The sequence below is a fragment of the Acipenser ruthenus genome, chromosome 12, assembly GCF_902713425.1.
Source record: "Acipenser ruthenus chromosome 12, fAciRut3.2 maternal haplotype, whole genome shotgun sequence".
In the NCBI taxonomy this organism is placed as follows: Eukaryota; Metazoa; Chordata; class Actinopteri; order Acipenseriformes; family Acipenseridae; genus Acipenser; species Acipenser ruthenus.
The window spans coordinates 32790530-32934708 of record NC_081200.1 but is presented as its reverse complement, the minus strand read 5'-3'; the positions used below and the strand labels follow the sequence as shown (position 1 = coordinate 32934708).

The 144179-nt window shown below is 36.3% G+C and overlaps 4 protein-coding genes across 9 annotated transcripts; 2 read left to right on the top strand and 2 right to left on the bottom strand.

Moving 5' to 3' along the window:
* Positions 1-12486: 12486 nt before the first annotated feature.
* LOC117417117 (EEIG family member 2-like) lies at positions 12487-46096 on the bottom strand. 3 transcript variants are annotated; one of them, XM_059034882.1, is made up of 11 exons: positions 45930-46096; positions 26777-26897; positions 26130-26183; positions 24436-24552; positions 24193-24239; positions 17835-17938; positions 17243-17338; positions 15763-15982; positions 15279-15415; positions 14766-14835; positions 12487-14606 (listed from the first exon to the last, which is right to left on the bottom strand). In XM_059034882.1, exons 2-11 carry the CDS (start codon positions 26858-26860, stop codon positions 14564-14566), a joined length of 972 nt encoding a protein of 323 aa, XP_058890865.1. In that variant the 5' UTR covers positions 26861-26897; positions 45930-46096; the 3' UTR covers positions 12487-14563. The 3 variants fall into 3 exon arrangements, with proteins under 3 accessions (XP_058890865.1, XP_033884825.2, XP_033884827.2); XM_034028934.3 differs by lacking the exon at positions 45930-46096 and adding an exon at positions 35441-35957; XM_034028936.3 differs by lacking the exon at positions 45930-46096 and adding an exon at positions 35441-35955 and having other exon boundaries at positions 26154-26183.
* On the top strand, positions 44448-57986 carry LOC117416894 (mitochondrial adenyl nucleotide antiporter SLC25A24-like). Its single transcript, XM_059034881.1, has 10 exons — positions 44448-44940; positions 48904-49030; positions 49383-49470; positions 50997-51108; positions 52179-52337; positions 52432-52584; positions 53339-53446; positions 53936-54103; positions 54331-54481; positions 54950-57986. Exons 1-10 carry the CDS (start codon positions 44758-44760, stop codon positions 55132-55134), a joined length of 1434 nt encoding a protein of 477 aa, XP_058890864.1. The 5' UTR covers positions 44448-44757; the 3' UTR covers positions 55135-57986.
* A 903-nt stretch (positions 57987-58889) lies between these two features.
* Positions 58890-63802, bottom strand: selenoj (selenoprotein J). Of its 2 annotated transcripts, none has more exons than XM_034027982.3 (10): positions 63734-63802; positions 63269-63346; positions 62930-63106; positions 62481-62579; positions 62115-62207; positions 60930-61086; positions 60566-60681; positions 59971-60048; positions 59587-59726; positions 58890-59290 (listed from the first exon to the last, which is right to left on the bottom strand). In XM_034027982.3, the coding sequence occupies exons 2-10, from the start codon at positions 63336-63338 to the stop codon at positions 59189-59191; spliced, it is 1032 nt and encodes a 343-aa protein (XP_033883873.1). In that variant the 5' UTR covers positions 63339-63346; positions 63734-63802; the 3' UTR covers positions 58890-59188. The 2 variants fall into 2 exon arrangements, with proteins under 2 accessions (XP_033883873.1, XP_033883874.1); XM_034027983.3 differs by having other exon boundaries at positions 63699-63741.
* A 6040-nt stretch (positions 63803-69842) lies between these two features.
* LOC117417288 (guanine nucleotide exchange factor VAV3-like) lies at positions 69843-143302 on the top strand. Of its 3 annotated transcripts, none has more exons than XM_034924898.2 (28): positions 69843-70442; positions 81242-81358; positions 110307-110365; positions 110725-110790; positions 112253-112361; positions 113251-113337; positions 113442-113510; positions 114797-114900; positions 115465-115564; positions 116019-116114; positions 118441-118509; positions 120319-120405; positions 120520-120605; positions 120714-120846; positions 121613-121722; positions 122224-122325; positions 123214-123311; positions 124042-124064; positions 124770-124815; positions 128758-128888; positions 130260-130322; positions 130964-130998; positions 132543-132659; positions 133880-133967; positions 134107-134236; positions 137333-137413; positions 138973-139124; positions 140324-143302. In XM_034924898.2, the coding sequence occupies exons 1-28, from the start codon at positions 70236-70238 to the stop codon at positions 140366-140368; spliced, it is 2610 nt and encodes an 869-aa protein (XP_034780789.2). In that variant the 5' UTR covers positions 69843-70235; the 3' UTR covers positions 140369-143302. The 3 variants fall into 3 exon arrangements, with proteins under 3 accessions (XP_034780789.2, XP_034780788.2, XP_034780790.2); XM_034924897.2 differs by having other exon boundaries at positions 69844-70442; positions 113245-113337; XM_034924899.2 differs by lacking the exon at positions 137333-137413 and having other exon boundaries at positions 69848-70442; positions 113245-113337.
* Positions 143303-144179: the final 877 nt, after the last annotated feature.

Genomic DNA, 144179 nt, shown 5'->3' with positions numbered 1-144179 from the left:
TTCTTGCTTTCACAGCATCTTGGATACTTAAAAAAAACATTTGTTGTATATTTAATTATAGTGCTGCCATCCTTAAAGTACCTAATAACTAAAAAAAATAACAGACAATAACAATGAAAGGAATTTGGCCTTTTTATGTGTTATTACATATCTCGTTTTTGGTGCTTTTTAAAAGCTACTGTAAACATAGGGGCACAATAATAAATGTACTATTTTGCCTGAGTATCTTTACTGTATTTCTGTCTTAGAATGTATGTAAAACACCAGTGTAGGAACTGTTTTAATACTTGGAATTGCAGCAGTATTTAGATATGCACCTGTTTGGTTTGGTCAATTTGGTTTGGTCAATTTGGATGTGATTGAATGTTTTTTTTTTTTTTGTTTTTTTTTAATAGACAGGTTCCATTAAATAGTCTACAAGTATGGGATACAGCATGCTGGTTACTGGGAAGAGAGCAATCTAATTTTGCCGTTCTAGTTCCAGGGAACTATTACTGGTGGAAATGTAGTTAAACCATGTGGGATGTCAGTCCTCAGTAATTTAATTCTATCTGGGTTCTCTTCTCCAGTCCAATTTAAAGGGATTAAGTTAAACTTTGTAATCGGATAATTGCATGATGTATTATGTCATTGCAGGGTTAATTGAATTCTTAAATTGTAATTTTGTGAATATAGACTGTATGTGAATTGATATGCTTGTACAAAGTGCTTTGAGTAGAGTTTAGAAGTGAGTATCGACGTTTTAAAAATAATGAAATTAATAAAGTGGCTTAAGAGTGCAAAATAAAATAAAATAAAAACATCCGTTCTTGGAAACACATTTGGAGGTTTACTGGAAATGTGGTTAAGGTTTACTGGAAATGTCTCATTTTGTTAAATAGTTTTGTAAGTAAGCATAAATGGTACCAATATGGTACATGAATGTGCATTGTTCCAGTAAGTGTGTCAGGTCTACATTTTCACACGTCACACGAAATAGCTGAGAGGCGAAGAGCTAGATAGGCATGGGGAATGAACTACTCCTTCCCCCCAACTCACAGGGCAATGCAAGGCCTTCACTTTCCCTTCACTGTGGATAAATAAAGAACTTTAATGAATGCTAAAATTCATTGCACAATACATAACTACATTTTTAGAAAATCCCAAAGTCTGGATGACTGAGTTGCTTCAGAAACAGTTTATGGTTGCTCACAGTCTTTTTTTAAGCTGGAACGATGCTGACACATCCTTAAAACTGCAAAGAAAGCCAATGAAAGCTACATGATGCTGCTGTAAAAAAAAAACAACAAAAAAAGATAATTATAACTACATGATAGATGTGTAATTGTTGGATTGGAATGAGTAGGAGTTATAATTAATGTCATTAAAATGATGAAAGAAATAGGCAAAGAAAACAAATTATACAAATTTGCATAGTTGCAAATGGCAAATTGTATTCACTATCAAATTCAAAGCATTGGGGTTTGTTAAAATGTTTAGCCAGGTGAGAATGAATAGCTCTCTATAAGATAATAAATGAATGCTCTGTGGCGTAGGTCAGAAACTAAATATGTTTTGCAAGACCCTTTTCCTCTGACGCAAACAGTTATTAAGCCTGCCTTCAAGGGAGATAATTAATGATTTTGCCTTGATGGAAGATAATGAATTGACTGAGGGCATGTTTTGCAATGATAGCGTTATTCTTTTTTCATAAGCCCTTAGTTTTCTCTCTTATATCTGATGAGCTATTATTTATTTTCTGAGATTCTTACAGGAAGAAAGATGAAATGATAGAGCATTTCTTAAATGTGAAGATATATTATTATTATTATTATTATTATTATTATTATTATTATTATTATTATTATTATTAATGTCTTAGCAGATGCCCTTATCCAGGGTGACTTACAATTGCTACAAAATATTACAGTACAAAGTATCACATTATAAAATATCACATTACAGAACATCATAAGAGCAGTTATGAAAGTACAATAAGATTACATTTAAGTAAAAGCAAAATAAAGAATACAGTAAAATATAAGTAAGAGCAAGTTTGACTAAGAGCAGTTAAAACTTATAGTAAATATTTGCTTATATGAGTTAAGTCCAGTAAGAACATGTAGTAAGTATGATAAATTAATGAGAATGATGTCCCAGTATATATATAGTATTGGTGACTCAGTATGTAACATGATTGCTGCATAAAAGACTCCAAATATCAATGTATTCAGAATGGTAAATGGGTTGGAATAATAACATGACATTTGACTGGAAATTTGTCACAGAAGAGTAGTTTAAACACGTATTCCCCTCAATATATAGCGACTGTAGATTGGGGGGTGGGGGGGTGGGGGGGTGGGGGGTGAATGTATCATACTAGTATTGTACAGTAAGTGAGTTATGTGGCTCTAGACACCGGGTTGTAAGGAAACATAAAAAGAAGATACAATCTAAAATGTAGTAACAATAACTTTATTTTGGAGATAGGAATTTGATCTTATCTGAAATGGAAAGACTAGTTATACCATCATGGAGCAAGAAATCACTAGAATATGCCAAAGGCAATTATTAAATTGATACGGCTAAAGTTTTTACCCAGTGCTAAATCTAGATTGGATTTCTCACTTCCCAAATCTGCATTAAAAACAACCTGCCTTAGAGACAGATGATAATGGTGTGCATCTGCGTTGCAAAGATCTGCACAGTGTTATCTGAGTTGTAAGTGCTTCATTTTCTGCTTGGTGATAAACGAGGACATTTCTAGGTTAAGTAGAAGAAAAAAGGTTGCGTCTCAAGTACACCATTCAGAAGAATGCCAGCGTAAAGTTCCAAGTTCAACTTTTAAGACTTTGCTCTGTTATTCTTGGTGAAATTGCTATTTTCCTTTTTAATTTACCAATTACTATACATTACCGTACATAAGACTAATGTTACTCTTACAACACTACACACAGGCATGAAATGACAATTTACACCAACACAGAAAGCAAAATGTATATTTTTAATTTAATAAAACCCAAGAATATTTGAACATACCATTGTCCCAGGAACAAATATACTTATTTCATGGCAACTTGAGGTTGATTTGGAATATGATGCAACTGGTTACAACTCATAAATACCATGTAAAACAGTAGCTCGATGGTTAGGAGGTTAGCTCTAGGGATAGGTATTTAAAGAGTGAGTGGGTTGTGCCTAACTGCAGGAAGAGCCCTTGGTTTTCTCCTGGGATGCAGAATACACATGTATATGAATGTGCTTAGGGGGGGATATGATAAATCACAGCATCCTAAAGGAAACATATTAAATGCAGCTGTCATGGACCTGCATGTTAATTAGCCTATAAGGGAGATAATAATTAAGCATGTCATTTTTTTTTCATATGGAGATTAGGCAAGACTTACCTTGCAGGAATATTAATATGCTATATTGGCAAAATGAAAAACAACTTTTCATGAACTCATTAGTAAAGACTGATTTACTGAGCTTTTGCCCCTGTAAAATCTTTATTAATTTTTTTTTTTTTTTTTTTTAATCTAGATTTAACAACTTCTATCTTCACCTCAGGTCAAAAATATTTTTTTCCATTAATAAAACAAAAATCACTTAGGCAAAAGTGAAATCTTAACACACCACAGTCCAAGTTAGCAAAAATGTGGTTTCCACAGAGTACATAAGCAGGTTGTGTGGTCCAGTGGTTAAAGAAAAGAGCTTGTAACCAGGAGGTCCCTGGTTCAAATCCCACCTCAGCCACTGACTCATTGTGTGACCCTGAGCAAGTCACTTAACCTCCTTGTGCTCCGTCTTTCGGGTAGGATGTAATTGTAAGTGACTTTACAGCTGATGCATAGTTCACACACCCTAGTCTCTGTAAGTCGCCTTGGATAAAGGCATCTGCTAAATAAACAAATAATAATAAAAAATAATAATAATGTTATACACAACAGTCTTTCTTCGCTTGTCACTATCTTCACAATATCCATACCTTCTATATTGACTGCCTTCAGGTTTCTTTCATTTTCGAAGTCGCCGACAAGATAACTAACTGTTCATAGCTGGGTAAAAATGAATAAAACTGTTTTGCTAATATAGAATACATTTATAATTTTTTCGATGGGTAAGAGCAAAATCTGTCTTGCAGGCAGATTGTGTCAAAACTGTCTTAGTGGAATATGAAAAATAAATATGTCTTGACGACAGAAACTAGATCTGGCTTCTTTGTAGATAACAAAGCCTGCATTATAGATATAAAAATATGTAAATAAAAAAAACCTGAATTGTTTCTCTGAAGAACTCTGATAAGATGAATGCCTTGCTAACATGAACACGGCAACTCTTTTAATACATAGAAATCGTTTGAGTGGATTGCATTACAATGCTGTTGCACAAGGTTTTAGAACACACTGAAATCTGTCAGGACAAAGGTTCAAGATCAACACCAATGGATCCAGGACCCGATCTGATGGGTCCAAGACATGACTGGACTGGGTTAGGATGGTAATGGTCCAATCGGTTCAAAACTTGGACACTGACTGATGACACACTGTAGTGCTGCCGCAGCCAAATGTGCATCCTCTACTGTCTGCACCACAAGGGTCAGTTTATATCTTAATGATATTAAACAATGAATACAAAGTCAATAATTATAGCAACTAGGCAATAAAATGCTTACTTGCTGGTTGGTATTAATGAAAACATCAAAAGGCTTTTCTGTAACTTCTGTCTTTCTCTTTTACTTTTAAGTTGGTCTGTTTCATTAGAGATGACAATATGTACAACATAGATGTTTGTAAATTTTGAGTACTGGAACATGGTCAGCAATCTTAAAAGATTTTTTTTTTCTTTAAAAATAATGTCAAATAAAATAACTGATTTTGAAACTCAAAGAAAAATCTTGTACGATCCTAGCAACAAATACATTATAATAAGGCACTGGGCCCTATCGTTTTAACTTGAGTTAGTATTATTATTTATTTTGTTTTAAGTATTTATTGATCTATTAATATAGTTTTGTATGCATGTACATTTTCACAACAGTCAAGAACAGTTTTATGAACATCACTCTTCATTTAATCCACAAAAAATGATTAAAGCTTTGTTAACAGGATCAGCTATGTGCTATTACATAAAACCATGTCATTATTAAAAACGAGTGAAGTTTATATAATTCAATTAAATACAATTCATAGTGATTGCAACCTTAATGTTTGGGTTGTTTGTGCATGCCATGTACTTGTGTTGATAAATGGTAGTAAATGTAGATCTTTGTTTTATTGGGTTTTTGCTTATTTAATGTATGTGTCTTTTTGGCACAGTGTGCAGGAAAGTCGTGATTTAAAGCCACACTGAACATTGACTTATTTACAGCTTGGCATCGTGCTGCAGAAAGGGCTTAATGGGCATGTTGCAATAAATAAATTCAAATTAGCAAACAACTAGCAAGAGACTTATAACATCCTACATGGAAGCCAGTGGGTGGCTCAAATTCCATAATTGCTGATCAACATTATAGACTTCTCTGCTGCATTAGCAAGCTGTTTGCACCAGATCTCCGACATGGCTATTAGTGTTTTCAGAGCCTCCATCATATACATGCTAACATCATGCAATGCTTAAACACAATAAAGCAAATCCTTCCTGTCCATCTGTGATAACTCATAGGATGAGCTGAAGGTGTTGTTCCAACTATAGCCATACACCATCTTGACACTTTATCAGAACCTTTCTACCTGAGACTCATGAGATATTCGATATATTCAGTGTTTGGGATCCGACTACACAGAAGCTTTGATTGAAACTTAGATGCATCATCAATCACATTTTGATACTGCAGTTGAAGGTAGAGCTGCATCTGACAGGTTTAGGGATCAGTTCCATGCAAACTTGGTCAGTTCAGTCAACAGGCATTAGTATACAATCTGGACTACTGGAAGTAGCTTTTTTGGGACCTGTGATCTCAAACCCTTTGTTCAAGTCTGAATGATATCTCAGGAAATATTCTGGAATTCTGTAGGCCTGCCCAATGAGGTCAAGGTGTCCCAAGGTGCTACAAGTGGTTCTCACAGAACATACTGTTTGTTTTGCAAACTTTGGGGCTGTCTCTGGTGCATTAAATAGTTATTACTGTGGCATTCATCCAGCACCCAGTTTATTGAGAAACAAACAACAGTGCCTTGCACCCCCCTAAACAAATCCAATTAAGCAAACATAGCTACAATAGAACACTGGAAACAACATGATATGGGATTGTAGGTCGAGTCCCTTATTTAAAACAAAAATGGATTTGTTAAAGGAAACACAATGAACAAATGCAAAGTACTAAAAAAAACTACTTTTAATGTAGCTATTATTCAGTTCCAGTTGCCAGCCATAGACATATTTAGGTTTCTTTATATTGAGTAAATGTGAGAAGAAGCCATTATGATTGCAAACAGCATAGCAAGACGTGAGGGGGCAGTGAAAATGTTATTTGAAGCTACTTACTATATGATACTACATTGCATTATGTAGTGGCCAATCACACTTTTCTCCTCCAACACAAGGCCATGGATAAGTTTCTCTCTAAACATGTACCTCAATTATGTCAAGTTACATTGTCAAGTGGAAAAAAAGATAATTCATGTTAAAAAAAATATATATATACTGTGCTATATCTGTAGAGCAAGAGAGTCCTCTAGTGTTATAAGTGGGTAACAACATTTTTGAGATTTACACATACAGCAAAGGTCCTGAGAGATTGTTCCCCACTTCTTCTTCTTCTTCTTCTTCTTCTTCTTCTTCTTCTTCTTCTTCTTCTTCTTCTTCTTTGGCACGCTACTCCTCTTCACCGTTTAAGCTACAAACGCTGTTCAAACTTTAAAACGTGTAGACAGGTCTGGAATAGTGTGCTTGTATAAAACTTTTTGATATCTTTTATACTTTTTAAACTATTAAGCTTTTTGTCCTTTTTTTGTCCATCTTCATTCACTTTAATGGGACTTTTTTCAACATTCTAAAGCTCCCCATTGTTTAAAAGCTCACAGACTTCTAACATTCTATTTACTGTAAACGATGTAACTTTTGACACAAATCAGCTACTTTGACCACTTTTCCAACAAGTAAGATAACTACTTAGAGCAAATGAAATCTTCCTCTACTTCTCAGCTATTCAGATATAAAATCAAAACAGGAATGGCGTCTACCAATCAAGAGGTACAGCTGTTTTAGTAACTGCATCAACTTCTTTCAGTAGGCTACTTCCCACTGTTGAATTAACTGTCATAGAACTTTGAGAAATTTCAATTTCTAGCACATTCTGAGCATAAGACAATTAGTAAACAATGTGACTTTTGACACAAATCAGCTACTTTGACCACTTTCCCAATAAAGCAAGCCCCACAACTTTACTTGTAAAGTTACCATCTAGTTGTATTTTGTTGTTATTCATTGACTCTGTTAAGAATTCTAGAAAACAAACTGCTTAATATGAATCCAGCACAATATAGAAAAAAAAACACTACAGAAAAAGTGTGTGTATATATATATATATATATATATATATATATATATATATATACACATATATATATATATACACACACATATACACACACACACACATCATTTGAATGTGTGACAAATAAAATAAACTGACCAAAACCAACATGAAAACTGCAACAATATATTATAAATAATAACACTGTGGCAATAAAAAACTTCTGTAGCCCAACCTGCCATCCGACTATCAATTTCCTGGTGCTTCTCAAGATATAGTCATAGAATCCAACTGACTTTAACAGTGTTAAATGAATACGTTTTAAGTATACCGACCCTTTAATTTAAATATTCAACTTTGTTCCTAGCGTCCGTGATCCTGCATTGGCTGTTAGGGAATACAGGATCCTTGCACAGGCCTCCCACTAGAGGGGCTCGTACCAAGGCCGCTATGGTGGAGTCCACCGGCGGAAACTGTGCTAGCCCCAGCGCTCCTGCACCTTCAAAGGAGGCCAGAGGGGCCGCGCTCTTGGAGACTTGGAGGACTGAACCTCCTCCAGAACATCGGAAAAGGCTGGGGGTTTGAAGTTTTCGGCGGTCTGAATACAGACCGGCATTGTTCAGGCGCTGCCTCCCAGGGAACCTGGAGGAATTTGGAGGCTCACTCCATGAGTTCCCGAACTGAGCTTGAGGGAGAGGTTACATCAGCTTCAGAGGCAACCTCAGAGCTGGGACCCGTCTCCTGGACCTCTGGTCGGCCAATCGACTCTCCATCCCAGGAAGCCTCGATGGAGATTGCGTCCTGTTCCTCTTTGTCCTGCTCTGGGAGAACGGGATCAACCAGCAGTGAAGGAGTGATTGGTTCAAGGGTAGGAGCCAGAGGCAGAGCTGGGGCAGGGGCAATAGCCTGCTGCCTGACCAGGTACTCTTAAGACCTGAGCCATCTGTCTCTTCAGGTCCAAAATGCCCTTTGCCTGCCTCAAGTGCCTTGACCGCTTGCTGCTCCTTGAAGGAGAGCCTGAGCGGCTGCGAGCTCGAGAGGCTGGAGCCTGTGCACAGGGTATGCTGTGCGAAGGGCTCGAAGGCAAGTGGAGAAGGGGGAGCAGGACGTGCAAGGGTGAAAGCCCGACATCGCTGCTAGACACCGAGGCTCTAGGGCATCGAAACCTCGAGGCACCGAGGATGCTGAAGCACTGAGGCTATGGAGCACCGGGGCACCGCAGGTACCAAGGCCACTGATGCAAAAAAGCTCCTGAGCGCTGAGGGCGGCGAAGCACCGAGGCTCTGAGGCACTGAGGGTACCGAGGGCTTCAAGCACCAAGGGTACTGAGCTGTGTGTCTAGTCTGTTTATTGCAATCACACAGCCGAGAAAGTGTGTAGCTTGCAACAGTGTGGTGCATACAGACAGTTGCAGTGCGTGCAGTCACACAGCCGGTACAGCACAAAGCTTACCGCGGAGTGGAGTACAAAATAGATGCCGTCTGGATCGCGTGCACCACACAACCGGTGCAGTGTGTAGCTTGCAGCAGGGTGGCACAGCCTACAAATGATGGAAACAAGACAGTTACAGTAGGTTTTTTTTTTTTTTTTACCTACACACCACTTATCCGGGTGAGTGGTTTGAATGTGCGGGAGGTCTACTCAACAATAGGACCGTACGAGGCCTAATGGAGGAAGCACACAGTTGTCTTTTTTTTTTTTTTTTTAACTGCAATGCAATGAACACACAGACATTCAACAGCAAACTGGAGACTGCACAGCAGTCGTAACAGACAACCTGTCGGGGCAGACTGTGCCTTGCACAGCGAGTGTGTGTGCCGAGGGAGCCCAGAGTCCTCGACTCAACAGCGGGCTTTTTTCAAAGCTGCCAAGGCAGAGGAAAAAAACAAAAAAACCACAGACAACAAGCTGCAAGGTTAGTTATAGCTGGGCGATGTAGGCTGAGGAAAGTTATTTTTATTTATTTTTAAAACGGCATGCAGTTGCACAGTGTTTTGTTCACGCTTCAGCTGCGGAGTTCTGATTCCATGGAAGTGGCAAGCTGACTTCCAGCAGTAATTGCAAGGGAACTACAGAACCTCAAAGTTAAGGGGTGTTTATAATAGACAATCAACAACTGGAAAAAGGTTAGTTAGACCAACCTTCCTTACCTGGTTGTGAGAAGCAAAAGATGATTTGAGCTCGGTAGGCGGGAGTGAGGACATCACACCCAGGGGCCTATCGGCAGCTTTGATATAAAATGCTCAGAGTATACCTGACCTGTGGCAGGCATATCCCAAAAGTATTGGTTGGTGGCCGTCTTCGAATTCAGGACACTTTCTAGTGGATATTCCTTTGTGCTGCTTTCGGAGGCAATTACACATCACACGCTCACAGACTGTGATGTTGACAGTATTTGCTTATATTATCTTTTTTGGCTTTATTAATTTGGGATCCAGGGGCCAGGTTCGTTATAGCCGAAGGTTCGTTATAATGAAGGGCAATATAGCGAGGTTGTATAAATCTGCTTATAACGACTACTAAACGTGTTGTTTAAGTAAGCAGGTATACAAATGATTAATTATTGAAATGGCTTACAGTATTTTAGCTTTAAAACCCATATGAAAATAATATTTAATGGCCAAACAATGTTATGGGGTCAATAATTGAGACAAATGTAATATTGTAAAGTACTGTTTTTCAAAAACTTTTAAGCAGTACAAGTATTTTTAATTGAATTGGAGTCTTTACAAAGACTAATTTTTTTTTTTTTTTTTTTTTTTTTTTTAAAAGCTTGCGTGAATGTGCTGTATCCTTTGTTTCGAGTATCCTAAGGAGCTTGCTCTGCTGTACTCTTTCTTCCATCCAAAAAAATAAAAGAAAATAGAGACTATTAACAATTCTGAAAGTCTGTATTTCGCATCTGATTTTCCTAATGAGTTGGGCTGTTTGATATCTACAGCGGATTCTCAGAATTTCAATGCCTGGCAGCAAAGTCCTAACATCCACTGTGTGAAGCTGCTTCCAGTTTATCACAGAGCTGAGGGAGGAGGAATAAAAGATAAGAAGAACTAGAAGGATTTGGCTTGGATCACTCCAGGGAGGAATGGGAATCAGGTTTATTTCACTTTGCAGTTCAGTAGTATAAAAATAAAAATAATTTTGAATGAATCCAGCTGGCTTAAATATTAATTTGTTTGAAATACAATATGTATTTTCAAACCTGTAATGAAATAACCATGTAAGGCCTGTTGGTGTGCCACAAAGGATACAATAACTACCCTCTGAAGCATATTATGTCCAGCCTCAAAAGGCAGAACGTACATACACAGTATGTTATTTGTCATCTTTCTTTTTGGGTTTGGTACAAGGAATGTGGTCGCTTTACACCATACCAAAAAAAAAAAAAAAAAAAAAAAAAAAAAAATGACATTAAAAGATTACATTAGTAGGGTTTCTTCTATGTACGAGAGATGCAGTGTAAACAGTTGAGCAGTTCAAATGGCAAGGCAAAAGCTTTTATTGTGGTTTCATGTGCCTGAAATTAGCCACTTTGGGAAATGATCTGCCATGCAATCAGAGAAAAAGGTTTGTCACACAGGGTAACAGTTGTATCTGTGTTGAGGTTATGTCAGTTTAGCTAATGGAGCTGCCGGATGGAGATGGTTGAAAGGCTCAGATTTAATTAAGACTTTTCACTTCTCATCGGTCACCTTGAAAATGAGTGAGATCACCCTGGTAGCATTCATGTACAATTCTAAAGTTGTCCTGAAGGTGACACTGTCTCCCCAGATGAAATGGAGGTGACATCACCTCAGTAGCACTTATGTAGTTATGAAGTTGTCCATAAGGTGTCACGGTCTTCCTTTCAGCAGTTTCTGTTAAAATCAGTCCAATGTGCACCAATAACTGTGTAAGAAATAACCAAATGAGTGGTGAAACAAACTAATTCCTAAACAATTCCCAAAATATAGTCAAAGGGAGAGGCTAAGTTATTGCTTCTGCTACTTGTTTTCAATCTGCATCTTGAGAAATTTAAAGGCAGTTAATGTGGTTCCCAAAACCATCAGCTCTGATGCATAGTACTGGATATAGCAGGATTTATATGACACCCTAAAACAATAGTAAGGTGTGACATCATAAAATAGCCATTTAAACAAAGGGGTGGAAAACATAAATATGGTGGGTCAGGTCAGGTAAACTGTCCTAATGCCCTACAATGTGGGGACACATATTTCAACGGAGTCATTTACAAAATGGGTAAGAGAATGGCCATATGGGAAGGTAACTTGCAAACACACAGTAGTAATTTCTTTTAACCTTGTTAAACATTTTAAATGAGAAGTAATTTGTTTTTGTAAAATCGGCCTTTTTGTCAAATATCACTTTACATTATTTATCCATCAACGCATTACACAAAAATTGATTTGATTCCCACTTAAATTTGGCTCATTATGTCATGGCCTTTTAAATGTTACAGAATAGTTCTTTCTTTTAACCAGACAAACATAATGAAGGAAAAACAGAATCACTGAAAATTTACTCGGAAATAGGATTCATTTATGGGAGAACACAATTAATATCTAGCCTACTTATTGTTGCACTCACAGACCAGACATAGATATAAATTTAGTGCTGATGGTCTAAAAAAAAAATACAAAATGCAATTTAATTACTTGTAAATGTATCTTTTAATTGAGAATACACAATACATGTGTAAATATACTGTATTCACTGATAAGAGAATTAAACAAAGGCCTCTCACCTTAGGTATTAAACATAAAATATTTCTGACTTTTACAATATACTGGACATGTTTCTGGACATAAATACCTGACTTGAATTTACAATAATAAACAGTATACAACTCTATAAAATTAAAGCATCACACAAAATTCACAATTAAGTACCTATAATTGTAACACTTGAAATAATCAATTGTCTTGTAAACATGAAGTTCATTCTCCAGTTAGAAAAACTACTCAGGAGTCACTTCATCAACATTTTAGAAATATTTATACAAACAATGCAACCATTTTATTTTTCCACGATTATAACTTTTTTTTACCATCAACGAGAGTAGACAAAGACATATGCTGTATAATTGTTATTTTTCTACATTTCCTTAGCCATAGTAATTTTGTCACTTTGACAGTCATTGTAGGAAGTTCTAATGTTTAAGATTGAAATGTTTTGGAATACTGTAGGATGGCACCCACTCAAGGAAATCAGCCCCTCAAGTCTGCCGTGCTGGGAAAGATGCTCCTTGATTTGAGTTGTACATCCTTGAGTGGGCATAACCTGACTTAAAAACATAACAATTAAAACTTCAATAATCTTAGAAGTGGTAATATTTTTTAACAAGCTAAGAAACAATTGGAAAATGGCTTTTAGAAAAGGCTGCAAAGTATACATTAACTTGAGGTGTGGCAGCAGCCCAGTAAAGCTATCCCAGGTAACACAAAATAATAATAATAATAATAATCCACAGGTTTTGCACAGAAAATAAACTTACAGACATGTTCAGAAATAAGTTAAGCCAACTGTGTCCAAGTGACAAAAAAAAACAACAACATTAGGTCATAAAACAGTGCCGTCCTTTAGTATAGGTTCACAATTTAGAGAAAATGTTGGGAGTCATGCTAGGCAACAGAAAAAAAGTGAATGTGATCTTTATCTGGCTTTAGAAATACAAAGATTTACGTTCCTACTATAGACATTCAGTTGACCCAATTTCAGGTTCAAAGGCTGACCTCCCAGGGGCTAATACTGTATTATGACACCTTCTTTTTCTTTTCATTACATGGCTTGGTAACATCAGCTTTTTGTAATTGGGGGTACACAACAATGGAACACTAAGCACGTTTTCAAACCTCTTCAAAATAGAATTCCAATTGGATACCCAAGAACCACAAAGATCGTAAAGATAGTAGTGGTGAAACATTGACGAGCACAATTAAAACTTTAACATTTAAAAAAAACTGTCTCAGTATTTTACTTTATTAAAATAGTGACAGGAAAGCACAATTATTTCTGTGAACGTGGATCAGGATGGCTCAAGAGTAGTCAATAGTACTTTATTTTATTTTATTTTACTTAGTATTTGTTTTACAAATTCATGACACAACTAAATGTTTTTGTCTAGAACTGGCTAGCATCAGACTTTCGTTATTTAAAAAAAAATAAAAATAAAAAAAATAAACTTTGTCATATTAGCCTCCAAACAAATAAGGTACATTTATAGGTATATCTGCCCTTTGTATATAGTGTATAGAACAAAAACAATTAAGAAAAGTTGTTTTCTACTCACGGTTGGAATATACAACTGTCAGAAGCACTGCTAAGGAATTTCCACTGACAGACTCATTATGTGGCTTATTTGAATGTTTTTTTTGTGTTTGTTTGTAATAAAAAAGGTCAGTTATTCTCAAATTGGTTCTCAAAAACCGAATCACAGCAAAGGCAAGGTTTGCCTTCAGTTTTCTCGTGTTTCCAAACTAGATTACCTGAGTTTACAGTCATTCATTTGACTTCAATATTAAAATAAAGATGTTTATGTCTGTGCTATCCTTTTGACTTTTGCAATATTGTTTTGTAGTTTCTTTGATTACATGATGTTAAATAAAAGATCTAAATTATGTTCATATAGTTTTTTTTGTTATGTCACAATCCTAAAATTCTAGGTGATGCTAAACTTTTCGCCGTAGTTGTAGATCAAAAGCATCTACAAATCAAAATTCATTATTAAACAAAACAACTGATACAATCTGGGTAACAGAGAATGTCAATATTCCTTTTGAAGAGAAACTCACTCTTATAAGCAGCTTTATAATGTGAATAACCTGATACACACACTCCATTTTTCTGGATCTGATTTTTCTTCTTCTCCTTCACAACATATCAAGTGTAAATACTCTATCTATGCTACTACTTCACTGACTTAACACTCAAAGGTGCTTGTTTATACAGGCTGTGTGTAGTAGCTCTTCAGTGGGTCCCCCCGGCTTTAAATTCAAGGATTGTGTAAGTGTTGCTGGAATGAAGTGAAACACAACAGTCTCGCCTCTGCCCCTTTGCTGAGATTTCCTTTCCATGTCATTGCTTCTCTGAATGTCTGGCCTCTCTCTTCTAACGCTTTATCACCACTTGTTCATAAGCCCCTGCTCCAACCCTGAAATAATTGATTAAATGCATCAGAACATAACCGCATAGCGTTTTCCCCAGCATTAATACAGTACAAGTTATCAAGCATATATTCTTATATTATAGTTTCACCTTAATGTTTAGTTTTATCTTAAATAACAAATAGCTGTGCCTCTTAAATACAAACCTTGCGGGTAGATGATGGCTCCCCAAAGCAGTGCTTCCTCCAGGCCCCACAAATAACCGTAATCCCTCTTCTGAAACCAAAATACAACACAGGGAGTACAGTTATGTTCCTATTCACTAAATAAACCAATTATGTGTTTTAATATAGGATCAAAACCATCATATGTTACAGTGCCTCAGGATGTTCCTGTGAAAGGCTCCTTAGAAATGCATGGTACACTGTATTGTGTTATATTGTATAAAAGTAGAAAACTGATTTTAAATCAAATTAATGAACTTACTGAAACATTTTTAAGCACCATGAAAACAGTTGACTGTACACCAGGCAATCGCTGAACAATCATCTAAATGTATCTAAATGTGACACAGGCTAGTGGCAGCACGCATCGGATTGTCAGCTCCACTTAGAACTAACAAACATGCCATCTCACTAGTTAACTTTGCAAGGCTTACAGTTATCTTGTTTTCTGCATGCTCATGTACTTTGAATGCGTTCCTACAAAATCAGTCGTACCTTCTGCGCTGGAGTCCAGCAGACTGCGAGTGAAGTCCTGACTCTGCAGAATCTTTTCCACAATGTCATCGGCATCAACCCTGGTGGCATCGACCCGCTTCAGCTGAGACTCCACAGAGTCCTGCTTCACTGCATGCCTATGGAAACAGGATTCGAAATTATAAAACAGTATCAGTTGCAACTACAGGTAGAAATCATGACATTTTAAGCATCCACAGATAAGCTACAGCTGGATACCATTAGAGCATTTTACAGGACTGGGTAAGCCTGGGATACTGCAGATAGGTGGTTAATGTAAACAAGGGGGAGTCCCCAGTGCTAAAAAGCTCCAGTAAAATCAGCTGTGGCTTATCCCAGTGGGTATACAGTAAGTTGACCCCTAAGTCAAGAAGACAAACAATGGGCTTCTTAGGGGTTTATTTATTTATTTTACATAATTCTGGATTCAACCGGTTTGTATATTTCATTATAAGGGTTAACTCACCTGCAGAGCCGCTCGGAAGAGGAGCCACTCTTGACTGGGGTGAGGTGCCCTGGCATGGGAGCAGAAGCAGCCCCAGCAGCAGCAGGTCCTACCCTTGGGGAGCTCTCCTCGCTGGGTTCAGGGATGCTTCCGATCCCTGTCGATGCGCTGCCCACAGAGGCGTTCCTCCTGTGGGAAAGCTCACACAGGCTTGAGGAGCGCGAGTGCCCTGTACTGTACCCTGCAACACAACAAGGGCAGGACTGCTTTTTGAAAAACTGTCCCCGGCAGCAGCAACTTCATAAAAGCATTTTTATTATTTTTTTAATTTATTTTTTTTAAACCAACACTCCAATTTCTTAGCGGAATAAAAAATAATATAATAGCTAAAAATCACTCCCCCTGTTATTCTAGAACTTCTAAACACTGATCAAACATTGTAATTGCGTTAATATTAATAAAGAACATTTAAGCAGAGTCTGCCTGCCTGTCTATGGGGTATTCTGTATGTCACATTTACACTTTCACATAGAGGACCACTTGTTCAATTGTGGTGAAACCTGCAAAGGACCCTCTGAAGCACAATTTATTGAGTGTATCATAATATTGGTGTGTATGCAGACTGTCAGTCTGAATGACAGCGTGTCTATATGACATACACAGGGTCTACTAATGCCTGCTGTCGATCAAGTCAGTTGTGTCAGAAGAGTGTGGAGTTTTTGACAAATTACTTAATTACTGAGGAAATCAACTAAGAACAGTAAAAAATTCATAGAAGTGCACACTCAGTCATACTATACAGATCAATGTATTTCAGATTGTAATACTGAGTGGCCAATGTATGAAACTTAGCCCTTTGGTGTACGAGGTAGAAAGATGTCCCATCCAGCTTGTCATCCATATGCTATTCAACATCCAAGCACGCAGGTGTTTAACCATCGTATGGCCTTCCATTACATTCAAGTGAAGCATGTGATTTTAATACTTATATTTTATTGAAATATACTATAAAATTGGAAAGAAAACAATGAATGTTCTTTTAAAAGCTAAGGGGTTTGATTTACTCCAAGTGTTAGATGACAGTGATTGTCTTAAAAGGCTTTGAAATGAACATATACATTGCTTCCTTAATTTGTAAACGTATCAAAAAGAGTATCAGTAATTACATATTAGAAATATACATGGTAAAGAAAAGAACACAAAAGCAAGCTTGAAGCACTTACAATTGCATGTTCAGACTAGCAGCAATTATTTAAAAAATATGAAGTATTTTATCAATAACATTAACATTCAAAGCGACAGTCATTAACGACTACATTGTGGAGGAAGAAAAGTGTTGAATAATTGTGAATGTTAAGAACTCTACACGTACAGTAGGGATCATAAATCAATCCATTTAGTTTTGCAAAGAAGTAAAAATCCCATCCAAAATCTACTGCACCCAAAATGTAAATTGAGCCTCTGGGGTATCAATATGCTAAAGAACTGTGAAGATCCATACCTGATACTTTAGACTGCTGACTAGCATAGCTTGATGTTCTGGAGTGACCACACACTCCAAGTTCCTCTGGAACCGAGGCACACTTTCCTGGGGGGTCTGTCGGGTTTATAAAATAAAAAAGGCTCATGATTAGCTCTCATCTGTGTTTTACTAAGAATACCTCACACTTGGCATGCAGTTTATGGGTTCTGTTGGCTTCATTAACTTTTGGACGACAAACTTTAAGAAGTACTGTGTTACAAGAACTGTCCTAGAGTTGTAAGTGCAGAGCAACACACACTTAGACAGGTACACATACAGCATAGAAAGAAAGACAAGGCAAGGGTACATGCGGATTTAAAAGCTGCAAGCTGTAGAGGATTTGGTGCACAGTTGCAGGAAGTAAATATATCTCATTACATTTTCTAAAAGGAAAAATACTTTGGGTGAAAAGTATTCTAAATCAGACAACTGACAGTGAAAAGTAAACATTGATTTGACAAACATGCTTTTAACATATTTCAGAACTAAAACAACAGGTTTCTAAAATTAAACTAAAAGCCACCATTACATAATTTCTCTTATAAATGCAGTATATTATACGACTACATACCTGAAATACCAAATAAAGGCTTCAGTGTATCTCTTCCCTTCCGATCTTGATGTAAATGTTCAGCTTCTCCTTGTATCCCTATGTACATTGCTGTTGAAGGGGGTCTGTCAATAAAAAAGGTACTTATTTAAAATTACAGTGTTCAACCATGCAGCATGACTGGAGTCTGGGGGGACACTACCAGGTGTCCCCCCCAGAGTAAATCTAAACGTTACCGAGTAAAACCGGGAAATGTTGAAATCTGTCTGAACACTGGCAAAAAACTGATGTAAACAAAAAAAAACAAAAAAAAACACATATCATTTGTTTGGGAGTGTGGATGGGTTGTGTTGTGCCCAAGGATAGTGGCAATAATTGCTGATGCAGGAGTCAGAAGAATTTATTTAACAAAACAAAATGAAAGCAGAAAATTAGAACCAACCCTCCCAGAGCTGTGACTCAGCTCCTCCTCAATACCATCTAGCCAGTCCTAATTGGAAATCAATAACTCAATTAGGACCTGGCCACATTCTGTACATGCTTGCAGGGATTCAAGCCAGCTTTTAATTACAAATATGTATAATATTTACACAACACACCCACAATATACACAGGTTTACATGTGCAAGGCTTCAGCCCTGCCACAGGGACTTGAGTCGCATTTTTCATGACTCAGACTCGAGTCACGGCCGCAAAAGACTCGGACTCGACCTTGTGTGACTAGGACTCGAACATTTGGGCTCCGTGACTAGGAGATATTAACGACGAGTCCTTTTTTTATTTTCTATTACACAACTAATATTACAGTTACTAGAAAACCTGTGCACAATAAAAACTTGCCCAACAAAACATTATCCAATCACTGGTTAGCCCTGTTGTCTTTGCAGCCAATCATAGTAAGAATAAGAAATTGGAAGCGAGTTAGGTTGCAGCGTAAACACCCCCCACACAAATCCAACTGGTAAACACACCCCCAAACAAACCAATCTGCAACTATCGCAGACCAAGTTTTTTTTGCATTGGTAAACAAGTAAGTACTTATTTCTCTTTACTACTCTTTACACTGTGTTCTAAGTTTTTTAAGCACTGTAGAAATACATTTCTAACACTGCATTCTTGAAAAATACATAATTACATTTTGCTGTGCTCCCTGAATCTCTGGAATATACATTTAAATTTTAGAGCTTCTTAATTCATATCAGAAAGTCGCTGCGTGATTAAATACTCTGTGCTTTGCTTCTAATCTCCACACGTTCCCAGCACACGCCATCACTGTTTGCAAAAAACGTCAATAAATTCAACTGACAAATTCAGTCGAAAATTGCTTACCGTCAAACAGGCAGATATATCAGACTGATAGGACAGAAGGACTGATTGATAGCAAAAAAAGAATGACAGAAATGATTTATTATGGATGCAGGAATCACACATTAACAGTACGCTGTGCAGAGTCAATCTACAAATCTATCTTGTGTGAACTTCATGTTTTTGTTCCATTATGAACCTACACAACAAGGAAATACCAGGGGTGGCCGGTTAACAGTGTTTGCTTGCTTGCCGAACCCCAGCTTCATTTACCCCTCACACGTGACAATGACACAACAACAATGCCGTTCATCCCATCCGTTTAATGGTCGTAATTGATTGCACATGTACTAAAATATGACAGCACACAACTTGCAATCTGACATCGTACCACTTTCTGCCATTACATGAGTCAAGTTGTGGTAGGCATACCACATTCTGACGATGTACCACTTTCTAACACTACACTAAACTTCTGGTACAATCAAACAGTATTCCAATTCCAAAAAAAAAGAAGATAGTGACAGACAAGTTGAAAAAGGCCTGCAAATAGAATAATCAATTTTTTTTTTTTTGTATTTTTATTTGTTATTATTATTATTATTTGTGCCTTTTTCCTTGGGGATATCAGACAACGTTCGTCGGATAAACTGTTCCCTCACTACCACCACTGGTTGAGTTTGCTTCAAGGAGTCGGACTTTAGACTCGAAGTCAAGGACTCGGATTCAAGACTCAACTGCAAGTCTGATATAGATTTTATATATATATATATATATATATATATATATATTTCCTCTCAAAAGGTACAGTCACTGCTGTACTGTAAAGCATTCACCTACAGTGATGGTGTGGGTGTTACAAATCTGCATAACGGCACCCTTGAATTTCTGCAATTCATTTTTAAAAAACCACACTGCTTCAAATATGAAAAATGTAGTCAACAGGAACAGATTGAAAGCACCGACTATCCCAATGCATTGGTCACCTACAGGTGAAAACTCTATACAAATAGGTCACTTTTTGAATAAATATGTACATACCAGTATTTTTTTTTTTTTTTTTTTTTTAAATAGGTACACACTGATGATACATAAATAGATTTTTCACATTCAAGTTGTACTCATTATCTTTTTTATACTCAATACATCTACAGGACCCATTTTCTAACCTGAATAGTTTAGCTTATCGGTTTTGTATTTTTGTTGAATAGTGGTCTGAGGTCCGCTTTCTCAAGCTGTGGTATTTATGTTTTATCTGTTATATTATTTTTTTAAAATACAGCCTTTTTCTTCAGGCTTTTGTTGCTACAGCATCACATAACATCATGTGGAAAAATAATTAATATAATACTGGGCCTTGCATAGCTTAACAAAAAAATATATATGCTCAGCCAGGTTCCTGCTGGTTTTCTTAAGCAAGCTTGTTATGATAAAAACAGTATCTGGTATTTTTCACATTTTGCCCATCCAGTACTAGCATGCATTGCCACATTCAACAAGATCTACAGCAGTATTTCTGCAGGATTAGGAAGACTTAATAAATCCCATTACAGATACACTCCTGGCAAAGAAGAAAGGATGTTATTGAAAATGACTGAATGGGAGACCAGAGACTTTCTACTTTCAGGTTAAAGTTCATGTTTATTGGAAAGTACTGTTCTGCGTCAGAAAGAATCAGCAAAACAGGCAATATAAAAATAGTTCCCAGGGATCCAATTTCAAGGAGAAACCTAAAACTGTTTCGCTCAGGCAAGGAAAGTAACACACCAAGCAATTGTTCCATCAGTGCTTGTATGCCCCAAAAGGCTTGAAGACTAAAAGCAATGATTATGTAGAGAAATACAATAACTTTATACAATTAGACCCAAATATTTGTGTAGGACAAATCTCTGATTTAATAACTCTATTCTAGAAAAGTATTCTTCAGCTTTGCCCCCCTGGTTGAAACAGTAGTAGAGAGAAAACAAATCACTGACCAAGATCACAAGATCACATCTTAAATACGGGGAAGGAAATAAAAGATTCCCATTGCATAGCAGTGTGATCCATTCCTGGTTTTACTATGAGTTTAATAAGACACACCCGAGCTTGTTACCTATACACTGTGGCTAATCAAGCTTGTATTAACACATGGTGAAACTGCTATCCAAGAGGAGTCTTATTTCCACCCCTGCTCAGTAACAGAGACACAGTGCCTGACATTATACACAGCTGGCACGTAACCGTTTCATTTGGATTACATCCCACTCAAATGTAAAAAAATAAATAAATAACCACGCAAAAAAATTGAAAAGCATATCCTCTGAAACCTCATGACTCATACGGTAGACCCGTTGCTAATAAATATTCTAACGGCTGACTAGGAAACACACAGTGCCCTTGGCAATACCCTGCTTTCAGTTAGTCAAGGATCCTGTTATCAGTCCCACTGGCACGCACACACAAACACTGCCCAGGACTGGAATGAAACAAAGCTTTGGAATCTCCAGTTTTCAAACAAGTACAACCTTTATTAATATTTTTTGTCAGCAATTCAAAACTGAAAGACAGAGGTAATCTATTGCAACATTACAAAGTTCTTTTTTTCTACAAAATAATGTTAGAAATACTGTCACATCGGAACACTTAAATTAGTGAGTCAATTATAAAGAATTGTTATGGTGAACCAATCTCAGATGTACCAAAAGACACACATTTCAGAGCTGCAAGAATATGTACATATCAACATCTCTGTCTAAATCGTATAAACTCCTCCTCTCTAGGTATGTCATGTTCAGTAAGTTTGAGAATGACTAGTGTATTTCACCAGTATTGATTTTTGGTGGAGTGTGTGGTTCTCAATGTACATATTTTATTAGTTCACACTGTTTACTCCAAGTTTCCTAGTTAGCCACACTGGGTAACAATACTCCTACACAGAAATCATAGTGCCCATGCAACTACAAAAATAGACTCCTTAATGCTCTTTTATTTACAGCTTCCATATTTCACCTTGTAGACTTCAATAAAATTCAAGGCAAAATCTCACTTTTCATCGACTTCAGATGTGGGAGGGTAGTCCCTAATGCTTTCCTCCCAATAACTGCTTATGGTCTTTATATTTTATTCATAGCATGCTTGTTTAAGAACTGAAAACTGCGAATCCCCTCACTCACAGAGAAAATGATGAAAAGAAACAATGTCTTCATTCCTAACAATATCACACATGAAAAAATAAATGTTTCTAAATATTTAAAAAGGAACAAACATTCAATATTTTCCAAGCCAATCAATTTTGACAAAGCAATAAGTGTTCCCAGTGGCTCCTCTGCACTAATAGATCTGTCATTAAACCCTGAATCATGTTCAGTTTACAATTCCACTTCTTAATCAGGTTTTCCAGGTCTTTCACTGGGATGAGTAAGAAAGTTTTGTAAAATGAGTTACTTTTCCCTAGGTTATGTCACACTATATGGACAATATAGGCTATAATACTAGTTTACATACAGTAACACAGTCCCATACATTATTTTTGGGCACAGAACAGAAACAGCAATGCTGAAGACAGCCCAGAACAATGATATATAGAAGTGTTTTTAAAAAGCATACATGTTTACAATCACACTTTTATTTGTGATTTTTTAAAAGATCAGGGAGGAATCTGGTGCAGAGATTGATGCAATTAGATGGCATTTTTAGGTCTTCCTTGCAGTGATAGTTTATGTGATCGACTATATAAAAAGCAAGATCTCAGTATTTCATATAGTGCGACACTGCTGCAGTGTTTTCCTCCAGAGGGAAACCTGATCTGCTGATGACTTCATCGCTCAGGATGCATTCTCTCACCACCTCTGTCCATTATGAGGGTTTGTGGCAAAGTGGTTTGCAGTGCACAGGTGTAGAGGTGATGTGATTACGAAACAGAAGACAGACAACAAAGTTCACGATCTAAACAGAACGTTTATTTTTATAATGCCGGTCTGGCGACTGCAAAGAATAATATTGCACTGTTCCAAAACAAAGGGTTACAGTCCCGAAAGAATAAACATAAAATAATTTCCAATAATATTTTTTTGTAATCCCTATTTCTTCTACCAAATTTAGAATTCCCAATTCAAATTACTTCTAACCACTGCAACCCCTTGGGATAAATGACCTCTGTTCCCACTGTCAAGCCAAACTGCACTTTTCCCATAATTACAAAGCAACGGATGTTACCAAACTACTACCCGAAAATCATTGGCTGTACCAATTTTTGCAGCCAGCTAACTAACAGTTAATAGCCCTTGTATTCTGACTGCACTGCTGATCATGTGACACACCTCCTTTGCACCACATCTTTATTTCCTAACACTGGACTTCCAAATAAATTGACCACTTCTTGGAGTTGCATGCATGAGAGGGATTTGTTTTCTAATAAAAAAACACACACAATATAACCGTTCTTTTAAAAAGCTCTATATATGGCAGTATGCTGTCTAGTCTGTATTTCATAGAAGCACTATGTATGCAGAAATGAACCCACAACGAGACCACAGTGACCACCTGTAAGCTGAATCCTGTAAACTTCCGCCTTATCAAATGGTAACTGTTAAAAGGTTTAAGCTATCAATTTTTTTCCCCCAGAACTCGGTGTGCAATTGCAAATGTATTTTTCGCTAAGCTAATGGAACATGAAAGGTTGATTTATTACTATTTCAACAGTTACGGCACGCTTTCATGTTATAAGTGTACTCATTATTTTTGTATTTATTTTTATAATTTTAGAGTACGCAATTATTTTGCCCACCATTTCCATGCTCAATATTGTTTACTTATGCTCCCTCATTGCAGCATTTCCCCACAACAGCTCAGGAGAACTGTGGTCAATCCCACAACCAAGCCAATTGCCTCTTACAACCAGCAGCTTGATGAGCTACAACCCACTGGAGGACAAAGGCCAGTCCCTGCAGGTGTCTGCTGGAGCTCACTGGATGCCTGGCTAGTAGGGTCAGGACTCTAATTCCTGGGATTAATGATCTGATGAGTTTTATCAGGCCTCTCATGGGCAAGCTACTAAAGAAAATGAAGTAAAAAACAACAACACATTACTTACGTTTTAAAGCAGGGGTCCCCAGACTTCAGCTGCATGTTGATTAAAACCTAAGCAAGTGGAAAAATAAATAAATGATCAGCCAAAAGCATTTTTGAATCTTAAAACTCTCCCTGTACCGCCCCAAATCCTTTAGTGTACTAATTAATTTTACTTAACACAACTACACCCTTAAAGAAAGCAGTGATTTAATAACAAAAATGAGGTTTTACACCCACATTGTGATTAGACCACACAGCTTCTCACCTTCAGAATGGAATTATCCTGCCGGGTGTTTTTGGTATCATAGCCCTCAAGTAAGCACCTCCGCTTCGTGTTGCCAGAGCCAGCAAACTCGGCCAGATTCAGATCAGCAAACCCAAGCTATCAAAACAAAATAAAGGAAGTTCCTTATCAGACTACCACTGCTACAGTACTCACAAGCAGAATAACCCTTTACAGGTTTACATTGTGTATTTAGAATTAGCCCTGAGTTGGCAAAGACAAACGAGCCATTCTGAAAACTAACTAACAGGTTTGGTTCAAATCAAATCAACATTTCAAGGCCAGACAACACACATCACATTCAATAAAATAAAATAAACTATTATAAATAGTAATCTAACTAACTATTACAATAGTAATCTAACTATTATCACAGGTGCAAAAAAGTGCAAAATAGAGCATATATAAATAACAGTACAGTGTCTTCATTCAAAAACAAAACAAAACAAGCAACAGTCTTGGTCAAATACTTTTTTGTCTTGAAAATAATTCTACCCTAATGATTAATTCAGGATCTCCGTTCTTGTTCATTTATTCTTTTTAGAAATAATATTTATTGCCAATTAAGAAGAGTATCAAATATACAGCAGAATGGCGTGGGAGTAAGAACTAGTGTCTTAGAGGGTGGGCTGTTAGTTTTTCTGTTCCTGGCTAGGACTGACTCAGTATAGACATTAGCCTAACAAAAGCACTCAGTCTGGAAGTGGCAGTACATAACTGTGCAAATCAAAAGGAAAATTTGCAGTAGGGCCAGAGCTCAGACTCATATAAACAGAGCAGGGAAAAAAGTCACCACCAGATTAAAACAACTGAAAAGGATGGCAATACAATGTTTAGCAATATAAATAAACTTAGACGTACATAGTGGCATCATGTTCATACACCCCAGGGCACATTTCATATGTTTGGAAGAAAATATACACTTGTATACTGCAGCCTAAGCTTTTCTATTCCACACGGGAGGCCTATATGCTGAATATGTACATTATTTTACTACTTCAACACATTGCTTTGTTTGCATGATGAAGATCAAGTTTCACAGTATGTAAGTCACATGAAAGTGCTGAGAAAAGTAACTTATTCATGGTGTGTAACAATAGCGATACACTACAGTACTGTACAATAAAGCAGTGCATTATTGTAAATAAACACATTTTTTATTAAAATAAACTGTTTAAGAAGCATCATAATATAAAAACTGGTCACATACAGTATTAGTGCTCATTATTGGGGTTTGTGGTTTAAGATTCATGAAGGAAAATGGAGGAGCATTAATAAAAAAAAAAAAAAAAGTGATCCAAAGGCAACATTTAGGGGAAATCCTATTAATATAATAATGATGATACAGATGGAAAAAGATCTGTGTCCAGGTGTCTTCAGAGAAAAACAGCTACAATGGAACGCCCACAGGGTAATTACACTAGGTGATTATGGAAGGAGCTGCTCTTAAGAATGTTCTTCGCTTTTCTTTTTTTTTGTAACACATAAAAGGACATTCCACACACTGATGTAGAATAGGGCTATCTGACAAAACAATCCAGTTCTCTCAGACTGGATTTTTTTTTAATTACATTTAGGAATATAGTACACTAGAGTTGCATTTTTCTGCAGATCCATCCTAAGTAAAAAAAATAAATAAATAAGGAATATGCATAAATCTCACTAATCCAACTTACAGGGAAAAAACAAACACTTCTAACCTTTGCATATGTCTTTCCTCCTTTCATTTCCTGTCGAGAGAAAATGTCAACTCATTAGGTACATTATAGTGTATGCAGTTAATACTAAAATAAGACTATTTTAGCAGCAAGTAACTTTAGATAAAGACTCCCATAGGATAACTAATTAAAGTTTTGGTACATCTGTATACATATTTGTGCATTGGCTTACTTTACAGGTCTGCTGTTTTGAGTGGAGTGGACCTATATACAGATCTGCAGTGTTAAAAGAGTTAAATCAGCATGCAATTTCTGCGGAGTAGTGGTTAGGGCTCTGGACTCTTGACCGGAGGGTCGTGGGTTCAATCCCAGGTGGGGGACACTGCTGCTGTACCCTTGAGCAAGGTACTTTACCTAGATTGCTCCAGCAAAAATCCAACTGTATAAATGGGTAACTGTATGTAAAAATAATAATAAATAAATAATAATAATAATAATAATAATAATAATAATAATAATAATAATAATAATAATAATGTGATATCTTATAACAATTGTTAAGGGTGTCTGCTAAGAAAAAAATAATAATAATATGGGAAACTACTGCATCCTACTTGGAAAGGTTTGTATCAGACAGCTTATGTAAAACAGATAAAGTGAAGTACCTTTCGCACTGATACCCTGCAGACACAGGGGTCCAGCACTCCAGTACTGGCACTGGCACTCATTTTACACAGAAACGAGAACATGTTCCTCCAGCGAACGCAGTTAGCTTGTACCACCTCCCTGGGCAGAAGCAGAAAGAGAAGACACTGTTAATGATTTAAAAAACAACAACAACCCTGCATTAATAAGCAGGGACACGAAAGTGTGGCCCCTCATTTGGCAGGAAATGTAAAACTAACTACAGTTTATTATGTTCTAAATAATTAGCCTCTGAGAGTTGATTTCTGTAGATTAGATCTAGTCATGAAGGGAAGGGGAAGGCTCACTTACTGTAAGAGAAGCATATACACTCCACTAACAGTCATTAGCGTTTCCAAATCTTTCTGGGAGTTGTTCTGAATAATATCAGATGAGAAATGCCAGAAGGAATAGCATGTATAAATGAGTCATTTAGGCCATGTTAAGGCTCAAATAAGCCAGTCATTTTTAACTGTGAACAAGTTTTACGCAGAATAACTGAAAACTCAAGCCTTTTTGTTTACAGGCTAAAGCAATTGAAGCATGATTTGTGCATGAGGGCAGTTAAGAACCTGACGTAACTATTGTTACATCTGGGATTGACTGATGACGTTAATCTCTGCAAGAATACCTGCTTTTTTTGCCAACTCCTATACTGTGATAAATAGATGGCAAGAAGCCATCTTAATTGTAACAATTTCAAACTGAACTGAACTGCATCAGAGTTACTACAGTAGGCCTTCCACAAGTAAGGATATGTTCTACATGTCTTGAAATACAAGAGAAACAGCTATATTTCTGACTGAACTGTCCCTGCAGAAATGAGGTGGACCAGCCCCGTGACTGACTGTTATCTTGTTGCCCTGTGTTTTGCATTCCTGTTCTAGTGCTGTGCTCACAAGTGACATACTGTACAGTAATTCAGGCTTAACAAAAACAGACACAGTTGATAAACTATGTTATGTATTTGTAAAAGATGTAGGGCCTATGCATACATAAGTTATAGGACCTTCCAGGATAGCTGAAGATTGGTCCAACCAATGCTACCCCATAGACAGAAATATTTTTAAAAATAACTTTTAAGGCTTCCGAGTGGCGCATCCAGTAAAGGCGCTCCACGTGGAGTGCAGAATGCTCTCTATAGTCTGGACGTCGCAAGTTCGATTCCAGGGGGCGGCGCTCAATTGGCGGCACTCAATTCGGGGGAGTGAGGGTTAGGTCGGCCAGAGTGTCCTCGGCTCACTGCGCACCAGCGACCCCTGTAGTCTGTCCGGGCGCCTGCGGGCTTGCCTGTAAGCTGCCCGAGAGCTGCATTGTCCTCCGATGCTGTAGCTCTTGGGTGGCTGCATGGTGAGTCTGCAGTGTGAAAAAAAGTGGTCAGCTGACGGCACACGCTTTGGAGGACAGCGTGTGTTCGTCTTCGCCCTCCCAAGTCAGCGCAAGGGTGGTAGCGGTGAGCTGAGCATAATAAAACAATTGGCCATTCCAAATTGGGAGAAAAAAAAATAAAAAAATTGGCAACGACTAAATTTATTAAAAAAAAAAAAAAAAGAAAGAAGAAAAAAACACTTTGCCAGTCTTACAGTCGAAGTCATTAAATCAAATTCTTCTCATGTAACATATGAAACCATGCACTACTCTCAAACCTTTCACTACTTATGAACTGGCATAACAGACTAACACAAATTGCAATCCCATGAAATAATCATCCAAGAGCAATCATGTTTTAAGTAATGAATTTATACGAAAGTAAATATACCAGCATTCTTTTTTTTTTGAAAACCTTACTTATACCCTGGGTGTCTAAATAAACTTCCCCCATATATTTTGTGTTTCACTTCACACTTTTTTTGGCCAACATTATGTAACTATAGCAACACAATAACTCAAAACACACAGTATGTAATCTTTTTGGAGTACAGCAGTGGAACGGTGACTAACACAATATAAAGCACCAGTAAATTTACTCAGTCGCAATGCAACATGAGTCACTGCAGGAAATTCTAGAAAAAGCTCATGTCTTAAAGAGTAAAGGTCTCAATTTTGCCCGCCCCACTCCTATAAAAATATATTAAGAAACGTTAGTAATACGCTTCAAAACAACAAAACAATTATCGGTGTGTCTGTATGAGACAAAAGGAGTTCAAATATATTCAAATTAGTTTGGGGTTTTTCAATATAATATTACAAATAACTGATTTACACGTAAATACGTAAACATACACATATGCATATCTGTGGTTTAATTATGATAGATATTATTTATATATCATATCTTCCTTTTTTGCGAGTGCAGCCCCTCTCATAAAGTCGATACAGTAGCTGCATTCCAAAGTACGGTATTATACCTGACCAACTAAAGGTACTGCTTGGTCGCGGTGTCCTCAGACAGTAACAGAATGAAATGTCATTTTAAGATGGAAATCCCAACAGCACTAAATTTACCTCACCATAAAAGTCAATGGCTGGAAAAGCTCCTAGTCTGGTTTTTCATTGCAAGATCAAAGACAGAAAATAGTCACATTAATTCATTTTTTGCAACCACACAAATACATTTATAACCAGTAACCCCCCCCCCCCCCAAATCTATTTTTCTTGCTTCTCTTGCATCAATAAACTTCTCAAATGACTGCATGCTGGATAGGGTGCTGCATAATGACATTGCATTTGAATCAGGTTGCTGTTGAGTGAAGCAGGAAGAGGAATTAAAGTAAAAACAAATCTCATTTACAATGCACTCTGAGGAATGCTTCTGGGTTTCAGGCCACTTGTTCCTCTGTATCACATATCAGGGTTTGATCACTCACTCTTTGAAAACAAAAAATGCTTTCTGTTCCTAACTTGTTGCAGGTTACAGTCCTTAGCTTAATGCCAATTGTTAAAAACACCAACACTAAACTTGGTGGCACTGTAGTGAGCTTCAGCAACAGATCATAGGTTTGAAGGTATTCCTTTTAAAACAATGGAAGTACTGTATTTCAATGCAGTACTCAGCGGCCCAAATATATCCATGCAGATGACAAATGAAGATGGAAAAAATGAGGCTTTGGATTGGGCTTACAGCATTTTGTATTATCTTTGGCACTTTGGTCTACTCTCTCTTTCTGGACCTGATTGAAACAGTACACTCCATCTTTGCACACCAATTTAAAGCGAGCCCTTATGAAGGGAGATCTTCATGCCATCTCCAAATTGAATGGTTGTTGTGTTAATTGCAAGCTGGTCTATATATTGAGTTGGTTGAAAGGGTTACAGACCTGCTTGGTCCCAGGAATTTTTATGTCTGGTGACCTGCATGAAGAAACAGTATAACATACACAAGTGCAAATAAATGCACGTTCAAAAAACAAAATTAAATAACTTAATTAGCATAAGGCACTGCAGGAAGGCGTGCTATCGTCAGATGTTTAATTCCAGACACATGAGACATCAAACGCAACGCGTGAAACACAGCCTTGCATTTGTTTTATCCCAAGGGTAACGTTGGCTATATTTATTGCTTCATTTTTAAGGTATGATTAGAATATCTTAATGCCACACAGTAATGACAGCTGTGACTGGGTGGTTTTGCTTTGCCGTTCATTAGTGTGAGCTGGCCCATCATTCATTTAAATGGGTCATTTCACTCCCACATCTCTCATTCCTCTGCCACCTCCTTCCTACTCTCAATGAGTCTGTTCAGCAGGAACATACAAATGAGTACTGGTAACCAACAACAACTCAAATACTGCTGATGAATCCCAGAACAGGCCACAAAAAATATGAAAAAGGAACCATCGCTAATACATTTATGTCACATACCAACATCCTACAATATGGTACCATTTGCTGGATGGTAAAATTGTGTAATGTATTGTCAAGCTAATAAGTTATTAGGTATACTAACAATTACAAAAAACAGTTATAGAATTGTCTGTAATAATTCTTGCACACGTGAAATGTTTTGCTCATGTACATTGTAGTTCTGCTCCGATTCCCTAATTTATGGCCAGTGTGAACTACTTTATCTGGCACTAAAAACCTCTTAAATGAATGTACTGCATTTTCCATTCACATACAGAGCAGCACTAGTACAGGAAATGCGAGAGGGAATCCTATTCTGTACAGCACTATATTTAGATGCTAACAATGTCACACTGCCTGCAAGGTGCAGCACTCTGGAATTAGATCATCACATTTACCTACAAGATTCTTTCATCTGTGACCCAAAGCTCCATAACTCTTCACACAAAATGATAACATATAGAATAGCATCTCATAATCCTAATCAATGCAAAGTTTCAATAAATGTGGACAAGGCTACAGGATTCTACTGGTACTGTTACACTGCCATCTAAACCAGCAGGTTAAAAACTACTTAATTTAAAAGGCATACACAAATAAACTGCAAGATTGTCTGAAGCACACGTGCATCTCTCTGCATTTAGTACAGACGGACATATGATTGCCACTCTTTAACCCTAAATGGTTTGCAATTGAATTCAGTATTGAAGTACAATCTCCTCGCCAAGTCTCTTGTTTTTTGCTTGCAAAAAGGAGTGTAGCCCATTTGAATTAAACCAGATAATGGTCTGGGCATAAGTCCAAGGTGACTGAGACATGATAATATATTTTCAGTTACTGCTGGGCAGAATGAATACGGTAATCTTGTAGGGGTATTTCAGAGTTGTTAGATCAGCCATTGTAATATAAAATGCATTGCAGAAAATTGTAAAGGTATAAGATTCTCATTCAGGGCCATTTTAAAAAGAGACCTGCTTCGTCATGGCTCACTTATTTGAACTTCATCTGTATCACTTTACTGCAGGCTATAAATAATGTTTAAAATGTGTTCTTGTATTTTTATTCCCAGAGAACTCTGTGAACTGGAGCGTTTTTATCTTGCATTTTTAAAGCTTTGCTCAATACTGAGCCCTGCAAAGGATCCAGTCCAGACAAAGGATACATTCTGCACGTGTCACAAAGAAGAGCAGTTCTGAAGGATCTTTGAAAGCTCCCAGTCAGCTTTGTATATATTGGTCAACAAAACATCTACAGAAGCCCCTGAAAGGTCACCATCAAAGGGTGCTCAGCAAGCTTGCTAGACTGTTTCCTGCTAATTGATGTCCTTGGGTACTGAATGTACTGTTTCTGCAACACTTTCGAGGATACTTTAACTTACAACACTTGCAATATGATGGAATGTGAAGGCAAATCGCACTGTCACTTGTTTTTCTTGGTTACATTTGATGTGGAGAATGATTACCTGCCATTATAGTTCAGGTTTTAAGATATTCCTCTGTCCATATTGTTCTACACATGCACTTGTCTTGCACCGTCCAGGTTCTTCTTCAGCTTTATTAATGGTAATAAGAGACTTATTTAGGTCAGCCACAAGCCTATACTTCTGACTCTGTGCGAGTAAAAATATCCCGAATAAGCGGCTGTCCCAATTACCCGAGAGGCATTTAAAAGGACTTTAGTCGCACTTATATTCATCATTTACAACATGCACAAGAGAGAAGTATTTTGCAATGTTTTTTTTTTCTAAATGAAAAGAAAAAGAATGAAATCAGAACACATTACAGTATGAATACAGTACTGCAGTACCTGTAAATGTTAAATGCATCATTTCAAATAGGAGTCAATTGTGCGTTGTTTCTTTACCTTTAACGAGGCGAGACAACTGTGATACTGACACGCCAAATTTCTTTGCCACAGCAGCCTGATAAACCACAGGAGACTCCAGCAGCTCCTTCAACAGTTCAAACTTCTGAGCCAGAGGCAAATCAACTCGTTTTCGCTTCTCAGCCATGATGACAGGCGAGGCAAGGCAAAAACAACTGGTTTACGCAATTACGCAAGTCACAGCGTAATAACGTACCCACTGTACTGCTCTGGAAAGCGATCTCCATTCAACATTTGAAAATACTGTACCCCAATTAAACAAAGTGATGTCCTAATTAAACTACATAAATAGCATTGGGAAGAACCATCTCCCAGAGTTGTATCCCATTTAAGCAGCAATCTCGATTAGGTAGCGCCGACTGTATACCACTGTCTTTAGAAGCCAACATATTAGCAGTATTTCTGTAGGGGGCTTGTTTTTATAGGACTCCACTATTTGACTGATGCTGAAAAGTCACACTGGAAAAGCTAGTATTGATCAAAAAATGCAGTTTAAATCATTAAAACCAACATTTCTAACAGTGCGTGGAGTTTCTACTGTGAATTTTTGTCTTGCAATACAAGTTAAAAGACAATAATACTTAAATGTAGTTATAAAACAAGACACTGAAAAGTCTTAGGCTGGCTCTATCCATGTGATCCTCGGTTGGTTTAAAATGTATGTATGGTATTACTGAACTTCTGAATTTCAACTGACAAGGTTTCCCTGACATGCTGCGGGTCTGAGTGGTTTTCCTTCTATAGTATAAATATACTGTAGAGTAACACTGCACTGCTACTGAAGTTTTAAGACCTTGATGGCTGTTTTGGGGCTGAACTCCTGTGTGAAATGAATACCATTCATGCTGCATATCATATGATTGTTTTTGAATGAAATGAATGTTAAATAGAGTAATGCCAGACACTTCACCTCTCATACAGTTATTTTAAAAACTCAATATTATCGGCGCTGAAATATCCATCGCAGTGATGTCGTAGCGCTGTTATGGGCAGTCGCTGTAATGGCCGGCGCGGTACTGTCGGCGCAGTCTTGGACTTGCGGTGATGTCGTGATACGATTATAAACAGACCTGTCATTTTCAAAACCACTTTGCTAATTAGAGCAATTTTATCACAAACGTAAACTGCAAGGAAATGAAGGGCCAGTTTAAATGTACCAGGTTGTTTTTCATTTATCACGTTTGAACAATACAGAACACCACTTGGAAGAAAACACTTTAATCAAATCAGTATTTTCAGCATTTACCTGGCAGTCAGACTAGGTTTTGTTAAAGGTCACACTAAAGCCTTACGAATACTGATTGTCCATAGAGCCTTTTAAAGGGCATTCAAGGTTCAAAGCAAACCTATGTGATGTACTAGCATTAATACGATTGGGCCAGATACAGAGTTTTGCTTCAGTCGTTTTGAAACAAACCCCACATCAGGTCAAGCAAGGGAAAATACTTAGAAAGGCATCTGTAATGTCAAGAACATGCATGTAAATTAAATGAACTTAGAAATATAATGCCAATGGTTTCAGTTCAAGGGATACTGCAGCTGAAAAATTTGATTCCTTCAGCAGTGTTGTTAACAACCTTGATGTCTTGTAATATCTTCGCTGGGAAACCGGGTAAATAATTAGCATTGAGCATGGCGTTGTTTCTTTCAACCATAGGATGCTGAGACAATGGAATCTCATGGTAAAGACTATCTTTGTTTGCAAATTATGGTTGTTATGACAACACAGTCATGTTCATGGGATTTCTAAGGTACTTTCTAGTATTGCCCCAGCAAATGAAGTGGCTCCACAGAGGCTCGTTACATAGAGATCCCTGTACTACAGCTATGGACAACAGTTTTGCATCACCCCATATAATTAACTCATTTTGTTTCACAAAGTCGAATAAAACCTGCTGAATAATGTTACGTTAACATATTTCATTTGTATCTGTCGCTTTGTAGTGCTCCTTGTACTTAACGAAAAGCTTGCAAACAATTAAAAAAAAATTACATTTCGAAATTCAACCTTAAATATTTAACTACTGTTATGGCGTCCGGTATTATTTTGCGATATCATTTTGTAGTTTGTTTGATTACATGATGTTAACTAAAAGATCTAAATTATGTTCATATAGTTTTAGTTTCTTTTTTTGTCTATCCTAAAATTCTAGGTGATGCAAAACTTTTGGCCATAGCTGTAGATTAATAATGGACTCGTTCGTTCTAGACTGTTCACTGTAAAATCATAGACACATGTTATCCACAGTGAACTGTACTTTACTGTATATCTGCTTATAAGTATAACAACTTGTATTATAACTATTGCTATTATTATAAAGCATTACAATTGTAGTCCAGTAGTTGTTGAATGCAACACTAACTAAGCTTTTTCATAGCACTGTACAGCTTATTAATAATATTAAACCAACTGGTGGTCCAAACATTGGCAAAAAATATGCATATTTATTTATTTATTTATTTATTTATTTTCACAGCAGTAAAGTAAAAGTTACTTAATTTTACCACTGCCAATATGCTCTGAAATTGAAAATATCAACTGATCATAAATTCAGTACTCTATTTGTTTGTAGCTATAGCATTCACAATAAACTTGTTTCAGGTCCTACTTAAATACGAGTTACACTGCACTGTGGGGTACAGAGTGACGTGTACCACAGAAACACGAATGCGTTGTTTACCGTACAGTCATTTAAAAAAACAAGTAAAAGTAAAAACATAAGTAAGTTGCATGCGTATCGTTTTCATTAAAAAAAAACTAAAAAAAAAACACACTAAAATATAGCTGCTGTTTATAGATTATTTACCGTATTAGCACATGATACATGTACTGGCATCAACACTTTGTTTACAAACATTTAGGCGTTTTATTATTTGTGCAGTCGCAAATAAATCAATACACACGTGTTAGGTTTAGGCGTTATAATGATCAGAGAAAATTCATACGAGTAAATTGCCCTGATCAACAAGACTTTTACCTGGACGATTCTTCTGTGAAGCCACCATCCAGAAGCCTGATTTTACAGAACAGAACTCCGTTGACAAAGGGAACAGAGGACAGCTCGTCCAGTTCAAAATCGACTTTAAACTTGAATTTCTTTTTCTTCATCATTATGAAAGCCATACAGTGTGTTTGTATAACAGGACAGTCTCCTTTAAACTATAGAGCCAATGTTCAAATATGAATCCCCATCGCCGTTAACGGCGTCCACGGAGGAAGCAGCCCAGTAGCTATGTTATTTCTCAGAAGTTGTTGATCCGTCGACAGCTTGGTGAATTTGCCGCTCCATGGCAAATTGTAACGTTCTTTTATAATGCTATGACTCGAGCACACTTGCAAGCGAGGAATTGCATTACGTTTCTTTTTGTGGCAAACTAAATATGGCACAAAACAGAAAGAACCCTCCTTTCCTCACTGCGTATTCAAACAAAAGTGAAATGCACTCACTTCTTGATCAGCCTGTACTAGCGGACGCCGATGGAAGCGCAGGCAGTAAATAATTTGAAACAGCCAGTGCTAGTCTTATCAGAGCATAAGAAGATACTGCACTGTCTTAACTACATGTTTAAAAGGACTGTGCTATAAAAGTTGTATTATTATTATTATTATTATTATTATTATTAAAGGTGCAAACATTAATTTCACGCTCCTTAGATTTCATTTGATCAAATCAGAAATCAACCAGGAAGACTAATGCAATAAAATGTTTGACAATGACCTTTCACTCTTCTTTATCATTTAATTTACCCATTAATTGTAAAAAAATACATTTTGTTTAATATAAGCGGTGCAGAACATATTTTCAATAAGTTTTAAATTAAGCATCATTTAAATATTTTACAAATTCTTATCTAAAACCAAAATTAGAGTAAAATTAAAAACATATCATTCTGATATAACCTGTTGCTCACTATATTTGTTTAGTAAAATGTCAGACAAAATAGTATTCACATATTCCTCCATTCCCTTCAGAAAACACTGTCCTTTGCTATAGAAATCACATCTGTTACTCTTGAATAACAACAGAGACACATTAGAAGGCACCATCTCATGCAAACCAGCTGGTGGCCAGCAAAAGTGAGACAGTGGAACAGACACCTCCTGATATCTGTCTGAGTACCCACTGGTTTATAGACATTCAATGCAATGTTGTGGCAACTAGGCAAGAGTGAACTTGTAGAATTGTACAATGAATAGAACTTTACATAGCACTTTTTTTTTTTTTTTTTTTTTTAAGACAAGCATAAAGCCCTGTAAGCAGCATTGTCTTGTACAGTCAACTGGAATCGGCCACTGAAAACCCATACAATCACCCCATTGATGACATTTTTGACAGGGTAGCTTAAGGCTGTATAGGCCCAATAATTGGCATGCCAATAATTGCATAGTAGCATTTACTGGTATAGGCCTACAGATGCTTTAAATATACTGCTCTTTACAGCTGTATACATGTCTACTCTGATGAAGAATTCATAAGTAAAAGTTTGCTACATATACAGACGTGCTCAAATTTGTTGGTACCCTTACAGCTCATTGAAATAATGCTTCATTCCTCCTGAAAAGTGAAGAAATTAAAAGCTATTTTATCATGTATACTTGCATGCCTTTGGTATGTCATAGAATAAAGCAAAGAAGCTGTGAAAAGAGATTAATTATTGCTTATTCTACAAAGATATTCTAAAATGGCCTGGACACATTTGTTGGTACCCCTTAGAAAAGATAATAAATAATTGGATTATAGTGATATTTCAAACTAATTAGTTTCTTTAATTAGTATCACACATGTCTCCAATCTTGTAATCAGTCATTCAGCCTATTTAAATGGAGAAAAGTAGTCACTGTGCTGTTTGGTATCATTGTGTGCACCACACTGAACATGGACCAGAGAAAGCAAAGGAGAGAGTTGTCTGAGGAGATCAGAAAGAAAATAATAGACAAGCATGGTAAAGATAAAGGCTACAAGACCATCTCCAAGCAGCTTGATGTTCCTGTGACAACAGTTGCAAATATTATTAAGAAGTTTAAGGTCCATGGAACTGTAGCCAACCTCCCTGGGCGCGGCCGCAAGAGGAAAATCGACCCCAGAGTGAACAGAAGGATAGTGCGAATGGTAGAAAAAGAACCAAGGATAACTGCCAAAGAGATACAAGCTGAACTCCAAGGTGAAGGTACGTCAGTTTCTGATCGCACCATCCATCGCTTTTTGAGCGAAAGTGGGCTCCATGGAAGAAGACCCAGGAGGACTCCACTTTTGAAAGAAAAACATAAAAAAGCCAGACTGGAATTTGCTAAAATGCATATCGACAAGCCACAATCCTTCTGGGAGAATGTCCTTTGGACAGATGAGTCAAAACTGGAGCTTTTTGGCAAGTCACATCAGCTCTATGTTCACAGACGAAAAAATGAAGCTTTCAAACAAAAGAACACCATACCTACAGTGAAACATGGAGGAGGCTCGGTTATGTTTTGGGGCTGCTTTGCTGCGCCTGGCACAGGGTGCCTTGAATCTGTGCAGGGCACAATGAAATCTCAAGACTATCAAGGCATTCTGGAGCGAAACGTACTGCCCAGTGTCAGAAAGCTCTGTCTCAGTCGCAGGTCATGGGTCCTCCAACAGGATAATGACCCAAAACACACAGCTAAAAGCACCCAAGAATGGATAAGAACAAAACATTGGACTATTCTGAAGTGGCCTTCTATGAGTCCTGATCTGAATCCTATCGAACATCTATGGAAAGAGCTGAAACTTGCAGTCTGGAGAAGGCACCCATCAAACCTGAGACAGCTGGAGCAGTTTGCTCAGGAAGAGTGGGCCAAACTACCTGTTAACAGGTGCAGAAGTCTCAATGAGAGCTACAGAAAACGTTTGATTGCAGTGATTGCCTCTAAAGGTTGTGCAACAAAATATTAGGTTAGCGGTCCCATCATTTTTGTCCATGCCATTTTCATTTGTTTTCTTATTTACAATATTATGTTGAATAAAAAATCAAAAGCAAAGTCTGATTTCTATTAAATATGGAATAAACAATGGTGGATGCCAATTACTTTTGTCAGTTTCAAGTTATTTCAGAGAAAATTGTGCATTCTTCGTTTTTTGTGGAGGGGTAACAACAAATTTGAGCACGTCTGTATATATATTTGTTGTTATTTGTAATTGAATTCAAATCTTTTACACTGCAATTTTTTGTTGTAGAACTTGGTTTCGCAAAACACAAAATTGCAATGGGGGTAGATTTTGTGTGTTATTGCGCCACCTTGTGATGTCAAAAGACAAAGTGATAAAGGTAATGGAGAATGACACACAAACACACACGGACGCACGCACACACATACACACACACACACAATCCCCAATAAAAAAGTGGAGCAATGGCAAGGAGCCAGTGTGGTGAAGCTACCCATGCTGTACCTGTTATTCAGGTAAGACCTCTGTGTCTATGTTCATCTCTCTAACATCTTATAAAAGCAATACAACACATGTAACAGGTTAGGCAAGTCTGATTCTGCAGCCCTTCAGGTTTCCCTTTGTCTTTGAATTTCATGCCTCTGTGTTGAGATCACTGTCTAGTCTGGGTCAGCATTTCCAAGGTGTCTTCTGTCACATCTGGCTGATCCTGAAATTGCCACGGAGTTCCTGCAGTATCAGCCTCAGTAAATTTTGGCTGTCAGTCAGAGCTCAGCTCAATTAAATGCCTCACTGACCTCAATTACTAACATAATGGACATAATTGTGGCAATACATTTTGATAATGTTAGTACATTTTTGTGATTAAGCAATTTGTGCCTATAAAATGGTGTCGGAGGTATACATTTGTTTTAAAGAAAAAAAAAAGTAAAACCCCTGGGCGTTTTCAGTTTTTTCTAGAATGAATGTTTTAAAAATATCTTAAAATTAGATGCACTAGTTTTGTGACATTAACGGTTAGTTTCCCCTTGTGCAAAAGTGGTCCTGAATGTTTCTTCAGTTTTGTGGTAGTGACAATTTTTCCTGTTAGGATTTGAGGGAAACTGCCTTCTGTTAAAGACGACCGGGGAATTCCTTTGTGAAAAAATTCCAGTGACTTTTTGGAATACTTTATTATCCCTGTCAAAGATGTGTACCGTATTTAAAGAAAAACACAATTGCTTTCTCATTGTTATTGTTCATTGGCAGAATAATATACTTTTGTAATGTAATATCATAGCTAACATGTCTGTTTAGATTTGCCCCAGTTATATTAAATGCAGCTGTATGTTGGTCAGTCCTCTTGTAATTAAAACAATCAAAGCACATATTTATGTTGAGTTAGAAAAAAAGGTCAGGATTGAGCTGCATTGGAAGTTACTGCAGAACACTGTGCCTTTTCTGCCCTCTCCTGTCGAAACACAGAATTTCAAACATCCAAGTTCAAAACAAACTAGATACAGCATCAATAGGACTTCAACAGATAAACAAATTCTATTGTATTTACACATTACAATATACTTCTTTAAGGGTTACTGTAAACAAATATAAAACATTTTATTTATGAATTATATGACAGAGATAAGCCTGAAATGTTAGTCTTATGTTTGTGATATAAATATGGGTCAAGAGAAACAGCCACATTCCATTTATATTTTATTATTTTATTTGGTATTTTATTATTTATTATTTTGAATACTTTAGTAGTAGGTGGGCACTTCCCATAAAGCTTTGCCAGTGCAACTCAATCCTGAAATCCCCTCAGGTCTCTTGTGACCTAAACAAGATTCAAACTCAAGTAGTAAAGGCCAGTGCATAAACCCATTGCACCATCCAAGCCCTCTTTTGACTTAACATTTGCAATGGCCTAATTAAAGTATCGAGAGGAACGGTAGTTCCTCACGCCAAGTTACAGCGAAGCGCGAGAACTGCCAGTGACTCTCTATACAGCACGGATAGTTTATGTGTTTTCAGGGTATTGGCGCAGCAAAAGTAAACCAGCCAAAAGCACCATTTCACATTTAATGGGTAGTTCCCAACACTCTTATGTGAAACGTAGAAAAAAAAGTAACTACCTGTCATACAGTAAGAGAAATAAGTCGCCAAAGGAAGGTAAAAATGTCCATCTCTTTCTTCTTTTTCTCCTAATGTATTTTTTTTGTTTTTTTGCAGACCGAGGCACTTATATCCACGCATATGTATATTACAGGACATTCGAGTTTAATTAACATATTTTGTCAACATGGAAATATACTGGGGAACGCACTTATTTTGACATCTGTATCATTTACATTAAACAATTTATTGATATTTTAAAATGGAATAGTCGCAAGCAAAAAATAAATAAATAATTGAATATATGTATAACAAAAACACATTGGAAATGTGAAAAAACGCCAAGTTGTCAAAAGTGCCCAGCCATTTAAAAGTAGAGCTATCAAAAACACAAGCCAAGTTTCAAGAAACCATTGGGGTAACCTTGACCAGCAGAAAGCAAATAGGCACAACTGTAAAACCGATGGGGGCCAAGGTTGCCCCAGTTGTTTTTCTAACTTGTATCAAAAACACAAGCTAAGTTTCAAGAAACCATTGGGGTAACCTTGGCCAGCACTAAGCAAATAGGCACAACTGTCAAAGCGGTGGGGGCCAAGGTTGCCCCAACTGTTTCTACTACCTTGGTTTGTGTTTTTCATGCATTTGATCCACTTTTATTGTGCCTGAAAAACACAAGCCACTACAGAGATGTTTCAGTCCATTTAATCAGACACGAGGTGCTTCGTCCCAGAAAACATTAAATAGGAAACACTTCTTAGATGTTGGCACCGCCGAAGAGAAAAGACAGCAATTCCTGCTAAATAAAAGTCTACATCGCAAAAGTGTGTCAATTATTCATACTTTATTCATACTTTATTTAAATAAAACAAGGTAAAAACAGGTATGCTGACGCCTTCATCAGAGCACATTGAAAGCAGGACTCATGAGATATATTAAATGCAGTAATCTAGCAATCAATGCATTCAATTCACATTCCAGTTACTTAACAATCTGCTATATATTATAGTGGCGGCGTATCTGGTCCACAGTAGGAAAAAATGGAGACGGCACAGGATGGAGTTTAAAGCAGTGAAAAGTGTTATTTTTACTGAAGTATTGGAACAGCAGGCAAAGGGCCGCTCTCTTATTAAATTGTTTAGCTCAGATAGACAGCTCCAGGACACACAGCTACACGAAAACCACAACATGACCCCTTACTGCATGCAGGCAGCTCCTAAATAGTGATCCCCCTTGAGCCCTATTGGCTCACACACAGGGGTACATTTACATACACACGGTCCAATCACTCAGACCCTCAGTCCCGGGCAAACAGCTGGCTGGCGGAACCAAGCACAAATCACTGTGCGGCCAACACAGACCCCATCTACATGCAGCTTCACTGTGCATATGACACCCCAGGCAGCTGCTCCCCTTACTTCTTAGGTGTCATTTGAAACTCTGCCCATCATCAGCGTGTGCTCAGTCCTCTAGTTTCTAGTGAGATGCCACTTTCGATGTAGAAGTTCACAATAAACAGACATGTGCAATTGATTTTTAATAAGCAAACAATAAACTATATTCAATTAAATTTGGGAATATATTACACTGCGGATGTATACACAATACAAATGTTTGGTTTTGTCTTCATTTAAAATGTGTTTTAATTATATTAATTATTTTTCATCACCCAAATGACAGTTAGCCAAGTTATAAGCTGACAAACCACTTCAGGCTGTGCGGTTCCGATGATATATACCACTTCTGGGGTAGTTAAAGGCCCTTGGCTGACACCTCGGGTCTTATCACCTCCCGAGGCGTGGTATATATCATGGGAACTGCATGGCCCGTCATGGTTTATACCTTATAGATAGATAGATAGATAGATAGATAGATAGATAGATAGATATAAGGCAGGATTTGAGCCCTAACTAGTCATACTTTCACTCCAACTATATAACCGCTATGCTACACACATTCACATCTTAACCCTTTCAACAGACTAGGCTACTATTTACATTTATCCTATCCAAACGGCAATACATTGCCTCGATATAGGTTGAACAATTTTGCTCTTCCCGTAATGTTTGTGTTATAAAGTAAAAGTGATATTTGAAACAAAAACACATTGGAAAGGTGAAAAAATGCCAAGTTATCAAAAGTGCCCAGCCATTTAAAGTAGTTTGGCTTGTGTTTTTCAGGCACAATAAAAGCAGATCAAATGCATGAAAGACACAAGCCAAGTTAGTAGAAACAATTGCCCCAATTGTTTCTTTTAACTTAGCTTGTGTTTTTGATACAAGTTAGAAGAAATAAATTGGGCAACCCTGGCCCCATCGGTTTTACAGTTGTACCTATTTGCTTTGTGCTCGGCAAGGTTGCCCCAGTGGTATCTTAAAACTTGGCTTGTGTTTTTGATATCTCTACATTAAATGGCTGGGCACTTTTGACAACTTGGCGTTTTTTCACATTTCCAATGTGTTTTTGTTTCAGATATAATACATACTGCCAGTAACATACTCCCCGGAGGAGGGGTGGGACACATTACAAACAGGAAGAGGCATCTGAAACACATTTCTGTGACACACGGTCTATATCTGCAACACATTATAGGGGAACCAGGCCACACTAGTGTGAATATGTGTATGAACTGTGCCGGGAAGATGCACACTCTTCACCATGTATCGTCCAATCTGTGTTTAAGTGCCAGCAGGATAAGTGTACGGTACACAATTCTGTCCCATGGGTGCCAAGCTAAGCAAATCCTTGCATTTCTAAAATGGTAGGTTCAAAATATACTGCAATTAGCACATCTATTTAAAGCTAGCCTCATCACTCTACACTGACACAGCTGTTTGAGATGTGTGTTATGACATAACTGTGAATGGAAGAAGAGGAAGAGAACACTGAAGTGCAAGAAGAAAAAGTTAGGTGCAAATATAAAGATTACATGTGGTGCTAAAATGTTACCAACACATCTTGTGGCAAGCTGTATAGTGCTCAGTTTTCATATTCACACTGCATGGTTTTTAAAAGGCTTCAAAGTTACATTTTTGTAACTCTGTTTATTCAGTTTTTGTTCTTGTGCACCAATGAAATTTTCAACCCCATTTAGTACCGCATCAGGCAGAACTAAACTGCTAAATCCCAGAATGCTGGTTCGTGCAGCTCATGAGCTAATTTGTGATTGAAAGAAGTACTTCCTATTTTTTTATGAAACCTTTTAATCTTTTGAAAACACCTGATATGAACAAAAATATATAAAAATTGTAAAATTGTACAAGAAAAGTAAAGATTTATTATTATTATTATTATTATTATTATTATTATTATTATTATTATTATTATTTATTTCTTAGCAGACGCCCTTATCCAGGGCGACTTACAAGATATCACATTGTTTTTACATAGAATATGGGTGGGGATAGGCAAACATCTTGTATCTGTATTTAGTATTCAACTCATCATGCTTGTGCAGGCCGGTGTACTACGTGCAGTTAGTGTAGCTGATTTGTATTGAGCCTGGTACTTGTGCATAGTTGCTATGGGGGAGGTGTTTGAATGCAGAAGTTTGAATCAAGAAAAAAAAAAAAAAAATCATTCAAGTCATTGGTACTATTTGTATATACTAGGTCAGAGTTTGTTAGTGTTAGAGTTAGGTATATATTAGTCTTTACTTCATTTTATCTGATAATAGAGCATATTCTTGTTCATATGCAATTGCATTTTATTCGCTAATATGTATTATAAAGTGTTAACATTTTGTTAGTCTCTAGTGTCATAAAGCATATGTTTTTCTAAGAAACTAAAAAAAAAAAAAAAACCGGCCAACGCCCATTCAGCAGTTTGAGATTAACAAAATAAACACAAATAATTTAAAAAGTTACAATGTCAGTCATTATTTGAAAACGTATTTCTTTCACAATAAATAAACAAATAAATTATAAACTGGTGCCCGCTGGTGGGTGTGTGGTATGATGCACTGCAATTTAAATTGTTACTGCAGAACCATAAACAAATCCCTCCCACTTTGTGACAAAAACTCCAGAGAAGAACGCCGCGATGTTAGCTTACTCTTTCTCATTTAAATAAGCATTTCAGAGAGACGCTACTTTGTCTTTATTAAAATATTATTCGGCCTACCGCATAACTAAGAAACACATCTTGAGTGTAAATAATACGAGGGAACTACTTCCTGGGCAATGCAACATAATTTTTTTTTTTTCTGAACTGAGTTGACATTCTTTTTTTCTACCTGTATTTTAATTTTTGTCTAAAAATTTTCTTGTTTCATCTTGCAGTTTTGAATAATTGCGACAATGTTCCAGATTGTAAGAAAGTTTGTTTTCAGCAATGCGCTCTGCGTGGGAGCAGACAACGGGAAGAGATATGACGATCTCTTTGAAAAGCTGGATACCAACAAAGATGGGAAAGTGGACATCCATGAGCTGAGACAGGGCTTGAAAGCGATGGGCTTGGGTTTTGGTGAAGGTGCTGCACAGGTAATCGCATTTCTCAGATATTGCTGTAATTCGGTATGCATTGTTATTACCAAAACTAAAGGTAAAGTATTTTAATACGAGTGTGTATATAATGATGTTTAAAGCTGAGTTGGCACCACCTACCTATACGCCATCCGATGAGCCCTACCTAAATAATTTATAGCAGGCTTGCGCAAAAGCGAAGGTTGAGTGGGTTAAATATTAACAAGTAAACATTTCTAATTGGGAGGGACAGTTTCTATGCAATCTATAGAGGCTCCTGTCACGCAACTGGCGTTATCCACGCATCTTGTTTGCATTTCTTACAAATTGCTATAGCATTAATTTTAGTAAGCTTAAAAACAAAAATACTGGAAAGGGGTCTTTAAGAAAATTCCCAGAACCCTTTGTGCAACGTTCAAAAGCATAGGGGGTGTGTTTGGTACCGCCTCCGCCCACAAAATCTTTTAAAATTGGTGTCCAAGTGAACATTTAAAAACGGAAAGACAGATGTGTAGAAAATATTGCAGCTACAAACTCGATATACTATAAACTTTTAAACAAGTCAGACGATTGAAATGCCACAGTTTTAAACATAAGTGATGGCTGCTGGCTATTGTGTGGGGCAAGGTAAAAGCCACATCATGATGAACAACTTTTTCAACGTTGACTTTGGTTTTAAGCTTATTCGGTCTGTCATGTGACTGCCTCTCATTGTAACATAGTGCGATATTTTGGACAACATTAACTTTTTGAAGTAATGTACAAGTTGCATGAGTATTTTGCATTACCACAGTAAGTTACCATACAGCCCTTAAACTTAAATACGCATCATTATAACAATGTTTTTCTAGTTACCAATTAAAAAAAAAAAAATCCAGTGCATCCTGTTTGTACAAAAAAAAGCAGCCCCCTGTTGGGCGACACAAATCTTTTCTCTTTACTTATAGTAATATCTTTATTTATATACATGCAGCTATAATCTCTAAATGGGCATCATCTTTAATTACCTGTTTAATATCCTTTTGTGTCTGCATCAGTCGCATTGTTTCTGATGTGCTTCTAACTGTTCCAGGGAAAAAAATAAATACATTTTAGTCACACGTGCTGCACCAGAAAAGACTCAAAAAAGCTGATTTTCTGAAGTGAGGCCGGGAAGTATTTGGTGCTGCACACACATCCATGTATGTGTGCATAGTCACAGCAGTGTGCTACACTTATACACTTCCCCCTCCAATCAGCCCCAGGATAAGTATAAGCACTGCAAATACTTTCCTAGGGGGAAACTACAGCAGACAACACGTATACTAATCATGTAAGAAAATAACTGTTATGTACATTTAGCTAATGTAAAGAACCCCTTAAAATGATCTATATAAAGGGTTGCGTTTATGTAGGGTGTTGAAATATATAATCACTAGGCTTCAACAAAGGGTTCACTTTAGACAGTGGTCCTTCTATACAGGATTAACTGCAACTTTTTTTTGCAGTGTAGTCTACAGAATGTTTGAAGGTTTCATCAATTATATAGGTTCATTAATTGTTCAGCCACAAACAGTATTGACAGAGATTAAAACAGCAAATGATTGTCCTTAAAAGGTAGCTAGCAGACACATTCACTTTTAACATTAAAGCATTACAGCTGCAGTGTCCTACAATGATTTTCATTTGTACACTAAAAATATAATTGTTGGTTTACTACTACATTCTTCTACAGTTAAAAAATAAATGCAAATCTACATTTTTTTAGAGCTTGTTTTTAATATGTTTTTATTGCACTGCAATAAAACCAAACGTATATAAAAGACAGATTGATACAGCATATACAAATTAAGAAAATCAAAGTAATTGTTTTGTACATTTTGTGTATGATAAGACTAAGTGTATCCTGTACACTGTCAAGTGAGATAGTAGACTAAATTGGACTTTCTAAATCCATAGCTGGGAGTTTTTGAAATTTAAAAATAGAAGAATCTGCTATCTGATTTTGTGGTGGTGATTTTTACTTTGTGGTTTCTTTAGCAGCATACTAATCTGAGTCACAAGATATTTATGTGGCACAAGTAATTTCAAACCATATTCAGAAACAAACAAATATTGAAAATGTACAATATACACAATAATACTGACTTAACTGGCGAACCATAAACAACATAAAGCCTGCTACCACCTTAATTCACTAGAGTAGAAGTATATAAATATTTCTGTGCAATTTAGGATGTTCGTGTTTGAACCTCCATTTCTAGAGCATTTTCATATTCACAGACGTGCAATGCCTTTGCCAGGTATTATTTACAATGTTGTGCTTTTACAGCTTTCCAAATCTAACAACTAGGCATGTATTAACAGTTTTGAAGTCGCTCTGATGATCGATTTGTTTCAAAGTCTACTTGTAATGTTCAAAAACCTGCCTGGTGATTTTCAGGTAATTTGCAGGGCACTCCTACAGTGTAAACAGAGTAAAACTTCCAGACATTCCTGAACCATTACTCATGGTTAGTTTCCATGGAAACCACTGATTAGAAACCTTGCTATAATACACTTCCCCAAACAGTATTTTTGTACTGTAACTAAGGAACATGCAGTTGTGAAACAGTGTTTTGTAATACCAGTAGTTGTTTCATACTGCAATAGTTCCATCTGCTGGTCACATTGTGTATTGTGTGTCATAAATAATTTAAACTTTATTGTGAATTAACCAAATGGAAAAGATTCCTACTTGTACACGAGATATATAGCTTTGCTATCATTGAACATACAGGAATGTAAACATTGAAATATGATATGCTTCTGTTCTATGCATGTTTAGAAAAGGTTTATTCAGACCGTATTTTATTTTTCCAGTGTCAAATATATCAATTAAATAAATTACATTAAAAAAAAGTTATGTTTAAAATGCTGGAGCATACTGAAAAACAATAGGATAATGAATTCTGAATTCTGGTTTTGTAAACTGTAAAGTCCTTCTCTATAATATTTTCTTGAACAGTGCCTGACTTTTTGATGAAACTTTGCATGGACATTTCTCCCAATCAGATACTGAGCATTCTATTCACCATCTATGTGGCTAGAGTGTTTGGTTTAACCCTTTTCGTTGTAGATACACATGCAGGTAAAGTTAAACCTCAAGTAGATTTCTACTTTAATAAAGCGCAGTAAGAACAAATTAAGATGTAGTCCCGGTTTAACACCTGGCATGACTACTGGTTTATCCAGGATAAAAAGTGTTAAAGAAAAAAAGGAGATGCAGGGGGGCTTGGATGAATAATTCTTCACAAGGAAAGGGAGCTACAATAATAATCCATCAAGATCATTGTCCAGCTTCTTGTACTGTAAGAGCCTGAAGTCTGAAGCAGCACAGTGATGTGTTCCATGTTTGCCCAGCAACGAGTTATGAACATTAGACAGGGACTGGAAAGCTGAAAAGTTCCTGCCTTCTAACATACACTAGCTCCCTGTTCCTAATCACGGCACCAATGTTGCTAGTATTATTTATTATTATTATTATTATTATTATTATTATTATTATTATTATTATTTATTTCTTAGCAGACGCCCTTATCCAGGGCGACTTACAATTGTTACAAGATATCACATTATTTTTACATACAGTTACCCAGTTATACAGTTGGGTTTTTACTGGAGCAATCTAGATAAAGTACCTTGCTCAAGGGTACAGCAGCACTGTCGAACCCACTACCCTCCGGTCAAGAGTCCAGAGCCCTAACCACTACTCCACGCTGCTGCCCTATTCACTCTAAAGCACTGAATTTACACCCCGGTGCACAGGAGATAATCTGTCCAGTTTTCATAACCCTGTACCTGGTGTCTGGTTGCACTACTGACCTTTGTATTCAATTTGCTAAGCAAGAAAAAATAAGACTTATGCAAACATTGTGTGTTTCAAACCTGCATGTTTCCAGAATGAGAGATGCAGTTCTTTTTCCTGATTATTTTCTGGTCTGTGTTTTTTTTTTTCATCAGAAAATAGTTTCCGCTGGGGACAGTGATGACGATGGAGAGCTGGACATTTCCGAATTTTCAGAATATCTCAGAGACCATGAAAAAAAGCTGATGTTGACCTTCAAGAGCTTGGACAAAAATAATGATGGTACAGTTTTTGTTTTTTTTCTGTTGCAGTTTATTTTATTAGTCTGATGCTTTGTAGTAGGTTCAGTGATTTTGTTACAGATTTTTGCTTAGTGTTTAAAAAAAATTCTCAATTATCTTAATACAGTAATTAATCCCACCATATGAAGGCAGATCACAGTGGAAATTAACTTCATTTTTATGTAAATTCTCTTTATCTTGGATAAGACTTTTTTTGGAAGGTCCCAAAAGACAAGTGTAAAAGTGCAAGAAAAACAAAAGCATGCTTAGTACAGTTGTGGAATAAGCAGATAATGCTGCTGACACTTACTGTCTGGTTTAATAGGCCATTATTCTTAACCTTTCTTTTCTAGGTCGTATTGATGCTTCGGAGATTAGGCAGTCACTTTCCAAATTGGGGGTCAAATTAAGTGAAGAGCATGCACAGAAGATTCTTTCAAGGTCTGCACATGTATATGTTTTCATTCAACACTGACTCCTATTGACATGTCATGTAATCACGCACTTCATTGCTCTGCCCTCTCATTAAAAAGCTGATGGATAAACCGATTCCTCTGACAAGGAGAGCTAGCTTGCCCTTGGCTCATATGTCTGTAGGTAGCTCTGAAGCCAACTACAGCTTCACACAAAATCTCAGATAGTGTCTAATAGTGAAAGGCTGTTTGCAGAGCTGCTGTATAAGCAAAATATTCAAGTTATATTAAAAAACAACACAAGTGTTTCTGAATATTGTCATTGGTCTTCTTTTAATAATGCAAATTATTATTTACAGAAATGTGTTTTTTTATTTATTTTTTAAAAGACGAGATTGACACTCGTATTGCTATTTCTGTTAAATATATAAATATTCTCTGTTTGGAATTTGGACAGAAAATGCATTCATCTCTAACTTTTATTTCCTTTTAGTTTACAAACTAGGAGACCTGTAGTAATGATAGCTATACGCTAACAAGCAATATGTTTTAATACAATTTAATGGACCATATTCCTATATCAAAACATCTGTAACAGCCTGCTGATTCAGCCTTCATTGTGTGTTGCTATAATGCGGTGCAGAGACTCTTCTGTTTCTCATTTTAAGTTGTTTTCAGGAATTTGCCTTTTCATGCTTTATGGTGTTTGCCAGGGGTTGAGACCTCCTGAGTCGCATGCTGTTTTTAAAATGGATTTGCAGAATGGCTGATAACTCACGATCAGGCAGTTCTGAACATTTATTAAAGTGAGGAGCCACAACATGTGACACAAATACTACAGTATAGTACAAAAACTGCAACTTAGGAGTTAATTTTAACAAAAAGAAATCTACCAACACAGGTCCAGCAGGAATGCTTATCCCAGTAGCAGATGGGGTTTGCTTATACAGCAGTGTGGGGCTGACGCCAAACGATGGAAAGTAATTTGTTCAGGATCCAAGGAGTTGGCTGGGCACCTGAGGGGATTTGAAACGAGAACTTGTGATATCTGCCGCCACAGAGTTTGATCAGCCCTTATATTGCTAGATGTGGATTCTCACCTGGGGCACAGCTTTTTAAAAACCTGTAGCTGATAGGGACATGGAGGCTGTATTTTTCACACAACTTGGTTTTGTTACAAGTGCAGTGCTGATTGAATTTGTAATTGAACTACTGCCCCAGAAAGACACTGCTGTGAAGTAGAGGGCTTAGTAAGTTAGTTGTATTTAATTTCTTTAAAATTGTGTCCGCCTATCAAACTGTGCATTACGTTTAAAGGAGACCTTTGATTTTATAACCCATTACCCTATCCTCTATTAAGCTTCAGTACCATTTTCCCTTCCCCTGCCATACGTAAGCAGTTTAATCTTAGCAGTGGCAGGGGTGCTAAAGTGCATTCTGGTTAGAAAGGATTTGAAATCTTAGTTATGAAACCTTTTAAGCGTCCATTGTATCTCATCTCCAGAAATCAGCATAGCAGCTATATAATGTCTTCCTCATTTCATTTACTTGCAGTATCGATGCTGATGGGACCATGACAGTAGACTGGAATGAGTGGCGTGACCACTTTCTCTTGAACCCGGCCACCAACATCGAAGAGATCATTCGCTTCTGGAAGAAGTCCTCAGTGAGTATTGCCTTTGGTTACTGCCTAGACAGAATCGCATGTGCATGCACTGAATGATAAGGAAATCAATTATTAAACACATCATGAATTTAAAACTATTATCATGGTTAACCTGTTAGTTACCCATTAATACCAGTTAAAGTTGCAACACCAAAATGAGTTTCAACCCCCCGTAGCCATTATATAATAGACTGAGAGAACAAGGTCAGAGGCAGAGAAACGGCTCATTGAGCAGCTTGGCATTCCATTCATAGCTATTGCCGAGAAAGACAGCAGGGTTTCTTCCTTTAATCAAACGTCGCTTCACTGCGAAGGTACACTAGTACGTCTAACCGGGTATCAAAGGCGTTGCCCTTGTATGAGCCCTCATCAGCTTCAGTCTCATTTTCACTACTGTTCATACTGTGTCATTGTGCAGTTGAACTTTTTCTGTATTTCTTCACTTTGAAAGATTTTAAAAATGTAACACAGAGCTGCCCTCTCTCCCATGTTGGTCCACACTTAATGGAACCCATCATAAAAATGGTAGATTCATTAGCAGGGTCATGTGTAGCAGCACAATTGTAATTGCACCCTTACTGCTGTTTTTTTGCCAGGTGTTTAAAAAAGTGCATCACTGACCATCTAACATGGTTGCGTTTCCCTGTGCTTTGAAGGCCATAGGTTTTATTTTTTTAATTTAAATCTATCTAATCTAGGAGAGCTTTTGGGAGGAGATTAAAGACTCAAGCAAGCTTTAAAAAGTTTTTCTCGGTGTGAGAGGACTGTTGTGGTAGCACTGACATTGCAAGTACAGCCCAGGGTATATGAGCCAGCAAGCAAGTAGGGTGACTCTCCTGAATCAGGATGGCAGTCGTGCAGCTTGAGACCGGACAGTGGTTCTTCATTGACTTTGTGGATGACGGGGCCATCTATGAAGTAGTAGGTTTAGCAACATGCATAATGAAATTTCTAATAACAAACATTATTAACTCATACAAATGGTAAACTATTGCATGGTTAAATGAAATATCCATCCTTTTTATACATGTTTGGTTTGACAATGCGTTTACACCAGCTGTTTGTTTCAGGTATTGGATATCGGGGACAGTCTTTCGATCCCTGATGAATTCACGGAGGATGAGAAGAAGACAGGGATGTGGTGGAAACAACTGATGGCAGGAGCGATGGCAGGAGCAGTCTCTCGAACGGGGACCGCTCCCCTTGATCGAATGAAAGTCTTCATGCAGGTACTGGTAATTTACTGCCTGTCTAATAAGAAGACTGATGACACAGATGTCATGGCATACCGTAATTAAAATGTTTTTTTTTTGCATATTGTAGGTGCACTCTTCCAAGACCAACAAAATAAGCATTTCTAGTGGATTCAAGCAAATGGTAAAAGAAGGAGGGATCCGGTCACTCTGGCGAGGAAATGGAGTGAATGTTCTTAAGATTGCCCCCGAGACAGCAATTAAGTTCTGGGCTTATGAACAGGTATGGTATATTGGTTTTATTTATTCTTTACTGGACCTTGTGCTGCAAGGCAAGAATGAAAAACATAAATAATTCAAGCACATCTTATTGAAAGAAGAAAAAAAAAACAAAACATTATGCTACCTGGACTGCTTAGCAAAATGTCCACTGTACAGGATTCAATGAAATATAGTATTGTTACAGTGACACTGAATTGAGTTTGGCAATACACAGACCCTTGCATCTACAACAGATTATACATTAGCATTCATTTTGTGTCAATGCAGCTTAATCAAAGTTTGTTTTTTTAATTTATGTTGGAGAGGCATCCTGAGCTGTAGGGTGAACCCAGCAGGTTTTTTTCTTTTTTAAATCCTTATACAAGTGGTATATGATCTATGTTTACTTGCTGTGAGCTATGATGACGTGGTAAATTAATCCTCATTAAACCAGACAAGGAGTTCTCGAGCAGTCAGATGCTAATCTAGTGTGTGGGAACTGAATAGAAGCATTGGCTTCAATACAATTCCAGGAGCTGCTAGCTGTCCAGCTTCAAATATGTTTTTTATTACATACATTTATAGATTACTGAAATATCAGGGAAGTTATATTGTGACAGTTAACCCTTATATAACCCTTGTGTTCCAGTGTTTGCTTACAACTGTCTGAAACTTTATTGTATTCTACCTGGATAAGGGCGTCTGCTAAGAAATAAATAATACTGATTGACTAAAAGGTTTGTGTCATTATTCTGCCTTTTCATTTCTTCTAATAGTACAAAAAGCTCATTGCATCAGAGGGAGGGACAGTAAAACCCCATGAGAGGTTCATTGCTGGATCCCTTGCTGGGGCAACAGCACAAACTATCATCTATCCCATGGAGGTAAGGAAAGCTATAATTAGCAATGCACGGGAAACGTATCAGTTACAATATTATAAAAAGGCCCAACGTGCCTGCCCTTTGTTGGTTGATCTCCTCACCACCACATTCCTCTTACCCTCTGTCCTGTAAAGATTATATTTTCTTGCCAGCATGTATAAAATACATACTTGTACAAATAGTATTATCATTTCCCTAATCGTCAAGAAATATGTATACATGCTTATTATTTAGCCAAGAGTATAGTTTTATACCGTTGTAGTTTTAAAATTTGGGGGGCTATACTGTACATTAACACATATTCCACCTTATGTAAATACACATGACATTTAATTAATATCCCAAATACAATTTACAGCAAAGGTATTCCCTCCTCTATTGATAACAACAATTTTTTTTTTTATCCCCTGTAAAGTGGGCCAATGTCCACGTGGTCACGTAAACTCTTTGAATGTACATTACATCTGTTGGGGAATCTTTGATTTCTATCAGGTCATGAAGACCAGGCTGACCCTGGGAAAGACTGGGCAGTATTCCGGAATGTTGAATTGCGGGAAGAAGATTCTGCGGAGAGAAGGTGTGAAAGCCTTCTACAAAGGCTACATCCCCAACATATTGGGAATCATCCCCTATGCAGGCATTGACCTAGCTGTTTACGAGGTATGTTTTTAGTGTGATGCTTCACATGAATAGCACTGACTGACTAAATATGTGCTGTATTATAATGTTTAAAACCTTGAAATGCTGCTTATGTTTGCTAAATATAAGTGATTGCATTAGTGTGTATACAACAGTAACTCGACATTGTTTTAGGAATTTCATATTGAGTATTTTATTTATAAATATGTATTCAGATCTTTTAAAACTTGTTTCCCTTTCTCCTTCAGAGCTTGAAGAATTTCTGGCTGACACGTTATGCCACAGACTCTCCAAACCCAGGAATACTTGTTCTACTGGGCTGTGGAACCATTTCCAGCACTTGTGGACAGCTAGCTAGCTACCCTCTTGCCCTGATCAGGACCCGTATGCAAGCACAAGGTAATTGAAGATTTTTAAATCAAATACTGAGTAGCATTCAGTTTAGTAGGATTTACTATTACCAGTGTATCAAGCTTGGTATTAACCATTTCCAGTACATATACAGTACCTGATTGGCTGAGTTATTAAACACAATAAACCTTGAACTGTTGGTCTGTTTTTAACCATGCATTGACATCTCGGGGAACCGTTTTACACATGCAGTGGATGTAGGTTGTGGCAACCTACTGACCTACAATACTGACCTGTAATGGGTTATTTATAACCTCAGTATGTTACTGACCTACCTTGTTTATGTGTTAGCTTCACACCAAAGCGAATATTGTAATAATTGTTACTAATCAATTTAAATGAAAAAAATAGTCTGTAAACAAACAAAAAAACACAAGTACATTGTATTTATTCAGCAGCAGATGACAATGTGCAACAAAATAAGTTTTTAATTTTTTTTATTGGTTTCCTTTTCAGCATCAGTGGAAGGTTCCCCACAGCTTTCTATGGTCAACCTTACTAAGAGAATTGTTTCTAATGAGGGCTTTTTTGGACTGTACAGGGGTATAGCCCCTAACTTCATGAAGGTTATTCCTGCTGTAAGCATTAGTTACGTGGTGTATGAATACTCAAAGACAGGTTTGGGGCTCTCTTCTAAATAAACACAACAGACAGCGTCCATCGATTAATTGATGACAAACCCTCCCAAGAAAAGGCTTAAGGTGTAAGATCTGCACCAAAGCCTCTCGTTTTGGAGACAAAGGTGTTTTTTTTTTTATATATAAATCTGACAAGATAAGTTTGAGGTGCTTTTTAAAATCTGATCTCATTTTTTATTTGATCCATTCTTACATTGTGGCATGCTGATTGTGTTTTTTATTTGTTTTAATTTTTTTTTTGTAATCCATTCCCACTGCAAGGTTTGCTCATTAGTCTAGCAGTAGAGTTCTACTCAACCAAACCATCTGGCGACTGCTAGCAACATGGAGTAAACCTTCAGTTGGATTTTTTTTTTTTTTAGCCGCCTTAACATACAGCCACTTTCTTTTTTTTCCAGCTTTTTAATTCATGTCCTGTGCTTTTAGTTTTATTATTAACAGTAAAATGGTGAACACTTGAAGTTTAACTCAAAGGATAAAATGTAGAAATATTCTTTATGCTGTATCTCCTCTTTATCCTTCATTTCTACAACTCCAAAAGGCCAGCACTCTCTGCAAACATAAGAATTTACTTTTACACATCATGGTAGAAAAAACAAGTGTTAAGCCACTCCTCTTAGGACAATGTTTTGACATTCCCAATATCAAGTAAAACACAGGAGAATTGCCTGATTTTAGATTTAAATCATGACCTTACAAATAATCATGTGAGGAGAAATCTTTATTATTCTTAACAGTCTAAAAAAACAAATGGAGTGTTTGATGTATGCAGGAAATATAGGATTAGATTATTTTTTTAACTTGTTTAGACTCACCAGATGCCTTACACTTGTGGGGCCTGATGAGCTACTTTTTTTGTAAAACGTTTGGCATAACAAAGACTTACTGCAAGACATATACATGTTTTATTAATTGATACCAGACCTTATTTCTTTTTTTGCTTCAAATTGGTATTCTTGCAATATTATATATATATATATATATATATATATATATATATATATATATATATATATATGCACATTTTAATTTTTTTTGTTGTAAAACCTGAATTTTCAGAGAAATATAATATAGAATATAATTGTTGTGAAATATACAACTATGACCAAAAGTTTTGCATTACCTATAGGATTAACACATTTTGTTTAATACATTTTGAATTAAACCTGCTGAATGTTACGTTAACATATTGAATTACGTTGTACTGCTTTGTAGTTTTCTATTTTCTTAATGAAAAACTGACAAACTGAGAAATGTGACATTTTGAAATCTAACGTGAAACACTGTACTACCATTATGGCTTCCAGTAGACTTTTGCGATATCATTTTTTTTTTCTCTTTTTTTTTTTGTCTCAATCCTAAAATTCTAGGCGATGCAAAACCTTTGGCCATAGCTGTACACCCTAACATTGTGAGAAGTTTACATGTATATTGTCTATTGTTGGCAGCTGCACAATCTGTATTCCATCAGTTTCTGAAAGGTAGCTTTTTGTTTAAATATTGTTGTGGGCATCTCTATATATATATATATATATATATATATATATATATATACAGTATGTATACTGTATGGAATGTACTTGTAAAATGCAATCCTTGAAAAAAATAAAAATAAATGGGTGTCAAAGCAATAATTTTGCATAAAGAAGCACAAACAGAATATCAACAAATGGGAACTGTCAGTTTACAGTAGTTACTGAATTCAGAAATAATGCAGGTTACAAACATTGTATTCTTCAGTTTAAAGCACAGATAATGTAGACATGTTTGACATATATATATATATATATATATATATATAATACATGGATGAAGGCTATATTTGCATCCTGAGCCATTCGGAAAAAAAAGGCATAAAAAAGTGATAATTCCTCTAGAGGAAAATATACTTGAACTTTGACCCATTCGACTCCTCGAGACCGTCACTTTCAATTCAAACACAAAATGTCTCGTTTTCAATCACTTGACAACACCCACAGTACAGAAATGTTCATTAATGATCAACAAAATGAGAATATGTTTTAAAAAAAAAAAAAAAAAAGTACAGCTGGTACATTCGGATCTCAGAGAAATAGACAACGACATAGAACATCTGTACAGCACTGAAACACTACGTTAAAAAAAAAACGAACTGTACTGCTTAACTTCATCTTCTTTAATATTAGTATCACAAGGGTATCCATGTATTATAAAAAATAGTAGATGGGCCTCTTCAGTGAGTAACAGGAAAACAATCCCATCTCCAGTTTCTGTGACAGTTTATAAATTACTTGACCTTCGGTCTCCTAATTTATGAGTCACAGAAACCCTAGATGGAATTACTTTCTTGTAACTCACTGAAGCCCATTTATTTTATATATATATATATATATATATATATATATATATATATATATATATATACATATAGACACACACACACACAGTAGATGCCAGTTATTCACAACCCTGATGAAAACAACTTTGTTATTAACAATGTTATTAATGTTAATGGAATTCTGATATTAGCAACTGCACGCCGCTTATTGACAACTTTATTACTAGTTGTCAGTGCTAGACAGCACACTTGCATGATTTACGCGCATACTTCATGCAGCTTTTATAACAGCTTTAAAACTGGCTACGAAGCTGCATGCAAAATTGCGATGGATTTAGTGGGATGTGGTACATAGTAAAAAGCAGACATTGGACAATTTCTTATTTTAAAATTGTGTTCTTTAGAATAGATTGTAAGTACAACACATTATTTTTTACACATTATGTTTGCTTTACTCTATGTAAGGATAATTGTAGTACATTGTTGTGTAGCACTATTTAGGCCTATTTTTTGAAGTAAACAGCTCTGTTTGGGTTTTTTTCTGTTTCTCATTTTCATTTTTTAACACTAACATTTAAAACACATGTATTTCAGTGCCATATTTGTACAACTACAGTATATATTGTTCCACATAAATACACTTTAAAACTGGGGCTTTACACTTAATGGCAACTTTTTGCTGGGAACCAAGAAGTTGTTAGTAAGCGGCATCTACTATGGGTGTGTGGGTGTGTATATATATATATATATATATATATATATATATATATATATATATATATATATATATAAATGAGTTGTGTTTCTTTCTTTTGTATTTCATGTGTTGTGTGAATTTTAATAAATTCATTTTTTTTTTCAGGTAACATCTGTCATATAATTTGTTATAGTAAAAGCTTTGCAAGAGAATAGAAACCTAGAGAGTTTTGGGTTTCATGTATTTACTGATTGAATCACTAAAAACCAGAAGTTTATATTTCTGGGTCAACTTGAGACATGGTTTTGAAGTACTAATGAGTTTAAAACCCAGTACACACAACAAAAACAATTATTTCATACTATTGGTGCTGTTAAGAGAAAGCACATGGTCTGTAAGTGTTTATGAATAACATGGTTGATTTTTAGCAGCTGTCCAAAGTCGCCATCTTACATCGTCACATGATTGGCCAAAGACAATTGATGTCTTCTGATGATATGGTGAACATGATTTTACACTTGAAAAGAAAATGTTTCAAATAGGTTTGTAATAATCCGATTGGTTTGAACAACAGATTGATTTAGAAATACTGCTAGTTGTGTTTTGCTAACCAAACTTCAAATGTATGGCTACTCCACACCTTTATTACCCAACTTTCTGCCACCCATTTGGACCGTTTTGTCAACCTGCAAACACAGCTCTTCCACAAGCTCAACGCATCATCAATTAAAACGACAGACAACATTCATGTTTAATTATTTTAATTTGTGAAAAACAAAAATAAAAAAAGGACAGATAAGAAGTTGAAAATTGTAACCAGTAATTCCAATGCTGATCAATTCCATGCAGTTAAGGCTACATAATACAGCTTAAATTGAACAGGACTTGTACATCAAGTTCCCACCTTCTAATCTTTGAGTATGAACTTTCATTAACTATTCATATCAAACTGCAAATGTAGCATTATACTGAGAAATATTGGTACACTGTGAAAAAAAAAAAAGATTATTTCAGGGAGTATTTCAGAAAGCACCAAGCGGGCATTAGGATCCATGTATTTTTGCAATCTTCTTTGCAAGTTCCAGCAATATGGGGTATCTGAGTGTTTTATTCTTCCACAAATCTGGAATTCCTGATAATCCAAGCTAAAACATAGTAAAAAAAAAACAAACAAGTTGCTTTATCCCTCTCCACAAAAAAAAAGCTATATATATATATATATATATATATATATATATATATATATATATATATATATATATATATATATATATATTATTTATATTTCATTTTACCTATATATGATTTAATTTCTCTTGCCCTATAATACTACAACCTGATTCTTGCCATGATGACATTTTATACCATGGCAAGGTAAATCAGTTAGAAATACCTAAAAGAAGATTTTTCACATTAAAGGAATCAGATAGTGTCATGTTACCTGAGCTCCCAGACAGGCCCCAATGAAAGAGCCCCTGCTGCAGGTGCAACCCCCACAGCGCATGGTGTTACGGACGGCCTGATCGAACACGCTTTCAGTCAGGACTCCATGCAGCGCTGCCTGGAATGCACCGGGCAAGGCTAGAACAAAAAAAAAAAAAGGAAACACAAATCTAACAATGATGCATCTTGTGCTGTGTTTCAACTGTCTCAAATCCGGTTCTAGAAACTTGTTTTAATAATGCCCCTTCTCTTTGCAAGCATACTGTTAAAAAAAGATTTCAGAAAAGTACATTTACCTGAGCACAGAAAGACTGGGCAGTGGAAACACCATTAGTTTAGTTTTGTTCAACAGCTAAAGCTCATGACAATGAATAAAGCTTACCTCATGTGTTTGTGAACACTGCAGGTATCACCTCTTTGGGTGACTTAAAGAGATTGTCCTTCACTTGCTGAAAATGCCCTGAAAAAAAATATTTTATAGTGCTTACAAATTATTTTGCTTTCATATAAAATGGGCACTTTAAGTAAGCAAAATTCTCATTAAGCTTTACAAAATTTGATAGGCGACATGTTTTTCTAGAACCTCCTTCCTACTGTAAACATTCTTTTCTTCCTTTTTAACCTTATAATTGAATAATTGCACCTCTGTAACAGACTCTCACCAAAGCTGTCACAAAACAGTTTTCAAAAGGAAGACTTAATGTATTTAATTAACTTCTGGTATCCCGTACAAACACTGCAAAACACTTATTTGATTAAATATGCAGCAAGAAAAGTGATTCTATTACTTAGCTTCTTAACCAGCTGCTGCTGAATTCAAACACTTATTTATAAAGCATTATTTTCCCCCGGAAAATAATTAAAAGGAATTTTAAATGTATTTTTTGTGATATTTCAACAATGTTGTGGGTGCATTGATTTTACTAATGAAGTGCAAGCACAGATTCAGCTGCATTACTGATCAGTGTTTTACTAACCAACCACAGCTCTGTCTAGATCCTGAGGGTTCATTCTATTCTTGTCCATGAGCTGCTCTATCACACTATCCAGGGCCTTCTCATCGGGACCATGCAGGATGTAATATTCCAGGAGTCTGTAAACATAATTAGAGCTCAGACATAAACTTTCTGTGATGTGATAGTCTTTTCCATAGCTGTAACCTATTTATATTAAAAAAAAAAAAAAAACACAAAATACTGAATACGAGAATATATACATTGCACATCATAAATACTCTTAACTAGACAACTGCAATGTATTTAATGTTATCTAAAATTATTACCCATATAGTTTTTCAGCGCTTAACTCTTTGCAAAATTGATAAATGCATAAAAAGTTAACCTTGCGGCAGCCAATGTCTCTGCCACACAGGTATCACTGTTCTGTGTGACTCGAATTGCCTCCTCAACTTTCTCCAACATTTCTGGTTTTCCAGCATACAGAGCTACAACTGGAGCCAACTTTGTAATGCCATCTATCTGTTCATCGTTGATGCAGCCTAAAGTCAAAACAGAAGAAATATCAACTAATATAGTGTGGAGTAGTGGTTAGGGCTCTGGACTCTTGACCGGAGGGTCGTGGGTTCAAATCCCGGTGGGGACACTGCTGCTGTACCCTTGAGCAAGGTACTTTACCTAGATTGCTCCAGTAAAAACCCAACTGTATAAATGGGTAATTGTATGTAAAAATAATGTGATATCTTGTAACAGTTGTAAGTCGCCCTGGATAAGGGCGTCAGCTAAGAAATAAATAATAATAATAATAATAATAATAACCAAGCTCTTATTTGCCCTTGGTTTGTTTTGAGATAATTTGCCAACAAACATAATAATAAGTGTGATATGTCACCTCTTATCTAGGAAACAGATGTATGGAATATATTTTACAAAAAATAACAACAAAAGTAGGTCAAAAGTAAATAGTATAACAAGCGTGATCTTTTCTTATTATTTTATATCACTGTTATAGCAGCACTTCTCAGTAACTGTCAGGAAAAGACAGATAAAGAGACATGCTCCACATGAATCCTTATTGACACCTCACAGAACCTTTATCAGCACCCACCAGAAGGGATACCCGGTTTGTATGTTTATCTTATTTGTTTACTGGCGTACACTTGCAGTTTGCATTGATGCTATACAGATATACATAAGTCTATAAAAATATAGAAATTCCACTACAACAATTATATTTCACAGTCATATGTAGCCTAACACTGTTTATAAAATGGGTCTTTTAAATACTCTACCCTGATTGGTCAAGACGGGATCACAAGGCACTTCAGGGTGTGGGATATACTCTAATATCCACACACCACGGGCGGTTAAAGCCACTTGGCTTCGCCTCGTGACTTATAACGCACCCGGGGCGTCTGGATATTATATATCCCACATTCTGTTGTGCCTTATTGCTTACATATACAACGCTATAGTTTATTAAAGAGTAAACACAAAATATTCATTGAATAACCATTACGCTTGAGGTGCATGTACTCTGTATTTAGCTTTAACCATTTCACAAGCTTACCTGTTTCTTTCTTCCCGGCTTCAAAGTTCTTTATGAAGCTCTTGATGCTAGCATGTCTCCAGGGTCCTTCAATGGGGAGTTGGGGTCTAGGACCTTATGAATACACAACAGCAATTACTGTACATAAGGTGGCTATATTAATATTTCACTGCATAGTAAAACTGACCTGCACAATCTAAACCACAACAAAATCCAAATATACAATATGAATGTACGTTATGCGGATGAGTGGTAGGCATCAACATGCAAAAAAGTAGTCAAGAAAATAAAATAAATCTACGTCCATTATAATTACTCATATCTTGTAAGATATTCATTACAACCGCACATTAATTTATCAATAACATATCAATGAGACAGTCTTACCTCCCTTGGGACGATCAGGATTATTAACTGGAGTGTCATATTCAGAGCCAGGTCCAAAGAGCTTGTATGTGCGTTGTGTAAGATCCTCCACATTAAGACCTGTTAATGGAATTTCTAACACTTAATGGTGAAGCCCCCATAACCAACGTCCTTATTAGCTTAAGTGCCCCTGTGCCCTTTATCACTGTACAGTTTAAGTTTTCATTTTGAATCCTTTTTAAGATTTCTTTAGCCTCATTAGAATCCTTTCCAGCAAGAACCCCTCAGATATCCTGCCAACCAGTTTGAATGAAACTGTGAGGAAAGTGAAGGACAGTACTGGTAATTGGTACAGCATATGCGAAACATTCCCATTCAACCTGGAGTGTATGCACAGTCACCTACCAGTTACAAAAGTATTCTGAAAATATTAACAACAAAGGTATTTGATCAAAAAGTCAATATTGTACCTCCACATTCTGCTAAAGACTCAGCTAAAACGTAGGCCTGATCCCCATAGCAGCTCTGCTGTCCAGTTACCCTACGATAGAATGGGTTGGCAGACTGAGCTCGGAATTCTGGGCAGGGGCATTCAGACAAGAGGGCATCCAGCTTCTGAAGATCATAAATCCAGTGAAGAGGCTGGGCTGTGTTAAGAATATAGATAGAGCATGAACAGGACCTTATCAGTTAGATTATCTGATTTGATTACAAATTCACTACAAATGCATTGTGCTGATCATATGTATAGTAAACTGGGATATTAAACATATGCAATACAGTACACGATTTACATAAACTGTTGTTACCTGCTGCATCTGCTATTGCCGCCCCAATAATCGCCCCAACAGCTCTGTCTTCAACACTGAGGGCCATCATTTATGTATCTTAGGAAATAGTAAACAACCGTTTAAAATCGGGTTTGCACTGTCACGACCGGCAGTGACTATTTGACCTCTATAGGTTTCAAGTTTAAACACAGACAATCAATACAGAACCAGAAAAAATAAGCGTAAATTATTGCAAAAGATTGTTGCGAGTTCAGCAATTATGTATACCAAACACAGAACAGAAACACTATACAGACAGTACTTGGTCTAGTTCCAAAACTCTTATCTTTGGCGTCCATGTTGTTGTTATATAAACTAAAGCAATGAGTAACACGATGCCTTTATTTGTCTTCTCAACTTTAACAATCTCTAAGAAATACAATTTATATTCTAAACATCACAGTGTTACCCTCATTCTGCCTATGCTAATCCCACTTTTTGTACCTCAGGTCTTCAACCAGCTCCTACGACTATCAGTGACAGCAGTGAAATACCCGCCCATATGACCCCGCCTCCAACCTGATTGGGGTGGAATGACTGGCTCTCCAACCAATAAGCAATTTAGCTTAACCATGACATGGCGTAAACAAACGAGGTTCGTATGAGTTTACATTCCAGTAGCGATTAAGCTTAGTTGTATAGGAAGTACTACGGACAAAAGCATTAAAACACAATTTACTATAAATCAGCGTAAGCGACAATTTCCGTTCCATTGTTACAATCTAGCAATTCGAGAAGTTCGTTAAACAGCACTATGTATTAACTAGAGTAATTTTAGTTGTACTAGTGCTGTTGCAGGGCACTGTAGCGTAGCCAATTCCGTAAAGAGGCATTTTGTTTTAAACAACGGCTCACAACTGCATAGACACAGACAGAGGCCCACGTGTATCACTATCAAGCAGTATGTGGATGGCACATTCTGGGAGTGAAATTGCTTTTTTTTTTTTACTTACGTAAATACAAGCCGCACTGTACATGGTTTTGTGCCAGTAGCAAAAAATAGTTTATATTATGTTGTAATTTGTAGTGCGTTGTGGGGGATCTTCGATGTTTAAAGCTTGTTATTTTGACAGTGTAAATGATAAATCCCCTATGGTTACAGTTAAGCAATTACGAATATATTACAATGCATTGCCCAGATATAGGTCATTGACATTTCATAAACAGAAAAGCACAATCGAACCATTTATGGTAAGTGTTTAAAATGTTTGGTTGCAAGTAACACGCAAATGAATGATTTGTGTTTAAATGAACAGTTTCAACTCCGTACCCGGGAGGCGCGTGTTATTTAGAGGTTATTTTGAAGACAACTAAAGATGCTCATTTCTGACGTGAATGATGGTTACATATACAATATACTGTGCCAGCTAGTTAACAAACGTGGCTTACTGCATCAAATCCACAAACACCCTTTTAAATAACGCTGTTCAAATGCAGATCAAAATGATAAGAAACATGGCTTTTCTTTTTTATATTGTAAAGGGCTCTCATAATTATATTGCAGTACTGTATTTCGCCTGTAGAGGGGTTATGTATATAATGAAAAGAAGCAGTTTGCCTGGCAGTGAAAAGAAAGGTACAGAGAAAAACACGAAACATTGAAAAATGTATACAATTCAATAAAATGACCATTCTTATTAAAACTCCTGCTATTTGCCTTGTCCTTAGTGTCTCTGCTTGTATTCTGATCTGGACCCTTTCCTCTGCCAGCAGTGATTTGAACAGCAGCAGCAGCTAATCCCAATGGAGGGTTCCTGTATTCATGAAACCCTGTCATTAAGAAAGCAGGTCATTTTTCTTATTAGGATCCTTGGTTGCTCTCTATTGATAGAGTTGGAGAGGTCTGGTAACTCAGTTCAACTGTGAATATTCTATAAACCTCAAAATATGACTGTATTTAGCCCTATACAGACAGAGATTATGGAGCATGTCAATGGTCTATTTCTAAGTTATTGGACTAAAGTCTTATATAAATGGGTCATCCTAGTACAGTATGTGATGTTGTTCCAACCATGCTGTAATAACAGAATTTTTGTAACTACTTACTGTATCTTGTATTTGATTTTACTCTTATAGGTAACCGTACTCATCTTACTGGACTTTACTCATATAAGCAAATATTTACTGCAAGTTTTAAATGTTCTTTGTCAAACTCGCTGTTACTTATAATTTACTTGAATTTGATATTACTGTACCTTCATAACTGCTCTTATCTGTATTCTGTATTGTGATATTTTAGAATGTGATACTTTGTACTGTGATATTTTGTAACAATTGTAAGTCACCCTGGATAAGGGTGTCTGCTAATAAATAAATAAATAAATAAATAATAATATAATATATTTTTAATTATTATTGTTACCTAACCTTCAAATGTGTACAGGCTACAGTGCTTTCTCGCTGTTTCAGTGCTTGATAGTTCACATGGTTAGTAGGTTATGAGTACCTCCTGCAAGCATTGAAACACAGTGTTGCAGACAGGTTAGCTTCTTTGTGAACATGCTGCGGCTGATTAGGAATTCATTTTACATAGCCAAGGGTTGATAGTACCAGCATAATATTTTACATCCAGCTATGCATCATGCAGTTAGGGATCTTTACGGTTTGTTTTTTTTTGGGGTTTTTTTTTTTATATTTAAAAATGTGAAAATAAATTTGACTTTCACCCCGATTCAAAACTGATTCTGACTAGTATCCAGGAAGTATTTTTTCCCTGTTTTTTTAACAGATGTTTTGTAGAGAGGAAGTGAGTGAGATGGAGTGTTCCGGTATTTTAGACAATACCTCTAGTTGTTTGGTTTAATGAACCAATGACTGCTAATTCCAAGAATCAAGCAGGTAAGTATACCATTATTGGGTCATTTGTATTGTACTAGGACCACTAATGCCACAAATACTGCAAAATACAAAAACATTAATAGAAAGACTGGATTAATCTTTAGCCAGTGTTAAATTGCAATTGACTCTGCTTATACAATGTGCTGTATTTACCATGAGTAGCCATGGTCTTTACAATGCTAGCACAGTTATACTGTTTCACTATTCTTACTACACTGTGGTCTGCTTTTACCATATCTGATCATCAAAATTGATCTGAAACTAACTTACAGTAATTTGGTCCAATAACTGCATGTGGAATGTGGAACAAACATAATGTACAGTAATAACTTAAATGTTATATGTCACCTATTTATACCTATTTTATACAGCCTTTTTAAAAGAATAATAAGGAGTCTAGTGATTTGTTTTTAAATAATTGGTTTAAAATGCATATTGATGCACCACTACAACGTTTTTTCTCCATATATATATCCATATTAAAACAAAAACTGTTTAAAGGTATAACCCCATTGTATAGGAATCCCTTTTAACTACTATTAAAGGGTGCAGTACAAACCACTACTTGCCTTATGGTATGTTCACTATGCCACTAGCATAAACACTTGCTAAAGCGCTCAAGTTAAAGCTTTGATCATCTGTCATCCCAGCAGGATCATGCCATCTTGTGCCAACTCTTTAAAATAGCAGCTGAGGAAGTGGAGATTGACAATGACCTCAAACACATTGAGCCCTGTGCTTCCTTTCTGCGCTGGCCTGCCTTATCAGGTTTCCAACATACTTCTTCTGACACATTATGGTCCTATTGAGGCTTGTCACTGGGGATAGGTGAAATCCTGCTTTTCTGTAAGACCCCTACTAAACACTTCTGCATTTTCCATTGTAAAAAAAGGAACGCACATTGTAATTGAAGCTTTACTGTGGGCTTTTTCAAAAATAGCTAGGTTCCATATCAGATCCAAATCAAAATTAAATGCCAGTTTGTGGAAACATTATAGTATCCACATAGGATGTTGCTAAAATCTTGTTATGAATCGACAGACTGCTAAAAATGTGGAACCCTATATATATATATAAAGTTACTTAGTGTAACTAGTATGTTTAGTTATTTCAAATCAATAAACTTCACAGCAGCGTATGCAACCCTTCCTCCTTTTGCTTTTAGGGGTTGCTCAACATGAGAACCGGCTATCTGCCAAATTCCCTTACATCTATTGTTGAGACAGCCTTGTGTATATAGGCATGTAACTTGGACACACAGCTTTCCTTTAATTCTAATTTCCTTCCCTTCACTGCTCTTTTTGATAGCTTGATAGCTTGTAACAATACAGGGGGAATTGCCCCCTCCCGCACCCCAAATGATTGAGAAATTAAATAAAATGAAATGAGCACAGAGCAAACAAAAGCACTTTCACACTTTTAAGTGAAAGTGTTTTAATAATCTCCATTTAGCAGCAGCTGGACCCTTTTGCAGTGTCTACAAAAAATACAAATTAAAACAACCGTTTAATTAAATCATTTAATATAATGTAAATGCACACATAGCTGTCCGATTAGTTTCCCCAACCTAATTTTTGGTTTATGATAAGCCTGCGCTCACATTCATAACGAAAACCTTTTTTGAAAGGGTGCACTCTCCTAATTAAAATGTAAGTGGTGGACTTTCACAACTAGTCTTACAGCAAGGGTGTGGCAAAGGTTAAATGTATATGAGTATTTCAATATTAAAAATAAATCATGGCATGACATAAAAGCTTGTGCCATATATTTTTGAAATGCTTGCTAGTAAATGTTTAGGATTAAAGCTCAGGATTAGAATGGAGTGAATTCTTGGTTTCAGTGGATTGCAAATCTTTTGCCTGTATTCTGCAAAGCTTTTGCCTGCCCCCCCACCAACTGGCAGCTTGAATAAATCTATAAATTTAATCCTGCTGGAATGTCAGACCTTCTGGAACTGGTACCTTCTGGAGAGAAGATCTTACTTTTCTCAAAAAAAGATTAGGTTGAAAACTTTATTAAAAGGTAGATTTAATTGAAATTGCTGTTGGTTGTCTTCTTATTAATGTTATTATTAAGGAGAAGGGTTATAACATTACACAATTGCTGACCAAAAGAAACTTTTTCACACAACGACTAATCAGAACAAGTTTGTATACATTATCTTTTACTTTATCGTACATGCCGTTACCGTACTTGTCAGTTAAATGCTCTGCAAAATGTTCCAGCTATAAGGTACTAAAACATGTGTCTTCTTTGGCTGCCCAGCAAACAGATGTCTAGTTACAGTGCAGGATGTCCACAACGTCAGCACTGCTCTTGGCATCTTGCCTTGTCTGGTTATCTTGTCCTTGATTATAATAGAACATAGGCTATGTACTTTCATCACTATGCTGTGTCAATTATTATTATTATCATTTTTTATTTCTTAAAAACTGTTCATAAAATGTACTTTAATAGAGTCAGGTCAGTGACATTGCAACCAGGTTTCATGGGAGCTTCTTTTGACAGCACTGTGAGCACATCTCAATCCACATGTCAACCTAATTGAAAAGAAACGGCCAATTGTGCTGAATTGTGAGGTGATTCTATGAGTTATGCTGGCTTCAAACCCAGCTCTACAGAGTGAAAAGCATGAGAGGCTAGTGAATTAGCCCTCATCCCACCTAGTTCAATTGGGGTTTCCATCATTAATACACACTAGTTTATTTGTAAGTGTGTATCAACATGAATCAGCAAAGCAACCACAACATGGATTAAACCAAATGTACAATGCTATCACAGAAATACATGAAATGGTGATACCTGTTATACAATATTTATTGACACTATGATGTCTGCAGCACTTGGTTTTATCTTACATGTTAAAAGTAAACTGTCTTGGCACTTTATACAGTTAAATCAACTGGGCTTACTTAAGAACTGTAAGAAAGATTAATGGTGGTCCTGCAGCATTTTGTGTACAAAGCTGCCTAATCCTTTGTCATGTTTGCCTCTTGTAAGCTTCACTATTCCTTCCCACTACTACTTTATGCTTCTACCATGGTATGCTTTTATAAGGATTTATAACTCCAAACTATTTAACAAACGTGCTAAAAAATCAAGGGTGTCTTTCATAGTGATATAGTAATATGGATACATGGGCCCAAGCAGATCTAATTCTCTAAGGGTAAAAATGGTTTTAAATCAGAAGGAAAAAAAAAAAACCTCCACAGCGTCTTTAAAAATAATTGATCTTTAAATACATCCACCTGCAAATGTTCTTTTTCCTTATTTCAAGCAGTGCTACACCTTACTAAACAAACATTTACACACTCAAATAAATAAATAAATAACACATTTTATTTTAAATGTCTCATAAAAATACAATCTATGCTGATTATTGGGTGTTTAATGTCGGTGCTAGTGGTGGCCTATATAGTTCATAGTTTTTTTTTTGGTTTTTTTTTATAGACATATTTAAAAATGTTGGATACTCATATAACTTCAGAGACAGGTGGTCTTAATACTATAATGCATCCAGTGCAGTATTCTTGACCTACAAAAGTATTTTTGACCAATCAATATATCCATATAATAGTGACGTTGTCAAACCCAAAGCCCCATTGCCTAATTTGGACGCCTACGTTATCAAGGGCATGAGTTTGTTGATAATTATGATTTTCACACCAGCGTCAGAGTTTCTTCTCATTTATTAATGTTTCACTCCTCTCCTAATTGAAGAACGCTCGCACTCGGAGGAAGTCTCTGCTGCCTGCGCCAAGGCTCCTGTGTGTATACGGAACATGTGAGAGTGACAGACGGAAGAGTCAGACCGCAGCAAGCAAGCAACAGCAGCGAGACAGAAAAAGGAGCTGGAGGGGCAGAGCAGAACAGACTCAGCTGTGCAGTTAGCTCGGCGCTGTTCACTCATAAATCGATGTCTATACGTGTGTGTGCGCGCAATGCAAAACAAAAGTGGGAAGTGACATTGCAGTTCTCTTTTTACGTTATTACACTTCCAGCAGAAAAGACTTATTGCATAGCAATACAATGTGTAAATAACTTGATTTCGAGCTGCATTTATTTTATTTTATTTTGTTTTTACAATTAGCATTACATTGAATATAACATGATGGAGCCTTGGAGGCAATGCGCATTGTGGCTTATCAATTGTAAGGTGCTGCCACCAAACCATCGGGTTACGTGGGAATCAGCCCAGGTATTTGATTTAGCCCAAACCCTAAGGGACGGGGTTCTGTTGTGCCAGCTTCTGAACAACCTGAGACCCCTATCTATCAATCTGAAGGAGATCAATCTGAGACCGCAGATGTCACAGGTAAGGGTTTTACATTAGTATAATGATGAGTTCGCCTTGGAAGGAAGAACACGAGCATCACATTAAATGCTCGTTTTTGAACTACCACTGTGTGTGCTTTTATGTATAAAAAAGACGATTAATCAATGTTAAAAGGTGCCGATTTTCGATTGTTTTTTATTACCGTACAGTTTTGCGTTTACTGTCTTGTTGCTGCGAGTACAGCAACACATCGGTAGCAGTCATGAAAATATATAAATGCAAAAGTTTTACAGTTAAACAATAACATTTCAAAACATGCCGATCGGTTGCTAATTCGAGCACTTCTCTTTGTACAACTACAACCTTATAACGTTTGGTGTATGTTTTTGTTTTGAGAATGCATCGCTACAATAAGGAAGTTACACTATTCTCTGTCGAGTACCGTTATCCATTCTGACAGCACAAAACGCTGCCCCCTAGGTGCAATAATTGATGTGTGAGGATAGTCTAACATACACATACTGTAGTTGTAGATATAGGACAGATAGCTGACCTCGGGCTCTTTTCCCATCAACTGTACCGGCGGTGTCTAGACATTTTCCAACCAAATAGAATAAACAATAAAATAGTTAATATATGTACTGCACTAAGTTGAAAGGATACAAAGAAAGGGGGAACATATGTATATTTTATAATATGTATTTTTTTAAAAAAAATAATATATAGTTAAACATGCCACGAATTGAAAACGGATATGGTGCAGTGGTTATTTAGCTGCTAGAGTTGTTGTTTTTTGTTAGTTTAATGTGAAAACAGTAATAATGATGACAGCATTATATTCATACAAGTATTCTTATTTTATTAAACAAAATTAAAGTAAAAAAATAAATAAAAAGCATATAGTTTAAACACTATTTTAAATCTATGTGTCCCAGTTCTGATCTTTGGAAATCTAGTCACCCTATGGATAGAGAAACATACATTACCTACATTATGATCTTTAACTATTTATGTTATATACTGTACATTTTTTATTCAACAGATTGCCACATATGATAAAATATTATAACATGTTGAATAATAATGGCACTGTGGTATTGCAGTACTACATGACAACACCAAACTGTAGTTACTGTAGTTTAATGCAGTTAAATACAATTGCAAGATGCTTTGGGTTTACTATTGTAGCATATCATGAATGAACAGTTCTTCCTGACCAGCTACAGTAGCTGGAAGACAGTGCCTGATTGTCTTGTGGCAATATCTATCATCCTCCATCTTTTCCTGTACTATATTTAACAATTTATATACATTTTGAAATAAGTAATATTCACAACTTGCTCCAGATTGTAAACTGTGTGTTTTATATACCCCCTCACCATAAGCATGTTTTATTTAAACTATTGGGTCGAAAATGTACATAATTAGGTATCTAGTAAATTCCAAAATGAATAATTCATTAATTCGGAGACAGCTATTTTGTCATCCCATTTTCTAGAAAACATGTGCTGGGTTTACCCTGGGTAGAAAACAGGATAAAAGCCTGAAAAAGCACAAATAGACAATACTACAAACTGGGATTAAATAATACAGAGTGATGCCGGTGGTATATCAAAGGCCTTAGTGGTCTTGCACTGTCATTACTGAAAATAGAATAATGTTGCCCATTCTGTAATTAGCATCTGGTCATATCATTGTTGGTCATGTATTTATTTAAATATAAAGTTTGTAGCATCTTCTTTCAACTCTCCAGTAATTATTTTTTAACATATTTTAATTCAGCCTTTGCAAATGTCCTATGCACAGGGCAACTAGTAGTTTAATTGCATTAGTTGCTTTAAACATTACTCAGTGTTACTTTTTATGTACATGTATCCATATTTAAAAAAAGAAGCAGCATCTGAGTTTGGGTTGCTTAGCATCCTGCCTCATTAAATGCATCGATTTATCAGCATGGGATAACAGCATTGAAAACAAGATATGGGCTGCATTTCCTAGCACAAGGGCCCAAGAGGGTACTGGAAGAGGGGAAGGAGGTTTCTGTTAAAGGCCAGGCCACAACAGAAGCATACTCATATATGCTTTTTATTTGTTTTATTTTGTTACTTGAGAGATGAATGTACACTTTGTTCTGAGTATTGAGTCTGCTGAAAACTTCAGAATGCAGATTAATCCTAGGTGTCAGGTGGAAAAGACTGAACAAAGCTGATTGCGAGGAAGTGAGGTGGGGAAGAATATTAGTCTTTCGCAATTCAGTGAGTTCAACTCTATATGCTTCCTTAGCACACTTAAGACAGCTGTTTCAGAAGCATTTTGTGCTGGGATAGTTTTTTAAGCAAAGCTGAAACAATGATAGAAAACCATACAGAAAACCAAATTCAAGGCAATGTCATAGCATAGCATATTTGACCCCTCCTCCCATTGTAAGTGCGTGTATCAGTGTTTTTTTCTCCCTGCAGATGTGAATATTATTTGTCCCCTAAAAGTAGAAATATACTTTATTTTTAAATTAAGCAGAGCACCATTTTTACATTTGGTGTTTCTCTTTGTATAAATATTTTCATATAATTCTTAATCTACTCCAATTCTTTCACTTTTCTGTTTAGTCTAACCCCAACGAATTTCACTGAATCCCAAGTGTTTATTGCATTTTTACCTAGCAAAAGATGCAGATCTTGGATTAGTTTCACTTTTAAAAAAAAACTAAATGTCAACACTCTCAGCTTTGTCTCTGGCTTTCCTGGTTTTCCATGATTTACTGCTTTCAACTCACAATTGATAGATGGTACTGTGTCTTGCTAAATTCAGGTCAGTTTTTTAGTCAGGGGTTGAATTTGACTTTCTAAAATATAGCATTTATTTTATTTAACAATTTTGACCCTTGCTTTAACATTTTGGATGGAATTATCATAAGCAATGGTTTACCTTTGATCACATTTGAATACATGCATACTTAAATACAGACGTACAGTACATACATACATACATACATACATACATACATTCTTGTTGTACATATGTGTAAAATGACTGCTGACAAATGTGAAACTGCTTTTAACACTTTTTGTGAATGGGTACTATTAGTAATATATTCACACAAGAGGAAACACGCAGTGCTGTACATGACAATATTAACTGTCTTTATAAGGAAGTAAATACTTCCTGGTTACTTTGAATACCTCTAGTTAGCAATGTGCTATCAGTTGTTTTGCACATTACATTGATATTTTTTTTATCCCGTAACCATACAATGTTTGACATCCAGTATACATGTATATCACCTTACTATTTAGACATGGGATGTTAAATGGCACAAAGCATTAAATATTTAGAAATTCTTATGCTTTCCCCTTTGGTCTTTTCCATGTCTTTGCACTCTTCTAAGTGTATTTCAAAGACCATCCCCCCTTTCCTTCACCACACATCCACACACACATCCACATGTTTGTGCCTGTGTCAAGAAGCTGAGCACATTTCTGGCAGTTATTTCTATTCACTTAGAATCTCAAATGCTATGTATAATTAATAATCTCTGCAAATACTAAATACAAGCAAAACCTTTGTTATTATTTTTTTTTAATACTACAGATCAAGGTTCCAGTATGACTGGTAAATAAGGCCACTCACGCACACACACACACACACACACACACACACACACACACACACACACACACACACACACACACATGCACGCACGCATGCACACACTGTGACGTTTTACTCCATCACCAAGGAGACTGACCTTCAGACCTCCTGGGACTGATGCAGAAGGCAATGATAATATTGCGGCAGTTGTTATTTTCTTAATTATCAGAGCTTCAGATTAAATATTTACAATTCCACGTACAGTTCAGCTCCTATTATGCATGTTAATCTTATGTCCATTTAGCTGAAGATGCATGTCATAATAAGTGGCCAAAGATTCTAACTGTGACTCTCTAAAGACAACTATCCCAATCTTGCACAAAATCCAGTCTGTCTGGAGATTACTATTGTGATAATCTGAATCGAGGAAATCCTGGCATGACAGTTTATATGCAGAAACTTCTTTATTTATACAAGGATACATTCTGATGTAATAGCTGCTGACCTAATTAAAGTGAACATTAGGATAGGGTTTGTTATTTACTTGTGTGTGTTTTACTGTAATTATTGCCTAAAACATTAATGATTGTCTTTATAATTCTTATTACATATGTGGATACACTGAATTTCCTTCAGAAATATTTACTGTTATATACTGTATACAACATATAGGATAATTTCTGTGAAATATGTCTGTTTATTTAAGCAACAAAATGATTTCTAAATAACAGCAAGCTTAACTAGCATTTACCAAAAGATTCACCCATTATTTTCTTTCGGGATAAAGGTTTATTTTTTTAGTCAGTTTTTTAAAAAAAAACAGATTATATATAAAATCCTAGCCAATATGAAAAATGTGGTGTTATAAGCAATATTATCCATGACCTCATATGTCGATGCATCTAGACATTCACTTAACGATCTGTCAGTGGCTTGAGTTCCTTTAAACCATGTCGGCTGGAATAAAATGGGGACCATAAGGTCCCCATTTAAATAATTACTCTGTATTAAAACAGAAAGACCTAAAGATTCTCAGAAAATTGATTTGGATTGTGTGTACACTGCTTTTTTTAATAATAACATTACTGAAAAAAAATACCACAAACATGTCTGTTATGATGGAGCTTATCTCAAATTCTCCCCCAATCTAATGTCAGCCATCTGTTAGAAAATGAATACTGTTAAGCAATGCCATTGGAAACTGGTGCAATACTCCATAAACTGAGACCTACAGTACAGTATACTAGTCACCCTTGTATACAGTAAAACCCTGTCATATTTAAATTGTAATTTAATTAACACCACTCTTGTCAGATCAACCCCCTGTAACCTGTCATGTTGTGTGGAATACTCTTCTGCCCTGTTGTTCACTCCAGCAAATTGCACACAGGACATCACCTGACCTTTCTAAGACATGAAGGGTGCATTTTCAGAATTCCAGCACTGGTAGATTTGGAGGTATCATGGGAATTACCACATTTTTGAGTGAGTGTGAGGAGCCACGTCATTCTATAAGGATATTTACTCTCCCTTGATTTGAAAAGCGAATGTATTTTTTAAAACAGTAAATACAAAAAGTTGTTTTGACAGTTCAAAAGCTTATATTACTGTAGTAAAAATCTCATGAATGTTTGTACATACATGCATATCCAAGACTGCTTGACATACTTTTTTTTTAATAATACGATTTTTAAAAAGAAACCTTTAGTTGAATTGTGTGCCGCCAGTATGGTTGCTTGAACTTAGATATTTTATTGCAATGTTTGTCTTCCCAGACACAGTAAGTGGTTAATGGATTTCCCATGCTTGTCCTTTTATTACTGAAAATGGGTGGTCTACCTGAGAACATACAGTAGGGAAGCAGCATGTCCCATTGACAGTTCTTGCCCATATAACTCACAATCCTTAGTGACTGTCACTGCAACAGCTTATGTGAGGAGACCTAACACATTATCGCATTTGTTCCCAATGCAAATCCAATCCTATTGAGGCGCAACAGGAACCAGAGTAGTGTTAGTTATACCAGATGGGCTGCTTACTATGAGTTTCAAGACCACACATTTCTGAAGTTAGATTCCTAGTGCACAAATACAACAGTTTTTACTCCAACCCCCAGTGTTTTATTCATAAACCTCATGATATACTTTCCCTCTGACAGGATAAAATTGATTTTGTGAGTGTAAATTAGGTTTGTATCAATAAATTGAATTACTGTAGAAGAGGAGAACTTTTTTTGTGTTAAGTACTCACCAGAAGTGCTTTCTGGTGTAGCATGGTAAGCATTCAATATCTCTCGAGTGGGGATTATTTAAATCCAGTTGGTCGAGTCCATTTGAATCAATTTTTGTCATGGCCATTTCTGAAAATATGGAAAGGTAATTTGGGTTTGTTCTCGTATCCCTCTTGTATGAAAAAGTTTAAACCCAGCCTAATTGGTAGCAAAAATACATTGATACAATAATACATTATATATACATACCCTCTTATGTGAGAGTGGATGTGGTTTTGTAATGTATTTTAGGTATTTAAGTATTATGGTAAGCTTGTCATAAAATGTCATTTTTAAGCAGTTACTAAGGCTAAAGCAAAATACAATATCTGTAACAGTACAAAACCAGCAAAAAAGACAACTGCAGAAAGAAGCAGTTAAATTATTGTTCTGAGTAATTCCTTGCTAGTTGTTATTGTTAAAATTATTTTATTCCACCTTTACCTTTGCCCACTGTGTTTATCATTAATGAACAGCATTATTTTCACCCTTTTTTTGTTGGCATCATGGAAACTGAATCTCCCTAAAATAACTGGCCCAGGCATAGTTTGATGCACAACTGTCCCACAAGATCTGTTTTTTATATGCATTAGTATTTGTTTGGGAAGGATGTTTTATCTGCAGCTCAAGTGGAAGTGCCTGGCCAAGATGCATTAAAGATCAGTATTTTAACCAAGTCAATATCTGACAACCATATCTCAGGTAAAACAAAATATAGACTTAGCTGTACCTTGGGCTTGGACTGCCTTGAATGCATCTCTGTCATGCAGTAGTTACCCCTTCTGGATCAGAGTGGGACAATCCATCCCCCATGCCAAAGACAACACCACCACATCAATCTGTATCAAGATTTATCTAAAGTTGAATTCAAAATCAAGACAATATATTCGTAGATACTTGACACACAAATAATGAGTGCTACTGTATTATATACTCCTCCTGAGCAATACTGTTTGCCATTAAAGATATATCACTTTAGATGTTTCAATAAAAGGCACTTAAATTATACAGTATATAAACCAAGTGCATTTTATCAGTGCTGCTAACATTACTGAAGTCACTTTACTCTTAATTAAATCTGCCCTTGAGACTATTTATAATGATGGAGGATTGACAGGTTTATTTCATCACACTTCTCCTGCGTGTTGACTAAAAAATAAGTAATTAGATATTCCTGCAATACCAGATACCAAAAACGAGGCAGTTTCCTTAAAAACAAGTTTACTGCTTCTGTTTTTCTTTCTTTCTGTAAACCTTAACCTTAACATTTGTAATGTCAGCCTTTAGGCATAGTTGGGGGGTGCTGGAGAATGGCTCTTTCTTTCTCTCTCTCTCTTCTTCTCTCTCCCTGTTTACTTCCAGCACCAGCCGAGCACCACCGCGGAAACCAGCCAGCCTAGTTCCGGGACGGCGCGGCTCCGCCTATTCTGCCTCGGAGCTCTCTCTCTCTTAGCCAGATCTCCAATAGCCTTGTGCCCTGCATGCTACGTCAGCCTCCAGGCCAGAGCGGGGCGGGCCAGGGCTCCCCTCTTCACTGTCCCGTCTGTCAATCACTCCCTATTCTATATATATGCACAAGCACAATTTCCTGTCTTTGTCTTGCGTTTGTTTTTCCTCCTCCTCCCTCCTCTTTCACTTCTCTTTCTATGCTGCATTGCATTGCACAGGGTTCCCTCTGGGGGGAAGTGAGGCTCACTCCCCCGGCCTTGGGGCGGGACTCAATGTCCTCTGCCGGTGCATCTCAGGTTCTCCTGCGGAGTCAGAGGGGACCCCCGGCCACAACTGTTCTTTCGCAACTCTTTGCCTCGCCTGCTGGCTCTATCCTAATCCTACTCTTACTCTGCCCGGGCTCGGTTCTTCACCTTGCAGAGAATTGTTTTTCTTCTTTTTCAGTAGAACTTTAGATAATATAATATGTATGTAATGATGACTTTCCAACTGGTATTCTCACATATTTAGCTGAGCTCAGCAGTCCATAAATTCAAAAATCAAATGTTTATATTTGACCTCTCTCAGATGTTTCTGTCCAGGTGTGTTGTTGTAAAGAGAACACAAGTTGGCAAGCTTACTCTCAGCAGAGCCAGCTCTCCTGTTCCAAAGCTCTGTTTCACCCTCATGCTTCCGAAAAAGTCGGTCTATATTGCATTAAAGAATGGTAAGGTAATTACATCTTTAGCTCAGTGGGAGATAGTTCAGTTAAACTAATCAGTGGAAAAAGGAAAAGATTTGAATCTGCACTATTTGGATTTCACAGGATTTATTGGATATGATAAAAAAAAAAAAAAACTATATATATATATATATATATATATATATATTCTTTTAAGCTTCAAAGCAATAAATAATATTTTATTTTTTAAATCTTTTTTGTTGCATTTGTATGCTGCACCATTAATATATGAATAGTATACCAAATCCAGATTGATTCTAAATGGTACATGGTTTACTCTTTTTTACATTTACAAAAGCCACCCTCTCCTTAGCATATTCCAGAATACATTCACTCTCCCTTTCCCCTGTGTGTCACCATATGTCAATAATAATATGGAAGCAGACTCTGGCCAGCCCACCCTCCACTGCTTTAAAGCTGCTGTCGTCAGTGTACAGCATCAGGTAGAATCAGTGCCTCTTGGTAGGTGTGCTGCTGGCAGTAATACTGTATACATACACTAATGTATTACATCCAACCAGTATTGTATTGACTTCTCGAGCATTTGATGCTTGGAACTTGACTTTCCTTCTTTCTTAACAGTTTTGATATGCTGTTAAAATGCTGTATGCAGGCCACAAGCAGCTTCCAGTCAGGTTAACAAACTCAAATCTGGCAATAGCAAGTTGATTCAGATTCAATATGGGTTGTGGGCCTTGATAGTCACACACTGCAATGAGATTATGTTTCCTATCAATTTCAATAACATATGTAAGAGTGACATAACAGTTAATTCATCAAGTAAAACCCCAGTTGCATGGTCAGGATTTTCACTTTTGGGGCAATTTTTGGTAAATACTTGCAGACTGTTTCCTCTTTACTGAAGTGTAGTTTGTAAACTACTGTATATGAAGATTTCTCTGCTGGGCTAAAGAAAAGAAAAAAAAATGACATTACCATCTGCAGATTACGGTGCATTGAATAGTAGGCTAAAAAGGTGCAATCTGTTTTAATGTAATGTGGGTTCTCATCAAACATTGCGCTTCCGGTTAGTACTCATTTCATGTACTGTAGGCTAGTGCATAGTACATCCTCCTCTGAACAAGATAAAATCACATTTTCTTGTACTCAGTTCGTCTTAAGATATGGGGTCATAATTATGCCTTAGCAGCAGCACTGCAAAGTTTGTAAAAAAATAATAATAATTAAACGAAAAAATAAGGAAGCAAGACGGTTGCATCAGTGTTACTTCTGAGTTCACCCACTTTGTTTCTTACTAGTTCAGAAGAGCTTGGTATTTCTCTTTTTATTTCTAAGCCCTGTTTTCAAAAGCAACCAGCATTATACAGGGTTGTACAGTACATGTGACTTCATTGCTAGTGAGCTTTCAGACTTTCTGAGAGCTTGTCTCATGTCATGTCTTATTCCTTTTTTCACTGTGCCTTTTTGGTCCCTGCATAGTCGTTGCCGTGGCCATTTATTTACACCGGAACCGCAAGGGATTATGTAGAACTGCTAAACCCTGAATTCCCTTGTTAAACAAACCTATATATGGTTCACGTCGCTAGACTACATAGAATTTATGAATTGAAACAGTTCTAGTTCGATTTTGTAACTTATATATTAAAAGTAGCGGTAAATAGTCTATCTACTAACAAGAGTCTGTCTGCTAAACTTATCAACAGCTTTTTAATTAACTTTTACTCATGATGTTAGTTGTCCTATAACTATATTTTTCCCCCTAGTTTTCTTGTTTAGGTTATTCACATCAGGTTCCTAATACATACGTATGGATTGCATTCTTTTAGCCATCTAGCACCCACACTAGGGACATTCAAAGCATCCACTCTCTTCCCCTTTTTAAAGCACATATAAAACCATTTTTGTTTGATCAGGTTTTTAGTTAAAATTCTTATTGTATTATATTTTTTTCCCGTTTTTGTTATTTTATTTTTTTGCAGATTTTGTAGAGTAAAGTGTTTGTTTTTTGCTTTTTCCTTTGCTGACTATGTAACGCACCCTGAGACGCTCCCCGTGTATATGGGGCGCTATATTACATTTGATTGATTTGATTGATACCCCTAATCAGCCTATGGTTCTCTTCTACATTAATGAGACGATTGATGACAGGTCAGGATTGACTTCTCTTGACAATCAGTTATGCTTTACTATTCTGCAACAGTTTGTGAGGTATAGCGAAGGCAATTGTGATCAAGGAAAATTTCCTGAATGATTGATAGCCATTGTTTCTGTTAATAACCTTTGCTTTTATGTGATGCTCTTTCTATCTATGAAAGCTCCAGTGGGAACAGTAATTTCAGAAAGCAAGCCTGGTTTGGGAGATGACCTCACCATCAACATCTGGGGTCTTTTTTAATATTGTTCTCATATAGAGATGAGGAATTAGATGTATCACCCTGATAAATATTTCATAGTCTTAATGCAGTACATTTTCTTGAATGGATCTGCTTTAATTTTGCTGTACTATCATAGACAACATAGTTACCTACATTGTGGATCTTCATTAGAACTGGCTGTGTATTTGCTCGTAAAGTTGTCTTAATTAAAATTATCAAAATGTATTCGAAACCCAATAAATAGTTTTCTTTGTGGTTTTATGGTCTTATGTTTAAAACTAAACGCGTTGGTGTTGGTCGAAGTTAGGAGGAAATCAGGCGGGTTTCTAGGTCAGTACCTTAACATTTGAAAATGTGAAAGGTTTCTACCAAACTGAAATTAATTCAGTGGGATTAGTTTCACCTTGTACACAATGATAACATGAATATGATACCATGGCACTGTTATTGATTGTTCTGTTTTTTTTTTTTTCAGTTCCTGTGTTTGAAAAATATAAGAACATTCCTTTCAGCATGCTGTGAAATATTTGGGATGAGAAAAAGCGAATTGTTTGAGGCCTTTGACTTGTTTGATGTTCGAGATTTCGCAAAGGTAAGATCATTTTAAACATTTTTGTCTAACACTTTAAATTGCAATACAAAATTATTTGATACATTTGCACAAAGTTATTGATGCATGTGTAATTGTATATCATGATGACATAATACAAGAGTCATATGACAGGAATTTAGTTTGGGTTCAGAATGAAATAATCTGTTTTGGTTCGCAATATTTGTTTTCAAGAACGTTATTCCATTTCCATTATTAACGTAACATAATTATCATGAAATTTGAATTCACATAGACGTGTTATTGTTAGCGCTATCCTTTAACAACTTATTCTGACGTTTACAATTTTTTTTTTATACTGCCTTAAAAAAATAAATATAATTTCAAATACTGTATAAAACACTGCCTTTGTCTACCACCTACTGGCATTTTAATGAAGCCCCAGGTGAACATTAATTAAAGGTGGTTGTTCTGTTCTGTAAGCAAGTTCTCCAATTTATTTCATGAGCACGGCTTATGGTGATACAGACTGGCTTGTGGGAGATGTGGGCTATGCATCAGTTTGACATACATTCCTGACAGCCAGCAGAGAGGTGGATGGGGACAGATTTAAAGGGGTGGGGCACATTGGACTGTTTTAAATGAGCCCATGTGACTTGTAAGTTATAGCAGCTGTCTGATTTTTGGAGGACAACAACACTGGCCAGCACAATCAGTGTGGTACCCCAGCTGTAGTTTGTAGACTGCCATTGAGTCATACAAATGACCTCTTCATAGATCACCTGTTTCCTGTGCCTGTCTGAAAGAGGGTCTCATACCCAAAGGGAAGGACCTTTGTCTATGGCTGGGCAGATTCATGTACAGCTGGGGCCTACATGTATCAGAAAAACACAAAAACACTATCAATGGCATCCTTGGATTGCATTTAAATACTGGAGAGATGGTCCTGGATATATACAGTACAATATTGTTTTAAACATATAGGAGTGAATATTTATTAACGTTTTACTCCATACAAGCTGATTATGATAACACGTCAATTTGTACTAATAATGGCTCGTATCTATCTCAGTTGGGTTCATTTTGCTCTAACTATTTTAAAGGACAAATGAAACACATCCTTGAAATGTTGGGGCTTGTAAACGTACATTAAACCATAGTTATATGCTGTCATAAATGTCACATTTTGGTTTTAAATAAATCAAATACATGATCTTTTGTATTTGGTTTTAAACACTCATACATGATCTTTTCCATCTGGTTAATATAAAGTGTATACAGAGAAAATGACTGTATAAACCCCCACCTACTGAGTGGAATTACAGATTTCCTGTATTATATTATCAGATATAACACCACCTACTTCAACCCTTCTAAAATGTAATTGGTTTCTATTGCAGCATGCTGTAGAACAGATTTTAATGCCAAATTATGCATACATCTACAAATATAAACATTTCTGCAGAGCTTAGGAGCTTTAAAAATGACATAAACTTAAGCTATTTATAGTTGTAAGTGTTTTGAATCAAACCATGTTTTAATTGTTATTATATTGCTTTGCTTGTATATTTCAACAGATTTTTTTTTAGGTTTTAATGCTAATCCACTATTTCAGTGTTTCTTCCAGCTAATTAAGAGCTTTCCTACTGTCCCTTTTCATAACAGCCAGCTACAATAATATGATAGGCTGTATTGGATTGTGATATTGATTTAGTTGTATGCACTTTGGCACCCTGTAAAACAAATGTTTGATAATATACATTTTAATGAGATGATTGGAGCCTTAGGTATTGAGTCTATTGCAGGTAAAACAATTATAAACATATTTTGTGAAAAATATTCTTAATTCACTGCTTTTTTATTTTAAATGAATTCATATATCTAAATAACTATGGGTCAAGTTTGAAAATATTTTTTATCTATATTTTTTATACTTAAAAAAAATCGGGAACAACATTTCTAGTATCATGCATGTTTCTACATGTACAGTAGAAGTAAGAAATGGTGGCTGCCCATGTCCTCAGTCCCCAGTACTGACTACACATTATGCTGCTGTATGACATTATTTTGGAAAAGAGGCTGTATAAAAAATCTGCAATCTTTACTGTATGCAACAATGTGGCCTAGGAGTAAGCATATTACCATATATTTTTATTCTGAGCATTGTTAGATCCCCACTGAATTAAGATATCTGAGCTTGCAGTATGTTCTTGAAAATCAGATTGATAATGATGTCTTTTATCTACTCAATAGTGGTACCTGATTTTGCATTTTGGCATAAATGAATTGAAATACCAAGTTTCAAAAACTTATATGCAGGATATGATCATTTACATCCAGAAACTTTTTGACTGCTTTTTGTCTGTTGGCGTTGGTGTGAACACTGCGTCGCTACTTTCTGCTTTACAGATGCTTCCGCCCCTAAGCACAGGTCCTTGGCATGCATTGTAATGATGTTTGATACAGCTTTGCCATACTTAGCTCTGCAGCTAAACAAGGCCAACTCAGCCAGCTGTTCACCAATACAAAGCTACTTCATGCTTGGGTTCTAGGGTTTCCATGGCTGCTCCAATGTGTCAGCCAGTTGAACCTGCATTGGGTTCAATCTGATTAAATAAATCATCATAGTCGAGAACGGTTCATTGAAAGGGGAAGTATATATGGCAGCAATTCACAGTATGTGCACATAGAAATGACCTACCGTATGACATGGTCGATCATAGTGGATCAGTTACTCTCTAGTGTTTTTGTGTTCAGTTTCTCAGGAGATGTGCAGATAAAGTCTTGTTTAACGACCTAAAGGTTATTATTTTAGATTGTTCTGTGATAATTTTGCCAGTATTTGTATGGGTGAATTGTAACTAATGTAGATTGGGCATTTGCTTTTCTTTTGGACATATAGTATATACATTGGGCTCTTTAGCAGGTGCACCTCCTTGGTTTTTTATATCACTCTTTCCTTTGATTTTGTGAAATAAGGCAGAGGATGTGAGACAAGAAAGCGGAACTCCCATTGCTGAGCCACAACTGACCACCTTACAAACGTTCACATGGCTATTTGCCATCTTTTTATTCTTTCACTTTTACAAGATTAGTACACCTATCTTCACTCCAGTAGGAAGATAATAGAAAGGCATAGTAATCTACTTCTCTCTCTTGAACTTTCTAGAAGCCAAAACCAATAGTGTCATGACAATGGTGGTCAGTGAACGTCAATATTTAACAGGAGTGAACAGTTCAAGCTAATGACACCAGCATTGGCATTTCTGTAACAGCACCACAGCACAGTCATTATTATTATTATTTTTTAATGCAGATCGTGCAAGTATACATTGCATAACATTAGGGGTACTTTAATCTTGACTATTCTGCAAAAAAAACTTTTTTTCAGAATCACAGACTCTCGGGTATTAGTTCTGGTAACAATGAGCAGAGGAAGGGTCTGTGTTTTCATAGGCCATGTTTTCTGATGAACTTCACTAAGTGTTTTAGTTACAAAATAAGTGAATGGTAGAACAATATGAACAGAAGTGCTCATGTCCAATAGTAATTATTCTTTATAACCTAACAAATTAATCTTAAGATCAATTGATTGTACATAAATATATGCTTTTTTTTTAACTGCTTTTCACAATGGTACAGATGTTTGTGGAACTTGAATTTCTAAATTTACTAGTGTAAACAAAATGAGCAAATAGTGTTTGGATTATCTTCTACAGGAGCATCTGGCTACAAGTACCCCACCTAAGCTGGCATTATTTCATATTTCAGTACTACAGACCCTAGCACAGTTAGCAAAAACAAAATTGAATAGTGTTAAAGCTTTGGAATAACTAGGGGGTCACACGCTGAACTGAACCAGCTAAATTTAGTAACAATTGTTCATTTTCTGTACCAGATACATTGACAACAACTGAGTATCCAAAAGTTATCTCAATACAAATACGTACATAGAGCATACAAGACCTCACTATCGGTACATGCTGCAGTATTCTAAGGGTTAAAAAGTGAAAGATCTGCTCAACCATTTTATTTCCACAGTTAAACATAATGCAATTAGTGAAGGGGGAGGGGGGGGGGGGGGAAATCAATATTTCCTCTTTTGTGATGGATGCTGAGTGCTTTTCAGTGTTCCAGTCCTATGGATGTTTGATTCACCTTTTACTGTTGGATATCTTATAACAAATAGAGGGTAATGGATACTTTCAGGAAAACTGGTCATTTTATGTGTGTCAGGGTAATTGAAGGACTGCTGGAAGAGACCCTTATGCTCAGCTGTTGGCTGGATTTCTCCAGGGCTGATATCTGCAGCAGTGCAGAAAATGACAAAACAAAGATGATCCTTCTAAAGGTCTGTTTATGTATATTCTAGTGAAGACAATGATGCCATATTGAAGTAGGGTTGCACAGGTCTTGTATTTTTATATATACTTAAATACCATTTTCAGTCATGATGGGGCAGACAGCATATATGACATACTTTCACAGAAGGCTGACTGTAGACAACACATTACTAATTTTTTACAAGGAACAAAAGTCAAAATTAAGACTGGGCCATTCTTAAGAATGTTGGTGACTGCATATTTCTATCTCCAACTTGAAATGAATAGAGATTCAATATATTCCAAATATATAGCACTCTGCAGCCTTGTCAAAACAAATCATTGCTGTCCTGGCAGACCATGCTGGCCCTAGACCTCACATATTTTTTAACCAGTTACACTCCCTCAGAAGTCCATTTTGCAGTTCTTCCTTGATTATAAGAACCAGATAATCGGAGTGCAGCAATGTGTTTTTTGCCAGTTATGCCTAATACCTGAGCTAGCTATTATGTTATGGTCACACCTGCCAACCCACTGAAAGCACAGTTGAAAGCCTCTTCCCTGTCAAATGACTGTATTGCCACATAATAAAAGATATGGTAAATCTATTTGTCAATAAATAGAAATATGGAGACTTTCAAAAGACTGACTGGGCATTTGATGGAAGAAACATCCAAAAGGATTAGAATTTTGATAAACTTTATACTTTATATAAAATATTTATTAGAAGCATGTGGACGAGCTGTGTTGTGTGATGTACTGCTATTACTGATTCTGATTGTGGCCTGTCAGTTCAGGTTTATATTTGTCTCTTTTGGGCAGTGGGTATTATACTTACTGTACACATTAGTTTGCACCCAGTCCACTCTGCTAACAACCCCCCCTTTCCTCCTTTCCTCTTAGCTTTACAATATATATATTACTTTACAATTATATGTGTGCTGTGTTTACTTGGTGTACCGGGGGGGGGGGGGGGGGGGGGGAGGGGGGGGGGGGGGGGGAGAGGATATGTTTCCTTTTCCCTTTCCTTCAAGCAACCACTCAAACCTGCTCACACATGTGTGTCTTGGTCTCATTCATACTTCCTGTCATGTTCATCTGGGCAGAGAAAACACCACAAACACATCTCTCTTGAAATTGTAGATTGTAAAAGTATAGTTTATTGTAACATTCATATTACAGGTACAGTACTTTGTTGTGGCATTCATATTTCTGGTACATTGTGTAGCTTTAATTTCATTTTGTAATGAGTCAGTTTTTGAGTTTACGTCTTGGTTAGATGCCTAATGAAACCAGTATTTTATGTATTTTAAGGCTGGGCATAAAGTGATCAACTGTCTCTGCTCTCCAGATTGAATTCCCTCTTAAGCTAAATGCCCAGACACTATATTGTAGGGTTTAAGCACAGTACAGGTGGGAACATAGGGGATACAATTGCTACATGTTGTTTAAACTTCAACCCAATGATTATAACAAAACCAATGTATACATAACAACTTGCTCCTATTTGTGAACAAACAGTTTGTTTGTTTTTAAATAAGATTGTCACCACTGTAAGTAGCTGATAAAAAGATGTATGTGATTACTGGGGTAGAATGCATTTTATGCTAACAAAACCATTTTCTTTTTAGTATTGATTGAAGCATTGAAGCCTTATGAAAATCACCCTGTCAGACTAAATTAAACTCTGTGCCAGCTGCTTTTAGTAGATTCTCTGTCCCAGCCATGTACAGCTAGTATCACTGAAAAGTAAATACCACAGTGGCATGACTGCATGTCCGGCTGTACAGCAGCACCTTATAACAGCTTATACTTCAGGCCTTCAGATACATGGTTTTGAGATTCAGTCTTAATTAAAACCCATTTTCAAAATAAACTTTTCAAAATCTTGAGTGGTTGTCACATACTGATAACTGCAGTGTGTTTCTACTAGCTATTGTAAAGCACCCAGAGGACAGTGTACAGTACTTTGCTCACAGAAGCATCCCATTGCAGCATTAAACTCTCCAGTTGTGTTTTGCTATCAAACCGTTTAACATATGTGGATATCATTGAGTTTGCTCAGTTGTTGGTTTTGATCTGGTGGTTTGCACAGTTTATACCAAAATAGTTGACCCTCTTTCATCTTTCCCTAATATCTAGTAAGCCATTCCACTATTACACTAAAACAGTCCCCTCCTTCCTGCAGACTGATAATTCTGTGCATGTCAGGGTACATTAAAATATGTTGTAATTTTGAAGATGTGATTGGAACAATAAGAGGTAGTAGGGTTTGATTTAGGGGACAATTATATTGCATGTTCATGCTGAAAAAAAAAAAAAGCATTTTTATTTAATTTGGTCAGTAACTGAAAGGACTTGTATAACCCTTGCATATTTTCAGAAACGTCTCTTAACACAGGGAATCTAATCTGTTGGTTACACTTTGCCCAGTGCATCTTTGAGTAGTTTCTTCATAGGGACCTGCAAACCATATCTTTAAATTACCAAATGTCCAGCTAAAATGGGTTGACCATGACAATGCACACACCACCCTTATAATCATGAATTGAAATGCTCATTCAATTGCTACAGATGTGCATCTGCCTTTTTAAAATACCGGTGAAGCAAAATTGGGGGCTTCGTTGTGAACCACATCCTGAGGTTGAAAAGTAAATTGAGGATTATGCTAAATAGCTGCGTTTTGTAAATTTGTTGTCCCACTGCACATTCTCAACGGAAATACATGTCTGTTGAGGTTGCAAAACTAGAAAAAGTAGAGTCGACCTGACATTTTTGTTACTATTTGAGAAACTTTGGGCCCGTTTTGCTCCAAGGAAAAGGAGCTTTGAAAATGACATTATTTGAGCCTAAAAATAACTCTTTGGTTTTGAAAAAAAAGTGATCAGTGTGTTTTTATTTTGCGCATAGATGTGTCTTTTTTTTCTTTGTAGTGCTATTTAAAATTAGAATATTTAAATAGAATGTCTAGCTTAAAAATGCAAAATGAAAGGAAATCAAAACTTTGAACAGGTAAATTAAACTGTTTGTGAAAGTTTACAATAGCAATAAAGACACAGTTTACAATCGCAAAGCACCCCTGATTATGACATTACCTCTGTAGTTGACCTTGTCATAAAAACTACTTGGATCCTCTACCATAGATACTGTATACCAACATTTAGTGTACTGTATATAAATGGAATAAAGATTTCAGTCTGTTTTACAGTAACAATGATATTGCCTGTACGCATTTCTTTCTAGCACTACTTTTTCTTAAAAGAATCTGAAAGAATGACATGAATGTTATGACACTGTCTAGAATCTAGAATTGTGGATATGGTTACACTCACTGTGTATGGTACCGTTGGTGGATCACATTTATATGATGCTCTCCAGTTCTGTAGCCCACTGGCTTTACTTCCCAGTCCCTGACACAGGATGTCAATGATCACACCACTGTATTGGATAACAGGTGCAATATGTGGAACAGAACCCATAAATGGATGCTTATAATGACTTATAGAAGCCACATTTCTCCCACACCGAACAGCACTGTAGGTCTTGTTTCATAAGGGTTTGGGCAGTACAGCAATAGAAATTAGCTAAGGAACCCTTTTTAGTCAAGTGGTCTTAAGATGTAGTTATATACTGTAGTATATTGGGATATAATGGAATGTTTAATGTCTAGCAGAAAGATCAGCTGACGATGGAAGTAATCAGTAGTATCCGTCTTTATTCCGTAGTTTGTCCATTGTTTAAATAATACACATCATTTCTACACATGACTATATAAAAACTGCAGTATGCTTTGGATGGTTGTATCTATTATTGTTTGTTAAGTCAAGAAAACTTTGGATAAACAGTGGAAAATATATATAAGTTCTATAAAAGCAGTTCTATAAAAGCAGTGAAAAACTAACAGGACAAAAAGGTTGAGGATGGAATGTTAGAACTATGCAGGCAGTGGGATCACAAAGGAACGGAAATGTTGCAAATATTTTCAAGAAACTATTAGAAAATGAAGTAGGTACATCATCATGGGGTAATGTCATTCTTAACCACGTGATGTGTATACCAGTATACTGTAAACCAAAACATAAACACTGACATTGCCAACATCCAGTACAGTAAATGACTGAAATACATTCTGATTAGAAGTTAGATACACTAAAAATGTGTGCACACAGAGCCCTTTATTAACACTAGAACCGCCATGGCAACCATTTTGACGTTTTTCACTTTTAAGATTTAAATTACTCTGCATGTGTGAAAGATCTGCTGTTGTCCGTTCTTGACTAAATGCATGTATTAAATACCCTGATAGCATTTGAAAGGCAGGATAGGAAAAATAAAATAAAGAGTTATAATCCCCTCTACCTAGAACCGCCAGAGCAGCCATTGCCTTTTACAATACATGTTTCTATTTTTAATATAACCTACAATGTTCTATTTTATTTTTATATACAAGCCTGTTGTTTTCTCTACTGGACTTGGCAGCCATCAATTCTTTTGTTTTGTACAAGGAATGTACCAGGGAAAATATCAGTAGGAGAGATTTCATTTTGAAACTTGCCACAGCGCATTGCAGAAACATTTTGATCAGAAAACTGCAAGCAGCAGGCTGCAGCAGCTCAACCTGGATTCTGTGCTGCACCGAGTGACACATGCGAGAGAAAACGTGTTACTTTCGTTTTAAATTAAAAACTACTTTCGTTTTTACAGTTTTGTATGTACATATACCTGTTACCATCTTTTTAGACACTAGTTTCTTTTGAAATGTTTATTTGATTATAGTTTTTCATTTTATGAAGTAGTGCTTTATATGTGGTAAGTTATAAAATAAACCCTTTTATGTTTAATTGTTCATTTAAATACAGCTTTTCGGCTGTGCAGATGTTTGACATGAAGTGCTTGAATAAAACATTTGAGTTGTATCCGATGGTTTGTCTTTCATGTTAATATTGATGTACAATAATAAATGCTTTCCTGTTCCATGAATTGAATGACAAGTGTACTGTAACAATATATTTTAAGATGTCGTTCTTAACCAACAGTGTCATCACTCCTATTAGTTGAACTGCCACTGGTATTTTTCAAACCTGAAGATTATGTTAAAACATGGTTTGGCAGTGGTTGGCATGCACTGACACCAGCAATAAGGCAGATGAAAATGTTAAGAATATATAGAAGCCACTGTAAATCAAGGTCAGGACATAAGTTGTATAAACAAAATGCTATCTCTCTTCCTTAATTATAGGATCTGGTACCTTTTTGTTTACAAATTAATCCCCTGCCTGGAAGTCAAAGTAAAACATCCTAATGACAACAGACTCTTTGAGGTTTCTAATAGAGCACGTGTGCTCGTCTTGACCCCAAAAGTTGGGTTCAGGAAGTATGTCATCTCAGCAGATCTGTCTCAATGGAAACCGGTAAATGTGAGCAAAATATTTATATTTATAAATGTGTCAACTCTGTGGGGAAACACACTTCCCTTTTTTAAATTCAACATGTGTGTTTTTTGTATTTACATTGGTTTGAATTGTGTGCATGTGACAGTGACTGTCACACATAAGTGGATGGAGTAATAAGTCACCACTGGAGAAGGCATGGGACGTTTAAAAAAAGATTTCTAAATTCAAGTCAAAGTTAAAAACGTAGAGAAGTAGACTAATGGTCTGGCTAATCAGTGTAACTCATTCAGTACTCATAATACTGAAGTAGGCATTAGCCAAAATATTTGTACTTCAATGTTGTTGGTTTTTTTTTCACAGGTTTTTAATGATCATTCAAATCAAAACCTATGACTATTAGAGGTCATTAAAGTGCAATGAAACAAACTATCTCTAGATTCATCTCCCTGACCTTGTGGTTAGCATGGATGGTATCTGTATATATTAAATATACTGTATTACATTTGATCAATTTAACATTTATTTCTAAACCACTCCTGGGCCCTTGTTGAGCTTTATGCAATGAGCACCCATTTGTGTCTTGTTTCTTCTGTAATGATATATCAAGTAGAAGAGACTGAACATGGCAAGGAAAACAGTTTGTTGTAGAGAATACTTAATAATAATAATAATAATAATAATAATAATAATAATAATAATAATAATAATAATAATAATAATAATAATAATAAGAAGAAGAAGAATAATAATAATAATAATAATAATAATAATAATAATAATCTTTATTTTATATAGTGCATTTCATAAAGGATTATCACAAAGCTCCTACCAAAGCAAGGGAAGACAAGTAAAATAGCAATAAAACAAAACTCATGACCTATACAGAATTGGATACAAACTAATAACAACATTAAAAATTAAGAAAATAAAAACTAAGAATCTAAGAGAATGCCAATTTAAATAAATGTGTTTTAAGGCGAGATTTAAAAACAGACAGGGACTCAGAAGCTCGAATCTTGAGCGGGAGTGAGTTCCACAGCCTTGGTGCACAGGACGAGAAAGCCCTATCCCCCACTGTTCACAGCTTGGTTAAGGGTTAAGGTCAGAGATATAAGGTGGAGAAATTCCCCTATTGGCCTTAAAAGTCAACAATAAAATGTTATAATCAATACAGAATTTGACAACCAATGTAGAAATTTTAATACAGGGGTCATATGTTCACTGGAGCGGGACCTGGTTAACAACCTAGCTGCTGCATTTTGGACATGCTGGAGTTTTTGGACAGTATTCTTTGACACCCCAGCAAGTAGGGCATTGCAATAATCAAGTCTGGAGGAGACAAGAGCAAGTTTTTCTGCAGCAGACATTGTCAAGACAGGGCGAAGTCGAGTAATGTTTCGAAGATGAAAAAAGACAACTTGGTAATATTCCTAACGTGCGGCTCAAAAGTTAGACTAAGGAAAAAATAAACCAATTCAAATGATATCAAATGGAATAGATGGCAGAGCCTGCCATGTGTTTCCCTTGTTAATGCTAATCACGTGACCACGCTTTGATGTGCCGTAAGTGTACAGTAAGGTCAATAGCTGATAAAGGCTTATAATGTAATTTGACTAAGAGACTTCATCCATTTGTAAAGTGAGTACATACATCAATACTGGACCCTTCAAGTGTTCAGCCAAGTTGTTGTTTCCAAACCTGAACGATAGACATGGTCCTTTGAATAGACTGGTGTCTATTTTAGTTTACACTGATGCATATTTTCACTTCACTTCACTTCACTTCACTGAGTTGTTAAAGAAAGCTTATCATCTGAATAAAGTTAAAGTTGTCTGCATACTTTCTCTAAGATGAAGAACCTTCTCTGATAAGCATATGAATAACATCTGTGATAGTCCTTCAATTGTTTTTTATAAACTTTCACTCCCACACACCTTAAACACAGGACCAACCTGGTCACCCTTCTTTGTAACCAAAATACGAAATAGTATTGTAACTGAGGACTGACAAGAGTTGGCTCTGGCAACACATTTCTGTTGAATGCTCATTGTAGTAAACCTTTGGGGATCTTAAGCCAGTGGTAGTATCCTGTTTAACTCTTCATAGATCTAACTGAGTATACATGTAGTGTAAGCAAATGTACATTTTGTTACATTCATATAGATACATATAACACCTTGCTAGCAAATGAGTTGGGGAAGCATTTAAATGTTTCACAGCCTTCATTGCACAGTTCATCACCTATGGGCTTCAGTGTAATACTAATTTGCTTCCCTATCTCACTTCAGAACATCAACCCAGAGGAGTCTTTTCAGAAGCATTCTTTGCTGGAATAGTTTGTAAAGATGGAAAATAATAATCTCACTGATTATTAAGTGTATCCTTTTAAAACATTCACTTAGGACTTCACATAAAACAACATTATTTTCAGGCAGCACAATAAGGACATTAATAACCACTTGAGAGAGAAATGTAATGCTGTCCATGTCAAATACTGAACCTTAAATAATACTGACACAACAGCAGCAATAATTCAAACAAGTGATTTGAATTTGCAGAACTAGTTCAAGTTTAATAGGTACAGCGCTCATGCATTTATATAAGCATTAATAAATACATAATAACTCATTTTCTTGTGCTGTATTAAAAAAAAGGTAGTGTATTTTACTAGCTTCAAATCTCAATGTGAAATCAGAGGAACATTTTCTGATTTTGAAATCATGTCATAGATGTTCATTGATCAAATAATCAATTGAGGGATATCAAAGATTAAAACCACTTCATAGAATGTGATCAGAGAATTATTATTATGCATATGATACCCTCCTTCTGGCTCTGGGGTTCAATATACATGTGACAGTCTGGACGGTGATTTATTATAAATGAGATCATTTGGCTTTGTGAGTATTTTGGCGTATCTCTTTAGGGATACATGCTGAATGTCCACTTTTTGTCCCTTCTGCATACAAAGCAGTCAAGTACATGAGATGGCTTGTGATATGAACGTCTGTTTATAAATGACAAGCAGGCTTTATTAATATAACTGAAATCTACACATCTGATTTAAAAATATGGCCTCTGCCCCTAATTACAATCAGTTTATTTGCTGATTTTAGACAAAGAGAAGATGTGATACCTTTTATTGGACTAACTAAACAATAATTAATCACAAGCTTTCAAGACCTCAAAGGTATCTTCTTCAAGTGAAAGTAGGAAAGAGGGATTGATGTTTTTTAAATGCTTTATTATTGTTCTATAAAAAATTTCAGAGCCCTTACTAGTAACAGGATTTGCACATTTTATATCTAAAAACAAACGCATCTGTACATTATTTCAAATTAAGGTTTGAGTTTCAGATATTTAATTAAATTGTTGTATGGCACTGGTCATAGGTCTAGCTACTTTTAACTGACGTTATTACAGTTTAAGGTATCTCTAACTGAAACAAAAAGTAAAACAATATTGTAACTAGCCGAAGCATGATTTCAGGTTTCTAAATGTTATATCTATGTTAAATATATGTCTAAAATATGCCAAACTAAGATGTGTATGTTTTGACTTTGAAAGTATTTAAATACAAGTGTTTGAATTGCATTGTTAAGAAAATGTTGTATGTTAGTTCATTTCATAAGGTTGTGTCGTTGTCTGTGGCTAGCTGTAATGAAGCCTTGTGGTGAAACACGTGTGAGAGAAAACCAAACTGTCTGTAATCTTTCTAAAATTAACGGTCTCTTGGAGTTATATTTAATGTCCTTATCTGGTGTACATGATTAATATCTACGGTGGTTTGGTATTCAAAATAAGTTTCAAAGGAACTAAGATTATTTGCCATCAAAGTCAAATGAAATACTTACTAATTCATGATAAATTCCATGGATCTGAATACAGTGGTTTGCAGTGCGTGTGAGTTTTTCTGAATAATAAAGCTGGGGATTTGGCTGCTCATATCCGTTTATTATGAATTCAAGATTGTTTCACTGGAATTTAATAGCAAATGATGCTGTAGTTTACAATATTTAAATGTCCACCTGTCAACTGTTGTAAAGTGTTAACTAAATAGGTTCAGTCCAACAACAATTGCTATCTTATGCGTAAAGCAGTGGTCATAGTGTGAAGAAAGTATGTTGTATGCGGTATGTTTTTTATTTTTTTATTTCATTGTGCAGCAATGCTTTGGTTTTTAGTGTCAGAGAAAAGTATATTTTGCGTGGTGAATACTGAATATAAAACCACAAGCACCTTGCCAACTGTTCTTGATGTTGATTTTAATATAGGACCCAATTCAGAGCTTTAAAAGTGAACTCCATTACATGTATTCTCAAACAGAAATACTTTTTAGTTTCAAAGCTTTTGTTTAAATGCATTTGAACAAAACAAAGTGGTGTCAGATATGCCACTGTTTACCCTTTCACTTCACATTAGTCATTTTCTTTTTGAGAATAGTGAAGAGGTAAGAGCAGTGGAAAGGTAAGCAGTATGTAATACTAATATGGTTTTAATACATATTATTGAAAAGTAGATTACTACTACTGTATTTAGAATACAAAGCCAGTACCAGCTCCTAAACATAAATAATTAACTGTCAAATCTGCAGTGCTGATGGTATATTTTGCTTTGCAGACTCTAAATGGCTATTGTGTACACTTTGCCAAAGAGGCTTATAAATGTGCTATATTGACTCTTTGGACCTTGTTAAATAATCCATGGAATAGACTTCTAAAAAAAGACAAAAGAAGGATTCACTGTGATTACTTCTGTATGCTGTTTTCTAATAAACATGTCAGGCTCTGTAAAGGTCAGACTGTTTAATCTACTGTACGTAGCATGCTTTGGTACAAGTTTAGTTATCAGATCTAGGAATTTCGTTCAGACGAAAAGAGATTATTTCAGCTGCTTAAATTACTTTGCATGTTTGTCTTATTTATAGTATGTGTGCGGTTATTTTACAGACATGAAATAGGGATGTAGAAATACAGTCAGAATTGTATTTTGTGGGCCCTCAATCACATTTTGAACCTTTACTCATTATATAGTGTCTGTCTGTCACACTCTACAACACAATTTGTTTTTCTCTACTTTAGCCTCAATAGGATTGCATTTGTGTAAAATCTGATGAACTGTTTTATACAAATTTGTTTTCCATTTCTAATAGTAAAACAATGTGTCTTAGCTTGAAATAATACAGTATATGATAAATATAAGCTTAGCTGTAAACATAAATGTCTAGTACATATAGCCCTACAGTATTTGTTGGTGAAGAAAGGAGCAATGCAGGCAATTGCTTGCACACATTAAACATACACACTAAAATGCCTTCTCCTGTATTGTAATCAGTGATAATTTAGTATCAACTACACTGCAATTACCTAAGTTATATAGGTTTGTATTTAAAGTGTAACTACTTTCAAATACAGTGAAAGTGAAAGTAAACAGATAGATAACATGTAATGTGATTACATTCTCATTATTGCCCGTGGTAGGATGCCTGCCCCTGTGCGTATTTTGTGTTTTGTGTTTTATGTTGTCTGTTATATGTATTATTGTAGTGGTACACAGAGTTTGGGTTATGTAGCACAGGTGATGTAAAATGTATATTTGTATTTAGGCACAGGGTTTGCACAATCACTTCACATGCAGATTAAAGTGGGTATTTGTATGGGGGCATGGGAAGTGCACAATTAGTTCACATGCTGGGATTCAAGTGAATGATTAATTAGTAATTGAATCCCAGCACAGCTGTATATGTAGATGCACAAATCACTCACTCGGGGTTGGGTGTACAGTGAGGAGGTACAGGAGAGAAAGAGAGAGGAGAGAATTAAAAAAAAGAAAACAATTGCTACTCATACTGGTTCAACACCAGCACGATACTTGTTTGGTTTGTTCAGTGTTTGTTCTGTTTTGTTAAACCTTTTATTTTGTTAATTTATTATTTACAATAAACTGGCACAACAGTGCATTTATTCACAGTAATGTTGTCATTACTTCCTGGCCTGACGTCACCACCAGACAGCCTGTTCACAATGCCACATACAGCAGAGTGTTACCGTTTAATCAACAGTTAATGAGTGTACTGGATCTAGATCACCATGCAGCACACTTGACATATTTCTTACAGCACTGCAGAGGTAATAACCAGGGTCATTTGAGTCCAGAATGTTGTGTTTAAGCTGCAGCACAAACTATACAGCATCTGCTTGAGTAACTGATATATTACTACTGTACCAGTGTATGAATTGCAGTGTTATACATTAACTGAGGTTGAAGTCATTGTGGAACCTGTAATGTATTTATAGATTGCAAGTATGGCCCACTTAGTGAATATAGAGAAAAGATGAGTTTGGTACTGTATGCCATTAAAGAAAATTAAGTTAAGCACATTATTACAAGGTGCAGTATATGAGTCTAAAAGTGGTGGAGTCTACCATGACAGTGCTTAACTGAAGGGGATTTGACCCTGTACCCTTTCTAAAGATATGCTAAGAATGTATTTTTCTTTTATCTCTGGGTTCTTTTTCTTTGTTTTTCTTTTCTTAAGGATTGTTCTGGAATATATTATTATCTGTTGCAGGCACAGAGGAATCATTAGGCAATGCAATGCACCAGGGATCTGGAAAATATCCAGCCTATTTAAGTGAGCCAGATGCTTTCACTCAGCACTGTCAATTTCAATATTTCAAGACGTAAATCCAAGGCTGGAGATTAAGTCCATAACAGGATTGTTTAGTTAAATAAATGATGTTGTTTAGAAGAAGAAGAAGAAGAAGAAGAAGAAGAAGAAGAAGAAGAAGAAGAAGAAGAAGCTGAGAAACATTAGCAGTATGTTTACAAAGAAAATGCCAAAAAAACTATCCATTATCCTTTGTAATCTAACAGGTTGAAGTGATTACTTTTGTTTTCTTATTTGCACATGCATTCTATACTCAGCATGGTCCATGTGGGGAGTCACCTCTACACCAATTGATTTAGATAACACAGTAACTACATGTACCAAAAAGCTTACAATGACAGGACACTCCCAAAACATGTGTAGGTAAGTAACTACTGTCCCCTGAGTACACCCATGACAGAAAGGGTCAGTAGTGATTTTCACCTGGAACCGGCTGTATGGCGTTGCATAAAATCTGCGTGCAAATTTTTAAGTGAATCAATTGGTGTGCTAGATTTTTGTAAAAATATTATCCCACACCCTATTCCAGTCCAGGCTGACTCCCAGCTTGCTAAGTTATCTATCCCAGATAATAGTCACTGGGAGGAAATTAGTATTATGAGATATAGACAAAGAGAAGGAGATGTGATACCTTTTATTGGACTAACAAAACAATAATTAATCACAAGCTTTCAAGACCTCAAAGGTCTCTTATTTTTGTGAAAGTTGGAAAAAGAGAAGAGGAGACCTTTGAGGTCTTGAAAGCTTGCGATTAATTATTGTCTAGTTAATTGTTTAGTTAGGTAATAGGTATCACATCTCCTTTTCTTTGTCTTTGTCTATCATCTCTGGACTAATACGGCTACCATTTCATCTATCAACTGTTATGAGATATGAAATGGCTATATAGTGGCTGTTGAACTAAACAATTGAACTACAGGGTGAATGGGCCCATAGGCATGAAGGGCTGAGCCAAGTTTAAGATACAAAAAAAAGAGAACCCAGGGAGTGAGTAAGTTTCCTTAAGATCTTGGAACGTGAGCAATACTTTATCATCAACAATATCATTTAAAATATGAATATTACTAGTGGACCAGGGTGGGTAATTAAATAGCTGTGAGCCTGTCAAAAGAAGGTTGTTCCAAATGTGAGAGAGCTTATGAAAGTTGAGAGACATTCCAAGGAATCTTTGCACTTTCTTCCATATATCTAAAGAGTGTGCAATAATGGGGCCCATTTGCAGAGAAAGAGCCCTATTTTTGAGGCCAGAGAATGGGAGATCCTGAAGTCTAATCGACTTAATCATGGCCTCTTCAATTGAATGCCATGAAACTGAGGCACTTGGGTACAGCCAGGTTTTAAAAACCCTCAGCTGTACCCAAGCCCAGTAGTAAAACTTAAAGTTCGACATGGCTAAATCACCAAGTGTTTTGGGGTGCTGTAAAGTCGCTAAACGAATTCCCGGATGCTTGCCATTTCAAATAAAGCCAGCACACATAGAGTTTATTTCTTCCAAGTATTTGTGTGGGAGTGATATGGGTGGAATGAAGAACAAAAAATGGATGTAAGGAAGGACATTCATTTTTATAATAGACATTTTACCATGCAGCATAAGCTGTAAGGAAGACCATCTAGCCAAATCAGTTTCAATTTTAGTCAAAACAGCTGTCAAATTCTGTTGGAAATTAGGATGTATTTTAATACCCAGATAACTGAAGCCCGTAGACTGCAGCTGAAGAGGGGTATGAGAAGGGAGACGGGCAGTTTTTTGACCAGTTTATTTTGTACCCAGAAAGTGTGCCAAAGTCATCAAATAATTTCAGAGCCTGAGGAAGTGGTTTGGAAATATCAGAGAGAAATAACAGTATGTCATCAGCATAGAGGGATATGTGATGCTTAGATCCCTGTATATCAATGCAGGTGATGTGGGGGGTTTGCCTAACAGCCTGTGCCAAAGGTTCTAATAAGAGGGTAAACAATAGAGGGGATAGGGGGCACCCTTGACATGTGCCTTTTTCAAGCTCAAACTCAGAAGACATAAAAGAACTGGTCTCCACGCAAGCAGTAGGACTATTGTATAAAGTGTATATCATATTAATAAATGAGCGGCCAAAAACAAAACGTTCCAGAGCGACCCATTTGTAATTCCATTCCAAACAGTCAAATGTCTTCTCAGCGTCTAAAGGGAGCACCGTATAAGAAACTGGTTGGTGGGGGGCCGAATCCAGGATATGCAGAAGCCGATGCATGTTGTCTGCCGCGAGCCGGCCTTTCATAAATCCTGTCTGGTTGTAATGTACTAAATTACCTATGCAAAATTCTTGTCATTTGGTCAGTGCCTACGCTCCGCTGTGTGGTTAGAGTAGTCGGGAAACTGTAGCAGCCTATTCTGACCTTGCATGATTTGAGTGCCCGGTTGCTTAAATACTTTTAGGATAGATTGCCTGTCATTGTACCAAAGTAGTTTGAAAATCAGCGTGCGTGGCTTGTTTCCTTGGGCACTGGATCCATTGTAAATATGGTGGGTTCTTTCAATCTCAATTGGATCCTTGCAGGGCAGGGGAGGAAACCATTTGGGCAGGTTGATCTGGAGGAAGGCGATTGCATCCTCATCTTCAGCCCCTTCAGGAAGCGACCAGGTAGAGATTAGATTGACGATTGCGGTCTTCAAATTCAGCTAACAGGGACCGAAGCAGTGTCACGTCCTTAGTAACATCTTTAATGCTATCTCTATCTTGCCTCAGTGCAGCCTGCAGAGTACTTGTTTGTTTGCCATAGGCCTGTAAAAAAAGAAGACTGAGCTGCCACTTCCCGCTCACATACTGCAGTCTGGATCGGATTAGATTCATATCTGAGCGCATAGCTTTAGTATCGACAGAAAGTTCGGACAGTGAAGCTTTTACTGTTGGTGAAAAAAGCCTACAGCAGCTCCAACTGAGAATCAGACAGGAACGGCGAATCCTTAATGTGAGGCCCAATGCTCAGGTCAGCTGCGGGACCCAGGTTAAGCAGTTTTCTGACTTTTTTTCCAGAAGGAGAGGGGGTATTGGAGTCCATATCAGACTCCAGTCTGTTCTCTGTGGTTTCCATTAGAAGAAAAAAAAAACAATGAAAATGCCATCAGTTTGGTGTAGAAGTGTATCTTTTAACAATATGGGCTGTGGGTGTGTGAGTTTAAAAACTACGCCGCCATCGTAAGCTGAGTCCGACCGGAAGTCAAGTATGGATTTTTATAGGCTGACATTTCAATGTGTGCAGACGATTCATGGTACATCAGCTTTCGGTTTGGTTTCAATAAATGGAAACGCCTAACTGTGCAGTAAACATATATTATATTATTTAGCATGGTATCCACTTTTCTGCAGAATCCTTATTAGCTTTGCCCTTGAAATAAGTCTGACTGAAAGATGCAAAATAGATGAAGCTCCCAAGATTTCAAATGAGAACCCTGAATGTAAAACGAGACCAGAGTTTAAGAGCTCAGCATTTAAGAGCTCTCAGTGTGCCCTTGGGTTACATATTGATTATATACTAAAGCACAAACAGCAGCAAAGTTAAATCTTACTGTACTGTAATTCCAAGCCTGTCCTGTTTTACTAGAACAAAAATGATGTGCACACTCACCAATAATACTTACTGGTTAATCATTTTAAATTGTTTTCAGAAATAAAATCTACAATTATCAAATGATAAGAAAATGATGCTTAAAGCATATCGTAGAACAGTTTCCATCAATGAGAAAAGAATATTTCTTAAAATGTTTAAATAAGAACATAAATAAGGGAAAACAAACACAATGGGACGAGTTCCAACAATGCAGAAAGATGCATTTAAGCAACATTTGTCAATATATGTGGATGTTAGCAATAACAACCTCTTCCATCCTCTTGCATTTCCTAGTTAATTAACCTATTTCTGCAGCTACAGTAGATGGTGCTGAGGTGCTTGGAACTGGTTTGCTTCATTTTAATGTCATAACAAGTCAGGAACAGAGATGGAAGTCAAATTCAGGATAGCTTGTGTCCCAGAACAAAACACTGTAATCAAAAATATTTTTTAGAAATAAATTTCACAATAAAACAAATTGAAGAACAGTTCAATTAAAGATAAATTACGTAGAGGCGGCTTGTGATGGGGTACTCCCCACCCCTGTGCATATTATGTTTTGTGTTGTTTTGTATTTGTTGTATTTTTATTTAAATGTACTGTTTTGTGTATTTAAAACACACCATGTTATTGTTTTACAGCCTGGGTGGGGTTAGAATGCATCATCCAGATAAAATCATGAGGATGCATGATTAACAGCGAGTGCTTATTCATTATTATTATTATTATTATTATTTATTTCTTAGCAGACGCCCTTATCCAGGGCGACTTACAATCGCAAGCAAATACAAATACAAATACATTCATAAACTGGCTGTTGACCACGCATATGATAAAACCAGTGCCAAATGTGGTTTAGGGGTAAATTAGGTGATTGATAGCCAGTTGGCCTCTCGGCCACAATATAAAGACAAGCAGCTTTGGCTGAACAGGGTTAGTGTGTTAGAGGCAGAACGAGACGTGAGTGAAAGAGAAACTAAAAAGCTTAAATCAGAATTGCTACTCATGCTGGCTTGACACCAGCACAATACTTGTTTGTTCCATGTCTGTTTGTTTTGTTTGTCTGTTTTGGCCACTGTGCCATTTTGTTTCTGTAAAGTGTTTTGTTTTTATTTATTTTAAAATAAACCGGCGCACCGGCGCATTCATTCATATTCCAGCTCTGTTGTCTGTCAACTTACTTCCTGGCCTGCCGTCCCCACACGAGCCATCGTGTGACAAGGCTACATGCAGACTGCTAAGAAACTAATATGTATTATCAACATTTGTAGATGGAAATCTGCTTGGAATGGAAATTGCTTCTCTATTGCACATTTTCAGTGAGTTGACCTCAAAGTGGTATTATAGATGGGTTAAATGCAGTTTTAATGTAAACAAAGGTCTTTACATTAAATGGTGCTCAAAAACCCATTAGTTTTCCTGTACTAAGGCCCTGTCCACACTATGCCTTTAAACCGTATTAGTTGCATTTAAGCCGGCTTAAAAGTGCTAAATACGGTTAGCGTCCACACTACGCAGCATTTAATACCGTACTCGAGAAGCGGACTCGAGACCACCTCAGGAGGTAGTCTCGAGTCCGATTCTAATTAGATCGCATCAGGTAGTGCGGTTTATCAGAAGTGTGGACGCTGTAATACCATACTACATTTTTTTGTTTATCCTCCAATATCCCAAAATGCGTTGTGGTATGTTTGGCGAAATACTCAGAGCAGGCGCCTGAAGGACTTGCTATCAGTGTACACTCCGCACTAGGTATTCATTTTTATGCTTCAAAAAATCTGTCAGGACATCTCTGTTAATTAAACTAGTGGGGAAAATAACACAAACACAACGTTAAATTAAGCGACTGCAAAAATGAAATACGAGTTAAAAGTAGGATCGGGGATGAACAAATTACGTAATTTGTCAGCGCTGTTTGAAATAAAATTAAGAGGACCAGAATTAGGCTCAGGCAAGATATGAAGGTAAAAACAAAGATTGTTTTGTAATTAACAGCTTTTTCTGAGTTTAATTATAAAACAGAATCAGCTCAATTTGTTTAAAGGGACTTCACTTGATTAAAAATAAACCCTGAAAACTTCAAACCCTACGTGTGTGTGTCTGTGTGTGTTCGGATTTACTTTTTCCACAATACTTGTTATATTTATTTTTATTATTATTATTATCATTTATTTCTTAGCAGACGCCCTTATCCAGGGCGACATACAGTCGTAAACAAAAATACATTTCAAGAATCACAGTACAAGTAATAGTTTGTCTTTCATTTTAATATTGATGATGTTTAAAATATACCGTGATAATGACTGCCGTCGGCGATTGTAGGTATGAGAGTATATAACCGCGGCGGTTCTAGTGTAGTCCATAAATGCACATTGTGTGTGTGTCTGCAATATGGATTTTAGCAATATCGACCTATGTTAATATGGGGCATAACACATTATTTTAAAATACAATACAGTGCATGGAGGGATACTATCGTATTAATTTACACGGTTCGTTGCGCTGCTGGGAATTGTAACTGAACTATTCTAATGGTGTGTGGACGCATTAAGCCTGACTAAACATGAAACGGTACTTCAGTGTGGACGCTTTGAGCTGGATTAATTAGAGCGGTTTCGAGTACGGTTCTCGAGATCGGTTATGTAGTGTGGACAGGGCCTAAGTCACTGTAAACCTACATGACAGGCTTCTTCTTTTCACTTGATTGAAATCTGCCTCTTTCAGTTAAAGCTACAATCAGAATGAAAAATAGACATTTATGAACTACAATGAGGCTAATAATATATTTCGTTCTGAGAATATAGGTCTCGCTTCCTGACAACCACTGTAGACAGAGTCAGTATCTCTAAGAAAAGAGGAAATTGATACCCTAGCCATAGTAATATCCTTAACATTAAAAGCATAAGCACAGCATTTCCTATTAGGCAAAAGTGTCAAACCCTGAGCTTTAGACTCTGCTGAAATTATATTACTGTCTCAACCGGTGATATTAGATTAGGCAAGTGATTATGGTGTTATTGTTCACCTTTTTATTCTTATGATATATTTACTTTGTAAATACAGTGCTTCTGGTCATTTCACAATGCAGTGGTTAAGGTATGTTGACATTATCAGTCCATTTCTTTGTGGAATGGTTATTGAAGTTTCCACCAGTAGTTTAAGCCTGGTTTCATCTGATTTATTAGGAGTGTTCTACCTGGTTCATGCCCTTATGGTCTGTCTGGTGTTTGACTTGGCAGGCTGGAGTTATTGGGTTGATACAGGAGTGCTCTTCACTGGAAAGAAGAAAATAATGAATTTGGCGTCAACTGGACCCATTGAATGAAAGATTCAAGAGCTATCTGTAAATCACATCACGTCCATGTGCTCTGGTAGTGCCATTACTGAGTAAAATGGGCAGAGCTGAAAAGTGGAAGTGGAACAGTGTAAAATAATTCAGCGTTTCACTCCAGCCAAAGCATTCTTTAATGAGGCACTGTGAACAGGACATGCCAAATGGTGCAATAATACAAGGTCCAGACAAAGTTTTATCTCCCAAAAACACTCCATTGCAGTGTTTATTAATTTTGTACAAAAAGAATTTCCAAAAATAAAGCAGGTCGCCCTTATACCAGCAATGGTATAGGGGAAGCAAAAACACGGTGGGTTTCAGTCCCAAACAAAAAATAAACAGAAACAAGACCCTCCGACGGCCACCCTTCCTCCGTGCATGAAACTGTGCTGGTGGGTCAAGTGGCTGTGAGTGTTCAGTGATTCCCTGTGCTGTGCTGTGCAGTGAAACGGTGACTCGGGTGATCGCTGGCTCAGTGGCTGCAGTTCCGGCCTCCTTGGTCCTCCTTGGCAACTGTGAACACAAAAACAAAACAAAGCTCAGCCTCCGGCTGCTTAGTGTTTGAACACTCAGCGTAAGGGGCCGTACTTGCGTAGCTGCGTCCCCTTTGTACTACCCAACTCCTCCCTGCAATCAGCTCGGCGCCGCGGTGTAACCAATCGCCGCTTGGCCCGCAGCTGATCGCATGTGAGTCGTTTCATGTACTGACAGCTACGACTTTCTGTTTCCGCCCACCGTCGAGTCGACCCGTTATGGGGAAGCGTACTACCAACCTTACACGGCACCCTTTCTGATCGGGAGGGAGATTTACAGCATTGATTCTTTTTCTCTTTATCACAGGCACATTTTAGACTTCTGTGGAATTTCACAATTGCATCTTGATGCTAGAATGTGAAGGTCGACAATGGGATTCAGTTTTTGTTTTATGTGTTTAAAATGGTACTCCAAAGTTGAATGCAGTTTGTACCAGAAAGTGGATCATTTGAAGGTCCTGTACTGTAATACACTGCTGATTTGTATATGTTTTTTTTGTATTGTGACATTTATTATTAATCAACAGAACTCCGCTGGTGTCAATTGAATGCATTGTTTATTATACAGTGTACCGAATGTGGGGTGGGTTCTATATTCCATGTAATGTGTATTACATTTTACAAGAACGCTACTGTAATTCAATTTAAAACAATACAAGGATTGCTAAATGATTCTGCAGTGACAAGGCATAAATCAGGATTCATAGTAAGCATTATTTTGGAACAGAAAATGTGCTGTAGGCATAGCTCATACTGTAGTAAATACATTTTGAGAGTTTCAATTTAGATTAAACATATTGTGAAGGCTTTCCAAATGTTTCAGCTAAAACGTTTTACCTCGACACTCAAGAGAATGTATTTAATTCACAGTTCGGTGAGTTTGCTTGGGAATCCAGTTAGTATGTTAAGACAACATAAATAGGCACTAGTTTATCACTACAATCATACTTGTGAGGAGTATTGCCCTGAAACATAAGGCAGACTTATCTGGGGAAGAGCATCCTGACACAGATAAGAGATAAACCCAGCGATTCATGTCACCTGAGCTCGGGCAAAACCTCACACTGCAGCTGAAAAATAATCTTTGCAGAACTAAACCACTTTTACTCTAGGGGAAGTAAAAAAAAAACAAAAAACTTTTAACACCTGTCTGTATGTCACTCGTACATGTTTTCATTCATCTAGAGAACCCCTTGTCAAATTCTGATGAAACTTGCTCAGGACATTATTTAAACTAATCTGGGGTGTATGGAGGCACCCTGTTTGTCTGTCTCTCGGTCCATAGTCACACACGTCTTTAGGTATATCTAGAGAAGTGCTTATGCAATTCGGATGCTATTGAGAGTATCAGAATCTGAGGATGATGATATGAAGGCATGTGTCCTTCTGCTTGTACATCAGTATTACATTTGTACATGTGCACACTGTAAAAATAGGTCAGGGAGACTGGCATGCTTGTTGACAGTGTTATACCTATTCCTTGTATAGACTAATAGTGTAATAGTAAACAGCTGTGAAGGGGAGTTGTATTTCGCAGTGGTTATTGGCCCAGCAAATGCATGCCCATAAGCTGTTGAGCTGAGAGTCTGTGTAGGCTAAGGGAGGAGCTGGAGCTTTCCACAGTACTGTTTATTTCCGTAATCTTTGCATGACTGAGTGGCCGGGTTATCTGACTGAACTACCCTCTTGCTTTGCACAATTATATGAGTAAAGAGAATGGAGAAGTGGACATAAGCAAATGTTTTTGTTTTTTTTTCCTGAAACAAATATGAGTCATTTTTAATGTTTGCAGCCATTAAAGTGTGTGATGTCCCAACTTCACGGTCCTTTTTAGGTGTTTTTAAGAGATGTTCATTAAAAGTATGCAGTATTGAGATATATATTTAATTTTCTATAGTTTTTAAAATAGCCCTGCATATAAAACACGTTATGATAATTATGATTACCCCACCATATTATTTAAACATTACAGAATTATAAAATAGAGTGACTTTATAATAAGAATTCAAATCCTGAAGGGAGGGTTTTTAGGTTAAAGTAGACCTTAACAGAGCTGAATAGAAAACAGAGGTATATCTTTGGGGATTTAGTTGTTTCCTTATAAAGAAACAGTGGGTGTTGCAGACTTTAACATGCCTTCCTTTGTGCCCTGGATAATTAGTGCAGTGGGCTGTATTTCAGAAATGTGGGCCCCTTGAAGACCTGTAATTTGAACCACAAGAAAGATAAAGACAACTTCAATGAGTGTTCCCTTTGCAGTTTCCCCCTTTTTTTTAGATTGTCGAATTAGTTCACTGAAGTTCCTCTTGGATGCAAGGAGATATGCAAAAACATAGAATGCCAAAAAAGGGAATAAAGCTGATTAATTCAATTAATGAAAGAGCGGGAAAGCAAATCTACAGCATTTATGTTGTCTACAAATTATGTTGCAGAGGTTTGTAGCACAGTAGGTTTTTTTTGTATTGAACTGTCCTTCATCAAAGTACAAATCTATACCAAACAGCAAGCATAGCACTGCTGTAGCAGTATTGTATTGCATTAACAGAGTGGATGGGTAGACATACTGTACAAAAACATTCAATATCGATCTTGTGAATCAGTGACCTACTCTACCCCTCATTACTACTCTAAATTCTGCACTAGTGTGTTATCATGGATGTTTTCATACTGTCTGGAGCTCACTGAAGGATTAACACTGTACTGTTTATACATGTTATTAATTTAATGCAGATCCACTAACAATTAAGAGAGATTAAATAATAATAATTAATTAAATGTTTGAAGAGAGCAGCAAAGTTAAGTTAAATGCTGGTTCTAAAAAACACACAATTACAATGCAAATAATCATTTTTTGATAAAGGGACACACGCTACTTTAAGGGGCACTTATTAATTGTTAACAAGTTGCACACTGACACATTCATAATTAATTGTAATTATTATTTTTTTTACTGCTTTACTTGATTCCACAAATACACCATCCCTTTGTATCCTGTATGGTATTTATGGAACACCCACACATCCAGTAAGTCTTCTATGTGTATGGCGTAAAATGATTGAAAATGTAGGTGTATGTAAATTGATTTCCTCTGTCAAGTTTATATTGCACCCTAAAATGTTAAAACAAACCTTGTTGGAACTTCCATTAACAAACTACTGTTTTGCATTCCAAGTACAGTAGACTTATATTTTACATTCTACAGTCATTGAACATTATTCCAGATTGGTAAGGGCTACAAGTTCATGAAACCGCACCATTCCTTTAATAGTGTCCTGTTATGTTAGATGCTACATTATGTTACATGGCAATTGAATAGAACTGGAAAAATGATCAAAACTTAAACCACAAAAGGTAATTAATTAATTTGCTTTAAATTACAGGTTGTATTTGTGATATATTAAAAAATAAACAAATCACTAGCACACTAAAAGTACATGCAGCCTTATTACTTGTACTCGATAAATAAACAAATACATCACAGCATGTGCAGGCCTTAACAGGTTTTTATTTCATCCAGATTTACATTTAGATCAGGGACAGACAGTCCATTTTAATAGGAGCCCTATGGTTTTTTTGCAACCTATACAGCAATATTTTTTCTTACGTCAAGAATTTTGCAACCGGCTTTGAGTTACCTTGACAAAATAAGACACTATGCAAACATATTGGCGCTGCCTTTAACTGGAGGGCAAGGCCGCTCTTGGAAAGTGTTAAAAAATAACACGACAAATGCTAACAAATGCTGATCGCAACACTTTCTAGTTTCAAGGGAATTGCTAATGGCTATTTTCTACAACTTTAATTTCCAGTTTGTGAGAAATTTGAACAGCACGTACAGTAAAAATAAATTAGTGAAAGCTGTGAATTCCAAATTCATGTACCTACTTCCTGTGGAAAACAGCTGCCATCCTAGCCTTTTGTTTTATTTTAATTTGAGTTTTTTTTTTTTTTTTATGGACCATGTGTTGCTAAGCTGGTGAAACACATGTCTCCTGTGAAAAAGATGTATTATACAAAATAGCAAAAACATGTTTTTTTTTTTTTTTTTTGGATTATGCATGAACTGATAATGTATGCTGCAGTTAATGTTTGAATAATTAAAAATGCAATTTAATAATTTCAGGATAGTAGTTAAAGGGATTTTGTACAGCACTTAGCACTTAGAATTAGGTATATACAAAATTGCTCATGTTTTTTTTGTCATCAGTATTCTGCTAGCTTAATAATAATAATAATAATAATAATAATAATAATAATAATAATAATAATAATAATAATAAATGTATACACCATTGTAAGGGTGTTCAGTGTACATGGTAGTGTAGTTCTGAGGCTAGGTTGTAGCTTATCAAGTGTTCCAGTCAATATGAGAAGTGACATCTAATGGTGCCATACTCATGTTTGTGATTTTAGGGAGCACCTTGTTTTAACTATACAGTATATGTTTTTTTTTTCACCTGAGGCAGTTAGCATTACTAATTTTAGAGCAGTGTGTGCCACCTAGTGGAAAAAGAGAAAAATGAACCCACAGAAAGAAAAATGATTTTCCCTGTAGAAACAGAATCCATAATGTTTCTCCCCTGTGTTTTCTAAATTTAAAAAGATCAGAATTCCATGGAGAAAATGAAACACAGTGGGGTTGTCTTATTCCTTCACGTCTCTTTTGTTATTTTCTCTTATTATAAAGTAAAGGTGTTTGTGTTTGTTTTTAAATGTTGCCATCTTTAAAAGTGTTAGAGATGGTATTATTGCAGGTAATATTTATCTGCTTTTCTAAGATCAATTGTATGATGTTTCCTGTCAGACTGTACAACCTTTTTTCAACAGAAAGCCCTTTGTAACTAATATGTTATTAACACTTGTGTAATCATCTGAATAATATTCCATAGTCATAAAATAGAACTATAAAGTAGCATTTTACAATATTTATATTGACTGCATTTTACAACCCTTAAAAATCAAATAGAATTTTCTGCTAACAACCTTGCTTTGAAAACCTGTTATAACACATCCCCAATACTGTGGATATCCCCAATACTTGTGATATGTTGTTATTTTCTTTCCAGAGAGTGAGATGCAGTAATCAGCCAATTTAATAGAAGTGTACATTATGACATTTCACACAGCTGTTCAGTGATGTTTTCTCTTTTCTTTAGGTTATTGAGACCTTATCACGACTTTCTCACACAGTTATAGCACAACATACAGGAATAAGGTAGGTGTCAATTAATTTTAAGAAAATGCATATTATTATATACATAAAGCTAAAAATAGTAAATGGTATTTATGTAACATGTGTTTTATTTATTTCATACCTTTATGGCTTAATATGAATAGCATGTCCTTAATACATATCATACTGTATTATTTATTTATCTTTAAATTATTAATATTTTCAATAATGTTGCATACCCATACCGGTCATTTTTTCACACACAAATCAAACATCAATAATAAGATAACATCGAGGCCTCATTCATTTTTTGCACATCAGATTATATGTGTTCAGGGGCACAGAGGTTTAAAAGGTTTTCTCGAGGTCAAGCAGAAACCGTTGTGTTTTTCTCCCTGCAGGCCATTTCCAACAGAAGAAAGTGTGGGTGACGAGGATATCTACAAAGGTCTAGATGAGTTAATCGAGTATGTATGAAATTGTAATGTTATCCCTGAATCAAAAGATTAAAAACCAGATTAAAAACATGCTTTGGATATATTTTGGTAACTGTAAGGAGACTGCAATACCCCTCAACCATCACCAGATTATAAAGAAAACTAATAAACCCTTTAAAAATTCTCATATTCAGGAGGGACCCCAGTGGGTTCACTTTGGGAGATGCATTTATTGCCTCTTGATACGCACTGTTTCTGATAGATATCTGGATAGAATAAACAGGCCCACAGAGCTATAACTGCATAGCTTTGCGTTTATTTGTTTGCAAAAACATTATTACATTGAGGTTTTCACTGTAATTACCATCCCATTTGGAATCAAATGGTTTAGGAATAACCATACAGTCAATTCCCATAAAATATCAGACATAAATGCTAAACATAACGAAAAGCTTCCCAAAGGTAGAGTGCAATACCCACCCCCACCCCCCATTCTTTTGTCTTTGATTAGGCGCTGCCCTTCAGGGGAGATTTAGAACATATTAAACTATTGCAAATCTCTGGGTGACAACAATCTGTTGCCCAGGGAAGACACTGCTGACAAGGCAGGCCTGTAGCTACTTTCAGCCTGTCTCTGGAAGTTCAGGCTTCTTGGCCATGCATCAGGGTTCTTTCATTAGTGCCAACAGACAAAGGCAAAAAGACATCAAGCATTCCCTACCTCTTATGTGCCCTGTAGCTCTTTATGATACACCAGGGAAAAGACAGTAGCCACTGAAACAGGCACAATCTGTTACATTGTGCCATTTCCCTTTGCTCACCATACCCATTTCTGTCTGATTGTGGTGCATTCGTACAGTACTATATAGTCAAGTACATGTGCAATTACAAAATTAAAAGTATTGTTTGTTTTCCCTCTTGCTGATAAATAGAAAAGGCTTTAGATTGCTGTAGCAGTTTTTCCTAATATTGACAGAAGAACTGCCAGCAACTGCATTGCACAGGAGTTTGATAGACTTGCATTGTGCTAGGGCAGCACATTACTCTAGAATTACTTGTTGAGGGGATTCGTCCTGGCTGGGGAATAGAACTTGTGCTGTCTGGGCCCAACTCTTTCAGTAACTGGAAGGGCATGATGAAGAACACTGAACTGTATTTGCAAAGCAATATGAAACTATACAGAATTGTCAGTAATGAATACATCCCTTTAATGAGCATAGGTTTTTGGCCTACGTATGAGATTGTGAACAAACTACAAATGCATTTCCCCTTTTAATAAAATAGTATCATTACAATGCAGCCATTGGAAAGAACTATATACTGCAAAACTGTCATTGTAATTACAACTAATAATTTAAAGGGGAAGTGAATTTGGCCATATGATTTAGCTGACTGTGTGGCGTTTTGAAATACTGAGAAACAGCACCCCAATCTTCCCCTCCCTCCCAGTGGTATACCTATGGATTCAGACTCTGTTTTTTCTCTCCTTTAGTGAAAATGAAGTAGAAGATGAGGAAGATCTGTATGACTGTGTTTATGGAGAAGATGAAGGAGGGGAGGTTTATGAAGACCTGATGAAGACTGAAGCTGCACCCCCGCCTGTATGACGTTCTTTCTTTTTTTGAATATTATCTTTTCATAAATTGGTCCCCTGCAGTTCCCATGAGTGCCCTTTAGGAGTGCTGTTGTTTGCTGTTTACATGAGCATGTATACTGTATATTTGTTGTCCTGCAGCCAACTATTCCAGTATGGCAATGTCTGGCCACTAGATGGTGCCAAACTAAAGCCACATATGTATGTCTGTGGCAGGTAAAAAAAAATAAAAAATTAATAAAAAAAAATAATAATAATAATAATAATAATAATAATAATAATAATAATAATAATAATAATACAAAAAAAGGTAAAACAATCTCTTGGTATTTGCAAGAATGATTGCAAATGTAAAAAAGGAAGGTGACACAAAAAATATATTTTTTAAAATTTGAAGCTACTAACTCTAACAAAGTATTGCATATACACACACGCACGCACGCACGCACGCACACACACACACACACACACATATATACACTAAACTTAATAATAAATAATTCAAATTCTGCGCTGATGAGTTTTACTGAGTCTCAGTGCTTTTTCTGGAGACAAAACAACTTCACAGGCTTGAAGTGTGTAATAATAATAATAATCTTTATATAGCGCCTTTCATAGTGGACCACCATCACAAAGCGCTTTACAAGATACAAGACTAGGGCGTGTGAACTATACATCAGCTGCAGAGTCACTTACAACAACATCTCATCCGAAAGACAGAGCACAAAGAGGTTAAGCGACTTGCTCAGGGTCACACAATGAGTCAGTGGCTGAGGTGGGATTTGAACCAGGGCCCTCCTGGTTACAAGCCTGTTTCTTTAGGCACTGGACCACACAGCCTCCTAGCTGGTGTACCTGCAGAATGAACACGGTCTTCTTTTTTAATACAGAAACAGGCTGAAACTGACATTCGCAGCTGCTGTCTTCAAGAAATCAAACAGACAGAAGAGAAATATACTGAGACGCTGGAGTCGATAGAGAGAGTACGTACAGCTTTAAGCCTTTACAGGTGTTTTCTTTTTCATTATATATCTCTCAAGGCCAGTTTAAAAAACACAACTAATATTTCAGATTTTTGTTTCTGCAGTATTTTATGACTCCGCTGAGAAAATTTGTATCCGCCACAGAGATTGAAAAAGTATTTGTTAACGTTCCGGTAAGTATTTTATTTGTGTGTGTCAGATAGCTTCATCCATTTGAGCTGTTTGCTCTGGAATTCTCTATTTTGTGACTGATAAATCCCTGTTTCCTGGAAGTTTTGTTTAAGCCACTCACTTACAAGGCATAAATCAAGATGAAATGTACTTAACATTTACTAGGAATTTACTCACGACAAACTATAATTCCTTAAACATGCCAATACAAGGGTAATGTCAACTCCGTAATAGGAGTACGATTCCAAATAGCAAGCAAAACAATAATACACACAAAAACATACTAATATTTTAAGAAAGTATATGTTTTAGCACAATTTATAAAAGCAATATAAACTTAGGCAGCAGTGTGGAGTAGTGGTTAGGGCTCTGGACTCTTGACCGGAGGGTCATGGGTTCAATTCCCGGTGGGGACACTGCTGTTGTACCCTTGAGCAAGGTACTTTACCTAGATTGCTCCAGTAGAACACCCAACTGTATAAATGGGTAATTGTATGTAAAAATAATGTGATATCTTGTAAGTCGCCCTGGATAAGGGCGTCTGCTAAGAAATAAATTAGAAATAAATTATTAGATGCAGATTTTGTAGTCTCTTTGTTGGTCCAGCCCTTTCTTAAAATTTGGTTAGACACTATGTCTAGCCAAGGACAAAAGTCACTCTCAATAGTCCTAGAATAAGCTGTGTTACCATCCCAGGGTTCATGTTTATAAGAAGAATCCTATCTCTTAGACGGTTTGTCGTTGGATTAATGTCTCAGAGGCTTGTCATACACTGAGCACAATGTCAGATAAAATGAGCACAGTGGGTGGACTATACACTACAGGAAAAAAAAAAGAAAAAACTTTTGTAAGAAAAACAAGGAGGCAGAACAGAAGCAATACTTTTGGTCTCATGTTATAGAAAATTGGTTTGTAACAGGTAGAGAGACTAATAGATAATTTGCGACATAATTACCATAGAATGAAATGCTCACCAATGAACTAGGCAGATGTGTCACTTCACTCTTTCATTTAGTAGTGTGGTTTCTTTTGTTACCTGTCAAAGGTGCTGTAAGTAGGGTTTTATAATAGCTTGTCTTATCATTACTTTGCATCTGTATTGCTTGGACTGCCTCATCCTTTTTGTATCATTTTTTTTTTTTTTGCATCAGTTCACTATATCAAGTCACTCATTTAACAAGCATACAAATAATTTTCAAAATGTCTTAACATATTCTATTTGATGTCAAAGAATTGTATGTGCATACATTGCAATACATTTTTTTCATCACAGCTAATTTTATTTCAGGAACTTGTGAAAGTCCACAAAAGCCTAATGCAAGAGATCCATGACTCCATCTCAAACAAGAATTCCCAGAACCTATACCAGATATTTATTAACTACAAAGAAAGGTATTGATTATTATATTGTTTTTCATTACTATTCAAATGTGTTTAAATAGAGAAATACCTATACCAATCCCTTATAAGCAATTATAGGATGAATCCTATAATCATAGTATCACAAAACAATCAGTTCACTTATTTAGCTAGGTAATTATCCATTGAGAACATTCTCATTTGATGTCCAAGTAAAGCTGCATCATATATGTCTAAAAATCTGTTGTGAATACATTATTTGATGGCAATAATTATTATCATTTTTTTTTATCTTTGTAGTTCTCTGCAATTTCCGATAATCAATTGATTATCATAACACTTACCATAACACAACGCAATATAATGATCAGTAGCTAAAGTGGTCAATGGAAATATGCATGCATAACATTTGGTTATCAACAGTGAGCTGAAGTCATGTTGCTTAGGATATATATCTGTCATATCCATCATCAGGGATACTTTTAGGAGTAATTATTTTATAGTTATTTCTAAGATAAACACCTCATTCTGAGGATATTGTGTAAATGTTTATGCTGCAGAATATGTTCCTATCTTCATTGTGCTCTATACCATTAGATTGCTCATCTATGGGAAGTATTGCAGTCACGTAGAAACAGCCATAGCCGGCTTGGACGACATCTGCAAAGAGAAAGAAGATGTTCGGTTAAAGCTCGAGGTACAGTAATATAGTCTTGTGGGACTTTTAAAAAACATAATGATCTCCAATCACCATCATGTGGCCAAAAGCAGCCATTACAATTATTTACGTGGTCCAGTAGAACATTGTTATAAAAGCGAAGGTGCTGTTTACATCTTTAAAATAGAAAGTTGTGTTTCATGTGAATTTATTGATCATTTTAAGATTGCATTTTATTGCTTCATTTTATGTATTTTTTTTTTAAAGAATCAAAACATGTTGCTTATCAATTAGAATTGTTCTCAAATTTTCTTCAACAAGAATTAAGAATTATTTAAAGTGGAATGCAAGCGTATGGTTGTTGTAAGCAACAACCTGTGAAGTCACATGATCAAAGCTGTGTTTAAAGACAGTGGAAGAATGAAGGGTATCCACAGTATAGTGTATGGTTATGATTTTGTGTGCTAGTAGTAATACATTGATTTTCTCCTAGGAATGCTCAAAGAGGGCAAATAATGGGAAGTTTACCTTGCGAGATCTTCTGGTTGTCCCAATGCAGAGAGTTCTTAAGTACCACCTGCTTCTTCAGGTAAGCAGTGCTCAGCTTGTGCATAGTCTGCAAACTCCATACTCACAAATAACAAAGAATATAAAGTAACACTGGTATTCCTGGAGCCTGATTTCAAATGAAGGCTCAGTTTTATTCATAAATATAATCAATTTTTATTCTGGTGCCATTCCTTTCAGTAAATTCCCCTAACTGCTAGTGTTACCTTTTATAAATAACAGTATTTTATTTTTAACAAGAAAAACACATTAATGCTATGCCTTGGTTTTATAATAATGTAACAGTAAATATCACTGTTAACAGTAGTTGGTTGGCTGTGTAATTCAACTCTGAATGGTAACTTATTGACTTTAAACAAGCATTACCAGCTCTTGAAGCAGCATTATCTGCTGTAAAAAACAGATAACAAGACATTCTATTTAAAACGTTTGTCAAAGGAATGTACTTGTTTCTTTTAGTATTTTCACATGCCCTGTAGAACAGTCTGCATTTACATTTTGCATCATAAAATAGATATTCATTACAAGCTGGGGTAGGACTTTGGCCAGGTGATGAAGTTGGTCAGGCTATGATGTTTTAGCAGCAGCTCACTTTGTTCCACTGAGCTGAACACCTGCTGCTGATCCCACTGATGGATAGTAGCTGTAGGGAGGCTTTCAGCATCATCACTCAGAAGCCAGCTTATATGTTCCATGCCACAGGGGGTCTTCACAGGTAGTCTGCTTTTTCTTGTCAGAGAGTTTGTAGGTTCATAGTCAGTTTTCCAACTTTTCTGTCCTTCCCTATGATATAAATCAGTAAACACTTGTCATGTGTTTATTAATTTAACTCATTCATTAATGAATGAATCATTTACCATTTAATCAGCACGGTCCGAAGTTAGACCAGGTTACTCTATAAAACAACACATAAAGTCATAGTAGTACATACGTAAAAAGATACAGCGTGTGATCAAACACAGTAGTAAAAGGAATAGGTTAACAAGAATTTGGTTTTGAATCAGTTAAGGTTTATGTATGCTTAAAACCTCTTACGCCCTCTAGTCCCGCGGGCGGAACACGGAACTGCACGTAAATATTATATTTCATAACTCATTTTTAATATTATTACAAAAGCAAAAGAGAAAAAAAGCTGACTCGATATCAAAACCGTTGTTTTCCTACCGTCAAACAGCGACGGAATTTTTCGAATCCGTCATTTCACCGCAGAGATATCCCATTCACAATGTGTCTAGTACCCCCATGCATTCAAAACAAAAGCAATCGACTAGCTTGCGTTTTGCTGCTCTGGTCTTACAACCTTGATGACGGTAAAGTCTCTGATCACGTTGTAGGGGAGGTCACAAGCTTTCCATTCATACATTTACTTTGTTTGTAACCCAATCCATCACAGAGTAATGATGTGCAAACAAACACGCCCACCTCTTGAATGAGATAAGGGGAAAAAAAAAAAAAACCCTTTCAGAGGCAAATGCATGTGGCAATAGCTAGCCTGTGAGGTGCCAGAAGATAACATCCCTTTTAGAACTTAGTATATCAATTGACATAAATATTTACACAATGTTTATTTTTGGAGAGGTTTGGGGACCCTTGGGCTTAGCTTTGTAAAAACTCCTGTAGAATTTGATCCCTTTGTTCAAACAGTTCCAAATTTTTACCCAGTATATTAGACATGTTGGTGAAGCACTGGAAAAAATCTGGCTCTTTTCATTTGCTACAAGTTGAAAAAATGACTATTTTTTCTGGATATCTCCTACCAGTGTGGTACTGAGTAAGACTTTTATCACACCTGAGGTTTTAGTCTTGATGCCCAAAGGGTTACCTTGAATTCAAGCCCTGAACCATGCCTGTGCTGTCTATACTTTGGAAGATATTGTGATTTATTTAAGGGCACAGCCCCCCAGGCGGAAATTGTCTGTGAGGGGCTGGGGTTTTGACAGGTTAAGAGATCATGCATTATAATGTAACTGTAGTTGTTTGATTACTAGTTTTGTAAAATTAGCAGGTGTATTTCTCCTTTCAATTTATTTTTTTTGTAACTCTTTGGAAATACATTATGATTCGTTAATTCATCAACTGATTAATATGTACCATGTTTCAATAAGGGAAACAATACAAATATTAAACATTCCCACAGAAAGAGCTTCTACACAGGTCATGATGGGGCCCATTGCCCTCAAGCAGGTGGGTTGCAGCCCTAATTAGAACAAGGAATATTTTGCTGGTTCTGATTTCCTTGTCTGCTGCTTTGTTCCACTCTTCACCACTAATTGGCTTCTGAAAAAATAAAAACAAGCTTCAATGCAGTCTATTACAGTTGACATTATATGTTTGTTTTCATTAAACAGGAATTAGTCAAACACACTCATGATCAAACTGACAAGAGTAATTTACGAATGGCCCTCGATGCCATGAAGGTAAGAACCCTTGCGTGCTCTAAATGCAGAGTTGTTTTTGTGTGCACTGTATGACCTTTTTTTATTTAATGTGCCAACTCTATATTTTTAGAATTCATGTCTCTCCCATGGTCAATAAAAAAACTGCTGATTCGGCCTAATAATAATTTGGCCAAGAAATATTGCTGCTACGTTCTTTTAGAAAGTAACCATTTACATTTTCTTTCTCATCCATATGCTTTTTTTTTCATACCGTATTCAAGAAGTGGACAGTTATTACATAAGAACATAAAAATGTTTACAAACGAGAGGAGGCCATTCGGCCCATCTTGCTCATTTGGCTGTTAGTAGCTTATTAATCCCAGAATCTCATCAAGCAGCTTCTAGAAAGATCCCAGGGTGTCAGCCTCAACAACATTACTGGGGAGTTGGTTCCAGACCCTCACAAAAAGTGAGGGTATTACAGAAGTTAATTAAGTTTATAGGAGGGTTTCACCAGTGAAGCTGGTTGTCAGTAGATAAATACTGAGCACCTTTTTACTGTATTTTATTTTTATTAAGACCTTATAAAAACAGCTACATATAAGCCCTTTACAACCATATAGAAAATGGTTTGCTCTGCTTTGTATTACACACAGCAAGAACAACCCCTGTTAATCACTGTAAATTAAGCTGGGATACCATGTTCTCAAAAGGTACTGAACAATTAAAGTATGTCTTTTAAGTCAAGAAAACCCTTTAAGATGCAGTACTTTATTGCTTCCACAATCCCCAGTCTACAGTCAATGCATATTACCTTTCCCCTTGCAGCCTCTTGTTGCAAGTAAAGGATATGTGAATATGAGGTGCTTTCTTTCCCAAGGTGTGAATATGAAGTGCTTTCTTTCCCAAGGTTTAAATGAAGTTAATGTAAAATCTAAATATTTACCATGATTGATAGTTGTCTACGTGACCTTTAACAAAGAAAAACATGTATATGTTTTTCACAACTCATATCCATGGTCTTGTGCTTCTGAAACTCATGCAAAGTGGCTTTAACATGAGTTCTGTGGGAAAAATACTATACCTTGGAGCTGAAATTTAAAAGTGTCTTCCTGACAACTGTCCAGAATTTCACCTTCGTGCTGTTTATCCCACAGAACTAATTTTACTTCCATGTTGCATCGCCACATTTTCGCTATAGACAAGAGCTGTAGGCAAGTGTCAAATGATTATTTTCTGTCAGGGTCAAATGCCCTTTGGGACTACCTGATACTGAAGGTCACCCAGAGTCCTTCATGGGGACATCAATGTGAAAGCCCCACACTCTCAGGTCATACAAAACTTAAGTACAGTATAAAAGCTGCTTCATAATATATCTTGCAATGGATATAGTCGGGCTCTTGTCTGTGCATATGTACTCTAATTTTACATGCAGTATACTTATAGATAATCGTTCATCCAACTGTGTTGAAATGTTCCAATTACATTCATGACAGTTTTATGTTCAGAATCACTCTGAAAATAAAATGCGCCCGTGCATACTGTACAGACTAGACTTGTTTTTAGTTACAAAGAATAACTCCAAACACTGTATATATACATCTCATGGTGACATTTTCATGGACTGACACCAAGGCTATATCTTGTGAAATTCTGGTCTGGTTTTCCAAGAAATGTGCCTTTAAAAAAAAAAAAAAATGCTATTTTGTATATACTGTGTGTGTAGCAATTCTTATCTGTTTTGCTGTGACACTCTCATTTTGTATTTGCTGCTATGGAAGGGTATATGTATGTTACTGACTTTGTGATTCAATGTAATACTACTTATTTTTAACTCCTGTATTGCAGGATCTGGCTCAATATGTAAACGAAGTAAAAAGAGACAATGAAACACTGCGTGAGATTTATCAGTTTCAGTTATCCATTGAAAACCTGGTAAGTCACACAAGTATTTTTGTCTGTGAAGCTTTAACACCAACACTTATACACCCCCCCCCCCCCCCCCCCTTTTTTTTTCCTTCTAAATAATAATCTTAAATTTATTTTCAGAATCAGTCTCTTAGAAACTACGGAAGACCAAAAGTAGATGGAGAAGTGCGAGTAGCTTCACTGGATAAACGCGCAAAACAAGATAGGTGAGTTTGTTTTTATTTGTTTTTCTACATAAGTTTGTTTTAATCACCTCTTTTGAAGAAGCAGCTTTAAAAAAAATGCACGGTATCTTTTTTTTTCTTTGGCCCCAGACATATCTTCTTGTTTGACAAAGCTGTGATTGTTTGCAAAAGACGAGGCGATAACTATGAAATGAAGGAGGTGATTGATTTGCACAACTTTAAAATCACCAACAACCCAACGACAGATAAGGAAAACAAAAAGGTCTGTAACTGACCATGGTACATATCACAAAAACAACATCCAAACAAATGTGTTACTGTATACAGTATGAAATAACTAAGAGTACTGTACATTAAAGATGAAGACATGTGGATGAGGTCAGCCAGTTGGTTAGTGGGTAGGTAAAATGAAGTACTGTAAGCGGTACAGAAATACTACAGAGCAGTGCTGCACAAATCCGATCCTCCAGGTCCAGTGTCCTCCTATTGAAGTGATTAACTGATTGAAACCTGGAAGGTGGTTACATTGGTTTAATGAAGTACTTTATGGTACAAGTGGTACAAAGACCAGGAAGGCTCCGGCAGAGGTGCTGGAACAATTTTGATAGTGGGGGTGCTGAAAGCCATTGAACAAAACTGTAACCCCTGTATATGATGGAAGCCATGCAAAGCCAGAGGTGCTGCCACACCCCCAGCACCCCTAGTTCCAGCACCCCTGGGCTCTGGATCTTGAGGACCAGAATTGTGCACCGCTGTTGCAGAGTCTGTTGTTTTTAAGTCAGCCAAGATAACATAACAAAAACAAACATTAATTTTTCTCAAAAAATTAATTATGTCAAACCTTGTCAAATGTTCCTGAGGAAAGGTTATTGCATTGTAGCAGAGAGCTATAACAAATTACTTTTTTTACATTTATGACTGCAGACTGCGTTAAAGGCACCTCCAAATTAACATCTCAATGATAAAAACAATAACCTGATCTGTGCACACACAACAACATGATGCCTGTCAATTCCTTTCCTCCTTAGTGGTCTTATGGATTCTATCTCACGCATATCCAGGGACAGAACGGGTTTGAATTCTTTTTTAAAACAAAAGAGCTGAAAAAAAAGTGGCTGGAACAGTTTGGAATGGCAATGTGAGTACCTACAAGAAAAGATGTGCCGTTCCTGTTTTTCAGGTCTAGACACTTAGCATGTTTTGTGAGTGGTTAATTCATGTGCTAGTTCAGCAGAATACCTTTGTTGAACTGGGTTCAGCGATAGTAATAAAGTCACAATGCAACTACAGAATGCATTCAAAAGAAGGCTATGATTTATGGTTTAATCCTATTATAATCCTAAACGAATGTGGTGATAAGTAAATGTTTTTGAAGTGTTTAAATCATTAATCCATGCTTTTGTAGGGTTTTAGCTAATTTAATCAGTCTTTCATGTGCAACATGGGGTTAATGTACTTCCTGTAAGAAGGCGGAAATGTATATATTTTCTTGCTTTACAATAACAACATTGTTGTGTAATGCTAGATGACGCTATCAAGAGGGTAATTCTTTTCAACCGAAACATCCTAAGAGTGTAAATAGACTGTAATTGCACACCTGGACAGGTAACACTGGCTACTCTTCTCTTTCATAATACAGATCTAACATCACACCTGAACATGCAAATGAGAATTGTCATGAATTTAAAATGCATACTTTTGAACGGATCACATCTTGTAGCTCGTGCCACATGCTTCTGAGGTGAGTGTACAAGAAGGAAAGCATTTACATGACAGTATGCTGAAGTGAACCTTTGTGTTATTCTCTTGTATTCTACAATAATTATTTCAGCATTTAAACGGTATAGAATATATTTACTGTATGCTGTCCCATTGAGTTGACTACCCAGTAACCGTTTCATCTCCTGTATCTCATCTCCTGCATCTCTACCCACATAAAATGACTTACTGTTATTTAATCTGATTCTAGTGAAGTGGTAATTGAATCCAATTCGATTTGCCTTGTAACCACCATGCCGACTGCTTTCCAGTATGTGCACATTAAGCAGTTTAGGGTTCTACTGAGTGCTTTTGGTTTTTCCATCTCCTCAACCCCACACGTGATGGTCCCCTAATTTGCAGTGAATAGATATGCAATAAGCCAGTAAGGTTTACCAGAGGATGACCATGGGCAAGATCTGCACTGCAGTTAAGTCTACTGTAAGAGTTTACTTCATTACTGCTGTTCTGGCAGAGTTTTCCACTCTTTTCCTATGGTACAGAAGATACACTGCTTTGCTTTTATTACATGTTTTTTTTTTTTTTAAATCTAACAAAACAACATGGAAAAATAACTATACCATACAGTATGTCTGCACGTCACACATCTAAATAGAGCCCTTTAACACTATGGTAATGTTAAATGTATTTCAAATGTTTTCCTGGTTCATTAATTAAACACATTGCTTAGTCAGCAGGGATAATAAGCTCCCCAGGCTACATTTGTGTTGTGCTGAGATCACAGTGGCATCCTTGACCTGCATCCTCATGCTTTATCAGAGAGCGAGCGCTGTCTTTTATTAGGTCTGCCCTTAGGAAAGTTGCCAAAAAGTTGCAGTCATTTTGTAAAAAGTCATTTTTCTTTTTGCAGAGGAATATTTTACCAAGGGTACTTGTGTTCTAAATGTGGAGCTGGGGCCCATAAAGAGTGCCTAGGCAGACTGGAAACATGTGGAAAAACACATACAGGTAACTGAACCTTCACTTGTGTTCTTGGTTTAGTAATGTACCATTTAATGATAATAACTTGTACAAATTACCACTGCTCTAGGATATTATTTAAAAAAAAGTCTATTAATACAATTGATTAAATACAGATATGTTATTTCTATTTTTGAAGTTCTGTAGCAGCACATACATTACAGTAGCATCAGCACTGGTTTTACTGGTGTTTACTGGTGGTTACACATAAGGATCAGTATTGCTGTCATACTGTATATCACAAGAAAAAAAACAGTACAGGCCATGTATATCATTTATGGTTGTGTCATTCTCATAAGTCACACTCGGTTTATCTGAATTAAAATGAAAACTCCTGCAAACTTCATTTTGCAGTTAAGATCTAGTTAGCCTGTCATAAATACTATTTTAGAGCTGACAAGTGCTTTTATTATGTGTTGCTACAGCAACCTATTAAAAAGTACTGACACTGCAAATCTGCTGCTGTTACTCAGGACAAAGTTCACAGTTGACAGGCAGCCAATTACAGATAGTCACTCAGGAGCCAATGAAACATAAACTCCTTGTGAACAAAACAGACTCTGGTCCTTCCCTAAGGCAGTTCCACTCCTGACAGGTACTGTACTATAGAGCAAAACAAAGCACAGGATCTACTGTGTAAATGAAGCGCGCACACTGCAACAAGTCTGTCCTCCTAATGAAACAACTTTCATAATGCCAGTTTTCAAACTTATTTCAGATTCGGGGACACTAAGAGCTGAGGTAAGGAATGCTTTTACTTTACATTTCAACTTTTATAGCTTTTTATTTTGTAAGAACAACGAGAAATAAAACATTCTTTATACTGTACAAGCAGTGTAGCAACATTTTCATACATATTTTTTTTTACCTATGCGTAAGCTTTTCAATGTATTTTGATGTTAATGTCCAGTATTATAGCAACAATAAAGGAAAATAAATCAACAATTCATACTAAAATGCATATAGCCCTGGAGTTCTCTAAAATGTTTTAAAGTTAAGTTTTACATTTTAATTTGAGGTTAATGGTAGTATGCATAAACCATTTGTGCACTAATAGCCCATGTGAATACACTGGGAGGATAATGCCCTCAACTTTTTAAAGATTGTATTAGTTGTTTTTTGCAAGTTCCTGACATGCACAGTCTCGCTTATCAGTGACAACACGTTGATGAATACTGCTTGTGACGTTGCCAAAAAGGCATCTAAAAAGAAAAGCTGAAAATACTAAAGTTTTAAACAACACTTCAGTGGTAAAATTGGATTTAGAGTCTTGGCTTCCAACATGTTTTGAAATTGCTGCTTCAGTTAAATCATCTTTGTTATGTCTAGTCCCTGGTGCATGGAGTGCATTGTAAAGATAATGCTCGTAAAATAGGAATGGTTTGATGATAAAAAGCGCCATTTGGATAATCTATATACTTAATCAAGTCTTTGTTCTTTCAACAGAAGAAACTCAATGGACCCAGAAGACAGAGTAGGTCCATGGATCCAGGTTAGTGTGCTATGAATGACACATCAATAAGGGAAGTGTTTTGCAAGAATTGTATGCGGTTTTGCTTTTCCATCTCATTGTAAAAAAGATACATATTATAAATATTTTGGTAACATTTTATATTCTGGTAATGTTACTGTGGCAAAGTGGTTTGCAGTGCGCAGGTATAGATGTGATGCAATACTTAAACAGATGACAGACAACACGGTCCAAACAATCCTTTATTTGTTTTATAATCCGGGTCGTTTGGCGACTGTAAATAATAATCACTGGCAATACACAGCAATGTGAACTACACAGTGAAACCACAAGGTTCAGTCCTGAAATAATAAACACAGTATAAACACACACAGAACGCAAACATGATCACAAGTCCAGAGTGAGTGCTAATGTGCAAGTGGTGAAATACAATTTATTAGTGAACAGTAGTGCAGTGCTGTCCGGGTTGGTGCTGGCCTTTAGCAACAGCTCCCAGTACAAGTTAGCTGTCTAACAAGAACAAACGAGTACAATTAGATTGACAAAACAAACAAACACTAAACAATCACGGTTATGTCACAGTCCTTCAGTGGTTCTCTCGCAACCATAACAATCATCTGGGGCTACGACTTGGTGTACTGTGGCTCCGCCCCCTTTCTAGATGTCCGACTTCCACCTTTCCCTGGAATTAATTGTCAGACCATCTAGTCCGGGGCACACTGTTCCCTTTACACAGCGCCCTCACAGGTTGGGAGAGATTTATAACCAAGATTCATTATTTCTCTGTCACAGTTACTTATTATGCAAACTTGTGCAGCTGTTAAATGTAAACTCCAAACCTAACATTCGTTCATAAGAAAATTATAATTCAACACAGCCATAATGAAAGTTGGGTTAATTTCTTCTTAGTTTTAGCTGGGTCAGATAAGCACTTTGTTGTCAGCTCTTCAGAGCACTTTATATGAAGGTATATGCATATACACATCTACACTGATGCCTCCTGCAAGAATACCTCTCCCCCAGTCCCCCACAGGGGCTGGACAGAGCTCATCATTAAATATGTCTGTGTATAGTATGTATTAACAACAACATCAGTGCCTTCCATATTGTTGTAATTATTACCTGTAGATAAATGAGGATTGTTCATGAGGGTTGTTCCATCTGAGCCACATTGAGGGGGGGTTGGACTTTGAGTTTCAGGATTGTTTATTGTTTAGGATTCCTATTTTTATATAACCTTTTCTATAATCATAATTATAATGGATTACTTTAGGTACCAAGCAGGGGTTTATAGTATCACTATGATAAAATAGTTTATGTAATATAGTTTCTGTATAACATACGAAACAAAACTGTATTTGTGGACTGGAAATACCAAGTTTTTATCACATTTTTATGAATGATAACTTGCTGTAAAATGCTGCCTTTCGTACTTTAATACAATGCGATGCAGAGATACTGCAGGCATTACAGGTTCTGTGCACGACTACTGTAAATCTAGTCCCCGGTTCAATTCCCACCTTAGCCACTGACTCATTGTGTGACCCTGTGCTCTGTCTTTCGGGTGAGACGTAATTGTAAGTGACTTTGCAGCTGATGCATAGTTCACACACCTTAGTCTCTGTAAGTTGCCTTGGATAAAGGTGTCTGCTAAATAAACAAATAATAATAATAATAAAGAACTATGCTTGGAATCAGAAAACCTTTTTATTTAGGGAGCCTTTAAACTTGGCTACCCTTGTCTTCTGTAATATAAATTGTGCTTCGGGCCTTCAGTGCCTTAGCTGATTGTGCACTGTGTTAAAAAGAAAACAGGCTTTTACAAGTTACCAGCACTTGGCTGACTGTAATTAGTTACCCAGTGCAGAACCTTTGCATATTCCTATACAGAATACTTAATCCCTCATTTGACATCTTCCATTACAATCCAAACACAATAGTCTATTCTAAGCAACAGAGTCTGTGGTAATTATGTCCTGCATGATATCCTATGAATGTGTGGCCGCTTTTATCTGTAAAAGCTTCCAGATACATCAAACCTCTTGCTATGAATGCTGACACCAACATAGAAAGAGTTCAATGGCTGAAAAAATATATTTCTGCAAGTAGAGTAGCTTTTTCAATGAAAACAAACCAGTCAAGATGAGAGGATTGTAATTCTCTTCAGTATTAACAGTGAAAATGATCCATTTCCATTTTGAGTAGAATTGTCTTACTTTAATTTATTACTGATGCATCGTTTGTCCCCCTGCATTTTGAATCATCTCCAGTACTACACTGTGAGTAACTTAAATTAAACTACAGACATTTAGTCTAATGTAGGAAAGGAGAACAGATTATAATTTACAATCCCTTTTTTTCATAAAATATTTTTTATATAATGTTTTTTGTAGGTGAAAATGTCAGAATCGAGGGCTTTGAGTATAATGTACTGCTGTGGCAATGTGGCCACGACCTTGTGCGTAGTGTGTTTATATGTTGCGTGTTGTGTGTAAATGTTGGTGTTTATGTATAAAATACACGGGATATAATATGGGTTATGAGCACGAGTGTTTAAAAATGTAGATTTGTATTTAGGCACGAGGATGGCACAAATCACTTCACGTGCATTTAAAGTATTAGTATGTGATGTGATGTGCCATCCTCGTGCCTAACTACAATTATACATTTTAAATACTCGTGCTGCACACACCCATTTATATCCCGTGTACCAACTACAATACACCAACATTTGCACACAACATGTAACATACAACATATAAACATAAACTAAGCACAAGGGCGTGGCCACATTGCCACAGCTACATATAAAATAAGGCCATGGCAATTTACTGGTAAACACACGCACGCGCACCCACAAACACACACACACACACAACACACAGTAATCTATGCAGGCAAAATATTTACATTTGAAAAACAAGGGGGTCTTATCAGATGGGGTTGGTGCCAGGAATTCTTGTTCCTGTTTTTGGTGAAATGTAAATCTTACAGAATATATGAAGAAATATTTCCACTCGCAATTGTAGCACCGCTCTTCTCAGAAGTCATGGGAAAAGTTCACTCAAAAAACTTCAGTGGCTGATGCAGGAAAGATGCCGAGTTTTACACAAATAAACTTTAATTCCAATATATCTGCATGGCTAACAGATGTTTGAACCCCAGGTTTCAAAATGGGGATTATTTTACTCCGCTAAAACAAGACTGCAATTTAGCTGAGATTACATTGTCACCTTCTTCTATGATAAAGATTTAATATCCTAGATACTGCAGGATCAGAGAAAGTCCAATGCTGTACACTCTAGCTGTAATTTACTTTACATTGATGAAACTATAATGAGGATAATTGTTACAGCACATCACTTTCATTGCAGCTGGCCACAAATACAGTTATCATGGTTGCAAAGCAAAACAAATCTGATCTTCCTGCCTTTGTGGATGCATTGTTGATCCGTTAATGCGTTGTGATAGCTGCTGTATACAGTTCTGAAATACACAGAAACTGTTTTGTATTAGTAAAAACACGTTCCATGTTAATTAGTGTTGCTTCTATTCACTTGCATGCATTGAAAACCTAGTAAAGGCTGACAGAGATAACATAGATTCCAGCATGAATTCCTTATGAAGTATTATATAACTAATACATGCCATAATGTCATATACTTTTTTGTGCTTGTATATCTGCACACACATAGGTTATTATTGGCTTATTTACATAGTGTTTTTTTTATAATGTGAGTAATGGGACTGTCAAAAAACAATCATTCACTGATTGGTGAGCACCATTTGTCTCAGACAAATGTCCCATCATCAAAGTTGCATTAAAACGCAGCTTTATCACATGGACTCGCTGGTGTACTTTAAGTTGATTAGGAATGTTTTTCTACAGAAGCAGTTGAAAGTGACATATTGACTTTGTATTTCACTGGTTTGCATTTGCTCTTTTCTTTGTGTGTATCCCAGGTTTACCTAAGATGCAGGTTATTCGAAACTACCTTGGGATACCGCCTCCCCTTGAAGGCCCCCCTCTGAACATCCAGGTTGGGGAAATCATCGAGGTGATCAGGGCTGATGTCCACAGCTCATGGTGGCAGGTAACTAAATTAACTGCAAAATAGACAGCAATCCTAACCAGATGTGAGATTATTAAGGCAGTACTTCATGTTTTCAGTAGTGTACAGCTATGGCCAAACGTTTTGCATCACCTAGAATTGTAGGATTGAGACATAATTAAAAAAAAATAACTATGCAAACAAAATTTCGATATTTTATTTAACATTATGTAATCAAAGATACTGCAAAAGTCATGATAGTAGTACAGTATTTCAGGTTAGATTTCGAAATGTCACAGTTTTTCATTAAGTACTGTATATGGAAAACTACAAAGCGGTATGTAATTCAATATGTTAGCGTAACATTGTTCAACTTTATGAAGGAAAATTAATTAATTTTATAGGGTGATGCAAAACTTTTGGCCATAGCTGTACATTACTTCAGCTAATAACACAGAGATTGCAATTGGATTAATTAATCAGAGGGATTTATTAAGTGACATTTTAAGCCTGGCTGGTCCTCTGTATGACTTCAGAATATGAACAGATTGGCCCTGAAGGAGTCCCATGTGTTCTAATTCCAAAGAATAAGAGCACGACCAGCAGATGTATGAGTCTGCAGAGCTTCAGAAGTCGACCTGAGAACTCAGGCACTTTGAGAGGGTTGTCACTGTGCATTACACAGACCGTCTGCAGTGATTTGTGCAATAAATGGATTTGTAAAGCCACAACAATGGCAGCTGTTAAATGGAACATTTCCAGTGTTCTATTTTGTTTTCTATTTTATGCAAAATTACACTTCCCACTGCTACTAGCATGCTTAATCTTTATAGCCCTGTGGCGCCAAAGGACAGAATTACAGAACACTGAGCATTAATCTCCAGTGTAACCTGGAGACAATTATTTCTGTACTGGTGCCAGAAAAATAAAATCAATCACTATAATTTTATTTTACCCCTTGGCGACCATCTGTTTACTCTAACAGGTTTATAAGTTTAATCTGTATCATGTGCTGATCTGTGGAATAACAAACAGAAGTGGTTTTTAAGATCACCGATAAAATGTTATTGTGTTAAATAAACCATTGAAGTTTTGGGATGTATTTTCAAATTTCATTTGTGCAAGGGGAGGGAGCAAACAGTATGTTGCTGGCTTATACAAAGAAAATGTTTTCAGATGTACATTATATATGTACATTATTAAGGCATCATTAAGTACCTACTCACATCCTGTAGATTTAATTAAATAAATTAATATTACTTTAAAACAGGGTCTGCATTTTTTCACTAATCTTGCAAGCTTTAGGGTATTCTGAATTCAAGCAGTCATAGTAAACTAATTGTTGAGGAGATTTGCTATGGAGGATATTGTTGTCATAACCGTTTGTAATTCAATTGCTTGTCATTGTTTCAGGGTAGAATTCTGACAACTAAAGAAGTTGGCTTCTTCCCAAGTGATGTAGTAAAACCTTACTGTGTAAGTACTAATTCATTGTTTTAGTTAACATAATAGCTTTTTTTTTTTAACAAAGGAAAAGATTTCCAGGGAACCGCAATATGTTTTGTGTTGACACCCTTTTTGCATGAGAGGCAGCTATGAATAATTTTTCCGCTGCTTTAGTATTTAAATGCTCTGTTAAATTTGATTTTTTAGTTGTAGTACATTATGTAATACTGCATGTTAATGGGGTTAAAAGGCAGTGCTAAATGGAAACATTAATAATAAGAAGGCAATCCTTATATTGATATTGGTTGAGGTTGTTTATTGAGCGGATTTAGACCAGCTGTCAGTGTATCTTTCAGCAATTTGAGTAAAAAGCATTATGATAGGAGATAATAGAATACAATTATGAAAGCATCTTTTGTGTGTATGCAAATATATTTAGTCTAGAGATAAATATCCAATCCCTGAATGCATCTTTTTGCTGTCAGCAAAAATCTAAATCATGTATGAGAAATCAAGCATTCAGCATTAAGGATTCCATTTTATGTTAGTTCCTGGGATTTGTAAAAAGTGAATATGTAGTTTGCAGGGTGTCTCTCATCATTTCTCTCAGTTTTGCTTGTAACCAAACTTGTTCTAAAATAATTAATTTTTCATTTTTTTTTTAAATGCAGGTTCCAAAGCCAGTTGACTATTCTGCACAGCCATGGTAGGTACAGGTTAATATTTTGAAGTCAAATGAATATATGTCCATTCTGGTAATTTCCTGAAATTCTTACCAAATAAACTATTTGCCTTGGTCAGCCCATGGAAAGCATGTCTTTGTTTAAAAAAACAGAACCACTTCAGTGACATATTGATCCGTAGAGAATAATGGGTGCTTAATTGTTTCAGCGTAATGGCTAAACCCTAATAAATCTTAGTTTCACTTGAAATAATGTAGTTGATTAACTGTTTGGTCTTGATGCACTGCTTGTCCTAGCATCAATAATGAACACACACGGTACTGTGTATGATGTCTTGTGATATAATTGTGTTTGTTAGCCCTGTTCTAGCACTGCAGATTCTCTTTTCATGGGCACTAACATGCTATGTACTGTCACTGGTTTAGGCATGCATGATTTAAAGACTTTCCTTAGGGCATAACTTGAAAGGTAGCAGAGAAGTCACATTGATTCTCTTCAAAACAAAAGAGATCGTCAGAAACAATGGCTTACATGATGGTTATAAACCATGCCTGTAGGGTTTGTACCATTTGTACTTGATGTTATTATATACTGTATATATATATAGCATGTGTGGGGGTGTCAAAATCTGTTGTGGTTTCTGAAGTAATACTGTTCACTTGATAACACTTGCAATATGCAATACCTTGTAGAGTTATTTTGATGGATATTCATTGAATACATATTTACTATTTATCGTTAACAGGGTTTTAACTCACCAGTGCCTTCCGGTGGCAAAGTTCTATAAACTTTGGTTTACCCCCTGCCATTAATGGTGGGATACAGTGATAGCTGTAAGGATGTGTTGCTATTCAGGTTTTGGAATTAGGGCTGCATTTGTTAAAATCTCCACTAGGTGGTGCTGGAGTTATGAAGTAGTCATGGAAGTCCAGGAAAGAAACTGAATTCAACACCCAAGTTTCACTTTTAATGAGCATTTTTTATTTTAGTTAATTAACAAAATTCATCCAAACTGTAATGAATCCGCATATGAAGTTGTATTCAGCTGTTCCATTTCTATCATGTTAATTTTGTTGCAACACATAGTACTAACTTTCTACTATATATTTGAGCATCAAAAGAAACGTATCCCTTATATTTGGATAAAATTCACTAGATGTCATCAAAAAATGACAAACTCTGTTTTAGAGCTGGTGCAGTGATTTTTTATTGTGCTGATTAACAATTGACATCATGAAGATGCTGCAAAATGATCTGTCGATCTTGGGCAGGCGTTGTGACTTTTGGTCTCCCAGTTTGTGGCCTGTCATTGACAGAGTGTGTCTGGTTATACCGTCTCGCCAGGTTTGAAATTGCTGGCTGTGAGCACCCAAGACGCAGAGCCACAGTACGCTGCCCTATCCAGCCTCCAACATGCCAATTGCACAAAGGCACTGCTCTCTTGAAAGACGTGGCATATTGTTTTTTTTTGTTTGTTTTTTCGAAAATATATGTGTTATAATAGTGATACGTTTATTTTGATGCTCGGTATATTTAACCAAAAAGTGTACACCTGTATTTCATGCAGGTTTGCTGGGCCAATGGAAAGATTACAGGCGGAAATGGAACTCATAAACAGAGGCAACAGCACCTACCTTGTGAGACACAGAAGTAAAGAATGCACTGAATATGCTGTTAGTATTAAGTAAGTGTGTTTGTCATGCAGATAATTAATTGTGCTCCTAGTGCATTATTAAATGAAGAAGTCGCTCACAGCTTCTGAATTTAAATATAGACAACCCAGAGCACATCATGTATACCGGGAACAGGTGTTCTTTTTTAATTAGGAGTTTTAGTTTCCTAATTACATTGCCCACACCAAACTGGGCAGGTTTAAACACTAATGACTGTGCCAAGGAGGTGGAATGCATTTTTCTTTTCACTGTTTTATATTAAATTATGTTAGTGATTATCACTGTGCATGAGTCAAATGTATAGTTTTGCAATGTTCAAAGAGTAGGATGTTTCCAAACTTGTTTATTTTTTTATATATATTTGTTTATTTATTTTACTATGTGCTGATCCTTATGAAATGCATACTGTACTGTATATATTGCAGGAAAATGTGAACAACACATTTCATGGATTAATATACATCAAGATAGTGTTCATATATGTAAAAAGCAGGGGTTATTTGTCTTATATCTGTTACTTATGTCAGGTTGGCCTTGTTATAACAGTTTTACCTGGTACCTTTAATACAACAGATTTATTAGCCCATCATGCAATCTTAGCAGGTACGGTTTTAATGAAAGCAGGCTTACTAGATTCAGTATTGCTACCAAATAGTATTTGGGTTTAACATTTGAATTTAAATCTGGCATTGCATTTTCAGAGTAGACACAGGTGTCATTTGTGGAGTGCTGCATGTCATTTCATAGTCAAAGCAAGTTCAGTGATCAAAATGAGGTGCACACAATACTGAATTAAGCTTTGACATTTCAATTTATAAGAGGCACGTCAATGGATTTCTATAGACAGTATGGATTAGTGGTATTATTAGGGAGCTTACTCATCAGACATCTGATAAGAACCTCATTTTCTGTGAAGAGCTATAAAGAAATGAACATCAGAGAACTGGCAAAGAGTGAAACAAAGAGTAATTTGATTATTTGAATGACTATTTGACCAGACCACATGGCTTTCCAGTTAGCCATTCAGGGAATGATCCATTGCAGGGAATCAGATTTACACCTTCAGCTCTGTCTGTAAATACAGTTTCTTAATGAGATCCTCGACTTTTATTGACATTGGCATACATTTTATGTCAAAAATATCCTTATTATCCGGGTTTGCCCGAAGGTCAGTTCTGATTTTAAAGCACTCACCAGCAAATTACATTCCTAACTTATTAATTGCCCACAGGTATAACAACGATGTGAAGCACATCAAGATTTTAACAAAGGATGTGCTTTTCTACATTGCAGAGAACAAGAAGTTCAAAAGTCTGTTAGTAAGTATCAATATGCTTGGACTAGCTCTTATGCTGTGTCATTGTTTCTTTGAGAACTTTACTTGTTAATTGTTTTTTTGTTTGTTGTTGTTTTTTGTCTTGACCAGCAGTGCTTAACTACATATTGTTTTATCAACAGGAGCTAATAGAGTACTACAAGCACCACTCCCTAAAGGAAGGGTTTCGAAGTCTAGACACAACACTGCAGTTTCCATACAAAGAACCAGAGAACGCAGTCGTGCACAGGGGAAACAGAACGGGTAGCAACTGTGAGTACGATAGCATGCAGTTCTAGACTGTACTGAAAGTGCCATGTTTCCATTAGACACACACTTCACTTCCCGTGAAAGTCACACGTCTCTCTATTCCTGTATTTCCCCTTTGACCAGTCGATGCTTTAAGCACGAATCACATTTGCACTGACCCGCTGAGGAAGTGACCCAGAAGTTTTCCCTTGTTTCTTTGCTGTAAATGGCTTTCAGCTTTCTTGATCGCAACACAAATTATTTTATTTTCACACTGATAACCCATCTTTCTATTGCCTATTTTTATATTTGGCCCCAGGGGCAAAAGTATCACTGAGCTGTAATCAGTGAACAGTAACAGCTTTTGACAAATCCATCTACAGTGCTGAGTTACAGCCTGGAATTGAGAATGTACTTATTCTAACACCAGCAATGCAATTGAGGGACTATTTCTAGCATCACAAAATTATTCAGAAACCCGTTATTTACTAATTAATACACTTTAATTGGTGTAAAAGTAACATCTGGTATAATTAAAATTACCAAATACCGGTACCAAAACATTTTAATTTGCAGAAATTCTGCACACCATCCCCTAGTAGTCTTAATCCTATTGTATTGTAACTGTAGTAACCTGTCTCTCAATTATAATATACAGTATTTGTTTGAAGGTTGCTGTGATATATATTTAAGTAAGTTCTATAACAACTCAGCTACTATGGAGAAAAATCTTTGTGCCACCAATTTCTTCTCATGTCATTTAAAAAGTAAATGCTGTTATTGCAGCTGTTGGGAGGAATGGGTTAAGAGCAGTACAGGTAGCAATAACACACCCCTGGCAAAGCTTGTGCTTTTAGTCTGACACAGAATTTATGACGCATTGCAATAAGCACAAAGCCGTGATTTTATTCTCTGTCTCTACACATTTCACTGAGCAGAACATTTTTAGGTTTGCTGAAGGTCGTATGCCAAATACACAGTTTGTATAAATTACAAAGCAGCCTGCATCTCAATGTAAATGTATGCAATGCAAATTTGATACAGTATGTGCTGCTTAAAAAAGGGAAATGAAAGGCATGTGGGTTTCTTTTTAGATTCCTAATCAAAGCAAAACCAGTTCAGCTGTTTAGCACTTGAGCCATGGCATGGCATATACAAATGTCAAAAGGCTTTATTTCTAATAACAACTGTGTCACAGGCTTTGTGCATGAAGTAAAAGCAGAGGTTTCAGCAATCTGCTCAGTTTTGCTTGTTAAATGGGATTGAACATATTCTGTTTTTTATAGTCCACACACATCATCCCTTTTTTATCATTTCCACTTACAATGCATATCTGGTGGGGAAATTATTTGTAAAAACTTGATTGCGGCCTTCCATCCCAGGATGAATGAATCTGACAAATGCAAATCAGACCACGTAGGACAAAAAGCTGCAGTTTACCTTTGTCAAATTTCTGAAGTGCTAGCACTACTAAAGACATTGGTTTTATATATATATATATATATATAACTTTTATTAGTATGCAGTATTCTGGTATGGTAATTGGTGTGGTAATTCTATGATATTTAAAATAGTGTTAACAAACAAATTTAGACAAGAAGCTTCTGTTAGTGTTTTCATGTTAGAATTCTCCTAGTTATAACATTTCCTCAAGTACCGTCTTTGTCAGGGCCATAACTTTGAGACTGTTTGTCTAATTATAACTTATAACTTCCCTGGTTAATTGAAGTGGCCCCATAATTAAAATAACTAGATGGGAAAATGTACTTCATAAACATCACACACCACATTTCAGTAGAAAAAAGTATTATTTGATGGATGGTAGTATACCAAGGCAAGACGTTTCTCAATAGCACTGTGTGTTCCTGAATAAGTGCATGCAGTAGCTTACAAGATCAGGGGGTTTCTGCTAGATCTATTCTTGAATTATTAGATGCATTGTATAATATCAAAAATATCCTACATCATGGGCAGTTAAACTTGTGACATGCTTAAAAGTCTTACTCCATGTGATGAATTATCGTCATGTAAGACGGACTAAATGTAAACCTGCAAGGTGTGTATTAGATTTGTTACCGCTTAGGGATATGTGCAGTGTTTGTAAGTAATATCCAGGTGTTAATTTGTAAACAAAAAGGTATTGGATCATATAATTAAGGAAGAGGGACAGCATTTCTGTTTCTAGACCTGATGTACTGACTTTAATTTGCAGTAGCTTCTATATATGCTTCAAGTTCCCACCTGCCTGTTCTTGCTTTATTGTTGGTGTGGGTAGCTGCTTGCTGACTTTTGCCTAGCCATGTTTTAACATAATCTTCAGATTTGAACAATACCAGCGGCGGGCCAACTAATCTGATGAACAGGAGCGACAAGTGCTAGTTTGTTTTTTTTGGCTTTTCGCTGTTTGGATTGTGATCAAAACAAGTAATTGTCTTAAGGATAGATGTCGTGTCCTAAAATATATCATTACAGAATGCTTTTGTCATGCAGTTCATGGAACAGGAAAGTGTTTTTTATTGTACATGTTATGTACACAAAGTCATTATTATTTTTTTTTTTTAATACAGCCCATCAATTGCAAACTGTAATTCTCGCCTGTAAGACAAAAAGGTACTCGATCTGGGATCCGATGCGATCCGGCACAAATGAACCCCTGGTTATACCTACAATAGCAGTGGAGCAATAGGAATAGTTGTTATACTCACTTAAAGGACTGCTAACCAATCAATGTTCGTACATCTTTTTTTGAAAAGAACCAAAAGACTCTCAATACAATACAAGGAGAGCCAGTAATATTGTTAATACAGCTTATGAGAGGTAAGAAAATGGATATTAAATAATTGGTTAGCACTCCTTTAATGGGGAAACAAGTGGGTGTGATCCTCAACAAGCTAAAATGTTGGCTTTATGTACCTACTTACTGTTTACATGTGAACATAGTGTGTTCTTTACATTATGAGTTATTTTGTAATACCATGGCAAGTGTATTTTCAAACACTATAATCAGGTGTTTATCATTTTATCTGATAGGAATGCTTTCTATGTCAATGGTATTTTATTGGCCCTTCAGTTAATATTTAAACTTTTCTTTGCTTGTCTCTGTTTTCTTTCACTCTGAAGCCCCATTGCTCTGTGGGTTTTCTATCGTCACTCCTCCAGGTTACAGCTTTGTCCCCCCTTCCTCTGCTCCTTTCTGGTCAGGTACTGATTTATACTTCCTTCAGTCGCATTTCTTTGCAACCTGAGTATACTTGGCTGCTTGTATTTGTGCACAGCTTAACCTAGTTACTGCTTTTCTTCACTCTGTTTGGCAAATATTGCATGTTGTGACCTTCATATAAAATATATTTTAAACAACTTTTCACTTTAAAGTTTATATTTCAATCAAAAAGTTGAAAAAAAAATAATTAATTTTAAGCTCATTAGTGTACATTTTTTTCACATTTCATAAATTAAAGCTTTTTTTTTTTGTAACACTTTGAAAATAGATTGAGGAATTTACACTTTTGAGTAATAGGCTAAAAAACAAAAAATTACACCTAAAGTGAAATAAATGTTTTTATTAGTTACAGGACAAGAGTAAAGTGGATTTGATAACATGAGCTTAAAAGAAAGATTAAATAACATAAATCAGAAACTAGTGACAACTGGCATGTAGACAGAGGACAGAAACACTTAAAGAGTAAGTAGCGGGGAGCCGAAAAATATAGCGTTACACGTCCCCATGTGTTGCTACAACTGTTTAAATAATGTACCTGTAATTTTCGTTTCAGTGCTAACATCCTGACAACTTATTACACTTCTAACTTTAAACTCTGTTTCAAAGCTCTTTTCAAAATGGCCGCTCTAGTGCACTGATAGTATAAGGATTATTGCCCACATTGTCAAACAGGTAACACAGCAATAACGATCCATGATGTGTTATAGAAAAGAAAAGCCAGAGCAACTGTTACGTTTTTTTTTTTTTTTTTTGTGATTTACAGAACAAATGTACTTGGTTTCTTTTACCTTTTAACATACATTAGATTAAAACAGATACAGGTTTCTGTACGATACAGTATTCAATGTTTCTCAGCATGAAACTAGGTACATATAAACCAATTTCCCAAACCACTGTTCACTATTGGAACAATCGATCTATTTACATGAGAACATCCAGTATGAGCATAATTTCAGGTTGTTAAGATTATGTGCATACTCAGTGGGATTCAATCATTAGTTGTGTCCTTTAGCTTTGTCTTTAAGCTTATCATAAAAGAGCCTTGGCTATATACTGTGATTTTACAAAATGTGTGTTGCAAGTGGTTGTGTGTCAGTTAGCTAATGTTTTAATTACCAGCAAAGAGCATAGCACATTAATGCACGTCTTAAAACAGTTTTGTACAGTGTGGTTCCTTAAGTTGTTTTACAAGAACATAATGTATGTTATAACATGAACCAGGAGGTCAATATCCTTTTCACTCGAACAATAGGGTACAGAATCTACGTCATTTAAAATAGTATGCTTTTGTACTTGGTACCAGTTTAAAATGTGTATGAAATGTAATGGAATCTCGTTAGCCTATACATTGTATTGGATATCAATGAAATATCTGCTATTCTAGTACAACTTAGATTGTAATTCTGGTTTGATTTGATACACCTGGTACAGTAACTGCAGTGCTGAAAAGATCCCTTCACTGTGTGACATGTCTTTTAAAGTTTGTGCTATCTTTTTGTATTCTCTGAAGTAATGCGTTTTATGTGCTTGTATTTTTCAGTGTTTACTCCCAAAGTAATTGGTATCGCAATAGCTCGGTATGACTTCAGCCCCAGAGATATGAGAGAGCTTTCATTACTGGAAGGAGACATGGTAAAGATCTACACCAAAACGGGAGCGAACGGCTGGTGGAGAGGGGAGGCAAATGGCAAGGTAAGGGTTCACTTCACCTCTAGGGAAATGTTTCATATGAACCATTTACTCATTCTGTAACCAGTGCAATAAATGTGCTTGTGGCCTCAAGTGGCTGCCAAGCCAACTGGAGCAATATACAATGCACTTGATGACTGTGACCCCAGGTCACTAAAACTATTATAGATAATCATAATAAAAATAATAAAGACATCAAAAGGAATAAGAAAAACCATACAGCTCATGTTAGGAAAAAAAGCTTACAGTTGCAGGATATTGTTTTCAATATGTTCAAAACATGAACCAGTTTCATTTGACCTTTTCTGTTGCTTCTTTGTCAAACAAAAGTTGTCTTTCACAGGTCAAATTTATAATACTAGACTCAATGGTTTAATATAATGTAAATAATGCAGTTCTAATAAATAACTGAGATAATCTTTGTGGAATTGATACAGAATTATATACTGTAATAACTCATATGCACCAGTGTTACGTGGTGTCTCTAACAAACTGAACAATCAATATGAAACCAAAAAAATGAGTGCATTGCATTGTCATGTAGTCCTCAAAAGCATTACCCCTTATCACAGAACATTTTATAATTATAATTTAGTATTTTTTTTTTGGATGGGATTGAGTTGGCTAGGCTACTTGATCTATAGTCTTAAATATAGTCTTGAGGGCTCCTTATTTCCTTTTTTTTGATGAGTGGGCAGCAACAGCTTTATTTCCAAGTGAGCAGTTGTAGGTTGAGTGCTTATGAGGCAGAATTGAGCCCCCACAGTGACCTCAGCATTAGTGAGAGGTCAATGGCAGAGCTCCTACTGCTATACTTAGCCACAAGTGCACTGATAAATAAAACAAAAGGTGGAGGGAACAAATCCTTTTATTTCAGTGGTAAATGACATTGTACCTGTATCGTCAGACCACGGATATGAGCTGTCAGTGAATCAGATAATAGAGGGTCCACTCCAAGTAGGGTTGTGATGGACTGCTGCTAGATTTCATTACCCCAGCACAGCTGCAGCAATCAGATTTGGTATCCCAACACGTTAACCACTTTGCCTAATGTACTGTGAAGTATGTCTCGCCTGCCCTTCTACTCTCTGAAGAACCAACTAGTTTGCTTTTGTCACTAAGTTATTGCTTGGTTTTGACAGGTCTGAAGCAGTACTTGTCCTCTGTCTAAATAACGTGCTTTTTTTCCCTTTGAATTTCAGGTGGGATGGTTTCCATCTACGTATGTCGAAGAGGAGGAAGAATAAATCAATAAATGAATAAATAAGTAAACCAGCCGGGTGCCACTGTACAAAATATCACCGTGGGCCACCGTGAATTGTGGACTTCTGCAGCCATGTTGTAAAAAACCCCACAACTCTGCTGTCTGTCCTAAACCTTGCTAATAGAATGTTGGGAATTCTCCACACAAGCTTGTGTTGACAGATTAATGGCTTGCCTGCAGCTTTACAAGCAAAAGCCTGCCAGTCTACTGTCAGTAGGGACCAGCTCAGAGGGAGAACCTCTCCCTCCCAGAAGAACTTCAAAATATAGACAGCTTTATTCTTCTTGTCACTCTTCTTGCAAGTACACATTGTCAGCTCAGCTGCTGGTAAATATTTAAAGACATCTCCATCCCCAGCTAAGGTTCTCCTTGATGAGTCGCGGAAGTCCGGAGCTGTTTCATTTTACCTTGCGTATCATTTCCCATTCTGACCTTCCTGGCGTCCTACAGGAACTTACCTGCATTATTATTGATGACTTTATCAGTGGCCATCCTTCTCAAAGTGAAGGCTGTGAGAATACAGGCGTTCCATCACATCACCTCTTTCCACACAGATTACAATCACTACCTTGCAAATAAGAATCATGATGCTGTTATAGTGTAAAGGATAAAGGGACAGAGAAAAAAAAATCAGTGCTACACAGGAATAATTGATTCGTCTTTCCAGTTCAAATAAAATGCTAATTTTTGCAGTTGGCTTATCTCAATAGGCATATTGTTAGTTGTCACTCTTGTTTCAGATTACTAATGTCAGTAATGTGCTATCTGAAATACAACTTTTAAACAAAACAAAAGAAAGAGAATACAGCTAAGGACAGTACCAGTAAAATATAATGTGTTATACCTATAGCTCAGTTTTAACTGAAATATGAATTATGGATTATAGTTTGGCAGCAGCTCATGATAATGAGTATATATAAGTAAACCACTTCCCCTTATACTCCCCTTATACTCCTAATAGATGTATGTTCCAACAGAAGATTTGCAAGCTTGTTCACCTAAACATGGCTAAACTGTTACTGGTTAAGATAGATGCTAATTTCAGTGATAACACTGATAAAGGCATTAGCGGAAACATGTGTCTTTTTCTGTTTCTTTTAGTTTTATCTCAAAGATACAGCTTGGTGGGACTCCACCTTATTTGGACATAAAGAACCTGTACAATATTAACACTGAAAGTACAAAAGCATTCAGTGGTATTTGTAAAACAATTGTGTTATTCAGTGAAAAAAACACATTTTCTTTTGGGGAAAAAAAATGCACAGTGGTTTACACTTGTCAAATGCATGGTCTTATATTTGTTTTTTTTAAACTAAACATGCTAGATGCTAGATGATGTAAGAGTTGTGTCTGGCACTGTATTGTACTGGTATTGTATATTTACTAAATCACAGCAGTAATACTGTATGCTTATCCAAAAGTAAAAAATATCCCACTTGTTACTTACAAGGGAAAGGGTCCAAATTGAATCTGTGTATTTTTTAACAGTATGCATTCAGGGAACTTCCTTCATTGTATTTGTCAAAAGTCATTATTATAAGGAAGTCACATGCTGGAGTTAAGCAATCTTCAGCTATGATGTAGATGTGTAAATCTGCAATGCTATTTTTTTTTGTACAGTGTTAAAGTATGCAGGACTGGTTCTCCAAAAACTGGTCCAAATACTCCTCATGCACTGAGTATTATCAGGCATATTACTGGCACATACTGTTTGTATGGATTTTTATACAAAATGTTGTTTTTTTTTTTTGTTTTTTTTTTTGGGGAGATATTTTTGTTACATTAGATTAAATATATTGGAAATGTCCAAGTATTCAGATTGCATTTGAAAAGTTCACTGTTTTCTAAGACTTCAAGTGACGTTACTCCTTACTGGCCACTTGATGTCAGCATTAAAAGCTTTTATTTTATTAACTTTAACTTAATTTTCATGGGCTTATTTTGAACTGTTCCCAGTGCTAGTGGCATTAGACATCAGGAAAGCATCTCCCCTGAAAAAACATGAGTGTCTTTGAATTTGAGTAAAAACAACTGAAGGACTGCCAAAGGCACTTTGCTAGCATTGGATACTTTGTTTAGTGTATAACGCCATCATCCCTTTTCATAACTTGTTCCAGTGAAATGTTTGCCCCACAAAACAAAAATAAACCTAAATAACTCAATGTAATTTAATATGAATATGAAGTTCATATAATATGCACATTATTATTGTAGGAATTCTGTGTAAATCCTGAAGTATGCCATGAGAAACAAAATATATTTTATAAGCTAGAATAATTCATATGACTTTCACTCTGATGCTTTGGGTAAAGGTGTCTGCTAAATTAACAAATAATAATAATGCCAAAGACATGCTTGTATTTACTTGGGCTACTTAATCGAACACCCTGGAAACCTACATTGTTGTACTGCTATTTAACTGCAATCTGAGATTGTTTTATAGTGTATTAATGTACCATACTGTACAGATGTATATACTGCACACTAAACTGTATATTGCTAATTTCTTGTTTTAAGTTACAGACTTGTCAGTGGTGGTTTTTGTTTGATAACAACTTTTTAAATGATCTCATTGGTCTTTTATTAAATATAAAATTCTCAAATCAAATTTGTGCTGCCTTATTTATTATTATTTTATTATTTGTTTATTTAGCAGACGCCTTTATCCAAGGCGACTTACAGAGACTAGGGTGTGTGAAGTGTGCATCAGCTGCAGAGTCACTTACAATTACGTCTCACCTGAAAGACGGAGCACAAGGAGGTTAAGAGACTTGCTCAAGGTCACACAATGAGTCAGTGGCTGAGCTGCCTTAATACAAACATCACTTCATATTGCATTTGAAAGACTGGTGATGGATTACGCTGTTGTAAAGACATAATTGACACTATGTTAGAAATAAATCAAGTTCAAAATGTTTTTGTGGGAAAAGATGTATTCCTTCATGGGTATATGGATCTGTGAAAAATGATCCAGCATGTAAACAAAAACTATCTTCCTATTGCAGTAACTGAATACAGTCAACACTCACATGACTTCCGTGACGGTTAAACGAGTGTGACGCATATCTACGATTTGATTTTGGTCTGTTCCAACCCTTGTCTGTTTTTTCAGGGAACACAAAAAAGATACAATGTCAAAAATACATAGCTGAAAGGACTGTTTTAAAATAAGTAGGCTTCCATTTAGATGTACTGTAGTTGGTTTTGTTTGTACAGTAGTATATATCCAACAGAAGTATTTTATGAACAATATGATTCTGAAAATATCACTTGCCAAAAGAGACAACACGTGGACTGTAATACAGTACATACTTTTAAATCTGGTACATATTGTAGCAATATGTAAAATTCATCATTAACGACCCAACAGCAAAATGAAATCAAAATTTACCCTTGCACAGAACTGTGTAAAATGTGTATTAAGTAATATGTATTAAGCATACATTATATTACCCGCACTTTGTATAGGAATTTTAAGCTTCATGTAAACAATAAATAAACAAATAAATAAATAAATAAACAATGGACACTGGTGGTAGACTAATGAAGTTTAACAAGAATAAAGAATACATTCATTGGATTGTCGTCTTTATCCAAGGTGTCTTACACAATTTTTCAAACATTAAAATACAATATACATTATATATACTCTCCACTTTAGACAGAGCTCGTCTAGTTATGTGCCTTTCTGAGTTTTCCTCACACTATTTACAAGGACAAGTAACAGAAAGAAAACAATAAGTTTATAGGTTAAAACTATATATTGTGGAAAAACACTAACTCTAATTGTGCTC

Bases quoted from the DNA above. Each gene is read 5' to 3' on its own strand.
- LOC117416894 (XM_059034881.1), top strand. From the start codon at position 44,758: ATGTTCCAGATTGTAAGAAAGTTTGTTTTCAGCAATGCGCTCTGCGTG. The intron at 44,941-48,903 runs GTAATCGCATTT...TTTTTTCATCAG, and splicing joins TTGGTGAAGGTGCTGCACAG to AAAATAGTTTCCGCTGGGGA. The intron at 49,471-50,996 runs GTCTGCACATGT...ATTTACTTGCAG, and splicing joins GCACAGAAGATTCTTTCAAG to TATCGATGCTGATGGGACCA.
- LOC117417288 (XM_034924897.2), top strand. From the start codon at position 70,236: ATGATGGAGCCTTGGAGGCAATGCGCATTGTGGCTTATCAATTGTAAG. The intron at 128,889-130,259 runs GTAACTAAATTA...TCATTGTTTCAG, and splicing joins TCCACAGCTCATGGTGGCAG to GGTAGAATTCTGACAACTAA. The intron at 137,414-138,972 runs GTACTGATTTAT...TGTATTTTTCAG, and splicing joins CTCTGCTCCTTTCTGGTCAG to TGTTTACTCCCAAAGTAATT.
- LOC117417117 (XM_034028934.3), bottom strand. From the start codon at position 35,586: ATGGCTTTCATAATGATGAAGAAAAAGAAATTCAAGTTTAAAGTCGAT. The intron at 26,184-26,776 runs GTACTTCACTTT...TTCTCTCGACAG, and splicing joins GCAGGGTATCAGTGCGAAAG to GAAATGAAAGGAGGAAAGAC. The intron at 14,836-15,278 runs GTACGACTGATT...TTTTGGTTTCAG, and splicing joins GCTGGACTCCAGCGCAGAAG to AAGAGGGATTACGGTTATTT.